The sequence below is a fragment of the Akebia trifoliata genome, chromosome 8, assembly GCF_017979445.1.
Source record: "Akebia trifoliata isolate Shusen 1 chromosome 8, ASM1797944v1, whole genome shotgun sequence".
In the NCBI taxonomy this organism is placed as follows: Eukaryota; Viridiplantae; Streptophyta; class Magnoliopsida; order Ranunculales; family Lardizabalaceae; genus Akebia; species Akebia trifoliata.
This window is the reverse complement of record NC_141382.1, coordinates 8,876,500-9,020,678: the sequence shown is the minus strand read 5'-3', so window position 1 is coordinate 9,020,678 and position 144,179 is coordinate 8,876,500. Positions and strand designations below refer to the sequence as shown.

General features: G+C 35.8%; 8 protein-coding genes across 25 annotated transcripts; 4 read left to right on the top strand and 4 right to left on the bottom strand.

The window, feature by feature from the left end:
* Positions 1-543: 543 nt before the first annotated feature.
* On the bottom strand, positions 544-1,228 carry LOC147395943 (monothiol glutaredoxin-S9-like). Its single transcript, XM_086450662.1, has one exon. It carries the CDS (start codon positions 995-997, stop codon positions 698-700), a length of 300 nt encoding a protein of 99 aa, XP_086306788.1. The 5' UTR covers positions 998-1,228; the 3' UTR covers positions 544-697.
* Positions 1,229-17,434: 16,206 nt separating this feature from the next.
* Positions 17,435-28,684, top strand: LOC147395942 (acyl-CoA-binding domain-containing protein 5-like). 2 transcript variants are annotated; one of them, XM_086450443.1, is made up of 18 exons: positions 17,435-17,492; positions 17,635-17,703; positions 17,966-18,006; positions 18,092-18,170; positions 18,249-18,401; positions 18,500-18,577; positions 19,449-19,553; positions 19,831-19,897; positions 20,002-20,063; positions 20,491-20,630; positions 21,728-21,854; positions 21,951-22,065; positions 23,286-23,374; positions 25,327-25,410; positions 25,510-25,836; positions 27,108-27,608; positions 27,726-27,785; positions 28,295-28,683. In XM_086450443.1, exons 3-18 carry the CDS (start codon positions 17,969-17,971, stop codon positions 28,373-28,375), a joined length of 2,106 nt encoding a protein of 701 aa, XP_086306569.1. In that variant the 5' UTR covers positions 17,435-17,492; positions 17,635-17,703; positions 17,966-17,968; the 3' UTR covers positions 28,376-28,683. The 2 variants fall into 2 exon arrangements, with proteins under 2 accessions (XP_086306569.1, XP_086306570.1); XM_086450444.1 differs by lacking the exon at positions 17,635-17,703 and having other exon boundaries at positions 17,469-17,492; positions 28,295-28,684.
* An 835-nt stretch (positions 28,685-29,519) lies between these two features.
* LOC147395941 (uncharacterized) lies at positions 29,520-33,636 on the top strand. Its single transcript, XM_086450445.1, is given in 5 exon segments — positions 29,520-29,787; positions 29,790-30,096; positions 31,148-31,205; positions 32,199-32,452; positions 32,801-33,636. Coding segments are annotated over 5 exon segments (876 nt in total). The 5' UTR covers positions 29,520-29,600; the 3' UTR covers positions 32,871-33,636.
* A 6,330-nt stretch (positions 33,637-39,966) lies between these two features.
* On the bottom strand, positions 39,967-45,425 carry LOC147395939 (BTB/POZ domain-containing protein At1g03010-like). Its single transcript, XM_086450259.1, has 4 exons — positions 44,846-45,425; positions 43,422-43,488; positions 41,928-43,127; positions 39,967-41,847 (listed from the first exon to the last, which is right to left on the bottom strand). Exons 1-4 carry the CDS (start codon positions 44,938-44,940, stop codon positions 41,323-41,325), a joined length of 1,887 nt encoding a protein of 628 aa, XP_086306385.1. The 5' UTR covers positions 44,941-45,425; the 3' UTR covers positions 39,967-41,322.
* On the top strand, positions 40,341-44,380 carry LOC147395940 (uncharacterized). Of its 14 annotated transcripts, none has more exons than XM_086450262.1 (5): positions 40,341-41,366; positions 41,460-41,630; positions 42,263-42,418; positions 42,810-42,875; positions 44,260-44,380. In XM_086450262.1, the coding sequence occupies exon 1, from the start codon at positions 40,341-40,343 to the stop codon at positions 40,773-40,775; it is 435 nt and encodes a 144-aa protein (XP_086306388.1). In that variant the 3' UTR covers positions 40,776-41,366; positions 41,460-41,630; positions 42,263-42,418; positions 42,810-42,875; positions 44,260-44,380. The 14 variants fall into 14 exon arrangements, with proteins under 14 accessions (XP_086306388.1, XP_086306387.1, XP_086306397.1 ...); XM_086450261.1 differs by having other exon boundaries at positions 41,460-42,149; XM_086450271.1 differs by adding an exon at positions 42,579-42,623 and having other exon boundaries at positions 41,460-42,391; positions 42,806-42,875.
* A 5,249-nt stretch (positions 45,426-50,674) lies between the features above and the next one.
* LOC147395938 (zinc finger CCCH domain-containing protein 32-like) lies at positions 50,675-66,031 on the bottom strand. Its single transcript, XM_086450313.1, has 7 exons — positions 65,641-66,031; positions 65,364-65,506; positions 64,666-64,728; positions 63,774-63,893; positions 63,361-63,648; positions 62,583-62,900; positions 50,675-51,788 (listed from the first exon to the last, which is right to left on the bottom strand). The coding sequence occupies exons 1-7, from the start codon at positions 65,732-65,734 to the stop codon at positions 51,384-51,386; spliced, it is 1,431 nt and encodes a 476-aa protein (XP_086306439.1). The 5' UTR covers positions 65,735-66,031; the 3' UTR covers positions 50,675-51,383.
* Positions 66,032-74,937: 8,906 nt separating this feature from the next.
* ALY3 (DNA binding protein) lies at positions 74,938-112,326 on the top strand. 2 transcript variants are annotated; one of them, XM_086450496.1, is made up of 21 exons: positions 74,938-75,096; positions 76,291-76,492; positions 76,628-76,751; positions 77,115-77,213; positions 77,437-77,499; positions 78,487-78,564; positions 80,427-80,616; positions 81,259-81,524; positions 81,653-82,028; positions 82,673-82,753; positions 88,350-88,636; positions 88,773-88,835; positions 89,893-90,225; positions 90,304-90,482; positions 90,586-90,868; positions 100,229-100,468; positions 100,732-100,893; positions 110,180-110,323; positions 110,442-110,660; positions 111,288-111,563; positions 111,986-112,326. In XM_086450496.1, exons 3-21 carry the CDS (start codon positions 76,647-76,649, stop codon positions 112,148-112,150), a joined length of 3,609 nt encoding a protein of 1,202 aa, XP_086306622.1. In that variant the 5' UTR covers positions 74,938-75,096; positions 76,291-76,492; positions 76,628-76,646; the 3' UTR covers positions 112,151-112,326. The 2 variants fall into 2 exon arrangements, with proteins under 2 accessions (XP_086306622.1, XP_086306623.1); XM_086450497.1 differs by having other exon boundaries at positions 74,954-75,054.
* Positions 112,327-117,705: 5,379 nt separating this feature from the next.
* On the bottom strand, positions 117,706-141,993 carry LOC147395936 (sucrose nonfermenting 4-like protein). Of its 3 annotated transcripts, none has more exons than XM_086451358.1 (14): positions 141,848-141,993; positions 140,963-141,637; positions 140,672-140,759; positions 139,247-139,432; positions 136,422-136,556; positions 136,266-136,325; positions 135,671-135,760; positions 134,485-134,619; positions 122,035-122,179; positions 121,727-121,900; positions 120,622-120,685; positions 120,429-120,498; positions 118,253-118,370; positions 117,706-118,125 (listed from the first exon to the last, which is right to left on the bottom strand). In XM_086451358.1, the coding sequence occupies exons 2-14, from the start codon at positions 141,085-141,087 to the stop codon at positions 118,034-118,036; spliced, it is 1,482 nt and encodes a 493-aa protein (XP_086307484.1). In that variant the 5' UTR covers positions 141,088-141,637; positions 141,848-141,993; the 3' UTR covers positions 117,706-118,033. The 3 variants fall into 3 exon arrangements, with proteins under 3 accessions (XP_086307484.1, XP_086307485.1, XP_086307486.1); XM_086451359.1 differs by lacking the exon at positions 141,848-141,993 and adding an exon at positions 141,818-141,835; XM_086451360.1 differs by lacking the exon at positions 141,848-141,993 and having other exon boundaries at positions 140,672-140,788; positions 140,963-141,078.
* Between the last annotated feature and the right edge of the window lie 2,186 nt (positions 141,994-144,179).

Sequence of the window (144,179 nt, the reverse complement as noted above, 5' to 3'; positions counted from 1 at the left end):
TAACAACTTTGAAAATGCACATAACATCCTTTAATATGTGGTCAAACAAGAGGTGCATGGCAGCTCAAATATGTCATTATTTGCATTTTTTTAAATATGGGGTTAGTAATTAGGGGAGCAGATCCTCAGTAGCTCTTTGTACCCACAATCAACGGTTGAGGTGCGCCACACCATTAAGACAATTACAGATCAAGAATCATTTAAATTTAGGAGTCCACGGACTGTCCATTTTTAAACACTTGATCTGACGAAAAAAACAAGTTATTTTTTATTTTATTTTTTTCTAAATCTGATCTAAACGATGAGTAGAAGAGGACTGAGTTGTTAGTTTTTATCAATGTGATGTTTTGTGGTCTGTAGAACATGAGCTACAAGAAAAATGGGCTACAGAGGATCCGCTTCCAGTAATTAGTGAGTGAATGCAGAACCCAAGTTGTGATATCAACACTCACAAACCTTACCAAATTTGCAAGCTGACACCCATAACTTCACTTTTAATCACCACATTGCATGCCATACAAATGTGTCAAGTATAGGGATACATAAACTAAGAATAGATAACTTCATTACTTAAATAAAGTAGATTACATGCATAAAATACTTTATATGGCACTCCACACATTAATAGGTTACATATTCTTTTATTACTTAGCTAAATTTATTCATTTAAACTCTAGCATGATATCATAGGAAGGTTTTAGTTGTAGTAGGGTTTGAACAATGGAATCAGACCACCACTAAGGTGGAGCGACATGACTTCATTGGTGGAGCCAATTAGCGTGCCATCGATGAATACAGCTGGTACAGGTGCACTACACCCTTGCCTCATGAGTGCCTTCTCGATTTCCCTCCCATCAGGCATTTGGTCAAGCTCATGCACTATGGGCTTCGCCCCAAGTTCGTGAAATAAAATCTTGACAGTATAGCACATGCAGCATGAGCTCTTACTAAAGATCACCACCCCCTTCTGCGACGCCAATCTTGTTACTGCCTCCATTTCGATGATCCTAAGCAAAGAAAATTCTCTTGTCGAAGGAAACTAAGAGATTTTTACCTATAAAAAAGCTCTTATTTTCAAGTTTAACTGAATTCTTGAACCAATTAGATCGAACCCAAAACTGAATTACGATCTGATAGTCAAGGATTTCTTGTACTTGATGAAAATGATGAGAAAGAAGAGAGATAAGAGAAATGGGCTTGAAGCTTCCAAGCTGTTGTGAATTAGACTCTTAGGAGAAGTTGTATTTATAGAGGTTAAGATGCATTGAATTCTTTGAAGAATATTTTGCCTTAACGAGTGCATGTCAGTGTGTATGTGAGCATGGTCTATTGTGTTGCCCTCTGCATGAAACAAGTTGCAACTACACTTTTTTTTACTGTTGTGGGACCCACAGAATTTGTATGAGTGCATGGTCTATTGTGGGACCCACAGAATTTGTTGCTCTATTTTCAAAAGTTGACACGACAAAATCAACATTAGCCGTCCGATACATAGACTTTCAACTTTTTTTCAAAATCAATCAAATCATGCATGGAATCATATGGGGGATCAAGCTGAAGAGTTTGAGTAGCCAGTGTATAGGTCTTCCTTAAGATCTAAACCATTGAATGGTGTTTCGATCGTGTACTTTGAATATCGGTGATTATCGAATGGTATGAATCTAAGGAGAATGTGGCCCTTTGGAGTGATAGTAACATACTGTCTGCTACTTTTATCGATACCACCCATCCGAATACATCAAAAACTCAAAAAAGTATAAAATTCTAAATTCTTTTTGACTGCCCTCATAGCCTCACAATTGGAGTTTGACAGCTATATGGGTCCCACTTTTAGTTCTTCTTCATGTCCATTGAGCCCATGAATTTTCGATCAATCTGCTGATCGGTCGTTTTTGGCCATTGGATTTGATCATTTTTTTTTCTAATGGCCTGGTCCATGGGTGACAAACATTGGGCTTCAAGTCCTTGATGCAAATGTCTAAAATTTAAGGGCATAATCATCAATCACACTGATTTGGTATGTGGACCATCAAAGAAGGCCCGACAATCATCCCACCGTAGTATGATGGCATTGGTTCTTAGTGTCGCCGTTGCAATCTTTTGTGTCCCCTTTGTTCTTAGTTCAACCTTCAAAATTATGAATCTTGATAAGCTCCAACATTTAATGAGTCTGGTCGGCTGCGCTCTTCAACCCACTTCTTCATTCGCTTAGACGCTTTCTCCAAGTAAGCTCAAGCTATTAATGGATTTGAAATAAGGGGTGTCAATGGATACCTATTTAATTGGAATTGAAACAAAAAATCCCGATTTCGGATTCCTTTTATTGGAAAAAAAATTAGTATTGGGTCGAAAAATTGAATTAATTGAGAATCAGAACCGAGAAACAAGAAAATTTAAAGAGAGATTTTTTTCTATGATTCCGGTTCTTTTACATTAATTTGAGAATCAGAATCAAAATTAATAAAATTTTATGATTTTAGTTCTGGTTCCGGACCAGAACTGACCCATTGACACCATTTGTTGGAAAAGAGTGTATGGTAGACGTAGCTTTACACTGTTAGATGACTCATTGAGATTTGGACAATCTCGAGGAGACAACAACATGGTATATACCACCATATATACAACAAAAGCATAAAATTCGCATAGCGTGGTCGGGGTCTCGTCCACGTTCTAACAACAATCTTCTTCGAATCTTAATCTGTAAAGGAGACGGCCCTAGGTGGTTAAGATTCCATTTGGAATCTATGCACGTGGTCGCCAGTAAACTCTTTGGAATCCAATAACTACTTTAATCATTGGTGGACCCACACACTATAAATGAGCCTCATTGGTGGTTTATGGCCATTGGATTCGAGAAGATTCCATCAAGAACCTTTTATATCTCAATCGAGGTTTGATGCATAGTAATTTGCACATGGCGTGGACTATATACACCCACTTTTTTGCTCATTCACCCCATTTTCCAATAAATAAAGAAATTACTCATCACATCCACTTAAAAAAAAGACTAATTTTTCGTTCGGTACGAAACTATTGAAAATTTGCATTGCAACTCGTTAAAGATTCTATTAAGTCTATTTAAAAGGATTTAGTAGGAACTTACTGATTGGCGAATTTGGTATTGACTTATTGAATGAAGCTTTGTTTAAAGTATTATTTTTTTCACTACCGAGATTTTCTAACAACTACTACAAAAGGAGTTGAGGTTTCCACAATCATTGCTAACCTATTTTACAAGTTCTGAGGATATTGCTTCTTATACCTTGATATCATAGTTGAAACATATGTAGGTTCAAAGAAGAAAAAGAAAAATGAGAAAGAGAGAAGAAGAAGAACAAAAATTTGAGGAAAATGTGATTCGATAGGGATAACGGGTGAAATGCAATAAAGTGGGTGAAACGAGCAAAAAAGTGGATGTAGATAGTCCAACCCTTCGCACATGAACAAACACTTTGCATGAGAATTGAAAGGTTACGTGAGATGACTTTAATGTATAATTAAATCAAGCTAGGCGGGTTCAAATTACTCATTACTTGAATCGAAATCGAAAAAATGGAATTGAACCCAGATCGAAACCTGATTAGGCCGAACCGAGACCAAGATCGAAATATTTCGATCTAGATTCGGTTTCCACCCCTAAATATTGGATTGAACCCAAATCGATTGAAACCTAAAAAGTTCAACAACAAAAAAACTGAAATATTTTTCCCCCACCCCACCTTCTATCTTTATAGTTATATAATTGGCAACAAAGTACCTATTTATAGTAGTTAATAGTTACTAAATAGAGGGAAAAAAAGTTTTATCTTCATATTTTATATTTCATACAATAGGCAACAAAATAATTATTTTAAAGTAATAATAATTACCAATAAAAAATTTTGCTTCTATCTTTATGTTTTATGATTCATACAATAGGTAAACAATACTGTAGACACCCCAATTTGTTCGAATCGAGCTCGAAAACTCTCAAAGTCCAGCAAGAAAAGTCCAATCCAGGAGTCTTCAAGTTATTCAAGTGGGGCCCACTTCATTGCAGCCCAACTCTCCTCAAATCAATTTCAAAGCTAAAATCAGACTAAACCATGGGTAACCCACGACCTAAAGGAAACTTCCTTAAGGTCGTGAGTCACCCATGGCCCAAGCTATTTTTCATCAGAATCTTGTGTAGGTGAGTATTACAAGTAAAAGTTGCACTCCAGCACCCCCACCCAAAGCCCATTCGATTGAGGTTGTTAAAGTATATGTGTGCCTAAGATTTGCTTAGGGAAAAGACCATCTAATCCCTCTCTTAATGACTTATTCTTTAAAAAATCCCACATCTTCCTTTTTATATCCTTGCATTAAACCTTTCATAATTTTCCCACATAGGCCTTTTAGTCTTTCACCTCTTTTTTTAATTTTGACCCCAAATCAAGTGTCGATCTCACATCAAGTATTGGTCCCACATGAGTTGAATTACCTCCTTAACATCATCTTGTTAAGACTCATTTAAAAGGATTTACTATTGTGCCTTGTAGACTTTCTTATAATTCCTTGTAAATTGACCATATTCTAGGGATCATGACTTTTTTGCCCTTCCCTTAGAACTATCTAGAATCCCTTGGCTTTTACACTTCTAACCTTAATTAGAAGCTTAATGAGGGGGATGACTTAAAAGTCCAAAATTCTAATCAATAATTATATGTCATTTGATCTAATTCTCTAAACTTTGACCCAAAGTCAAGGGTCTTAAACAACTTTATCCCTCTCCTAGAATTTTTTAGAACCTTATAAGTTTTTATAATCCTATTCATTGATCATCATGATTTTTAAGACTAGTGGAGAATAAAAAATCATCAAGGATAAGTTGTTGGAGTGCAATTGAAATCATTTTTTTAGGTTTATTTGAGTATATTAGGAAGTACAAGAAATTGGACAAGTTTTTCCCCAAGAGTCTTCCTAAAACTTATAAATAGGACCTCCATCCAAGGCACCTGGGGAGTAGCTCTAGCATACCCAAACACTGTCAATTTTACTTCTAAAAGTCTTTCTAAGCCTCAAAATTATGTCCAAGTAACCACTCACTTTCTTATAAACTTTTGAGTAAGAAGAAAAAAGAAGTGAAGTGAACTAAGGTGGGGGGAATACAATTTTTTGTTTGACTATACTTTTACACCCCCAATCCCCCTTCTATCTCCCTCCTTCTTTAATTTTTAGTTCATTTTATTTCATAGCAATATAATCGTTATTCTTCCTTATTCTATGGACTAGGTGGTAGAGATTAATTTCATCTATGTGAAGTAATCTCCCCCTATAAGTCCATAATAAGCTCATTTGTGGGTATTTTATTTTAAATACTTGTTATTGCAATTCCATTTAAATTCCAAGCACTTTATGTTTTATGGCTAGATTTAGTCCTTTTTTCCATGGTTAAAGATGAAGAGAATAATCTTTCTTTTTTAGACGATCTTCCCTTTTATAATTTCATGTAATAATTTCCTTTGGAAACATTCTTACATATATCTTTATATTTTATACAATCGTAAACAACAAAATAACTGTTTTACAGTAATGATATATTTTAAAATATATATAAAGTAAACTATATAAGTTACTGTAAATCATGTATATAATATTTTATTTTTAAAAAAATGAAAATTTTAAAATTTTCGACTTACTTGAACCAAACCAGGAACTAAATTTGGACTAGAAGAAACCAATTCGATTCGGTTTTGATTCTTCCCATTGGAAAAAGATCCGAACCGAATCCAAAAACTTTGGTCTGATATCGATTTTGGCAAAACCTAGATCAAACTCGAAAATTCGACTCAGTTCTACCTGAATGTACATGCCTAAACCAAGTTGACGGTCTTTCAATCCAATATTTCATCAATTTGAGATCCAGATTAAGAGAGCGACATGTAAGAGAGAAATAAAAGATTCCAATGAGCGTAGATGAAGACTAGTTTGAGAGAGATTTTCAACAAGATTCCCGACTTTTCAAGTCATGTCCTTTGTTTTGAAAATGAACTTAGAGAAATAATGTGAAAACATAATAATGTCTTTAATTCATCAATGTAAATTTTGTTAATGCCGATTTACGTAAGAATCGATGACAAGTGACGGTGAATAAACTTGTTTAAGTCTGACGTATGAGTAGCATCTGTTTTTTTTTTTTTTTCTCTCTATTTTGATCTCATTGGATAGTTTGGTCAATAGCAAAAGAGGTGGTCCTGTACTGTTGAAAGGTACCATGGTCGGTCTCCATACAACCACCAAACCCATACCTTCTGTCTTAGTGCCATGCATGGTAGAGCCCACCAAATAAGCTACCGAGTTGGCATGACCCATGATATGATAGATCAATATACTTGATTCTTATCCTAGTGTCTTATATCATTTGATTTACTTAGCCTACATGCCAAATAAGCCACAACTCAAGGGATTGATGCTTAAAATATCTCTTTTTTAAAATTTCCTTGGATTATGACTTATGTGGCATGCGTTGCGGTGTGGGAGGAGGGTTTCAATCCTCCACTCTGGGTGCTTATGATGGGAGCGGATCCTCTGTAGTTCGTTTTTTCTAAAGTTCTTTGTAGTGGTCTTTCCACAATGGAAAGGTCATGTTAAAAGGAATATCTAACAGATCAAGGATGTATGGATCTTGTCTTACATCAGATCTAGAAACAAAATTTAATATAAAAAAATTATGTTAAGCCTGATCGAGGGCATTGAAAATGAACGCCCAATGAACTTTAAAAATTTCAACAGAGAGATTTCTATGTGGTTGTCAAGTGACACTTTCTCCACCATGTAACCGTACTACAAGGAATTTCAGGAGAAACAAACTACAAAGGATCCGCTCCCACTTACGATCTGGATTCTAAAACTAATTGGTACAATAACCAAAATATTCTATCTATTGGTTTGATCCTGTCATGCAAATAGTACGTGTTTAACCCTAGGATTTAGGGCCATTCTATTTGCATCCACCATTTATGCTCAATGTACCCACTTTACTCTATAAATCTCACCCAAAATGTGTTTTAAGTAGGTGCAATTATCACAAATGGTGAGTGTAAATAGCATGACCCTAAGTTTCTTGTGTCACTCTTTGGCATGGTTTTAAAACTCGATTTCACGTCTCGTCTCGTCCATGCTTGATACTGAGTCATCTCGGACAAGTTTGAGACATCTCGTCCAAATATTTTAAAAATGAACGTGAGGTAATAAATCACATTCTAAAAATTTGACTTGTACGTCCGTCTCGTTCATACCTGATACCAAGACGACTCGAACAATACGTCTTGATCTCGGACGAATTTTGAAACCATGCTCTTTGGGGGCCAATTGAACCCCATGAATATATTTGGCCCCACCCCCTAGTAGACCTACACACCAAAAATCAATTTGATGAATATTATAAACAAAGATATATTTGATTGATTGATGATTTCTTACCTATAGATATGGATACCTAAAAAGAACATCAACTTCAATGGCTAAAAATCACCTCGAAGATTGTTGAATCCAAGATTAGAAATATTCAATCGATGTGTTTTTTCCATGTTTAGGTCCAAAGAGAATCGGAACAAAACTTTAAGTCTGTGGGCCAAGAGACACATAGCTTATGGCGGTGAGGTTGATAAGGAGTTCTTGCAAACTTTCTACTTTACTCCAATAATAAAGCCGTGCATGACTTTGATGACAGATTTTTAGGCTGTATTTGGGGACCGCTTCTCACATACACCTCTGACTCTCAAAAGCACATTAGACCATGAAATTATTGGTTGGTGTCTTGGTGATGATTCTTCTTTTTTGGGCCTACTATAGTAACTAGAAACTGAAAATGGGTTAAAAGCAGAAACTAGATAATACATTTCTGACTCGTGATTTTTTAACTCACCCCGATGTTATATATTTACATATAAATATTTTTATTTTTATTTTAAATATTAAATATCTCTTCCTAAACATATTTGTAAAATTTTAAAAAAAATTAACTATAATATAAAATTAATGAATTTGGAAATTGTGTGCAAATTTATTTTATATTTTTTATTGTATTTATTTTTTAAGTTATAAAATAAAATTTATGTGTTGATTAAAATAAAATTAGAGTTGTTCAATGAGCCCAACCCGTCCAAAATTACCTAACTTGGGTTAACCCGATTTTAGAAGCTTGATGTCAGGTTGAGCTTGGGTTAATGAGCTCTACCCAATCGTCGGTTGAGGGTTCTACAACTTGGGTTGAACTTGGATTGCCCCTCCAACACACCCAAGTTGCAATCTAGACCCAAGAGCACATAGATAGGCCTTGGTCTTTTATGTTATCTTGACCTAGGTAAATCATCTCAATCGATCTCAGGGGCTATTGATGAGCTAATCATCATTTACATTGACGCATTTGGGTTCAATGATGACTTGCTCTATATTTTGAAATTCTTGACCAAGCTTATTAAAATTTTGTCTGGGTGAACTGATTTTTATATTTTTTTTTTATATAAAACAATTAATACTTTAAATATTCATTATCGACATAAAATAAGATCTTGACATTGAGCACTACTAATCAATGGTCCAAATTGTTGAAAGAGAGGTTGTGAATTTGAGACCAACAACCTTTTTAGTGAATCTTTGTTACGACATCTCCTTTTGAATGACTATGTTTTCTATGCTTTGCATCTTTCTTTACTAAAGTTGGATTCCCAAAGTTTTCTTGTATCTTTTATTTATTTATTTCTGTGGTCTTCTATATTTAAGTATCTTAATAAAAAACTAAAAAAATTATTTTTTGGATCTTTGTTTTAGATATTATTTGGTGAAAAAGAAAAAAAAAAGTATGATATATGATTGTTTTTCCATGTTTGACCACACGAATCCAATCAAGAAGTCGGTCTTGATCGATTATATGGATTCTCTATTATTCTTTTACTTTAAATTTTCGGTTTTTTGTGACTGGGTTGGGCCACTGATCAATTTGGTCCGCTAGCTCGCTAAGTCAGTCCATAAGTCCAAAAAAAATAGAGTCGGTGTTGGAGTGACGTCAAGATTTGACCTCATATCACGGAGATAAAGTCGATAGGAACCATAGATGCTTTTTCACTTGTATCTCAAGGAAAAAGCATCTATGGTTCCCATGCACTTTCCTCCCAAGAGTTGATTTTCTAAGATTTTTTTATGATTGGGAAGAAAGGGAAGGGTGTGTGCAATACGAGGATTTCCCAGGAGACCAACTTCATTATTTGGTTGCCAATGAGAATTCATCCTAGAGTTGCAAAGAACTCAAATATAGTTGGACAATTGATGGTCATCATCATCATCGTCATCTATTTTCTTGTATCAGGTTCATGGGTGAGTTATATCATAGTCGTCTATGAAGGCATAACTTCAATAAGTTGCCCACTTTCAAACCCCCCCCCCCCCCTCCAACTCTATGTATTCAAACATGCCCTAAAACTTGTTTGGACAAGCTTACTTGGTCAATTTGGAAACTTGACTAAATCAACTTAAAAATGCAACTGGTCGTATTAGAAACTTGATGAATTATGCTTTTTAATTAATTTTTTTCAAAAATAAAATAAAAGAAATATTAATTTTAAAATACTATATATATGAAATCATCCTCACAAAAAATCAGCTCACGCTAAAATTTCTAACCCCAGTATACAAGTTGAAGAATTGTGAACCGTAAATTTTTACTATTAATTTGTAAACTACTTTTGAAAGTGCTAGAAATTTTAGAATGGGATGATTTTTAGGTATGTAAGACAAAACTTTGGCTCCCAACTTTTGACTATCGAACGTTGTACTATATATATATATATATATATATATATAGATATACATACATTAAAATTTGGTTCCATTCTAGATCTATAAAAAATGGTCAGTGTTACTTTTAATAATAGAGAACTAGAAACAAAATATGAAGAATCTCTATATGATTCGTAAAAACCTAATTTGATTGTTATTGAGAAATAAAGGAATCTTGTATTGAAATATTGACATAATAATGGACATGTACAAGAGGGTTATGACTAATGTAAAGAGAAAATTCAGGGATACGAATGGGTTCTTAGTTACAATTTGTTTACGTCAAGGATCTGCTTTGAATCTATATTTATATGTCTTATTTATAAACGAAATAGTTGTCCATATTTATAAGGATGTATCTTGATGTATGTTATTTGTATATAATATATCATTAACTTATGAGGTGTTGAAGTCTAAGGACTTTAAAATAAGTAACAACAAGACCAAGTACGTGAAGGGCTGAGACCCATAGCTCAATTGGTTTGACACATTGCAAAACAAATTAGAGATCGTGGGTTCAAATCTAGCAAAAAAAGACGGATGAGGTGAAGTGTAAGTTTACGAGGTGTGTATTAAGATTAATATATGATAATGGTATACCAATAAATTAAAAGAATTTTTTTATGAGATGACGAGAAGACCAATAATGTTTAATGAAGTTGAATGTTCAGCAGTCAAGAAACAATTGTTACTAAATTGAACCTAGTAGGAATGGGAATGTTGAGATGACCGGGTGGGAGATTAGGAGATAAAATTAGAAATAAATGTATTAAAGAAAATATAAGAATAATTTCAATAGACGATAAACTAAGAAATTTGACTGAGATGGTTTGGGTATCTTTTAATGTAGACTGATTTCAACCCTAATTAAAAAGAAATATTCAAGTTGAACGTTTTTTATTAGTAAGAAGACCCAAAAAAAAAAAAAAAAATACACGGACAACAATAATGAAAGCAAATGTGAACATATTTTTACTAACAAAATACAGGAGTTCGAAAAAAAATGTGGATTGAAAGATGAATTTATATTTGGGATAAGGCTTTACGGGTGATAAATGTAAAGAGCCGTCTCGTTGCCATGCCAATTTTTGTCAACGCCACACCAACTGTGTGCAATTCTTTGGTGATTTACATAGGAATTTGTGTGGCGATTGTAGCTCTCAAAATGTATATTAGTTGATTCATGTTTAGTGTATATTTTTCTCCACTCTCAAGTGAGTTATACCCCAGTTAATCCCCATGATTCTCTAATATTCATAGTTCTCCCCTTCTTTAACATATCCGTCTTTTGTAGGAATGTACATTGATTAGGTCTTATACAGTCATTTATGGGACCATAATTACATTGAGATTATCCATACTTGATTGCTATTTAACCCAAGTAAGAATAAATCATGTAAAAATTTCAAATTACTGATAAGTAAAGGAATTTCTATTGATTATAGGTAAAAATGCTAAATTCGGAGACAAATAGAAATAAAATATTTTCATTATAATGCTTGAGCTAAGGTGGATCATCCACCCAAAATGCGAGGCACATTTCCTCCACGTCACCGTGCCGCGGCAGGTGTGTGGTGCGTCGTGGTAATCCTAAGGAATTTATCCTTGGGATTTGTGTTGAAGCTTCTAGCCTTTTGGCCGTTACTTTGATGGATCTTTCTTGAAGAAACTAATGCAGATATGACCCGGAAACCCAAAAGAAAACTCTATAAATTGAAAGATTGTCCTTGTGGACACGGGATTTCGAATATTCTTCAAACATCCCTCCACTTTGGGGTGTTTTGGAGTCGCCACCATTCAAATATGGAATTGGGTGTGAATGGTCACCCGATGTCTCATTTTTTGAAAATTAAATCATTTTTAATGTGATGACTCTCGTAGGATAATGCACATGGTCCAACCTTGATTCAAGGTAAGGGGGTCCATTTATGGAGTAGGGAAGGTGTTAGGCACCCTACTCCATCCACGTAACGTGGTAACCTCGGATTCGGTATTTTAAAATAAAAATAAAATAAAATTGAAGAAGAATCGATATGTGCCCTCAAGTGTGAGGGGCTTCGATGTTGGTTCAAATCATTGAGGGCACCCTTATGAAGAAGGGGCCCTTTGGTGATTTAAACCATAGTGGTGTGTGCAAATGTGTAGGAAAGGGGTGAGTAGAAGAGGGAAGTTGGGGGGGGTGTCCTTTTGTCAAACCCACCTTGACCTTCCTTGACTTCCTTTGACTTTCCTTGATGTTCTTCTTTTGAGTGGACTTGGACTTGCTTCCTTGATTTGCTTGAGAGAAGGTTGAGATTTGAGAGTGGTGTTGAGAGTAGAGTTGAGTAGAGAGTTGAGAGAGGGTTGAGTGTAATGAAGAGTAAAGTAGAGAGTTGTAGTGTTTTGAAGATTTTTTTTTTTAAATTTTCATTAGTTGTTGTATGGGGAGAATGGAGGGGTTTTTATAGAGGTTGAGAGGTTTTTTTAAGGGTATAATGGGGTGAAGGATGAGAGTAGTGGTTAATGGCATGGGTTTGAGAGGAAAAGGGTATGAAATTTGAGATGAAAATGAGGGTATTTTTGTAATGATGGAAATGGGTTGTGTTTTAACCCAAATGGTTTGGATCTCATCCAAATCCATTTGGGTAGAGTGTTTGGTGGGGTGAGATGCGTGATGGTTGATGGGAGGAGTGGTGGTGTAAGGGAGTTGTTTGGAGAAGGAGTGTTGAGATGGTTGAAGAAGTATGGTGTTTGATTTGGAGAGATGAGTGGTGATTGGTTTGATTTTGAGAGGATTGAAGGGATGATGACATGTGGCAAATGGAGGGATGGAGAGATTAGTTGATTGGTGATGGTGGTTAGATGATTAGAGAGAAGAGTATGGGAGGTATGGGTTGAGGTGATTTTATGAGAGTGTTTTAAGGGAAAGTGATGGATAGGTATGGATTGTGATGTGGGTGGTTAAAGAATGAGGGATAGGTTAGGGTGTATAGGGTATGGGTTGAGTTGTGGGTTGTTGATGATGAGAGGATGGGGAATAGGTTAGGTTAGGGTAGGGTTATGGGTTGTTGATGATGAGAGGATGGGGAATAGGTTAGATTAGGGTAGGGTTATGGGTTGAGTTGATTAGATGAGGGAGGTGAAAGGGGATGATGACATGTGTCATCTCTTGGTGATTGGTTTGATGAGATTGATAGGTTGGGTTGGGTTTGGGTAGTGGATTGGGCTTTGGGCTTTAGTAATGGATTGGGTAGGGTTGTGGGCTTAGATAATGGATTGGGTAAGGTTGTGGGCTTGGATAGAATAGTGTTGAGTTGGGTTTACGTTGAATTGGGTGTAGGAAAATAGTTTGGGTTGATTTTAAGGCTATATGAGAGTGGTGAGGTGTGCGGGTCCATGGGCTACGTAAATGGCCTCGAAAATTTATTAATGGAAAATGCAATGGGTTTTGTGTAGGTTTGGGTTTCAGGGCCCATTCCAATTTTCGATTTTTGGGGGCATCTTACGTCGAGGGCCCGCTCAAATTCGGGTGTCTACAGTCCTAAAGGAAGGGGCCCCTCTCCTTTTTTTCTAATTCTACTCTGTAATTTTCTGTTTTTGTGAGAAAGAAAATTCTTGTAGAGTGAGAGCTAAAGAACTCTTTCTTCCCCTTTTTTCCTTTCTTTTTTCTTGTAATCCAAGTTTAGTTTTGATCATACTTTTGAGCTTTGGAATCAAATAGCAACAAAGAACTTCTCATTCTCTTCTCCACTTTACTCTCTCTATTTTACTTTATTACTATTTATTCCTCGTAATGATCGGCTAGACTCTCCATAAAGAGGTCAATGAAGCCGGAGCGAGTTTATCTTAATTTTATCTAAATCAATTATATTGTCTATGTTTTATTGCTTTTTATGAAGACTCTTAAGGTTGGGATTATCATATTTATATCTAGTGTTCTAGTTTTGATGATTCATGTTTAGATAAGATTAAGCTTAATCATACTCAATGACAAACTTGAGACATAAATCTAATAATCTCATCTTAATTAAGAATTCACATATATTTTTTATTCACCTAATAATTAGTCGATTTACTTGTCGATCCCGAACAAAAATTTTGTTGCATGGATTGAGATAGAAATAGAATTATCCAAATTTTAAGATAGCTTACAAGGGTTGATTTGATCCTTTTAATCTTTACATTGCATTTCAATTCTTGTTTTAATTTCATTCTCCTTCTTAGCTGTAATTTCTCCAAACTCTGTTTTAAATTGGTTATTAAAATCTGCATTGGTTCTAAGTCGATAGAAGTTTCAAATCGGTCATTGTCCCTGTGGATCGACCTTTGCTTCCCCAAAGTTCTACTTGTTTAGTTTATTATCTGTAATCTGTTTCAAACATACATTTTACCCGAAACCCGAAATTCGGACTGAAACTCGAACCAGGAACTGATTTATTGTATTAGGTTTATTTTTACTAGTTTTATCACAAACTAGCCCTTAGCAAGTTGGTAAGACGCCACATCCCAGGTTCGATTCCCCTAAATGCCACTTTATTTAAAAAATATTTAAATACAAACCTTTGAGTTTTGGTTCAACTCGAACCCGAACCTTAAAAGTACTCAAAAATTTTGGTTCAGTCTGAGTTCGATTTTGACCTTTGATATTAAAACTTGGATCGAACCCGAACTCGAGATTTTTCGAGTTGGTTTTGGTTTCAACCATACCCAGACCGAACCCGAAAATTCGGTCTGGTTCAGGTTTACCAGAATGTACATCCCTAGTCTTTTGGAGTAATCGGTTGGTTAACATAATATCAAAGCACTGGTTCATATCAGTCACGAGTTTGAATCTTTCCACCCTTATAGGTGAGGGGGAGTCTTGAGTATATATTTTCCTCCACTCTTAGGTGAGTTCTTTTGGAGTAGTTAGTTGGTTAACAATTCACCCACCTCAACTTATTGAGTTTTGAAAATTTAAAGCATAGCTTTTAAAAAATATATATCCTCTCATCATACGTGTAAAAGGAACTTTTGCTTACTACACCCCAAATTTTTAAATATTATAATACTTGTTCAAACAATTTCAATAGTTGTTTACAATTATGATTAGACTCACGTAAAATCCTAAACTCAAAATATAGAAATTTAGAGAGAAAAAAAATGAGAGACCTTCTATTGGCACTCCAATTTTTACTTATTCCCAATCATTCACTTAGTTTTCTTTATTTTTAACTGGGGTGTAATAGGTACAAGTTGTGGTTGTGGGGTCAATAGCAGCTCTCTAATAAAAACTCAACTTATTTTTTTCATAAAAATGAATAAATTTAATAATATAAATATTTATCCATCAAAATGTGATTTTGTGGATGAGAATATCCTATTTAGTATGAAAAAATTATAAAGAAATAAAGAATACCAACTTATATTAATAAATTGCTCTCACTCGAGTTAACCCGTTTATTTGACTATGATGGGTCAACTTGGTATCTGTGGGGAGCGAGTCAAGACGAGTCGACAGATTTCATTACACCTCGAGAGTCGAGACAAGCAAGGAAAGTTCCTTTCACACGTAAATACAAAAGTTATCTTGTTTCAGGTGAGCGGCCCACAACACGTCAAACCAATTCCCCAAAATATATCAGAAATCGCCACGTGTCAGTTTTCCCTGTTCTCTATGACTTTATTTTAATCTGGTTTAAGTAGTCAAAAATCTTGTACTACCGTAAGTAGGGAAGAAAACTACCTTCAGTTCTCCTTTACAAGCCACGTTTATTATATTATTTTGACCCACGAAAATTGAACTCTTGATTTTTATTAAAGCCACGTGGCTTAAAAGGAAAAATGGTAGCAACTTAATTCCGGAAGTACAGGACTTTCTACTCTTTTCAGTATCACTCACTCTCCAGCGTAAAGTTTTGTTTCACCTTTCAGATTAGATTAACGTAAAACGTACACTGTCGGATGAAACGCAGACACGTTCTAATAGAAACAAAAAGGGTCAAACTTGAGGGACCTATATCCTTTGTTAAAATTAAATATATACCCCTCAAAAAAATTCAAATTTATTAGTTACCCCTTGACTTTGGTCTTTCTATGATACTAACAGAGAATGACCAAAATACCCTTATTCAAGCACTTGAATTATTTTACTTTCCTACCCAAAACCCATTTTCTTCAATTTCTAAGGTAAATTAGTTTAACCTCTTTTCTCCATTGTCTTCAACTCTTTGTCAAATTTCTTTTTTTATTTCAAGCTCTTCTAAAATTTGGAAGATATCATATTGTAGTTTGAAAAATCGAATACATGGGTTCAAACCCCTCCAACACCAAATTATTGAACTCAGTAAAAGCATGCTTATCAACCAAGAAAAAGCCAATCAATGTTGATACCTTGATTTGGGTTCAAAACCTATCTTCACTAGGGGTTCAATGGGTACCATTTACTAGAACTGAAAATCTCAGATACGAATCATTATTTTTCAATACTTGATTAGAATCTTAAAAGAATCGAAACCAATAAGTTCTACCCAAAGAGTATCCAGAACTGATTTGTTTAACAATTTTTTTTTTATATTATAAACTATTGAAGGTTTTTATAAATTTTAAAATTAATAAATATTATTTAAATTTTTTTCATGTTTTCATATAAGTTATGCATTCTAATTTAAAGTGTTATTTCCTATATGTTTATTACTATTAAAGAAGATGGATTTTAGTTTTTGAAAAAAAGGTTAATTCATATATTTATAGTGTTATGTTATTGATGATGTATTGTGTTCTTGAAGGAATCTCTTTCTGCAATAATTTTTACATGACATTTTTTTTTTAATTTTATGATTAAAAAATATTTGCAAATAAAAAAAATAGAACATTAAAATAATCAAAATCGACAAGAATTGGAATAAAAAAAGTATGATGCTTCAGTTTTAAAATCATGAGGAACCAAACCATTGACTTCCCTAATCTACACCCCAATCCCTTTGAAAAATGAATGAGTTAGTGCTCAATAATTATCAGGTGAAAGTAGATTTTTTTTCTCCAAAAAATTATTATCTTTAATTTATAGGTAAATATATTTAATCTCTTCATTCCATCCCCCACCCCCACCACACACACACAAAAGTAATTTTCAAACTCTCTAACAACTTAGAAAGATGTGTAATTGCTAAATTATGAACTTAATGAGTGTTGATAACATGATTTTCAACTCAAAATATGTTCTACCCACATTTTCTTTTTAATAAACAAATAAGTTAGTAGTCAAAAATTAATATGTGAAGGTGAGTTATAGACCCAAATCATCATATTAACACTCATAGACTTCAACCAGCTTAGTAAGTTTATATCTTCTTCATCTTCTAGTTACTAACCACTAACGACTAACCTATTTTTTTATTTTTTATATATCAAAAGGAAAACCTCCCCGAAAACTCTATCTAGTTCTCAACACTACGAATTTTCATGGAAAAATTAATGTTCTTTTGGCAAGATGATAAAGGCCTGGGTATTTTAGTCATTTTGTAGTAGTATCTTATGGAGGATAGAAATTGAGGGGATGTAAAACTAGTTTGAGAACAGGGGGAACTATCACTAATTTTAACAAAATCAGAGGGGTACATCGAAATTACCCAAAAGTCTCTGTAAAATTAAAAACTCGAGATTGCAATACTTACACTATCATTTTCCCAAGCTTCCAACTAAGAAGAGATCTCAAATTAGCATTAAAAGAGGTAAAACTCAATAATAATCCTCTCGACTACCAAATCTTCGTCCTCATTTCCCCAAAAAATCGAAATCTAAATTAATCGACTCGATATTTGTTTTTTTCTTTCTAAAATTGTGATTTTTCAATGGTTTTTTTACTGTAATCAGTTAACATTTGCTCTCGAGAAGGTGGAGTGATTGAAACCCTAACTTTTCTTCCGGTTTTTTCTTTAGTAGGTAAGGTGATCATTTCTTTTTAAGTTGATTATAATTGTTTACTTGATGAACTCCATTAGTGGATCTTTTGGTTCTTTTTCTAAATCAATGTTGTTTATTTCCTAGCTTTTGTGTCTTTTTTTATTTTTATTTAAAAAAAAAAAAAACTGATTTTTGGTGTTTTGTGAACTTTTATGGGGTTTTTGTGACAATGTAGACCCTTTTGTTGTTAATCAAAGTTTAAATGTTAGATATTTGGACTGATTTTTAGCTCTGATTGTAGAAAATGTTCGGGTTTTCTCGTAGACGAATGAAGCTAGGAAGGTGAGATTTTGATTTTCTCTCCCTTGATTATTTGTTTATGAATCTGAAGATATTGGAATTAAAAGCATTCTTGATGTTTCGAAAGGTTGAAAGTTCAGCTTTCGGATTCTACTCAGGGGACTAGAAGTCCTATAAGACCTGTCAAACGCCTCGGCAAATCAAATGTAAGACCTTGTAAAAATTTAATCACCAATAGCTTTGTATCGGTGGATATCCACACTAATTTGTTAATGTTCGAATAGGGAGACCATCATGTCTCAAAAAGTGGTAATTCTGATGAACTCAACTGTCAATGTTCATCCACGGAGACTGATATTAACAACCCCACATCTGGGAACGCTGAAAGTTGGATGGTTTTGTCGACTGTAGGGGACAAGCCCACTCCTCGCTTCAATGTAATAAATATTTGTAACTCTTAACCTTAATTCTGTTTTTTATCGTCCACTGTTTAACTTAAATGAAAAGCCAATGCTCGAGTTGTTTCCCTGTATAGCATGCGGCGACCGTGATTGGGGACAAAATGGTGGTGGTTGGTGGTGAATCTGGTCAGGGATTATTAGAAGACGTGCAGGTAATGCAATGCCATTTTTCCTCTTTGAATTTCAATTCTAGATGCACTGATGTGTAGTTTGTTATCCGATACCTAAAATGATAGCCAATTTGACATAGAGTCACGGTCCAGATTGGTGTCCCGTTCCCTTAGCAACATACAGTGTCTACGTGGCACATTTTGGTTAGAATTTAAAACTCACGGGGCTGCATGCCATGCAGAAAATGGCTTGTTTAGGAGCCGATGTGTTTAAACACCCACTGAAACTTGCCACGTAGATACCATTCTGGATCTTGATTCTTTGAAATAACGTTCATCTCATTAGTCATTACTTGCTCCACTATGGACTATGTGTCGCAATAACTTACTCTATTTAACCTTCTATAATGTTCATTCTTGTATCCTATTCAGGTGCTAAATTTTGAGAAATTTTCCTGGTCTACAGCTTCCTCAGCTTTATTTGTTGAATTACGATTTTCGAACGCCCCCATCACAGAACCGTAGATCATTTGCCTCGGGATACACAGAACCATAAATATTTTTCTTGTGTATCTCAAGGCAAATGATCTACTGTTCTGTGATGGGGGCGTATGTCAGAGGGGGGCATTAGACCATCACGACTCTTATTTGTTACCAACACGGTTTCTACGTGGCACGTTTTGGTTGGAATTTCCATAAAGAAAACGGCTTGTTTAGGAGCCGGTGTGTTTTAAATGGCTTGTTCACGTAGACACCATTCAGGATCCCAATTCTTTGAAGTAACATTTATCTCATTAGTCATTACTTGCTCCAATATGGACCTATGTGTCGCAGTAACTTGCTTTATATAATCAATAAAAAAAAACTTGCTTTATATACCCTTCTATAATGTTCATTCTTGTTTCCTATTCAGGTGCTTAATTTTGAGAAATTTTCCTGGTCTACGGCTTCCTCAAAGCTTTACTTGTCACCAACAAGCCTGCCATTGAAGATCCCTGCGTGTAAAGGTCATAGCTTGGTATAAATCTTACAGCTTTTCATACCATTGTACATGTTTTTCATATTTGCTTTATATAAATGTAATGTAGAACAATTGTTTTCTTATTTTCTCTGAAATCTATTTGTTGTGAATCACTCAATCACATCTTGTTTCACCTAATCAAGTGTGGCATTTGACTGTTTAAACTATTCTAGAGTTGAACGGTAGCTGGTATCATATGGCTTATGAGATACACCTTGCTTTTGGAATGACATATGTGCTGAAAAACCTTGTTGATTTTTTTTGCCTCTATTAGGTTTCTTGGGGCAATAAAGCACTCCTGGTTGGAGGCAAAACTGAACCTGTTGGCGACAGAGTTTCAGGTTGCAGTTCTTTATATTTTTCACACACGTACTTATTAGCTTTTCCTCACATTGATTATTTATTTAATTTTCAATTATTCGTGTTTACTTTTTGGTTTTCGCAGTATGGGCATTCGATACAGAAACAGAATTCTGGTCACTTATTGAAGCGAAAGGGGAAATCCCGGTACTTAATCAATTCACACTATAAGAACTTTAAAAATCCATGACTAACTGTTCATCCTTAAATAATCTTGGCCATGATCTAAATTGGTCATTTGGGTTATTATGATTTAGATTTGATATATGTTAATATCTGAGGGTTTATGTGATATCTCTTCTGAAACAGTTCAAACAGGTGATAGATTCCTTTTCATAAGTCATGCATTCTTTGCAATCACTTCTGGCTAAGTTTATTATCAATATGTTGATTTTCAGGCTAGAAAATACATCATTTAATACCATATGTTAATCCTTATTTTTGTCTTAAGCATTCTCTCCAATTTTGTTGTAGTAATAGTGATTATCCGAATTCACTGGGTATACATGACTGAATGGGTCTGTGTTACATGTAGTAAAACTATTTATTATGAAACATGTAAATTGCATTGCAGGTTGCCCGCAGTGGTCACTCTGTGGTCAGAGCAGGTTCTGTTTTGATTCTCTTTGGCGGTGAGGATGCCAAAGGAAGGAAATTAAATGATCTCCATATGTTTGATCTGAAGTCTTTTATGTGGCTTCCTCTTCATTGCACGTGAGTATGTCTTAGTGTGTAAACAAATATTTTGCTGATGATATTCTGCAGAAGGGGTTGCAGAAGCAATTTCTTCTCCCTGGACACAAACTTTTGAGTCTTATCTTTTTGGAGTTCCCCTGGGCTTAGTGTTTGTTGGGAAATATGATATGTCTTTTCTATTTTGCTAGTTTTCTATTATTCTCTATGTAAATGCATTTATTGTCCATTCACCTTGTTTATTATAAATACTTTGACAAGCTCTCTTTGAGAAACTTGATTGTTCTTCTTCTACTATTCTTCTTGGTATCAGAGCCCTAGAGGATCCATTGATTAGGTTTCTCCTTCGATTTTTGGGCTTCTTGGAGCTTGCTTCACCATCACCACCTCCCTCCCTTCTCTCCTTTCCAATTTAATTTGTTGAATTAATAAAACACCCAATTTTTTTAGGTTATTGGCATCCCCCACTTTGAAGCCCAGTTAGCAATTATCATATCATTCACTTTTAAGATGTGAGCAAAAACAACTACCTTTATTATTAAAAAAATCAATTTGTAATACAGAATAATTTCAAAATCATCGAAATGAATGCACTTTTTAGCTTCTATATCTTCTTTTTTCCGACTTTTTCCAAATATTTTGGACTAAGTTTTGAGTGACATCCAAATTAAACACAAACTTTCCCTTGTGGCAAGTTGAATTATTAACTAGGGGCAAGAGATGTTAGAATTTCTTCAAGTGGCCAAAATGTCCATAAAAAAAACCCTTTTTCTTGTCTTTCAAGGCAGATTTATTAGCAAGCTTAAGATGTATATCTTCTAAATCCACCTTAAGTATCACTCTTACTTGAACATTTCGTGGAACTGTTGGCCAACATCTAACTCCTCTAGTGACCGGTCATTAACAAACGTCTTTGATCAACAATGCTGACCAATTCAAAGGGTGGGGGGAGACACTACCATATTAAAACGTTGGGTACTTAGCTATTTTCAGCAATTAACTAGGGTTGAAGAAAAAATCCCTAATTTTATTCAGTATTCCTAAGGTAAATTTGTGGTTATCACTTATCAATACAATTTTAGACTTGATGTTCTGTTATTGGTGATATGACTTTACAGAGGAACTGGACCAGCTCCAAGATCCAATCATGTGGCTGCTTTTTATGATGATAGAATTCTTTACATTTTCGGAGGAGCATCGAAATCCAGGACTTTAAATGATTTGTATTCTCTTGACTTTGAAACAGTATGTACATTTAGGCTGCTCAAGATTTTTTCATGCCAATGCAAAATCTCATCTTAGCTAGGCAAACGTTCTGATATATCAATTATTTCTCTTCAGATGATATGGTCGAGAATTAAGATCCATGGTTTCCATCCATCACCTAGAGCTGGTTGTTGTGGAGTTTTATGTGGATATAAATGGTATATTTCAGGGGGTGGAAGCAAGAAAAAACGTATGCACCAAACTTTGCAAAGCATATGCTGTTCATCTACTTTTGGAAGCTTTAGTTTGACATTGCTAGAAATGGAAATATTTTGACCAGTTCGAAAATTATGCATTTTGTAATTGGAAATAATGAAAATATTGTGGGAATGTGGAGATTATGATCTTTTGTTGTAACTTTTGGAAAATAGAAAAGAAGTATTAACTCACACTTGTAAGCCATCAGATAAATAACCATTTGAGTGGAACCAAAAGTCAATAGCATGCTTTTACATGTTGATGCTGGCACATGAGAGTCTGATGACTAAAATGAATTATAAAGTTTCACATGGAAACGACAACAATCATTAAATCACATCACAAATGATAACTACATAAAAGAGAAATAGAATAGCACGTGAAACTTAGGACGATCACAAGTAAATAGCCCTCTGTACTCCCAACATCCCCATCCTTGTCTGGACCTTTAAGATCTGTGACCTATATAATTACTGTGTTGGGATCACGAAAACAGGACCAATTTTGACAATTCAGAATATATTGCTTACATTTCTGAGGATGAATACTCACAATAGATGACTTGTGAAATGAGCATAGAAATATGTGAAACACATACCTCAATGATACAAGCTATATTACCAACAAAACAATAATTACACATTTACTCATCTTTGAATTTTTCTACTTTTTTTTTAATGCACAAAATGCTAAATTTGTGCTATCTTAGCATTTTTATAAGTTTGGAGGTTCCATCATACCTATGAAATTATAAAGTGGATTGGTTCAACTTATCAATGTAAATTAAAGTGGATCGGTTGTTTCTCTATCTACAATTGCTTGAAGACCATATTTTGTTCAAAATGTAATTTTTAAGATATTTTAAGTTTGGTAGTTGAAATATTTCAAACAACAAGATTACATTTTATAATTGGAAATTATAAAATTTGTGGTCGTAATTCATTCCACTCTTGAATTTTGGTTGAACTGAATATTTAATATTTTTAGCTTTGGGTCAATTAGTTTATCTATTAGAGGTGATTCAATTGAAAATAGGTGATAATGAATTTATACAGTTGGGAAATACATGACATTTGTTCCCTTATTTATTAAAAGAGCTACGTAAATGCTTGAGTCATACATTTTCTCATCTCTGAAATATGTTTTACTACTCTTAGTCTAGCTCTTATACTTATTGACATTGAATGGTGCTTCTTCTTTTTTTCTTTTCAGGACATGCAGATACCTTGGTCTTTGATGTTCTAAAAGTCAACTGGTCTGTGGCTGTGGCATCACCTCTTTCTTCTATTACTACCAACAAAGTGAGCCTTGTTGATTTTTTTCTTGATTGCCTTTGTCAAGAAACATATTGTCTTTCTTTGATAGATTTAAGTGTGAAGGCAGGGTTTGATCCCAATTTTTTTGACATAATTTTCATGGATAACCTATGCCATGTAGATGGAACTTGGAAGCTTTCATGGTTCAAGGTTTACTATCACTGGTTACGGCCACATGACACAGTCTTGAGTGTTGCATTTTACAATCTTCATGCATATGGTCTAGTGTATTTTTTTTTTTTCGTACTTTTTTTTTCCACTTAATCTCCGAAAAGATCATTGGAGCCTCCACAAGCAACCATGGAATCAACGACAACTCTCTCCCCAAGATTCAACAAACCTCTCTAGAGTTTGCACCTGTGGCAAAAACTCAATAGATGTCTCTGTTTGATTGCCCAAATAACAAAGTGTAGAAAATAATGTGTAGTTTTTGTTATAGAACTGGAACTATAGAAAATTGATCTTCTGGAGAATGAGATCTACAAATCCATTTCCTAATCAAAATCAAGATATAAGCATATATCCTGCCCTGAATTTTCTTGTCAGATTAGTATTCCCTTTCCCTGTTCAGTATCTGTATTTTCTTCTGCAGTGGGGAAAGAAACACAACATATGCATGGAGCATATTGATTCATATTAGCGTGTCTAATCGAAATCAAGAAATAACAATATATCCTGCACAGAGTTATCTTGTCAGATTAGTATTCCCTTTACCTTTTCGGTAACTGTATTTTCTTCTGCAGTGGGGAAAAAAACAATATATACGTGTGGAGTGTATTGATGCATATTTGTATTTCATGTTGCCTAAATGATTGAATCAGTGAGAAATTAAATGGACGTGTGGAATAAGTGGTAAGGTGTGCCGAGTGTTGTTCCCACATCCTAGGTTCAAACTCCCTTGAACCCAACTTCATTTGCTAGCACTAACCCTATACCTATCAATGTATGGGTTGGGTTCAACAGCCAAAATCCTGGACAACGTTTTGTCTTATATGGGCTAAAAGTTCCGGAATGGGCTGATTTTTTGTGAGGATGATCTCTATGGTGAGGAGATTATCCTCACAAAAAATCAGCCCATTCTGAAACTTCTAACCCCATGAAAAATGGTTACAAACTAACGGTTAAAAATTGACGGTCCATGTTTCTTCAACTTATAAACTAGGGCTAGAATTTTCAGAATGGGCTGATTTTTTGTGAGGATGGTCTCCTCACCATAGAGATCACCCTCACAAAAAATTAGCCCATTCCGATAATTTTAGCCCATATATATATATGGACATTAAGCTCAACAAATTATAAAATTCACCAGAGGATCGAACTTCATCCCACCAAAGATCTTATGGGTACTGATTTGACTGTTGTGGATAAGCTGGGGAAAAGAATCCAGGAATACATTAGTAGCCAATTGGTAAGACCTTGTGGAGGTTGTTCTCAAGGTCTTAGGTTCAAACCTTGAACCCCTTCTTATACTAAATGCTAACTGTTAACAACTAACCCTACCAAGCAGAAAAAAAAGAAGCTTTGGTTGGGATGAACTTTATCCTCCTCAGGTAGATCATACAGTTTCTCCTGAATTAGTCTCAGTTAGGCATAAAAACTTCAGTTTTCTAGTGTTGACCTCTGAGGATGGTTCAAAACACATCAAAGTCACATTGACATGACTGACATGGTGTAAAATGCAAAACCATGAGTTTATACTCCATCCAGAGTTTCCCAATGTACAAGCTCTTGTACATTTTGGCAGAGTGCATCCTCATATGTGTGTAACAGATCATCGTGATGATACTCCATCTTATTCAAAAAATTATTAGACATTTACTACATGGCACGCGTAGCTACATGTAGTTGTAACTCGGTGGCATTTTCTATGTAATAAACATGAGTCGATTTCTCTGGTTTTTTTCAAGGCATAATTGCTTAAGAATGTTGTTATACAGGGATTTAGCTTAGTACTTGTGCAGCACCAAGACAAGGTTTTTCTTGTTGCATTTGGGGGATACAAAAAGGAGCCATCAAATCAGGTTAAAGGAAGAACACATGTTTAGTATTTTCTTGCAAACTTGAGTTTTGATGATGATTTATACTATGTATACAGTTCTCAAGTAAATACCTTTTTATAGGTTGAAGTATTGATCGTGGAAAGAAATGAGCAATCCATGGGCTGGCGATCTACACTTGACAAAGGAAATGCTCGCCCATGTGCTGTTGATTCTGTTGTGAGACAGAATCTAGCATCTGCTCTGGAGCACCATGGCTCCTGTAGGAGATCTATTTCAGAGTCCTTTCTTTTGGAGCCAAATCCTGTCTCTGGTAATATCTCACTCCGCAAGCAGTTGCACAAAGAGGAAGAATACAACAGTACGGTTCTTAAAATGCTGAAGAATCGTGAAAATGAAAAGTGCAAGGAGCTTGATGATTGCTCCATACCAAAGAATTCTACCGTGCAGGTAAATCATTGGAACCTTTGTTATTGTTTTACTGTGACAACTGGCAACCAATGTGACAAGGACACTCCATTTTCTAATCATTGTCTGTATTAGACACTGTTTTGCCTAATATGTTGGACACGTGCATACACTTTCACTAGCAAGGCTTAATTTTGTTTAATATTTAGTTTTCAGCTATTATGTTTAAGTTGTTTATATGATTCTAATGTACATCAGCTTATCGAAATGAATCTGTTTTATATTTTACACTGTACTGAAGCATCAAAAAAATATATATATATCTCTCCACATATGGAACAAAACTGTACTGTTGTGTCCGCATAGCAGATTTGTGGGGTCAGTATGTCTGACAATTTATTTCAGTCTCATAGACACCGACATGTGATCCATTCTTTTGTCACATAGTGGCAGCTAATTGGGTGTTCACATACTGTATCTGAATGCTGCATCATACTCCCAATTCCAATCTAAGTAGGTTCTAATCTATTAAGATTATGTTGATTATTGGTGACTACATTTGCTGTCCCAAAAGTCTATTATGTGTGGGTGCAAAATCAACTCAATTTGATGATGTAATTATAAAATTTAGGCGTTCTTTTACTGGACAATTGGCCTACTTGTTAATTGATCAGATGTTTAGGATCATCCGATCTAATCAGTCTTTGCCTGAGGGATCTAACTGTCTCACCTAATGATGGATTCCCATCCCCTGTAAGTGACACACATGACAAACTGAAACATGGTTTGTTTGTTATCGATACAAACTGGAACATGGTTTCTTCCCATCATTCTATCTATACCCAAGGACTTCTCTGCAAAGAAAGTTTGGCATGCTTACTTTTATCACACAAATTTAAATTACAAGTCATGATCCAGAGCAGTGTCCCGTTCCTATAGTAGGCTATTAGCAACATACAGTGTCTACTTGGCACCTCTTGGTTGGAGATTAAACACATAGAACTGTGTGCAAAGTAGAAAATGGTTTGGTTAGGAGCTGATGTGTTTTAAACTCCAACCAAGATGTGCCACATAGACACTGTTCCTATTCTATAGGAACGGGACACACATTACTTGACCCTGATTCTAAAACTATGTGCGGGCTGAGTATTTCTGCTGTCATAAGCTGAATTAGTGATTGTTTAGAAAATTTAACAAAAAATATATATATTGAGCATGTGTGAAACCATTGTTGAATTACCTCAGGATATACCAAAGTATAATGACATGGGTTATATCGTCTCTGCTAGTAAAACCAATTTTGATATTTTCAGGCAATGGAGCAGAGAACGAAATCACTAGATAGAGGAATTCATACTGAAATTGCTGGAAGTATGGCCAATGTAGAAGAGACGCCTTTCTCCGAAAACTCAACTCTTCAGAAGCAAGGCAATGATAACCTTGTCTCCGATAAGGACAACATAATAATGCTTCCAGAAACAGATGGAAAATCAGTGAGTTTACACCATTTGTACGAAACAAAATTGGCAGCATTGATAAGAAAAAACAGGACTCTAGAAGGACAGGTAATTTCTGCATTGGCGAGCAGAGAAGCTGCGGAGAAGAATTTATCTTCTGTTATTAAGAGTAGACAGGACACGGAGAAAAAGCTGTCTGACACAGTGAAGGAAATGGAGTTGCTGAAAGAGAAGATGGCAAGCGTAGAGCTTGCACAAGAAGAGGCCAACAGCCTATCAAATATCGTTCACTCTGACAATGTACGACTTGAACATGATGTGGCTTTCCTCAAGGCAGTTATGGATGATACTCAAAAGGTGTGCTGCAGTTCACATTCTTATCTGCCCTTCTTGTAACTGGGTTTGAATATATATCTCATAGCGTTTTAGTTTTGATTCGTATTGAACCGGTTCTATTGAATATATGTAAAATAGGAATTGCATTCAACAAGGGGAGTCCTCGCAGGAGAAAGGGCTAGAGCTTTCCAGCTACAGGTATGAGTCATATTGATGTGAAACTGTGTGCAGCAATTCCGGACCTGGGATCAAAACCTCATCTTACACTTAACCAACCACCTATCAAATTGAAAGTTATACCGTGCGGTTATATTATCTTGATTGATACCTCTGTTTTGAGGGAATTTTATGACTTCATGAACCTGACTTGGGGGTTGGGCCATAAGATGGGTCCTGCCAATGAAATTTCTGAAGTAAAATAGTCAACCCAGTTGATGGTCTTGACTCAGGCCTACTATCTGTGATCTGATGGTTACTGTCACTTGTAGTAAAAACAAAATGGGCTCTCGAACTCCTACTTGACATCCATTCAAATGTTGGTCCTGATCATTCCATGTATCGTGCCAATGGCATAATGTATGTGTTTTCCATAGGCCATAGCACTATCTTGTGCTAAGTTTCCCTTGAAAGATGTGAATAACAAGTTGAAGTTTTCCTCTGTTGTCTTGTTAATTTTTGTCCTGAGTTAAGTAATGGTGTCATTGCAGGTGGAAGTTTTTCATCTCAAACAAAGATTGCAGTCTGTGGAGAACCGAGCATCAACGCCCAGAAAACCTTTTCACATGTAGTCTGGATTGTGAGAAAACCATACCAATGTCCTTTTGTTAATTACATCGCATAATAACAGATACCTTGTACATAGGGGAAATTACTTAAACAGCTATATACTTTACTGAAATTGTTGAACCAGTTATGTTTTTTTTAATATTTCCTAAAATAGCCATTTACCCCCGATTTTTATGCAAAATTGTAATCTGATGTCTACTCATGACACAGGGAATTTGATGAATTAACCTCTATGCCCTTGAGTTCATTGGAGGTTCACATGAAGGGTAAATGAGTAAATAGCAAATGTGCACATACAACCTTTTTGGAAAAAAAATTATTCTAAAACTGGTTCAGTAATTTTTACAAAATACTCTACTGTTTTTGTAAATCACCCTTATATGTAAGAAAAATCATCTGCATGCTTCTTGAGAGAAAAGCCAGTACGGTAGGTAGGCTAATGTGACATTGATTTCTTTCCTTATTGGTAGAGAGAACCTGCAAAGAGAACATTTGTTGTCCCAGTCATGAGAATCGTCCATCACATTGACCTGCCCACCTGCGATGCTAAATGGCTTTCCTGGTATTTAAAAAGGAAAGATTTACCGGGCAGACCTATATGTTGCAATTTTATTACAAAAACTCTTTTACATTATCAACCTTGTTACCGAACAACTTGTTCTTTGAGTTTTATTGAAGTTGTTGAAAATGGATGGTGTAGGACTTCCAAATTTAAAATTCAACAGTTTCATAGTTCTTAGAATTTTCTAATTCATAATCCCTCATGTGTGTTGATGCCACAAATTGATACGGTCTATGTCAAGTAACAAAATTAAGGGCAAAATTTTGATTTTTATGACATGGATTCCCAATCATGGTTTCAGAACTCAGCCGAGACATGTAATCCTAGTCATCTCGGTATCAGGTATGAAGTTCACTTTTTTGACTGAGATTTAATATCTCACGTTCAATTTTTTGAATGAGACGTCTCAAACGTATCAGAAAACTCATCTGAGACGACTTGGTGTCCGGCCTGGACGAGATGAGACGCGAAACCGAGTTTTAAAACCACGGTTTCAAATGAAAAACTTGTTCGAGACAACTCGGTGTCGAGAATGGACGAGACGAGACTCGAAACTGAGTTTTAAAACTAGGTTCCCAATCCAAGTTTTGCTGAGTAACAAACTTGATAAAACGTAACTTCCTGAAGTGAGGTTTCCTTTGAGAATTGAGAAGGAGAACCACCTTATGGCTTGGGCTTCTTCATCATATCAATCAAAATTTAGGGTTCATTCAACTGTAAATCAGAAAACATCCATTTCGATGCGAATCGTAACGGCTATTCGAGACAAATCGTGCCCTATTTGTCTGAGACACATCGATGATAGTAGAGCAGCTGTTCTCTCACCATGTATGCACGCTTATTGCATCGATTGCATCGTAAATGGAGCCTATTGAAGCGGAATTGTCCTCTCTGCAATGCAGAATTCAAATCTTGGTTTTTTAAAATTAGGGTTTCAACTGGTAAATTTGAACAAGAGCGATTACCAGATATCCATGAGAGGAAGACGAATAGTAATAATTATTATAGAAGAGAAAGAATTCGTTTAATGGATGAATCACAAAGGTTGAGATCATTGCCATGGCGAAGATCATTTGGACGGTCAAGATTTGTGCCGTACAGTCAGAGACAGAGACATGAAGTGGAGATCGTTGCAGAGAGGGTTCTACGATGGCGTACTAGGTACATCCCCCATAGTTCGATTTTGTTTACAAGTTTTAATTGCCGAATAAATGGATTAAATCTGTGAATTCATCCATTTGCGCTTAATCAAGATTCTATCTTCTTCAAATCTCAATAACAAGTTGAAACCCTGATTTAGGGTTTTTTAGGGAGATTGGAGTTGATGAGTTTTGAGATAATCAGATAAAACACAAAAACAGCATTTGTATAAATCTCCAAAAATTTAGTTGGATTTATCTGAATTAAACTGAACTTACCTCCCATCATATAATTGCCAAATCCGAACTTGTTTACTATGCTACTAACGTCCATGGTGTCTCACTCCGTGGCAACTTTCCACAATAATAATTGGATTACCGATGTGTCTGAGAATTACATCGGGGTGATATTGGTGTGGAAAGTTAAAGCCCTTATCTCTAAGGGTTATAACATACCACATCGTTCTGCTGCCAACATTCATGGTGGCACGCTTTGGTACCCTTCTTTTTGGACACTTGGTTGCCATTTCCCAGGTCACTCCTTCCGCCGAGGCACCAACATCCATGGTGCCCACTATTTGGTGGCTTTCACTCAGATATGGACCCCCTCTCCCCCAATGTAACCCTTTCCCCAGGTCGTCCTTTCCAAGACTCAAACTGAGACATGGTGATGACACTTATACCATGTGGACTTAACTAATTCATCAAAAGCACTAGGGATGCAACCAGGGCAGGTTGGAGGCCAAACCCAGATTCAACTCTAGTGGCAAAGCCCTCAACCCAAGCATTGAGCATGCGGGTTCAGGTTGAGTTGGATTGCCCGAGCCCTCAACCTGTATTAAGGTCGGGTTGAGTTATTCTAACCCAGACTCAACTCATGTTATACATAACTCAGCCCAGGGTCACCCATCAATCAGGTTGGGCCTGGGCCAGACCTTCCAAGTTGCAGCCTTAAAAAGCACCTAAGTTATGTTGGCTAGGAATGTTAATCCCTCATCTCTTGGTATCATAACAATTGATCTGATAGCTTGATTGGTTTCATTGTTTTCACACTAGTTTCTCTGTTTTTGTAGCATATATAGCCGACGCTTGCAAGCTGTTCCTCTTCCTTCCAGGAATTGCCAACAACAGGTATGTCAATTCACTTAACTACATAAGTAGTCTCTAATGCATGAGGAATTGTCACTTTAATTCTTAGGAAGAACATAATTGCTCCAGATGGTTTGAGTGCGTACAATTACACAAATAAGAAATTTCACTATTTCAATTGTTTTATTGACAGAGTTTTGAGAAGTACTTATTAGAGTAGAATTCAAGAAGCAAATATAAACCATGAAATCTCCTAGTTTTATGTGTTGCTTTTAATGCGCTACCAGTCATTCTATAAACTCAATTTCCAAAAAGAGATATACGTGGACATTAGTTGCCATAGTTAGTCTGTTCTTCCTAAGTCCTAATTATTATATGATATTTAAACATTGATCAACATTGCTTGCAATTCTGGTGCTCTTCTACATTTTTTTCATGCAGACATCTATAGTTATGTTAAGAAAATTGACTTAACTATTTGTGTTTGTTTTTCACACTTATAAAATTTCACATAAGGTGCAATTTATGCTTGGATTTGGTCAAATAAAATGACACTGTGTTGTGGAGGATCTGAAGTTTCATCTTTATCAATTTATTCAATGGGATGCTTGCACTTCTGTTCTGGTTCAAAAGTTTTTTGAGATTATATTTTTCTTTTTGATAGATATAAGATTCATTAAACCAAAGCAGAGAGAGAAATGAGGTCAAGGATTACCTTAAATTCCCAAGATCTTTACTCGCTACCTCTCACCTGAAGATAACACCCTAAAAAAAGAGGTCCTTGAAGTCATTAAAAGAAATTGCACCATAAGAAATTGAGGCTTTGGGTTTAAGGAAACTTTGCACTTTTTCTCACATAGACCTCTTATTGTTTAATCTTTTGAGTGTCAACATAATTCACCTTGTACATACACTGATTAAGGAAAAAACTATGCTTTGAATCTCACTTGAGAAACTAATTATGAGTTATGACTAGCATCCCCAAACTTTGTATCTTCATCATTTGATATATATCTCATTTCATTCTACTTGTAGAACATTCTATGGAATGATGGTGTGAAGGAAAGAATGCAGCGGCGAATAGAACCATGGATTCGAAGGGAATTGCAGGCTATCCTTGAGGATTCAGATCCATCAGTTATTGTTCACCTAGCCACATCACTCTATACATTAAGCCTTGAAGAAAAGGTCAAGTCCCCATCAGAGCACCTTGTTGTTGAAGATAGATTCTTTGAACAGTTGAGACCTTTCTTGCATGATAAGACTGATATATTTTGGCATGAACTGAGGTATGGTACATGTATTTTCTATTTTCTTGATTTTTTTTTTTTTTAATTTACTCATGCTGAAATTAATTATTATTGATTTTCCACGTGCATTCGTAACATTATCTGACAATTACTCCATTCCATCATGAATTTAAGTTTCCGTTTGTCAGTTGCTTGCGGTAATCGTCTATGCTCATTCCAACTTGTTGCACATCTGGAATGAGATTTTTAGCTTGCTTGAACAGATTTCCTGAAATTTTTTCTTCTATATTTGGCTCATGTGGGCATGTTTTCTGGTGGAAAATTGATTCCCACTCTTTCTAAGTTGTCAAGACCAAGTTGTAATTGGGACAATAATATATTTTGCAGATGCTTCGCAGAGAGCTCATTTGAAATGACAACATATGATTCTGTGGTTGAATACAAAAAAATGGAGTAAGTGAGAACGAGAGAATTCAATTCAAAAGTAATGTATGCTGCTCTCTTGAACCCAGAGTTGCTTCAGATATCCAAATCTCCTGCAATGCACATATACATTTTTTCAAAGATCTAACCAAATGGATGGATATTCAAAAGGAAACTGAAAGAGCAGACACTGAATCAACAATTACTCAGAACTGGTGACAACTTTATTCTACCCTTGGACTGGATATAGTTTCACCTGTTAATCTTAACCATTTGATAACAAAGTGTTTTTCAGTAAGTTTGCTAATATCGCTTAATGTATTTAGGTCCAAAGTGATCGAAGAATGAAATGGAGTGATTTCAAGGTCCCTGAACGAAGGCTATATTTCAGAACTCGAATAGACAATTTTGTGGGTAACATCTTGATGACCTGGCTGCACGCACCTCTCATTAAATTTTTTATTTCTTTTATTAAAAGATGCTCCATTCTACTTGAGCTTCGAATGATTGATATCTTGATATGATAGATCGGGCAATTGAAATGTTCATCACTGGACAGCTACTTGTTTTCGAGCTGTTCTTCTTTGTTTAGTTTTCTGTAGACACCTGAAAGAACAACAAAAATGGTTAATGCAAATAACTAATAATCTCCACAGTGGAGAAGTTATAAATCAGTTTTTGGATAGCAACATAAAGACAGGAATCAGGATCATATTGTTTTCTGATTTGTTGCTAACGTTGTATAAGCCTTCAAGAGTCCGTGGATTTTAAAAATCTGAACTAATTGAAAGTTAGAAATAGAGCATTGTGGATCTGTATTGTTTATAACTGTTTATATTCAAGATTGGATCAATTGATGATGTTATTTGTAGGTGATGAGACTAGAGGATTCAATGTAAATTAGAATCATAGAGAGCTGCGTTTTAGTCAAATGGATTTAGAAAGACTTAAGAAAAATAAAATTAGAAATTGACATTGCTAAGATTGGATGATTTCCATGTGGAAAACCATTCCATGTCAGCCAAGTAAATCTCGAGGACACAAAACTCGAACATCCATTGAATCGACTCAAATGTGTCAATAAAATATATATTAAAATATTTTTAAGAGATGGGTTATATGGAGCAAAGGGCCATCTATCTCTATGGATCACAGGTCAACATGGTGACGAAATAGACTGTCGGGTGCCACATGTATATATAGCATAAAATTTTATGAGCTCTTAAAAAAGAACAAAATTGAAAAAAGAAAAATTTTCACCGTTATATTTAAATTTTAAATCTAGCAGTTCAACGACCATCCATTTTTAAATTCAAGATCTGTTATTAAAAAATACTTTTTTTTTTAGGGGTTCAAGCCCAATCTAAACCACAAACAAGAGGGTGAGTTGTAATTTGGACCAATGGGGCAGCAGTTCACATGGCTCAACCTCGTCCATGCTCTACATGGTCCCGGATGAAAGGTTTTCTTCTATTAGTCCTTGACTTTTAGGAGTTAGTTAAATAGTGCATTTAGTAGTTCCCTCATTTCTAATCAGTCCTTGAATCACATTCTAGACATTTCTCACTATCAAAATGGTGAAATTGCACTAATCATTCAAAAATTTGTATCTTCGACATCCTGATCGAGTTTTAGAGACTCCATTCCGATGGAAAGGATTTGAGAAGGAAGAAGTAATTTTCAAGGGGTTTTTTAAGCATTTTGAAGATGTATTTAAAAAATCAAGGTTTTCCAATTGTTTTGACTTTGTTTTTTAATGAAAATCGATCAGGATTGGTTTGAAATCGTTTACACAAGTCGTTATGTCAAGTTTTAAGTCGATCTTTTCATTTATTTTAATTGAAAAAAATTAAATAAATAAATAAATAAATAAAAATTGAAAATAGGTAGGTTTTATAGTACCGAGTTCGAAAAAAATTAATTTTGAGTTCAATATTTTTATTGTTGAGTTAGACATTTTTTTTAAAAAAAATTTCGAACTCAACAATAAAAATTGGTGAGCTTGACAATTTTAAAAAAAAAATGTTGAACTCGACAATAAAATATTGAACTCAAAAATAAAAATTGTCGAACTCGACGTTGTAAAATCCATCTATTTTTGAGTTTTTCCAACTAAAATATATCAAAAGATTAACTTAAAACTTGACATAATGACTTGTGTAGATGATTTCAAACCAAAATAACCATCTTTGATTGATTTTCATAAAAAAAAACGAAGTAAAACAATTGAAAAACCCTAACTTTATTTTTTGTTATAAATCGTCGAAATAAATAAAAATATATATATTTAAAAGTTCAAAATGAGAAGTATATCATTTCCATTTATCATTCACAATAAAAAAATAATTGGAATCGTTATTGAAAAACCTAAGTGTGAGACCTAAGTTTTGCTAATTGAACTATTAAGCGAAGCCCTAAAACTTAGGGATTAATTAAAAAGAAACCTTTCAACTTGGGACCATTAAGTAATTTTCCCTTTTAATATGGTTTAAATTATATTTATTGAGTTTGTGGCTTTGTCTATATTCCATATTCTTATTCGGGATCCATAGAGGGATCATGTACCCTCATTCACTTATACATTGAATCTGACATCATCCTCACAAAATACAATTTATTTTTTACATTTCAAACCTCATAAAATTTAAGTAAAAATTTAAATTTTAGATAATTAGTTTAAATAACTTTTAATGTTTGTAGAGGTATTTTTTGTGATACACTTCGAAATCATGATTTGGGTCAATCTCACTCCATTAAACCCACAAAATAATAATAATAATAATAATAATAATATAATAATAATAATAATAATAATAAGAGAATAAAAAACACGAAAGATTTTTATGTGATTCAACAAACGTGCATACTCCACAGGCTCGAGAGCCATTCCACTAAATTTTGGATCTCATATTACATGATTGCTTTCTCTCCCAAATCCCTCTTCTTTTTCTTTTCTTTTCCCACTTTACAAATGATTTTTAGTCCTTCAAATAGAAAAACATTCTAGCAAAGAAATCTTTCTAAAATCACATTCAAATCCCGCTAAATAAAGGATTTGGCATGATCTATCATGGCATGCCATTTGAGAGAGAATCCCCCCGACCTTATGTCTTCTGCTACCGACTCTTACCTTGCATCTTCTGGTCCTGACCTCATGTTGTTTGGTACCAAGCCTTTATGTCTTCTTATTTTTGTCCTTTATTTACCTCGAATTCTATGCTGGCCTCCATAGGCCTCTAAGCTCGGGGTGTCCATGACAGTGCAGAATCATGTGTATCCCAAGTTGAGATTGCCCCCCTGAACTTCCTACCCTTCAAGTTCTTCAGTTCTCAAATAACTTCATATGTCTACCTTGAGATGTATGCCAATTAATGCAAATGAACAGTCAAGATGAGAGTCAATTTTTATCTCTCCACAAGATATATTCAGTAATAAACTAATATACTGATTTTCGTAATAATGATCATTGGGATTTGGCCAAACTCAACCAAGTTTTCAGTCTAGCTCTAAGAGTCGCTTTAATTAACTTGATGAATCAACCCTTTTCGAGTTTGTATGCCGAGTTTCAAGATGACTCGTTCAATTTTAGAACTACGATAGATCGACAAACATGGTATCCTACTTTCGATCTAGGTGTGGAGCAGTAGGGTTGTTCATCCTATGTAACTAGGTCGTGCTGGAGTGATCTCAAGATTGTTCATCCTATTTGACTCGTACCTCGATGGAAAGCATCTATGGTTATTACACACTTTCGCGTCAGGATGTGCAAATCAATGTAACTCTTTAGTGGTTTGGTGGATCAAATGCTGAAAACCTTAGGGCCACAAATCAATCGAATTCAGTTAAATAGTTCGAATCAGTCTTTGATGATCAACACGCGAAAAGGAAATTACAAGTACTTTCATCAAACAATTACGAAAAATCTGATCCAAATAATTATTAGGCAGGGAAAACATACATGAATTTGATCATCCAATATTTAATCAACGGTAATCTCATCTCCTCATGAATGTGTGTCCCACTTCCCTGAACGAATCCCACATTCTCTACCGAACTTTCACAACCATCCGATACCTACACTTATTTGTCTTCATCATTGGTATAAAAACTTCTGGTGAATCCGGAAGCATGGAATAAGTTAAAAGGTTAACCGTTCAAATCCCCAAACCATACAATATTTTTGCTTATTTTTTAACTCTGTAAAATAAGTCTTCCTAGGTTTAGTCCCACATCGAAGAAAGAGAAACTTTTCAAATTTATACTATTTATAATTATACCGGTTCGCCCGGTCCAAGTTGAGAGTTGGGTCATGTGTTTCATGGGCCTTAGGCCCAAACGAAGGCTTTAACGACGGATTTTAGAGGAGTCGCGTTTCTATCCTTCTCCTTCAAAAAACCTAATTGCACATTTCTGGTTCTCTAATGGCGGAAAAATCGTTTTTCAACACTTAATCATCTCTCCTGCAAACAGAGACAGACAATCCCAAAATTCTCTAACTTTTAAACAAACCTTTCAGCTCGTATGAGCTTTGTTTTTTTTTTTTTTGTCAAATTGATACATTAGAGAAAGAGAGAAACAACAAAGAGGAGTCCTTGAAGAGAATTCTCTCTTGGAGGGAGAGGTTTTTGGACTCTCTCGAGTCGAATTTGAGTTCTGAGACAGATATGATGTCGATTAAGAAGAAAGAGAACTTGTTTACGAAGGAGATTGAAGTTGTTCATCTTTGGCCAGAATGGATCAAATTGATGCAAAGATTGGTTCAGCAGATTTACTTTGATTATCGAAGGGAGGAGAAAGGATTCGATTTTATCAGGGATTGGATAGATGTTCGCACTGCTTGTGTCATCTTTGGCCGAGACCAATTCAATCTATTGAGGCTTGTTTTTTTTTTTCTTTCATCTGAGTTCATTCTCTAGTGATTTGATGGTGTTTTTGGTTTGTGAACTTGAATGAGAATTATTTGATTTTCTAAATGTGATTACTTGAGGAGCAAATTAGGCTGAAATAAGACACATAGGAGGTTATTTGATTTCAGTTTTGACTTTGCACACTTAAAATTTAAGCCAAGGTTTGCCTCACTAAGACTAGGGCTCAACTTACGAGGGAATTTAGTTTAAATTTTAAAACATAAATCTTGAAAGTTGTTTTTGCCAAATTTTGTAGTAGTAGTAGTAGTAGGGGGGGAGGTTATTCTGGTGAAATAATCAATAAATAAATAAAGATTTTTAATGGGTTCAGTTGTCGCATTGTCGTGCAAAGATGAGGATACCTCGGGGGGTACGCCTCAGCAGGATCCGTTCAAGGCTATGGCATCATTGATTTTAGCAAACTAGTTTTTTCATAGAGTACATTTTGGCAAGCTAATGAGAACTCTTGGGAGGAATCACTCCTTCAAGCCAAATAATAGTATAACTGCTATGCTGGATTTACAGTTTCGTACTTTGTGCTCTAACCGGTTCATTGGGTGTAATTGCTTAAATTGAAGGCATTCTGCTTGGTATCAGTGCTGGGCCATTGATAGATTTCAGGTTATTTTCGAGGCAGGATATTCAAGTTTTAGTTGGTCATGGATGCCCTAGTGTGGACACAAATGTAGTTTTTGTTTTTTGCAAAGCTGTTGAGGAAGCATGTCCACCTTGATGAAGGAGATGTATGGGTGATATCCTTATCTTTTCATTTTTTTTTCTGATAGAAATTGTGTCTATTCTCTTGCTTTGGAAAAGTGTTTTAATGTTGTAGGAATTATTAGAGCTGTGAAGGTGCCACCTTGGTGAATAGGTAAAGTCTGAGTGGTGATACTACAGTTCTGGGATCAAAATCCTATCTTCAACTGCTCGCATATCCCCAATTATTATCACAGCTGTGGTCAAGTAGCTTGCTATGTTGTAATTTTAAGCTATTTTTGGATGAATTGTTTCCGACTTCATCATTTGCACTATCTTATATAAATAAACTAGCTCAATTTCTGTTGTTAAAACTCTTTTAATAGGTAAAAAATTTTTACTGGGAAAAGGGAAAGGAGACCAAGCTGGCCTACTATCTTATATAAATAAACTAGCTCAATTTCTGTTGTTAAAACTTTTTTAATAGGTAAAAAATTTTATTGGGAAAAGGGAAAGGAGACCAAGCCGGCCTTCCCACAACAATAGAACATAACAAACACAAGTTGTACAGTCACTTCCTAGTTGAACACATCAAATCCAACCTAGACAGAAAATCCTCAAAAAAAATCCCCTTTGAACTCCTTACAAAGATTTGCTCCAAAAAAATTTAGAAAAAAATGTAAATGGTCACTTCTTAGAGAGAATGCTCATTCCCTTCAAAAAAATCGAAATAAATGATCATTCTTGCATGATTTCAGATATCCATTTCCGAAGCCCCGCACCCATAAAATATTATGTAGTAATATATAAAGTTAAACGTTATGTGAGCTGATGTTGCATAAACTTAGCATTGTACTGTTTGAAGAATATATATATATATATATTTCTACTTCTCTAAAAAAATAAAAAATAAAAGAACAAAAACAAAACAAAAAAGATTATAGGAATTTATAAAACTAACTAGTTTGTGACTTTGTGGCAAGGTCCAGTCCTCCGTTTGGATCATGACCTTGAAGGAATTAAGATAGACCACTTTGATCACCCTGTTGTTGGTCAATGTCTCGATTCCAATCAATAGAGTATATTGATATTGATTAAAGACTTGGCATCTCTTATTTTGTTCCAAATAAAAAATGAAAATCGACAAATGTACACATGCTGTTTGGGTCAGGATTTTATTAGTTATTTAAGAATTGCTTTTTTGCTTTCATGTTAACAGTTCAGCTTATGTTCTATTTGACTTGTGTCTCCTGTGTCAATGTTTTAACTTGCATAATTTTGTATTTCTTTTCAATGTTCTTGTTACTGAAGTTTCTTGCATACGGCATACCAGAAGAAAGAAAAGGAGGGAAAAAAAAAAAAGCTCTTGCTTTGGTCAATTCACCTAAACCTACCCATACTAAGATAATTTTTTTGTTAATGACCAGGTATGCATTTTTCAGGTCTGCAGTTCTTGCAGTCTGAGAAACTCCTGTGACAAAGCATATCTGCTAGCACGTAAAGAGGATGAGGCACGGACCCTCGATGTTATGTGTATCCTGTTGACATTTAGTTTTGATCCTGTGAATGGGTCACTAGAAAATAAATCTCTTCTGAAAATGATATCTATGAAAACAGTAGTCCGTAAGTTGCTTCATGAGTTTGTCAAATTAAGTGCAGTTCCAATAAATCCAGATCTTCCACCACCAGTAATCAAGAAGGTCCCACCAAGAGTAAAGCAACCACCTCCACCACCAAAGAAATGAGTAGGATGTGATGACATTGAGATGAAAAAATGAGACTGGCTCTCTCCCAAGTATGGCTCCATCTCAAGTGTTTCTGACTAAGAGTTCTGACACATTCTTCATCATTGATTTGATTCTATAATTCTTTGGTGTAACTACTTGAATTATAGGAGAAATATGGCATGTTTTCATTGTGAACACAAGTGCCCACCCGATGAATTTATGGGGAATCAAATGCAGACAAGGCTTCATGGTCCTAAGATGAGGTTGGAGAGGAGTACCGGCATGCCTGGGGTTTCTAACGATTGGAATTTTGACTTTGACGACAATGAATATGATGGTGCAGATGTTTCTGCTTTTGAGTTTGCAGATTCTCGCAGAATAGCTGAGGATTCTTCATTTGAGAGCCATGCTCAAGGGGGAAGTTTGAGAGGATTTGAAGATTATTCATTTGAGACTGGCCAAATATCAAAAGCCAATGGAAGAGACATATATTCAGATCTCGATCAAACAAAATCTGGGACAGGATTTGATGACTTTGATGATGAAGAAGATGAAGATGTCAATAGTTATGAGCTAGAGATATGTGATTCCAATCTGATGGTAGGATGAGTTACAGGAGGAACTCCTCTGGCAATGACGTTGTCAATGTACAATCTGATAGAAATATGATCAGAGGAAATAAAGCAGCCCCTAACAGAAGAGGGAACACTTTCAAGGTTCATGGCCGTTTTGAGTCAGCCAAAGATGGGCGATTGAAATCCAATGGTAGGACAAGTGACAGAAGGGACTCCTTTGGTGGTTCTGATCTTGATAGATCGTTTCAAGGTTCTAGAAGGAATGACAGGGTATCTAATGAAGATCGCTATGCTGGGGGACGAATGAATCACCATGAGTGACAGAAGGAAGTCCTTTGGTGGTTCAGCTGGAAGAAGTGAGGCCTTATTGGCTGTTCTGGCTCTATCTTGGAGTCCTACATGTTCATTCTCACATACTTACACTCATCTCTAGGATATAAATTAACCAAATGACAACTTGCAAGTCTTTAGTAGAAAATCAAGGGAGAGATCTCATTGAACACACAATCCGATTCGAAGCTGTCAATCTGAGATATGACAATCACAACATTTACCGTACTCTTATACACAATTGTACATGATCAAGAAACAGAGTGGCTTCTTCGCTTTTGAAATAGAAATCGAGGTTTGGCACCAATGTGCTTGATGTGGTTTATCCGAAATAGAGCATTGAGTTTACTTAGTTTTTTGCTGAATGATTTGAGTATGTTTCTAGCAGGATTTGACCGAAGCTCCTGCTTCATAGAGACGTGATCCTTCTCCAAGTCTGTCAACCTCATCCTCATTCTTGCGACATCAAGTTTAAGCTCTCGGTTCTCTCTTCTCACAGATGCGTAGTTATCTCTTGGAGAGATGGCCCCACTGCCCACACCGCTGCTTGAACGTTGAGGTATTTGGCCATTAATTGAACTGAAAAAGAACTGATTGTGTCCCCCATTCATTGCATTCCTAAGCCTGATTTGCTCGAAGTACAGCACTTGGACTGCCATCTGCACATGTAACCTTTCATTTTGAGCCGCATGGCTGCAAGCTTCCTGAGATAGTTTCTGACAATCGATGGTTTTGCACAGTAGGTACCGGTCAGAATCCTTGATATTTGGATGAACCTGAAAGTGTGAAAAATAATGGGTATTTAAAACCTTTAATAATTATTGATAAATGAAGAAAAAAGTCAGTTTTGTTTTACCTTAAGGAAGATATCTACGGCTCTGTATAACCCATCACTCACATTCCGAGCATGGTCTGGTAGTAGTTCTGCTAGAGCAATGAACTTCTCTGGTATCAGATTTGAATCTAGTGCAATTTCTGCTAAGTAATTATCTTGTAGCTTTGAAACCTTTAGAATTGAACTGTGTTGAGGAGATCCAGGGATGTCGAAATCGTAACCCAATTCTCTCTCATTCCTCAAGTAATTCTCGTCGTCATCACCCTCATCTACATTTAGAAAGATCGAGAAGATCTTAAATATTGTATCTGTTTCATATAACGGATGGTGGTTGTTGTTTCCAAATGAGTTTGCAGGGATGAGTATGTCTTCAAGAATCGCCTGGTCCAATTGCAGGCCAATCCTTCTCTCTAACTCAGCTCTACAAGCAGTCGACGCTGAACTCATAATCGCAGTTTTCAACAAACTTGAAAGAAATGTGACCGGTACTGTGCTTTTTCTAGATTGGGTAGGTAGTAGACCAACGATTGTTTCAGTGATCACCCTTTGTTTCTTCTGCAATTCTACATCTAAGAAGTTCTCATTAACTAATTGGGGGTCTCTGATAGCAAGACCTTGACAAGAATTATGAGCATAGTTTATCAAGATCCTGCTAATCAAGTCCTGTTTCAGGCCCTTCGATTTTACTGCAAATAGAACCCGTTGGAAGAAATCTAGGTTAAGCACCATGAATGCCTTTCCCCACCAGTCCTTTGGAGTTTCTGTTTCAACGCTTGTTCTGGGTTTGACTGCGAAGTTCTGCTCAAGTTTGGATAAGCCAGACTTGAGCTGCTCTTTACAAGCGTTAGTTGCAATTCCGTTGATAATCCTGCTAACCAAGTTGATTTCTTCTGCTGTAGGTAGGAGGCTTTCGCATCGGTGTAGAACAGCTATTGAATTTGAGATGTTTGGGAGCACTATCTCCATTAGGTATTTCTCCGTACGGATTTCTAAGTTCTTCTCAGCGAATTCCTCTGTCATTTCTAGGTGATGAGCTGCACACCTTAGCATGGCAACATTTGATAGCGTTATGTCGATGTTTACTCCGTAACAGAACTTTGCAGCTAGTTCAAATGTATCTGCTCCACCAGGAACAGCTGGGAGATTTATCCGTGAAACTTTTGAATCCTTTGTTTCCAACAACAATTTTCGAATTTTTCCACTCCTAGAAACCAGAGGGAACTGCAAAGACCATGGAAGTATGAATATAGTGTCAAGTCTTACCTTTTTTTCTTTCTCTTATTCTTCCTGAGCGAGATAACCCAAGGGAATAGATCTAGCAGGGTTTTTTTACAGAGATTCCCAGGATAGGATCAAAACACAAAAATGTGCATGATACAGAAAAAATACATAGAAATTTAATATTTGAATTGGGATAACTATATAGTTTCTTGTTCAAATTCCATGAAGATAAAATGGGAACTAATAAGTAGAAGAACACGAAGAAAAACACATGCCAAACCATATTCTTCTTACCTTGTGAAGTGAAAAGATTGTTGTTCCTACATCAACTGTAAGATCACTAGGAACATCAGAAATTGGCCTGTAAGAACAAACAATATGTAAATTTGTAGTTGGAAATGGCAGAAAGGAGCAATTACATATTGAAAAATCCAGAAACAAAAAGAAAAAGGAAAACCCTACTCTGTAAGATTACATATGGCATCCCATCTAAACAGAAAATCTTCAGAACAAAACCCCCTTAAACTCCTTAAAGACTTGACGCAATAACACCAAAAGAAAATAAAACCCAGGATGTTGATGATAATCTCCTGCAGAGATTGCTGCTACCCATTACGTACCTGACTATTCCTCTAGTGCCAGATGCCCCAACAAATGGAAAAAAAAAGGACTTAAATCCCATAGAATCCTTTTACAACCAATAGAGTCTGTAGGCTGCCAAATCTTGAACATAGAGGAAATTGATGAGTGGAAACACATGCTTATGGAAGAGAGATTAAGAATGGGACTAAACTTCCCGCATAGATCTATTATACCCCTCTATATCTAGCTTTGTGTAGACCTCATATAATAACCGTCCTAGTTCTACCGTTCCTTTTGTTTCATTTCTTCCGATACAATCACAAACATTTTTTTGATTATGGTTCCACTACTGGAAATTCAAAATGAAATTGCAATGAATGGACAAATGGAAATGAGACATCTTGGTCATCTGGGTTCCTTTAGAAGCACTTGTTTTGTATTTTTTTTATTTTTAATTGACTTCGTTTTTGTAGAATTCTCCTTGCCACTTCAAGGATTTCTAGGGAAGTCTTTCTTTGTAAAGCCAATTTGATTTGTATTTATGATGCAGGCTGAATCAGGATTGCAGGTTCCGGCCTTGTGCCATTGTAGTTAGAATGGGGTCACAAGGTCAAGCTCACGGATCGGTCATGGTCAACTATAAAAGAATGGCATAACACCTAGGTTGCAAGGTATGGCAAGGATTACATTGCGCCTAAAATACTCCTTCCCACCTTGGATCAAATTTCTGAATCCCTGTTTTAATTCTTTCCTGTATTTGTAGCAAGTTACCTTCACAAATTGATTTTCAAATCAAACAATTTATTTTTCTAATGCCCATGCTCTGTGAATTGAGAACTATAAAACTTATTTTAATCCTTGGTAAAATTACTGCAGAAAATATAGATCTTTCAGAGGTGTGATTATTAAGGAAATATTCAAGGTATACCTAATACACTTATCATGAAATTGCATAAAGATTTCCTTTCTTGAATGTAAATCAAACTCACAGAGGTAGAATAATTTGAATTAAAACAGAATAACATGCAGTGCTTGACAGTCATATTATAACAGTTAACAACCAAACACTCCAGGCCTACGTTAGCATAAACTTTTATTAACAGTGTTACTGAATTGGCCCTGAAGAAGAAGAATACCATTCTGTTGTGGTATGTCTCGTACTTGAACTTGGACGAAATGATCTCTTCCCAGAAATACTTGGCTTCAATTCACCTACTTTAGCGACACCCATCTCTCCGAGAACCAACCAATACAAGCCCAGAAATCAATCGAAGAGCTTGTACATTCTAAACCCACCAAAGAAACACGTCTCCCTTTAGAATCTAAAACATAGCTCATTGACCCATATCAACAAGGTCTGATTAATCACAAAGTAAACAATAATAGACATTTTTTGTGGAGAGGATGAATGAAGACTCTATCTCTCACTCTCTTTGAAAAAAGAATAGTTTGAGATGAAAGGTACATAATGAATGAACCCATGCAGATTAAGGGGTGTGCAGATGGGTTTGTTTTGCAATTTTAAATGTGTTTAATTTGCTTAATCTAAGGTCCAGAAAGGAAAATGCTTAAGTAACATTAAAACGTACATTGATTCTCACATCGCTGATGTGGATGTTTGCTCAAAACCATAGATGCTTTTCATGGAGATACAAGTGAAAAGAATCTATGGTTATGTGTGCACCTCCACATCACCAAGGTGAGAATTGATGTACATTTCAATCAAGAAATTGTAGCTCCTATTGCACTTTTAAGGTAAAAATGGAAGGATGTTTTTCAAATTGATCTTTTTTTTTTTTTTCTTGCAGGATTCCGGAGGGGCTGTAGTGCTTTAAGGGATTGTAATAATTGGTAATGAAAGGTACCAAAATAAAGCTTGGTTAAAATTTAAAACAACTCTATATTATGTTTAAAGTTTCACTAAAGTAGTAATTAAAGGATTACTTTTATAACATAATGTGAAACAGGCAAAAAGTTCGATAAAAGTTGGTTTTAAACACCATGGTTTAAAATCTTTTTTCTTGATTGGATTGGTACCTTACCCATATCAATATGGTTTGAATCAGCTGATCTGATCCAACTTGGACGGGTGAAACCCATTTGTAAGCAGTTTTGAATTTATTTCAATATCAATTGAAAAACATATTAACAACAAAGTCTAATCCCAAAGTTTTGGGTTCAACTAAACGAATCTTATCCCTCCATTCCACAGTCCAAAAGCCAAGTCTTGTAATTGAGAGAAATTTCATATAAGTTAACCCCAAGGGGTTGTCTTCGAGCCTTGATAAGCTCCTCAAAAAATTTAGGTCGAGTGTTTGAAGCTTGGGGCCACCTCCAAGGTCTGGTTGACCCTTGACTCAATCAATTGCACTTAAGATTAGTCTCACCCGAAAGGTGAGGATACCCATGATAAGCAATATATATATATATATAGGGGAGCGTTTGGCGGATAATCTTAGGGCGACAATGTTGAGAGAAACTTCTAATCCCATCAAAAGTGATTTACAAAGTTAAAGAATTGTGGATCTGTTATTTTTACCATTAATTTGTAAATCACCTTTTGATGGAGTTAGAAATTTCATATTGGGCTGATTTTTTGTGAGGATGATCTCACCATATCACCAAAAAAAAAAAAAAATTTAAATCAGCCTAATCCAAGACTTCTAAGCCGTATAGGATAAATTGTCTCCCAACATTGTCCTCTTAAGATTATCTTCAGGATTTCTTCAATCCTCTGCAAGTTTCAAGTTTCAACATAGAACCACTAAAACATCTTTTTGAACTTCTTTTGGGTTTTTATTTTTTATTTTTTTTAATTTATCTATCTCTACTTACGTTCAATTTATTAACATGATATTCATGATATTCTTTGATACCCAAAATTCAAAATGAGCACAGTAATCCCTATATATATCTTCAAACTTTTTCCTAAAAGTCCTTGTACTGTTCACACGCGTGCACAAGCATGAATACTTATTGTTAGTAGCCAAGCCGACAGTAATTGCGTGAAAAGTGGATTTGGAACTACCCGGCATCTTCACACGTGTGCATGCGGATACATTATTGCATAGTTTCTTGCTTGTAAACCATCCCATTCGAACCCAAAGTCCAAAGAGTCTTCGTGGAGATGATTGAGGAAAATAGTGGGAAAATGAATTTAATCCTAAAATGTGATTATGGAATTTAATTGTCCAAAGCCATTTTATTTTTGAGTTGATCCCACCGAGCCCTATTGGATGATTTTGTCAAGTTGATTTGATGAGTTGGTTCTATAAAATTTTGAGGTGGAGACATCTTCTAATTTAGGGTAATTTAGACATGCATCTCTATGTTTTGCTGGATATTAGAGATACTCATTATTTTTTGAAATTGATGGCATGCCTCCCTTGACCTCAGTCTTCTACATAGACTAATGGGAAAACACTCAGATGCCCTCATCTTCAACCTCTAATAAAAAACTTAGATTTTTCTTCTCAAAACCAATCATCTTCAACATTTTTGTATAAAATTTTTAACCTTCATCATCTATCTTAAGAATGTATTTACTTCAAGTCTTCAACCTTCAAATCTCAAGGTAAGATACAATTTTGAGAAAGCATAAGTTGATAAAATTTTGGATAGAAAAATCTAGGATTTTCTACAAAGGTGGTGTGGATGGTTTTTTAGATCTTCCACTTCTCGAAATGAAAATTGTCTTTTGATAGTAGGCTTGATTCGAAGAGCTTTCCTCCTTGTTGGTATTAACTTTGTTGACTTCTTATGATGTTAGGCTTGACCTTGATCTTTTAACCTCTTCCTCTTCAAGTTGTTGGTCTAACTCATCCCCTGCTCCTTTGTGACTTTTAGGATAGTAGAAGGTGAAAAGGATGGGGTCCCGATATGGTGTCTACCAACGATTCTCCGAAGATTTAGTTAGTACTCAGATAAAAGAAAATGAATGAAAAAGAAAATTAATAGTGGAATTGCAAAATGATTTTTACTTGTCAAGATTCAACCAGCCCCTCCCTCAGTTTGGTAGGTTGATTTTATAAACAAAATTCAGTGACAGGTGTCATCATATGGTTGGTCCAAGTGTTAGATAAGCTATTCAATTGGGATGCATTCAAGTGCCTTGGAACATGGATCCATCATTTATCAGTAAGATTTAAATCTGATGTGTAAATATTGCATGTCATCAATGCAAAGTAGAGAAATATAGAATTCTGACATGTGGTGTCCCATCAATATAACAAGGTTTTGTTATGTATTGATCCATGTGAGATAAATGCTCGAACTCTGATACTTGCTCAGGATTGTTTATGCGCTATGGATCAAGTCGGATATGAGTTAAGAATCAGATTAAGAACAAGTTAGGGTAAATACGATCATGGGTTTAGATCAAAAAGAGCTAAGGATTAAATACAAGTTCGAGCTCAATTCAGATATGCTCAAACATGAATTGTTTTATCATACATTTTAAATGAGTCCAAGAGCTCGATCTCTTGCCTTTCTTTGTACCTTGGGGGCGAACGAGTCGAAGGCATGTCACTCTCTCGTTTCGATAAGTTTTGTGTTTTTGTCACAGATGAGAAGATTTGGTGCATTGAAGAGCTCTTATCTCCTCTACTTCTGTCTTGATATGCTATAGATTTTTGAGTCTGAATTGAGGTCTGATTGAACTGATCATAGCTTGTCGACCTATACTCATCAACCTAAGATCCTATCACACTTTGTTTTTGGGTGATTTCAGTTTGTTTCGAACTTACACTCTACTCACGCATTTTAGGTTCAATTCCTTCCTCATTATTTCTTGGCCCTACTAAGATGCTGAATTATGTACTTTTCACTCTCAACTGGATCTGTAATTGCCTAATGGCTCCGTCATTAATACCTTGGTATAAGATCATTTGCCCTTTGATACCATTTGACGGGATGCCTGTGCTTTTGGTGCTCGATTGAAATTGTGCTTCGTACTCTTCACAGAAGGGATACGAACTACTATTTCCTTCTTATTATAATGTACTTGACTTGGGTTGTAGAGCTCGATTATTTCCTATTTTACTGATTTGATTTAAAACTAACTCATAACTTTAAGTGAGCCCCTTGTCGCTTCTTCGTGGCACCTTGTCATTTTGCATGATGAAAATAATCTCCACTGGAGGCAAAGTAGAAAATATTGGATAAAGAATAGATTGAAATTACCCTAGAGGTTGAAGAGCTTCAAGATCACTGATTTTTAGAAGAAAACACGAACAAGATTTTTAGGAAACTTGAAAATGATAGGGTTTTGGATAGAAAATTCTAGGGTTTTCTAGATTAAAAAATGATGAATTGAAGATAGAGTTGAGTAGATAATACCATGACAATGGAAGAGCTTTAAGAAAATTGATTTTGAGAAGAAAATCTGAATTTTGACTAGAGGTAGAAGATAAGGGCATTTGAGTCTTTTCCCCTCATAATCTATTAGAAAACTCACATCAAGTGGGGCAAATAATCAATTTCAAAACATAATAAGGAGGTATCTCTACTATTCAGTAAAAAGTAGGGGGGGGATGTCTAAAAATCACCCTAAAATTTAATCAACTTGACATCGTGCTGTAGTGACATCGTTTCACTCCAAATTTTTCCCTGATAAAAACAACTCTTGATGCAAGTAAATGGTAGAGAATTCATTTTACCATTACATATTTCCTTAGAAATGAATTCCCTGCATTCAAACAGTAGGCTCTGTGTATGATTTCAGAGAATTCATTTTTGAGGTAATATGAATTCCTGGGGAATTTGGTTATGGAAAAATATATTCCATTAAAAATAATAGTAGGTACTCTTTTAAGTTTTACCACACCCAACAACAACCACCTATCACTATCACTATCACTATATATTAAAAATAAAAAATAATAGTAGGTCCCCTTTAATTTTTACCCTTACATTTCACAATCAGATTCTTGTGTAAGAAACCAAAATACACAGGTATCACAGAAAATGATTTTGAAGGTGTTGGTGAAGTATATGTGAGAAGCTCACTAGGTTGGTAAAGTATGCTAAGGGCTGATATCAAGACCTAGGTTCCAAACTAACTACTAACTACCAACCCCCAACCCCCAACCTGCATGTTTATTTAAAAAATTAATGCTGGAGTGACCTCAGTGGGGGACATCTTGACGCGGTGACACGTGCATTGTCCGTATAGATGTGCTTCTAAGAGATACAAGAAAAACACATCTATGGACATGCGTGCGTCACCACATCAAGGTGTCCCCCGCTGAGGTCACTCCAGCACTACTCTATTTAAAAATATACATCACATCAACGAGTCGAGAAGAAGAAAAAAATTACAAGGTGCACGTGTGTCGGCGAAACAAGGTGCACAGAGTGGCCGGACTGGCTTAATAATTTTATCGTAAATGGCAAATCTAGAGAGATTGAGAGCGATGAGATCTTCAATAGAATCTTCCATGAGGGTAGGGTAGGGAAGGGAAGATAGGTTAGACCTTTTGCCTATGTTCCAGGTCCTCTGTTTAGTCTAGGGTTTAATCTATCCTAAGAATCAATGGACCCAGAATCAAATCCAATTAGTTGAAACATATTAACTTCAGCTCTAGTACTGAAACAAGTGGTTTCAAAACTGAGATAATCAAGATCAGAGTCCAATCAGGTATCAATTAAATAGGATTTCCTTATTGTAGGTAGGAAAATTCTGACTTACTCTCTATCAATCATATGTTATTCGATAGAAACCCAATTTGGGAAAGTATCGAAATTCATTGATCAAAACAAGAGAGTCCTGCCTAAAGTATGAAGAAAAACAAGAGCATAGTAGAAAAAGCGAAGCAAAACAAAGCCAAAATGAAACATATACATCAACTGCATAGAAATTACAAAAAAGTGAAACCCTCCCAAGCAACCAACAGTTACCACAGATTCTTCATCATTCAGGTATATAAAAAAGCAAAGCTTCTCAGGCAGGCTTGAACAAATTCACATTTAATGAATTAAAACAAGGAGGAAAGAAATAATTAATAAAAAAGTCACGGAGCTTCTCCTTCTTTTTGTGGTACATATATATATAAATAGGCCCTTACAAGCAAATTCAAAAGTCTCATTGAAGTCTCAAATATTTTCACAATAAACCCCTGAACAAAAAGGAGGGAACAAGAACACCTTCCAATCCCTTTCTAACTTAACCTAAGCTCAGAACAACAAAATTGGAAGCATGTTCCCAAATTTGAAGGGAAAGAAAAGAGGGAGCATGATCACACAGCTAAAAAATTATAATAATAATAAGTGGAACTCGTTGATCCTTTTTGTTCCGAAAAATCAGAGCATAAATAAACACAACAGACTCCCAACATGTGGAGAAAGAGAGTAGGAGAGAGTGATTATACCTGATCGAAGACGCTTGCTTGCTATCATGGTTATTAGGAAAGATGTGTAGAAGATTATATGGGGATGCTATACCTTTCAAGGGGACGGTTATAGCTTATTCAAGGTAGAAGAGTTGGCCGTGTAAAAGATTATATAAACATAAATGAGCAGACAGACTAATGTGGGATTGATCTGGTTCAAATAATGGAACCCTGACGATTGAGAAACAAACTTGATCTTGTCTGAGAAGGAAGTACATGAATCTTTTGAGGCTCGTGAAAATTCGACCCAGATGAAGAATAATGAGGAATGGATTTTGGAATTTTCTTAAGTTGAGGTATGAATATCACCACCATGACCGATGCTGCTGCTGCTACCACGTGAGGGAGTAGAACTCTGACCAGAGAGTTGAACATTTGAATGAGGAACGGACCCACTCTGTGAAAAATTCGAACCAACTAAACCACTAGACGTGTTCTCAGAAGATGACATTCTGGTTGAGAAAGATTCTTTGTTGGACCCCGCAATGAATTCTTGGCGCAAGTCCGAAGATGAGGATGACGGGGCTAAAGTAGTAAGTGAAGAGCCGATTGGGTAAGGAGCAACTGGCATGTCAGCGAGAGAAGATGCAGATGGACTGTAACTCAGCATACCCATTGGATGATCAAATTTGCACGCTGGGCCGTACTTGCATACCCCATGTTGCATGTAGAATGTGCAAGTTGGAGCCCCCTGTTAATTAAATGAGCGGATTAAATGAAATATAAGCACCAACGAAGCACTATTATTGTCAATAGTAACATATTATAAAATAAAATAAATCCATGAGAAACCATTCATATATTTGTTCGAAAACCATGAATTTGACAACCAATGCAGAGAAACAAACAAGTCAGACACCTTTTTTTACTTATATAAGCGAGAGCACACCAATGAACTAGCACCAAAGAAAGTAGAACACTGGTCTTTTATGAGTGTGAAGATAGAATGTTAAGGTGTGCAAGTAATGAAAAAGCCAAACAAAACAAGAGCTGCATTTTAAAAAATAAAAATAAGTTCAAAATAAACACTATGGTTAGAGAAAAAGGATGAAGATAGAAAATAGTGTGACCTTCAAAATAAAACTAATGTAAAAGTCATTGTGCTTGAGCCATTTTTAAGACTGGAAAGCAAACTTGAATGAAGTATAGCATAATGAAGTAAATAAAGCTTAAAACAAGTGAGACCAAAAAAAGTAAAGCCGCATTAAAAAAATTAAGTTCAAAATAAACACTACAGTTAGAGAAAAAGGATAAAGATGGAAAAGAGAGTGGCCTTCAAAACAAAACCAATGTAGAAGTCATGGTGTTTAAGCCATTCTGAAGACTGGAAAGCAAACCTAAGTATAGCAGAATGAAATAAATAAAGCTTAAACATGTGAGACAAAAACTTGTTCCTGTTCATACATTGAGAAACCCAGACTGTCACACACAATGGACTGGTTCATGCAAGTACACCCAACAATTTAATGCTGTAAATTCATTCTGCTTACACATTTAATGAATACAATATAGATATAACATATTATTTCTCTAAAGCTTTGCAAGCTTCCCAGGGAGGACTGGTGTCTTTAACATACTGGGTATTTGGGAAAAGTGTCAACATGTTCATCAGTTGGAACAGAGTAGTTATATATAACCAGCTCTGTTTTTTGCCTATGAAACTGTGATGAAATCTAAATATGGTTTACCTACAGCTACCAGACTTATGTGCTAAGCTAAGATGCTTGTTTAAGTGGACAGCTTTATACCATATTTGAACCTTGTACAAGCCAAACATCCATTGTGCACAGTTCCATGCTCTCAGATTTTTCAGTTTATTTTCCTAAAATTGTTGATTCCTATTGCCCATGACACAGTTCTTTCCTAAAACTATCGTGATACATACTTTTAATTATATTTCCTTTGAATAGGCAAAGAAGGTCTAACTATCACCAGGCAACAGTTGATTTAGAATATTAATTATGCTCCTCAACAATTCTGCTTCACATACAATTTCATGATCATCCCAGCTGAGCCCTTTTCCTTTATAATGATTTTAATGACAAGATAAATATACCATCTACACTCTTAAAATCCTTGCTTATTACAACCATCATGAAATAGATGGGTCATTTCGATAACGTGTTACAGGAAATTATGCTAGTAGTTATTTTAGTTCCTAAACTCAAGGACCTGTTGTTTTCCACTAAAGAAGCATGGACTTGAGCATCCAATATACAAGGAAGAACACTGGACAATTAATTAGAAATTTCTCTACTCCAATTAAACTTCAGTTCAGTTTTAAAAGGAGAGGGGGGGGGGGGGGGGGGGGGGAGAGAGAGAGAGAGAGATTGATTTAGGTCGACTTTCATAGGACTTGATCTGGTACTAGTCTATAACGATCAAAGCTGAGTAGCAAGTTATTTCACCCAAGTCTCGGCAAATTAAATTAAGTCTTAAGAGCATGCATGAAATAGATAACAAAATCTATGGGAGAGAGGGAAAAAAAGAAGCAAAAATCAATTCCTTTTAGAGACCAAATTGAGACCAACTGCCTCTGTCTAGAATAGCACAAGAATTTTGATAAAATGTAATACCAGTGAACACTGGTTCAATAGCTAATGTAGGGCTGTCAATGGATTGGGTTCGGACCGGATTGATACTAAATTGGTACCGACCCGATAAGAATACTAATAAACCTGAACCCGATCGGATCAACCAGCTTAAATTCCAGATCCGATCCAATAAAAGATACATTGTTCCGAACCCGATCCGATCCGATAAAAAAAATAATTATCGGTACCACTGTGATCTATGAAAAAAAATTTGTTTTTTTTTTTCCTAGGTGATGTGTACAATAAGTGAGTGGGCCTGGTCAATAGAATATTGTAAAATATCTACTGGAGTCTTGACTGTGCACTCAACTTTTTTGAGATGCAGACAAAAGGTTGAATAAGAAACCTAATATTTAGTTTAATATATATTTCCAAAAGTAGAATTAATATTAATAAAAGTAGTCGTCATAAGAAAATAGGATTTTATTTGTTATAATAAATAGAGTTGTTGTACAGGTCAGAAGGTCACACAACTCTCAAGGGTTTTATTGGAATTCTAATAAGGGTAAAAAAAGCCAAAGGGATTTAATGTGTATTAGTATATACTATATATATCGGGTGTTAGTACCGGATTGGAACAAGGTATATCTGGTACTGATCCGATAAGCAATCGGGTTTTGAAATGATGATCCGGTTCCAATCTAATAGAATGAAAGCCCGATCCAAACCCGAAGTTATCGGATTGGAAAGAAGAATAATAGAAGAGAAATTGTCAATCTCATAAGGAGAGCTTGACAGATATATATATATATATATATATATAAATAAAATAGTGAATAGACGTAAACACCCTTACATAGAAATAAAACAGAAAAACATAAACATAATCATTATTTCCAATACTCCCCCTCAAACTGGAGCAAATATATCAACTAAGCCCAGCTTGACAAGATGAGAGTTAGTAACAGAGGGACCAATAGACGACTTCGTAAGCATATCGGCAAGCTAATCTGAAGAATCTACAAAAACTATCTAAAGAGCACCAATTCGAACTTTCTCCCTGAGAAAGTGAATATCAACATCTATATGCTTGGTTCTTTCATGAAGTACTGAGTCAAAGGCAAGCATGATAGCATATTTGTTATAGTAAAATAAAGTAGAAGAGCCAAAGACAGAAAATCCCAACTCCGTCAATAAAGATCTAAACCAAATAAACTCACAAGTGCCAAGGGTCATAGCCCGACACTCAGCTTCCGCAGAAAAACAAGAAACTACTATGTTTCTTTCTTTTCCATAAAATCAAGTTACTACCATGGAAAGAACAGAAACCAGATATGGATCTCCTATCTGTAAAAAAACCAGTATAATCAGCATCAGTGAAACGTGATAACTGTGGTTAAGCAGTAGACGAGTAGAAAAGTCCAAGACCAATACGAGACTTCAAGTAGCGAAGAATACGATAAACAACATCAAAATGAGAGGAGCGCGGAGCATGCATAAACTGACTAACTACACTAACCGCAAAGGACAAATCCGATCTAATGTTGATCAGATAAATCAACTAGCCTATGAGTCTCTAATAATAAAAAGGATCAGATAAAAAATCATCGGATTCGGCATGAAGACGATGATTTTGATCCATAGAAGAGGAGGCAAGATGACAACCAAGTATCCCAATGTCTTGAAGAAGAGCCAAACTGTTTTTGTGATGAGATAGCGAAATACCACGGCGTGTATCCCCAAGAAGTACTTAAGGGGACCCAAGTCTTTAACCTCAAAAGCACGATCCAATAGACTTTTTACTCTGTCAATCCATTGTGCATCATCTCCAGTCACAATAATGTCATCCACATAAACCAAAATAATGGTGCAATGACCATCCACTCCGCGGCAAATAAAGCAAGTATGATTGGAATGGCATTTGGAGAACTTCATAGATAAAATGACCTCAGAGAAACGCTGAAACCAAGCTTGCGGGGACTGCTTTAGACCATAAAGAGATTTCAGAAAGTAACAGACCTTTCCCGAATACTCCCTTGAAGACGAAACTCAGGAGGGGGTGCTATATAAATAACCTCAGTCAAATCACCATTCAGAAAGACGTTCTTCACATCAAGTTGGTGAAGTGGCCAGGAATTACACACAACGAGAGAGATAAGAAGTCGAACAGTAAGAGTTTGGCGACAAGAGCAAACGTGGCACCAAAATATTGTGTAAACCCCTTAGCAACTAGGCATGTCTTATACCAATCAACAGTACCATCTGCAAGATATTTCACAATGAAGACCTGTTTACACCCAACGGTCCGCTCCCCAGATGGAAGAGTAACCAGCTCCCAGATATTATTGTTTTGCAAAGCATTCATTTCAGCAGTCATAGTTTTAGTCCACTGAGGATCTCGCAAAGCCTCTGAGATAGACCGAGGTACTCAAATAGAATCAGTGGCTACAAAGTAGGCTTAATAAGAAGAAGAAAGACCCTGATAGGAAACAAACCGGACAAGATGATGATCAGTGACACACCCCTGCTTACCTTTGCGAAGGGCAATAGGTAAGTGGGAGTCAAAAATAGAATTGATAAGAACAGGAATATGTGTGGAGGTAGAAGATGGTATACCTGAATCCAAGAAGGATGCTGGCTAGGGTGTAGAGGGGTGAAGGCAACGAGTATAGACCTTAAGAGACGGCGAAGATAGAGGAAAAACTGAAGAAGGCAACACTATAGGAGACTGGTCATGTAAAGTAGATGTAGAATGAAAGTATAGAACATTTTCAAAGAAAGTAACATCAAGAGAATGGATGACACGGTGAGAGACCGGATCATAACATCGATATCCCTTAGACATAGAGTAGTCCAAGAAAACGCATCAAATGGCTTTGTCATCCAATTTTGTACGATTGGGTGTCTTGTCCTGAACAAAGCACGTGCACCCAAAGACTCAAGGTGTAATAAGGAAGAAAATGTTATCAGGTTGAAGTACATGAAGGGGCACCCGTCCCTCTAAGGTGCGCATTGGAACACAGTTAAAAAGAAAAGCCGCAATAAGGACTATCATATTCCAAAATGCCTTTAGAACATACATTCCACAAAGAAGACAACTGACAATGTTCGTGAGGTGACGATTCTTGTTTTCTGCCATCCCGTTCTGCTTAGGAGTATAAAGACAAGTCAACTGGTGAAGTATGTCATGCTCACGAAGATGTATGCGAATCCCATCAAATATATATCATCCCCCATTATCAGACCTAAGGGATTTAACAGTTGTATTGTACTAAGTCTGAATCAATTTAAGAAAGTTAATAAAAATTGGAAGCACCTCAAAACGATAACGCATCAAATAAACCCAAGTGCAATAAGACTAGTCATCTATAAATATAACATAATATCAATAACTATTAAAGATAGTAACAGGGGAAGACCCCTACACATCGAAATGAACTAAATCAAATATGGCATTAAATCGATGCATACAAGGAATATAAGAAGTACGTGTGTGTTTAGAAAGTTTACACACAGAGTACTGAAATTTTTGTCCACTACAGGCAATTTTTAAAGTAGGAAATAAAAAACATAAGTGTTGAAAATTAGCATGTCCTAAACAAGCATGCCATAAATCTAGAGTGATGAAAAAATGTAGCTACCAGATGATGTAAGCATAGAAACCGAAGTAGTAATAGGCTAAAATCTAAACACGTACAACCTATCCCTCATACCCCTTGACAAAAATCCTCTTTGAAGTCAAGTCCTGAAAGAGATCCGTCAACAAGGCAAACCTCCCTATGGGTGGTGGGAGAAGTAGAAGAAGTAAAATGACTAAACTCACCAGTCATGTGATCAAAGACACTAGAATCAATAACCCATGTCAGAGTAATAGAGTCAAACTGAGTGACATTGAATGCAGAGGATGTACCTGGAGGCGTAGTAACAGAGGCCACAGTCGAAAAAGGGTGAATGTGAGCATGAATCTGATCCCTGACAATAGTGGCAATCCGAGTCTGTAACTGTTGTAAGTCAATCGTGTCAAATGAAGGAGGATCAATGAGAGGAATAAATGATGACTCTACTATAGTAGCACGAGGAGCAATTTGTCCCAAAAATGAAGTGGATAAAGATCGTGGTATCAGAAGAGGATAGAGTTGAAAGCAACGGGCCTTCTCATGACCAGTCTTCCCACAATGACTGCAAGTAAAGCCACTCCCTTTACCACGACCATGACTACCACGGTCACGATTCTCTGATCCAGGGGTACGAAAGTCGAAAAAACTCAAGTTGGCAGCTAAGGCCATTTAATATGTAACTAGAGCAGAAAGAATGTCAGGGACTTGAGTTTGAGGAGGAGCAATACAGCAACGATGCTCATCACTGTTAATGGTCGCAAATATCTCAAATAAAGAAGGTAGAGGGGTGGTGTCGAGGATCTGTGTCTAAAGTGCCTCAAACTCTGTATATAGACCCATAAGAAACTGGTAGGTCTGCTGTCGGACAATCCTCTTAATTACATAACCGACTGCCTCTAAAGACAACTCAGCCATAGACTCATAATGAGAAAGTTCCTCCCAACGTGACTGAAAGAATCCAAAATAATTGACTACACTCTAAGTCCCTTGCGTAACCTAGGCAATGTCTCGATAAAGCTCATAAAACCTCGAGTCATTCCTAGCACGAGTGTATGTCTGAGTAAGTGCTGCCCATAAAGATGAGATTGTCTCATGATACATGAACATGGTATAGATACGCTGCTCCATGGAGTAAATAACCACCCAAGGATAGTGCAGTTATCGATCTCCCATTATTCAAATTTAGGATCAGTAAGTGGTGGTTTAGTAATAGTCCTAGAGAGCCATCCAAATTTTTCTCTGCTACCTTGATAGAGTCACAGAGATCTGGACCATGACGGAAAGTTCCAACCATCAAAAAAAGTAGTGGCGATACGTTGGGCTGAAAATTTTGCCCCAAGAGTTGGATGAGAATCCATAGATTCTGGATTGGTCGTCATTACTTGCTAGAAAAGAAGTAATTTTGGTTTGAAGGGAGGTCTCGTGATCACCAAAGAGCAAAGGGCAGCCTCAAATAGTAAGGAAGGTGGGGGTGAAACTCTATCACACAACCCAGCCAAACCGTTGTAGTCCAATCACAGTAGCAATCGCAACAGTGCTGCCAGTCCAAATAGCAGCCTATATGAACCAGAAAACAAAAAACAGCGGACAGAAAAAAAGGGGGGCAACCACACCAGCCAGCCCTAAGCCCATCACAAGAAAGTTGCACTCGCAGAACAGCAGCACAAAACACCCACAACACTCTCACACTGCCCTAATCAGCACCATCGCAAGACTAACAACAACAAAAAAGCTTATCGCAACCCAGTAGTAAAAACTCCTATAGCAGGCAGCAGCAAAAAACAGCCTAGAAAAATAGTAGGAGCAGTCCTATTCCACAATCCAACCAACAGTTCTATCGCACAGAACATGGGCTGCCCTATCGCACAGTCCAGTCAGCAATTTTGTCGCATAGAGCAAGAGCAACCAGCCAATAACCAACAGCAGAACTATCGCACACCACAGCCATATTGCATAGCTTGACCCTATCGCACAAAAGAATCCAATCGCATCTTGTGATTAGGTCATCACAGATCTAAAGGATTTTAAAATAAAATAAAAATAAATAAAAAAAAGGAAAACCCCCTAAGGGGAAACCTCCAATGAAGCTGATGCTACTATGTTCTTGGTCCAAAACAAAAAAAAAAAGAATGAGGAAGAGAAGAGAAGAGAAGTGAATGGCGACAGCGATGAAGCTTCAAGAGCCCAAAATCGATGAGGAAGAAACTCAAGGAGGGGCTGTCGTGGATACTCTAGGGCTTTGATACCAAGAAGAATAATAGAAGAGAAATTGTCAATCTCATAATGAAAGCTTGACAGATATATATATATATATATATATATAGATTAATAAAATAGTGAATAGACGTAAACACCCTTAAATAGAAATAAAACAGAAAAACATAAACACAATCATTATTTCCAATACAGAACAGATCGGATTTCAGGTCTGATCCGATCCATTGACAGCTCTAAGCTAATGCGTCATGCTGATATGATCACAAACGGAGCGCACAAATCAGGAGATCGGAACCAATGCTATGCATAAGCCTAGTCAGATAGTCCCAATTAACTTTCAAAAATTATAATAAAATGTAAGACCATAAGGAAAAAAGTGCACACTAGTTCAATAGCTACTACATCGTACTGATAAGGTCGCAAAGAAATCAGTTGACAAGAACCAATGCTATGCATAAACCAAGTTGGTTAGTCCCAAGTAACTTCCAGAACATTGTATATTACACTATTGTTTCTTCCAATAGGAAACATTGAACATAATGCGTACACATTTATTGGAACTCTTATTTGAAGAGTAAGATTGGAGAAGAAAAAGAGAGAAACAGTACTCCTAGTCAAAAGGACAAAGACAACTGTGCACAATAAGTATAAAAAATTACATTAAAATAAAAAAAAACTAGTATAGCCTTACAGCATTCCTCAAGTTGGTGCATCAATATGCTTATCAAAAAAAAAAAAATATATATATATATATATATGTATGTATGTATATCAGTCATTCCCTACTTGGTCAAGAAGTCATGATGTTGAATACCACTGATATCTTTTGTAAGAATGTTCATGAGCTGCTATTCTATCTTCACAAATGGAGTTCACACTACGTACAATACAAACTTTGCCTGAATGAAATGATGATCTACCTCTATTGTGTTTAATCCTATCATGCCGGATTGCCTCATGAGCAATACTCATTGTTGGTTAAGAACTCGTGAAGTTGAATACCACTGACATATTTTGTAAGAATGTTCATGAGCTGCTCTTCTATCTTTGCAAATGGAGTTCACACTACGTATGATACAAACTTTGCCTGAATGAAATGACGATCTACCTCTATGTTGTAGTCCTATGAGGCAAGTTGCCTCATGAGCAACTTTTAGGCCCAACCTCAGTTCTTGAAGGAGAATCATGAACCATAACATTTCACACAACCCATGAACTATAGATATGAACTTTGTAGTTCATAGAAAAATGAGCTAACAAAGGTACTATCCTAAAGAAGAGATTCTATCATCCCTAGATTTGCTCAATCTACATCAACATGTGCTTTCACCTTCATATGTCCGTACTTCTTAAATAAAAGACCTCTTTCAAGTGAGAATTTACGTCAACATTTGATGTGGAGTACGAGAAAAAGGCATTTGTGTTTATTTACTTCTCATACTAATTGCACATGCAATATCAGGTCTAAAGGAAAGACAAACAAGTTGCCCAACCAACCACGGAAAAATGTCAATATCCAATGAAGGTTTACCACTCTACTTATCAAGTGTGTAATTTTGCTCTATAGAGATATCCACAGTTTAGTACCTAGCTTTAAAGCAAGCGAGTGGGGCCAGTTGATCAGTATAAAATAATAAGGATAAGGTTGGTGCTTATACATAAGGACCACCCCCATGCACTAACTCAAAGATGATAAGTGATATTTCTCTTCCGTGCCCTCCAACTTTAGCATTGCTTTGTTGAATATTTCAAATCATGCTTCCGGAGATTGTTTTAGTCCATACAAGAACTCCTTCAACCTACACACTTTCTTTTCATCCTCTGGTAATCAAAACCTGGTAGAGGGGACATGTACACCTCTTCCTTCAACTCTCCATAAAGGAATGCATTCTTCACAACAATTTGATGCAACGACCATGACTGATTTGTTGCAAGAGATATAATTACTTTTTCATTGGTGTAAAAGTTTCATTATATAATCAAATTCCATATGCCTAAATATAGCCATTGGCAAGTAATCTTGCCATGTACATTTCCACAGACTCATCTGTCTTACATTTCACGATGTATATCATTTATATCCAACGAGTTCTTTTCTTCTAGGAAGATTCATTAATTCCCATAGCATTTCTTTCCAAGGAATAAGAATCCACAAGCATAAAGTACAACAACCAAAACATTCTTGTAAAATTCTTTGTTTCCCATCTATCCTATGACACATTGGATTCATTTAGTTCAATAGTCCGACCAGTGGTATTTCCTAATTATCCTATATCAATATACATCTGAGCCGACTATGAACATTCCAAGCAGATTTCACCATCCAACTTTACCATGGAAATCTGCATACTGGAATTTCCAATAGGGACATATATGATTTGATATTCTTATATTACCATAAATGACTTTTGAACTTTCATAGTAGACGTAATAGTTTCTCCAAAAAATCAACAATTCCAACAACTTGCTTGAACGAAACTTCCAACTCATCAAAAAACTTCAAGCAAGAAATATTTTACACACGACAGTCCCTGGAAACAACAACATTTGTCATACGAGTAATAATGTCAACACCTCTGTAGTCCGCTGCCATCCAATGGATTAATCGGGTGCTTAAAACACCATCAAGATGAAGTCAAAAAATTCCTAAAAATAATGAAAAATCCCAAAATAATTAAATCCTTAACCATAGGTTTTTTATTTGTTTTCCATCTAAGATTTTGGCCTAGTTCGTACGAGTAATAATGTCAACACCCTGGAAAGCTTTCTCTTGTTCCCTGTTTTTTCTTCTAGTGTTCTGAATCAGTTAGGGCTCTGAAACCAAATTAAAAAACATAAGAGAAGGACAAGAGAATAGAAAAGATGGAGGAGAAAAGGGAGTTCGTGTGTTATGTTCCATGAATCTCAGGGTTCTCTTATATATGTTAAAATATAGTAGGGATGCAAATACTAACCCTAGATAAACGGAAAAAAAAAAAGAGACAATTGTTTGTTGTAAGGATAAAAAGATTATTCAACCACCCTTACAACACTTCTTAAGATTTCAAGAAAAATCTAAAATACAAACTCTACTTAAAGGCATGAATAGAGAAAATGAAATAGTAAGAAGATTCGTACCGGACGCGAAGGGAGACCCATGGGGCTGGGGGCGTAATTTGTTTTCGGAGAGATCCGATCCTGTGGATGATGGTATCTACAAACGGGTCCAAATTTACAATCCCCTGTCTTCATGTAATATGGGCATTCGGGCATGCCAGGTCTTTCTGGAAACATGTTTTCATTTTGACTACTGCTTGAAGGGGCAGCAGAAGGAGGCAAAGGCTGATATGGCCCTGGATATGCTGTTGCTGAAGGAGATAGCTGTGCTAACCCATAAAGTGGACCTCCTCCAACAGTGGGTTGAGCACCAGGAGAAGCTACTGGGCTCATAGGTGCCTGCATCAGATGGAGTAAAGACCCAATAAGAGTTACAAATAGCTTTTGAAAAAGTCCTAAAAGATAAGAAAAGAGAGCTGATGTTGGCACCTCAAATTTTACTTATTACATCCCAATTTTTTAAATTATTTATCACACCCAAATTCAAGACTAAAGCACACTCTTCAAACATTACAAAGGCTTGACTCAAATTATAATTTCAACATTACAATTACAAAACTTTATAGCACTCATTCAAACAATGCCAATAGTTGTTTACAATTATGATTAGTCTCATACAAAATTGTAAATCCAAAAAAATTGAAATCTCAAGGAAAAAAGGAGAGAGCTTCTATTCGCACCCAACTTTTTTACTTATTCTCAACCATTCACTTATTTTCTTTATTTTTAATTGGCTGTAGTAAGTAAGTTGGGGTGCCAATAGCAGCTCTCTAAGAGAAGGAAGCATTTATGCATGTACCTGATAAGGACTCCAAGTTGGAACGGGAACCATTCCTGGGGAAAGCAGCACAGAACCGTAGGGCGCTTGCATAAATGAACCAGGTGCAGGCCTCGCAGCTTGCCAGCTTCCTCCATACTGTTGAGAATAAGGAATTGAAGGAGACTGCATTGAAGGATGAAATCCGGGTGCTGGTGCGGGTGCGGGTGTCGGAACAGATGCACCGGCTGGTTGTGGATGATGGAATTTACATGTTACACTGAACTTGCACTGACCCGTTTTCACATAGTAGGAGCACTCTTTCTCACCCTGTAGTTACACAATTATCAGCTTTTAATCTCATTGTGAATCAATTTAAGTTCACAACCCCCAAAATTTCACTAAAACACAGTGAATATTAACAAATATGATAGGATAAAGAAGGGAATTTGAACCGGTCGAAGTGGGTATCCGAAATAATTTAATGAAACTGGGGCCATCGATCCACCTCCGTATTTTGGATGGTGATATTTGCATGAAGCACCAAATTTGCAAGTCCCGGTCTTCAAAAAATACTGCCAATTGAGGGAAAAAAAGGTAAATTACCATTTTGTGAGCTGAATATGACAAAATTCCGATTCTGGGTAACTGTTCATTTTAATTCCAAAACATGAAGAGCGAGATCACAAGTTTTTCAAATTGACGATCTCCTTGATATGAAGTAGCAAGATTGCTGCTATTTTTCTTCAAAGTGACAATCTTGCAGGTTTATATAGTGACGATCTCGCTAAAATGTAGCGAACCTACTAGATTGTCACTTTGAAAAAAAAATATCAGCGATCTCACTACTTTATATCAGTGAGATCATCATTTGAAAAACCTGCAATATAGCTGTTCACGTTTTGGGAATTAAAATGAACAATGAGCCATAATGGGAATTTCATCAAAAGTTGATCATGTTTTGGAAAATTTCTCAAAAAATAATAATAATAATAACATTATTACACCAAAACAATCTGGGGTCTTGTTAACGTGTGCCCAAAGGGCTAACGTTAAAGTGCAACAAATACACCTTGGGAATAAACATTTTGGGGTATTTTTGGCACACACAAAATGAGGGCAGTTTTGATACGAAAATCAATTCCCAAGGTGTACTTAATATACTTCAACGTGTGGTCTTAGGGCATATGTTAACAAAACACAATGAACTGACCCTTTTTCTAGAATCAAGAAATAAACTAACTGAAAGATTCTAGTAATATTTCACAGAACAACATTGATGGAAATCAATCATCTAGTCTGTTTTAAACACTCGGTATTAATGAACAAAACGAAACAGTAAGGTACCTCGCATACAGGTTGGCCTTCCCGCTCTGGGTACTCCCCTACTTGTCTTATCGCTCCCACAACCTAAAGAGGGTTGCTAACTTATTCAGATTCAAACTATTAACAGTAAAAGACTTCAAGCACACAGATCTTATTTTTCAAAGCAAAAAAACAAATACACAGAACACTTCAACTATTAGATAAAATTATGGTAGACTTGCCCCAACATCCCCAACAATCAAACAACATCAGAAGAGCTCAAATTATGCAAAAGCAGCATAAAATCCGAATGCCCCAACATCACCAACAATCAAACAACATCAGCAGAGCTCAAATTATGCAAAAGCAGCATCAAATCCGAATGCCCCAACATCCCCAACAATCAAACAACATCAGAAGAAATCAAATTATACAAACCAGCATCAAATCCAAATACCCCAACATCCCCCATAATAAAACCACAACAGAAGAACTCAAATTATGCAAACCCAACATCAAATCTGAGTGCCCCAGCATCCTCAACAGTCAAACAACTTCAGAATAGCTCAAATTATGCAAAAGCAGCATCAAATACTGATCAAAACTAAGCACATTACGAGATCAACTGCGTTGGGATATATCAAAATGTACCAATCAAATCAAAGAAGATCCAAACCTCCAAAAAACCCTAAATTGTGAAAAAAAAAATTAATAGTAGATAAGATTGCTATAAGGATTACCGCACTGCGATCGCGAGGGTGATTGAATCTACACCTGCCACCATAGCCACAAGTCCCTGTACGCATATAGTAGTTGCAATTGGGTTCGCCTGGTCGCTCCGGGTAAGAATCCCTGCTTCCCAATCCCATCGAACACATAGATTCTGCATTTTCAAGAACAAAATCAAACCCAATTCAATCACCTCTCCACACTACATAAACCCTAAAAAAAAATGTGAGATTGCGAAATTCGACCGAAATGAAATTGAGATTGAAAATGCCATTAGAGTAGACTAACCTTCGAGTCCAGTTTCGGATGTCTGAGAGGTCCAAACCATTTGTGGATCCGATTGAGACTCCTCCATTGTTGGTCTTCGATCGTACAAATCCATGTGTACGGAACTGGTTTTGAAGAAACCTAACAGAATGTACAGAAGAAGATGGAGAAGGAGGGGAGGAGAAGGAGGAGAAGAGATCTTATATGTGTTCTAGAAGGTTCTAGAGTGTTCTGGAAGGTCCGATCGTGTGGGAGATTTTGAAGAGAGATGAGTTTCGATACTCAGGCGTTTGCTTCTCTCTCTCTCTCTCCCCCACTCTGTCTCGCTCTCTCTCTCTCTGTCTCTCTCTCTCTCTCTCTCTGTGTTTTTCAAAGGCTTTGATCTTTCTTCGGTTCTCTCTATTTTGGGATCTTTTCGTCTGTTAAGTTTTTATACGCGCCAAACAAAGGAAAAAAAAAAAAGGGTTCATTTGATAAAGCACACTGTTTTTGTTTGAAATAACTAAACTACCCCTTCCATTTATTCTGTGTGTTATAAGAGAAATGACAATATTGCCCTCTTGCTAATTTAATCAAAGATAACTGCCATTGGCATCTCAACTTTTACTTATTACACCCCAATTTCTAAAAATATTGGGTGAATTACCGTTCCATGTGCTAAATGTGATGAAATTCTGAGTCCAGTACATTGTTCATATTAATTCCGAAAACATGTAGGAATCTTTTTTCATCAAATTCATTGGTAGATGTTTTTAATTTAAAGTGACGAACTCGTTGATAAATTACCAATGAATTTTTCATTAAAAAATAAGGATATTTTATCTTAAAATTTACCTATGAATTTGTCTCTTTAATACCGATGAATTAGTCACTTTAAAATTGCTAATGAATTCATCACTTTAATATCAGTGAATTCGTCACTTTAAATTAAAAATACCTACCAACCCCGTTGGAAAATGACTCGTGCATATTTTCGGAATTAATATGAACATTATACCAAAATCGGAATTTGAAAATAAGTTGCGCACATTTTAGAAAAATCCCTAAAATATTTATTATACCCCAATTAAAGATTAAAACATATTCTTCAAACATGACAAAGGTTTGGCACAAACTATAATCTCAACATTGCAAAATATTGTAACTTGAGTTCAAACAATTTAGTAACTGTTTATAATTCTAATTAGGCTCCTATAAAATCTTAAACCCAAAAAAATAGAAATCTTGCAAAAAAATATATATATACATAAATAAATATGAGAGAGCTTCTATTGGCACCCAACTTTTAATTATTCTCAATGTTCATTTATTTTCTTTATTTTTAATTGGGATGTAATAAGTAATAGTTGGGGTGCCATTAATAAAAACATAAATGTAATAAAATTTGTCACTTTTTGTTATTTCAAACGTGTAATAGAAAAACAATTTGTCTAATAAATGATTTAAAGAGAACAATTGAAGTTAAAAAAATAAAAATAAAAATAAAAAATCCTTATCTCAAGAAAAATATTTTTGTTTTCTGTGAAAATATATAATCCTACACTTGCAAATGCCATTGTCCTAGCAATCATATAAGGTTTATATGTTCAACGAACAACCAACGTAAAAAGAGATTCCATGTGGAAAATGGTCCTTAGGCATGTCTCTATGTCTTGCTCATGTGGGGTTGTCGTTGGTATGTGGTTGATTTCGAGTTTGGAATCTTCACCATATGAGTTATGGACATAACAACCTGATGCACTTTAGCTCAACAAGAGTAGTCCATTAACTCGCCAAAACAAATAGTTCCATATGTCTTGTCGTTGTATCTAAAGAGGAGGTAACAAACAAGATGTTTTAGCTTTCATTCATGACTTCATGCGAATGCAATTCTTATCGTGACCATCAATTGCTTGATCAATAAAAACCATGTGTCAAAATAAATATATAAACACACCATTTAATAAGGAAGACATGTATTTCTTTTGACATATTTACGTTTACTATATTGAATTCGATGAACCATAAAAGAAAGGAGAAGAAATAGGTGTTATCAATGATCGATCTTAAGTTACCCAACTTTTTAAACTAAAACAAGATGCATGTTTGTCAATTAACAACTCTTGTTCCCTCTAAATTAAACTTGAGAAAATTAAAACTTTATATAATTGACATGGATGATAGAATACATGGTTCTGAACAAAATGGAATGCAAGAACATAACAATTTAGCCCTACATTTTTTTCTATATAAAACTTAGAGAGCTACTATTAACACATCAACTTTTACTTACAATACACCAACTAATCTATATAGGGATTTTTTCAAAATGTGCGCAACTTATGTTCATATTTTGATTTCAGTACACTGTTCAATGAATTCGTGAGAATTTGTGACTTTTATAATCAATGAATTCGTGGTATATCTATGAAGTCGTAGATATTAAAAGTGACAAACTCGTTATAGAAATGACAAATGCAAGTTTTGAGAATTAAAATGAACAGTATACCGAACTTAAAATTTCATCATATTCAGCACATGAAATGGAGATTCATCCATCTATATATATAAGAACCATTTAATTTCAGAAGGATTGATGTCTTATAATTAAAATTTGATGTGCCAATAGAATCTCTCTAAAACAAATCATGTACCAAGATTATTTCCTCAAGGGTAGTTTTGTATTTTAATGTAGTGTCGGGCGCAGGAGTTAATTCTGTTATTTAAAGAAGCGCCAAAGGGGTAGTTAGTAATTTGACTTTTCTAACCTCAAAATTAAAAAATTATTTATTTTTTAACTTTTTAAAGATTAATCGGATTTCTAGGGATTTTTTTAGAGATTCAGATTGGTGAAATCTCTAGGTGTGCTTTCCCATCTAAACAGTTTAATTTTAAAAAGAAAACAAAATTAGCTCACACGCAGCCGCAGACGAATCTAACGCAAGGGGCGTGACATTTAGGGATCGTCCAATAAAAAATCGAAACGTGGACATCTTAACCAACGAAACCGGATGTGGGCCCCTAGATAACACTACGTCAGGCTTTTTTTAGTCGACACGTTGTACGTTTACACCGAGGCCTGTACGGCGGTTTTTGGATTCGTAATCGGCTACAGCCACTCAATAAGGTTGGAAATGATTTGACTTGGACCAGCTTAGCCACGCCTTTAAAATATATATATATTTTTTTGTTTCCAAAATGTTGAAGAAACACATTCAACGAGTGTCACGTGTACAAATGCCCAAACTATTGTTTCATTTCAACGGCTATGATTTGGTTAGTTTAATGGTTTAGACTTTAGAGCAAAGTGTGGTGATACATCTTTCAAATTATTTTTTAGAGCTTATAATGCCACATCAACTTTTGCTTACGCCACCCCAAATTTGTGCTAATTCATTGGTTATTTATGTATGAATTGGTGTGGCATTGGCAAACATTCGTGTGGCAATAGAATATCTTATTTTTTAAGTGTTTTATTCCCATTGCAAGGTTGTACGATATTAAGAAGTATCAAATCATTATCTTAGTATGTAGTTAGATAAAGATCATGGAATTAGTTATAATGGAATGTATTAAGGTGCATAAAGATGCAATTAATCAATTTGATATTGTAGTTAAGGTGATTACGTAACTATATGTACAAATGTATAATTTTTATTTAATAAGAGTTGAAACATGAGATCTAATGATCTGAGTATTCAGTTCATCCCAAATACATTGTCTAGTTAAGTTTTTTTTAGAGTCTTATTATGGTATTAGAGCCATGGCAGACTCCAATTTTACGATTAGGCTGGCCATGATCTTACATATACTTTTATTACCTTCCCAAAACATTCGCCTCGCCTTCATCCAACCTTCTTTTGTTGTCGACAACTTATCTTGGGGATGGATCAATCATTGTGTTTATCTCAAATATTGAATCTATTTTTAAATACATGTACTACCATTGGATCTTCCCTTACCATAACATGAAGCATCGTACCACATCAATCACGTCTTTGTAATCTATTGATGGTGTTTTAACAAACAGGTTCCATGCACTATTTCATTTCTTATTCAAATATTTCACATTTCTCTCGGAAATTAAAAATATATAAAACCATCATTGTTGCCTTGTTATCATGTCTAATTGCATTGATGAGATTTTCTCTTGCACTTACTTGTACTGTTTCATATTGTTCTCTTCAAGTTAGAGTGTGCACATGTATTGATCGTCATTAGCAGTGTGTTACATGGGCCATACACATTCAAGAAGTCCTAGGAGTGGGGGTGCAACATCACATCAAGATCCCGGCAAATTTCTTCAACATCTCTTCCAATCTACATAAGCTTTAAAATAAATATGGTTTGTTTGGTCAACAACCATTTATCCCTTTGGTTATTGGCTTGACAACCATCATAAGTCCCATTCTCAAAGAAGACCTCAAAATTCTATATTTTTTTGGCTTGATTTTCTTATTTCTAAATCCAACTCATTGACAATTGAGCCCAAAAGGTCAACCCATTAGTGTATGCTCAGCCCACTTCCACTAACATCCAGAACTCAAGTCCAATACCTTGTCCAATCCCTGCATTTTACTTGTGTTAGAAGACTTATAAAAAAATTACATAAAAAAAAGTGAGAAATTTTTTCCACAACTGACATTGCTTATGGGTACCAGAAGAAAGCCCAAAGCCCATCAGTTCAATATGAGTCCAAGATAGGCCATTACCAATGATTGAGCAAAGAAGTCGGCATTGAGCCCATTTATTAGTCCATTGTAGACCATTTTTATTTAATCACTTTCGGATTAAAATCCATTAAGTTCCGATTTGGCCTAAATCGACAATCGCCCTAATCAAAGTCCATCCGAGTTGAGCGTATGACTCCTCCCCTTCTACACATAGGGACATATTGTCAATTATCTCTTTTAGGCAACAATAAAGAAAAACTTTTCTTTTGATCAATGAAATTATATTGGCATTACTATTCATCAACAAATGAGTATTGATTTCCAACAAGTATGACGGACAATTTCGTTCATCCATCAACAAGGTGTTGATCATATCAAATGTAACCAATCGCAAGTTTCATATTCACCGGAACATACAATTGTGGGGGGATGTTAGAGTATTACATTAGGTTGTATGGCATTAAAATGCATCAAGAAGCATCAAATCATTATCTTAGTGTGTAGTTAGATAAAGATCATGGAGTTAGTTATGATGCAATGTATTAAGATGCATATAAATGCACTGAATCAAATTGATATTGTAGTTAGGGTGGTTACGCAACTACATGTACAATTTCTATTTAATAAGAGTTGAAACCTGAAACCTAATGATCTGGGCATTCAGTTCATATCAAATACTTTCATTGTCTAATTAAGTTATTTTGAGAGTTTTATTAAATAGTACTAGAAATGAATGTGTGTCAACCACCAGATGGGTGGTTGAGTAGTACAACTTCGGGGGGTGTGCTCCCCTTGTGATCTCAAGTTTGAATCTCACTGGCTGCTAATATTTGTGGCCACGAACCACAAGATTAAAAACCTTGTTAAGCATGCCTTGTTCGGGGAAAGGAGAATAGTTGATGCGCGCAAGTTGGCCCAGATACCTTTTTTATAAAAAAAATGGTTTTGTGTCTTTAGGGCTACAACTTGGGCGGGTTAACCTGAATTTAACCTAATTAATGGGCGAGCCTGGGCTAAGAAATCTCAATCTGAATTGAATTCGGGTTGAAATTTCAGGCACCCAAGTCTGATGCTATATATTTACAGATATATATATATTTTTATTTATTTAAACAAAATAATTTTCTCTTCCTAAATATATTTGTAAAATCAAGGAAAAAATTTCTTTTTTATTGATTTTTCTTTCTATATTTAAATCTATTGTTATATATGTTCAAGTATAGTATTTTTCAATAGATTGTCTAAATATTATTTAAATGATGGATTTGGAAGTTGTATGCAAATTTATTATCTATTGATTAATTTTTTTTATTTTATGTTGTATTACTTTTTTAAGGCATAAAATAAAATTTATACATTGATCAAAATGAAATTAGGTTTCTCGCCCAAAATTATTAACTTGGGCTAACTCAATTTTAAAAGCTCAATCTTGGGTCGAGCTTGGGTTAATGAGCTCTAACCATATGTCGATGGTCGGGTTGAGAGTTTTACAACTTGGGTTGAGCATGAATTGACCCTTCAACCTTCCTAAGTAGCAGACCTAGTGTCTTTGGTGCGGGTAAGCTAGACTTGAACTTACAACCTAATAGTCAAAAAAGTTGTCTCATGGTCATAGGATGTTATGTAACTGAAGTTTTCTCCTTTACATGTAGTTTTTTTAAATTAGAGTTTACCTCTAATTCGCTCATGCCCACGACACAAACATCCTTTTTGGGGTTAAGGGGGTAAAAGCATAAAAAATTAAATTTAAAGATTATTATTAAATATTTTTTAAGGTTAAAGGGGTAAAAGATGAAAAAATGAAGTTGGTTAAAAGAGTAATAGAAAAAATATAAGAAAATTATAATGGTGAAGTGTAAATGAAATAAAGTGATCCCACAAAACTATAGTTTGATAGAAAGGTAAAAATAATAAGAGTGGAAATATAGTAAAGATAGAAGGAGTAAAAAGTAAAGACAATAAAGTGGATCCCACAAAACTATAGCTTGATGAGAGGTTTATCTTAGTTGGATTTATCTTTCACAAAAATGTTTCCTACTGTTATTATTAGAAAAAAAAAATTAAGGTTAAGAGGTAGAAAATAAAAATCAATAAAATAGATTAAAGAGGATATATAATTGACTAGGAGGGAGTGAATATGAAAGACAAAAAAATGTTGTATAGATCGATGGGACATTTGTCCCCAATCACAAATTTGTAATTGAAGAGACATTTATTTTCAACTCAAAAAACACAAAATTGTGGCAACCCAGGTCTGTTTTATTACATGGATTTGAAAAAAGACTGAAAGGACTTGAAATATACTACTACAACATGGACGAGTACTTTAAAAATATGTTACAGATTCATTCATATTAGTTTGAAATGTAAATCAATTGAAGGAAACTACATAGTGAATTTTGAAACTACATAGTGAATTTTTCCATCATGATCTCAACCCTCCCGATTGGTTGAATTTTGTCATTTGGTTCAACGAACCAAATAGTGAATATAAAACTAATTTTTTGTTAAGAAGTTCAATTAGGCCTCTAACATCTTCCTTATTCTTCATTCATCTTTACTATTATAATGAGGAGAGGCAGAGAAGAAGTGGTTACACACCAATTTTGGATTCCAAAAGTGCTCCCACCTTAACATTTAAATTTTATAATCAAGGTCCTTTTGGTAAAAAACTTAGAAAATTGCGATCGCACCTCCTTGAAATCATGTTGGTTAGTTTTTGAAATTATAAAAATATCCATTAACCATCAAAATCGCTCTTTAATTAATTTTTAAATTACAAATAAACCCTTTAGATACACACGCGCTTGCACATGCTACCTTTCTAGTATATGTAAATAAGAGAAGCAAATTTAAATTTTGTTTTACTTATAACTCTTAGAATTGTTTAACATTATTGTGGTACCTGTAACTTGTAGGTTAAATTACATATGCGAGCGTGCACGAGAGAATCGAAAAATAGTGAACTAAGAAAAGAATCACCCTTGCCTTACGAATTGGATTTGCTCTAAAGTGGCAATCTATGGACTGTAAACTTGAATTCAAACTAAGAGAACTGATGAATCATTGTAACATAGCTCTTGAAGATCACTTTGGAAGGCTCTTTCCATTCACTATAACAAGTGTAGATCGTCGTGTATTATCCACAGAGGAATGATCTAGATTTACCTTGGAGAATTCTTGAAAACGGATGACGTAACTAGGTTCGCTTGGTTATCGGGCCAATCCAAGATCGAGACATGTTTAGGGTTGAGTTTGGAATTGAGAGTTAAACTAAACCCGAATCATGTTATCCAACACAAAACCTAGTCATATGCATGTAGGCATGTAAAATACTTTTGGATATATGGTTTGTGGGAACTTTCTCTGATAAAAGGTCATGGGTATGGGTTCTAGTACTCATGAGTGCATGTTTTAACATAAAATACATGAAAAATTACTTAAAGGACCTTGACAGAGGAATTTATTTATAAATAGTCCCTAAGTTGTGCACGGTAGCTAGATAGGATATTTAGTAAACTTTAGTTCTTAATGGTCCCTCATTATTGGCGAACTTACCGTTTTATTTATTTATTGTCGAGTTCACCACTTTTTATTTATTATTGAACTCAACACTGGTCATTGCCGAGTTCATCACTGGTAAAACCCACTCATTATCAAATTTTGCGTTTTTTCGACTAAAATTCATGGAAAGATGACTAAAAATTTGAGATAACAACTTGGATGATTTCAACCCAAATAACCATTCTTGATCGATTTTCATCAAAAAACTAACGAAAAAAGTATAAAAAAAAAACTATAGTTTTTTTACATGAATCTTCAAAAATGTTTGAAGAAACCCTTGAAAATACCATCTTCTTCCTTCTTAAATCTGTTATGACAGAATGAATTCTCCGAAACTCGATTGAGATGCCAGAAATCCATTTTTTTAGATGAAAACATTGAGTATGGACGGGTAGGGCTTTAAATTGTGAGAAACGTGGGAGATGAGGTCCATGGACTGTTAAGAAAATAAAAGTTTACTAAATGGACTATTCAGAAACCGTCAAAAACTTAGGGACTATTTAGAAAAACAATCCCTCCATCAAGGTCCTTTAAGTAATTTTCCTAAAATATAATATATGCATGTATTACGATGGCTAGCCCGCAAATAGGTCCGAATTCATGAGGACTTGATCTAATTTGGACTTAATAATATTTTTAATTTGGCCCCACTTGACCGTTCGATGGGGCAACATTTTGAGCTTCAAAAAGCCACACTTGATCATGGTTCGGGCTAAATTCATCATCTTGAAGTCCTTTTTTAACGTCTATGATAAATTTATTTTGATTTTATTCAACATTATCTTCTATTTATCATTTTAAACTTCTCTTAATCATTCCTAGAGAATCCTTGAATTTTGGCCCAGAAATCTTATCTTGTCTCGAGCTTTGAAGGTTGAAATAGATGAAATCTTAAGGTTGAAGATGAATGATTTTGAGAAAAGAAAAAGATGGCCCAAGAAGACGATATCCAGGTCATTTTCTTATTAGTCTATCACCAAAGACTAAGCTCAAGGGGATATGTCATCAATTTGAAAACATAGGGAGTATCTAAAATATTCTCCAAAATGTAGAGGTGTATTTCTAAAAGAGCCTTCTTTTCAATTATATTTAGATTTCTAAAATTTTAAAAAGTTACCCAAGAAGACTCCTAGCCTTCGTCCCCAGATTCAATTTTCTTTTATTTTTTTTCGCGGTAATCTTACCCAAAATCTCGGTCTCTCGTTGGTTCTCGTCATTTGTAAGTTCGTCTCCATCGATTTACTCCGATCCATCAATTAGGGTATGGTTTTTCTCCTATTTGTGACGAATTTTTCTGTAATTTTTGAAGATTTTTTTTTTCCAGATATCTGCAAACGACATTTACTCTCTAAAATCTTGTTCCCCCAATTTTCTCCCTCGATGGAAATAATTCGATTCAATTTTTTTAAATTCTCTGTAATTCTGCAGTTTCTGTGATGTTTGTGGTGCGGATTTTGGTAAAAAGATGTTTCTTTTTTGTTAGTACGGATATCCTGATTGAAGAATCAAGGTTTTAAAATTAGATCGATTGAACTAATTTGAATCACTTTAATAACGGATGAACTTATTATTCGATTTCTAAGTGTGTTTGATCTGATTTGTTGTAAATTTTACGGCAATTTTTAGCTCATTATCCACTTTTATCTGGTTTTAAATTTGTTCGATTAATCATGCTGTGCTGGATCAATTACTTCTTATTTGTTTGATTAAAGCACCTTTTTTTTTAAGATTTAAGTCATCGATGTTGAGGAAATTAAACCAGATTGTAAATATGTGGGAGACTTCATTAGTCGAATAACTAGATTGCTTTCCTCCCTTGTTTCAATTTGTTCCTGATGGTACTGATACCTATATAATTATACAAATCTACGTGGAGTTACAGTTATTAGGGTGCATAGAGATATTTCCACCCTTATCTTTTCCATGTAAGGCATTTTTATGAGGAAAATGGTTAGAGGAGTGAGATATACACCAGAGTGCGAAGTTTTCTATTGCTATATGAAGGGTTGATATGGCCACCACAGGCCGATCCGGCTGTTATATATATATATGACTCGTGATTTTCTGACTCCCCCTCTACTCTCATGACGTGACATGCGCATTGAACCATATATTTTTCCTTGGGATGCACAACTGCACATATTTATGGAGATGTGCATGTATGTATCCGGAGGAAAAAATCTATGGTTTTATGCACATGCCACGTCAGGAGAGTAGAGGGGGAGTCAATATATTGTTATTCATATATATATATATATTGATAAATAGATATGATTTTATTAAAAAGGGAGGTCGTGGTGACCAACCCGAGAAAGAAACGGTGATACCACCAACCCACAACCTCAAGTGCACTACTCTGCACTAAGATTGCACACCCTATCCCACCTTACAATGAAATCTTCAAAGAAAATACCTCAACTCTTTAAAGAACTTACCCTAATATGTGTTGTACCAGTCCTCCTTTTGCTACATGGTCGAAGACTACTGGCCGGGATTTGCTACATGGGAAGATGCTGAGGTGATGAAACGTGTGGGCCACTTAGGGCTTGCCACCTCAGCTGCTGTAACTTGTAAGAAATCCTCATTGCTATTGTGAAAAGCTTAGGAGTGTTGCTAAAAGAAACCCATCCCATAAAGGGGTTACGTTTATTTTCCAGGTGAGACTATTGGGTTTATATGTTAGTCTTTTTTCGTAGCCTAGAATTTTGGTCTATATTTGGTTTGCTATTATCATAAAGGAAATTGATTTGCTAATTTAATGTTTTATTATGTGTCCAATTGCCATTTCTCAGACAGTTAAGAAAATTTTTCATGGCATCTACAAGAAAATCTAGAAGTGTTAATAAGCGGTATTCTAAAGTTAATGAGGATTCCCCTGAGAAGGATGGAGGCGTCGGGAACAAAAGTAGGCAACGGGTGAGTTTTGCTTTCACTTGGGACACGAGGTTTATATGCTCAGATTGTTTGGAAGTAAATGTAATCTCTGCACATTTTGACCCAAGCTTTATCATAACTTAAGCCATCTATAATTCAGTAACCATATATGCATGTTAAGGTCTGTTTGCAGGTGATATATTCATATGTATTACAAAACATTTGTATTTATTCAGATTCATGTTTCTGTAACTTATATTCAATATAATAATTACACTGGCACGTCGAATTCCTGTGTTGCTATATTGCAGTATGTAGCCGCATTGAACTGACATCACTGACTTGTTAAGTAGTCTAGCTTTATGAACATATTTCAATGTATTGACCAACATACTCATCCTGCAGAAAAGGAAGTTGTCTGACATGTTAGGGTCTCAATGGAGCAAGGAAGAACTCGAGCGTTTCTACGAAGCTTACAGAAAATATGGAAAAGACTGGAAGAAGGTTTGCCTGTTATTTGTCATCTTAATTTGTTGTGCTCTTTAAAGATAAGGCCGACGGGCCAAAATTATTTGTTTATTTTATGATTAATGGGGATCTTTTTAAATATTTGTTGGAACATGCTTGAGATTCTGTTCAGTACCTTCTCTATAATTTTTCTTCGCTGTGAATTGATTCTTTTGCTCTTTACCTCTTCAACTGATTACTGGTTCACATGGATATCTAGGTGGCTGGTGTTTTACGTAACCGATCTGTAGAAATGGTTGAGGCCCTTTACAACATGAACAGGGTAAGCATGATCCTTGATGTCTAACTGACACAATAAAGTATAGTTCCTCAAGACTTGTCTGGATTTCTATGATTTATGGTACTTTTGAATTTCTAGGTTTAATAATTACCTTATGTTTTTTATAGGCCCATTTGTTTTATTTATTTCCTTTAATCTTTAGGCTAGAATTGTCTGTTCCTGTTTGTGCCAGGTTGACAGCCCGTGTAAAATTGTGTTAAAATTCAAATCTCTTCACATAGATCTCAGTTCATTGGCTTTGACTCATGCTATGGTGTTTTGAAGATATAGCTTAGATTCACTTGGATGGAGAATCCGGATTTGTGTTTCCAACCCCAATACTTGGGTTAGGATGTAGATGATGATGATTTTTTGTTCTCTTATGTGTCCAACTAGCATTGATTTTTAATTTTTTCTTAATTTTCTCTTTACATAATTGCATCCTTGTCCTTGAAAAAAGGCCTTTTTAGATTTTTCTACTAATAATGAATTTGACATAGTCGATGAAAATAATTGGAGAAAAAATCACGCTTTTTCTCCTCGTTTACTGAATTTTATATTGTTATTTTTCCTGTCTCTACATGCCAAAGATTTTTTCACTTTTTTTTAAAGCTCTCCTATGACACTCTTCATTTTTTTTTCCTTTTTTGCGTGAGTGGTGTCATTTCAATGTCATTGAGCGGTCATTGGTAACTATGTGACTATTAATATTACCAAAACGTGCACACTTTCACCTTTTATTGTTTTGAGTTACAGATATATAGGCCATACTTGTTAATTCCTTACTTCTTTCAATCCACTGAGAGTTCAGATATGATATATCTAACATTCCTTGAACATGCTCGCCCTTCAATTTCCACAATTCTGAACGCCATATGTATAGGATGGCTGCAGACTTCTATCCTTTTATTGTGGAACGTTACTTTATTGATTAGAAGGGAAGTTTTATTGGTTTGCTTCATTCTGTATAACAATCTTCTCGACTTCCAGGCGTACTTATCCCTACCGGAGGGGACGGCATCTGTGGTTGGACTTATAGCAATGATGACTGATCATTATAATATTCTGGTAAGATAGGATTTTAGTTTTCAATGAACGTCTCAGATGTTATTGTTCTTAGTTTTCAGATATTTTCTGGTTTGTTCCTGAAAGCTGTTGCGGTTAGAATTTATTCCAAAAGATTTTTGTTCTTTTGTTTCTTCTGTAAGTTCAAGCAATTATAACTATCATTTCAGAAATAACAAAAGTAGTTAATTGAAAAAGATCCTTTAGCACCAATGTTCATTTACTATCACTAAGCACATCTAATTTTTCTGTTTTGCAAAATATAAATGCAACATATGCCCTAAATGTTACTCTAGCGTTAAAGATCGAAGCATAAGAAGATAGGATACAATAAAGATATGGAATGGCTAGGTAAGATGGTAGACATGACTCATGAGAAAGTTGAAAGAACAAAAAGAGTAGGAGAACTCTTGCTGTCCTTTATATTTCTCAACTTTGAATGATGTAGATATATTAAGAAGAAGACGATAACTAAATCTTTGACTTAACATTCATATTTTAAGAAGTATTACCTGTTGCACAGGCAGAGGATGCAAATTAATTTACACTTGTTAAAGTTCATTTATAAGCCTAAAAATGAAAAGAAAAGAAAAGAAACTTTTAAGAGTTTTATTGGCAGACCCCAAACCTAATTACTGTGCGTTAATGTTTGGACAACCGGTGAGTTATCTTTGAAGATAACATGTTTGATAGAGGCCAAAATATCTCTAAAAGGTAGATTTTTTAGTTGTGTCCTAATGCCTAAAGTTTGATATTCATCCCATAGAAATGTCTTGTGGCACACCCTTTTGGACCCACCAAGAAAAGCGAAAATGTCAAAAGCAAAAGTTTGATGTTCAAGCACACACATTTCCAAAAATATTTGCTGTATTCATTTATACCAAAAGCTTGATATTCGCCTCTTGAAAGTATTAATGTGTCCATTCATACTAGAAGCTTGATGTTTGTCCCCTGAAAATGACTTGTGGCGCAATGTTTTGGGCCCAACAAAAAGCTGAAACATCTCCAAAAGCAGGATTTTTCTCTTCTTCTTTTTTGTTATGTCCATTAATACAACAAGCTTGATGTTTCCCCTGGAAATGTCTTTTGAAAAACTCTTTTGGGCCCTACAAGCCAAATCTCTAAAAGGCCATCCCCCCCACCCCCCTGAAATGCCTTGTGGAACGCCTTTTTTGGGAGATTTTTCAATCACATACTTTAATAATAGCTGTGATGCCCTTGAGTAATATTTTGAACCCCCAAGATATTTAATTATGGAAAGTAAAATAATACTCAGACCTTAAATTATTGCTGCTGTTCCTCAATATCATGGTTCTGGATGTTGGTGAGATTCCACCTTTCAAGTAAGAAATGGTGTTTTGGGGTTGAAAGTATGGTACCTTTATTACTTCTTTTTTGCAAGCACACATGGTACAAGTAGTTAGGACTTTTTTGGTTATACTAGCAACTTTGTTTTAATCATAAAATTTAAAGATATTTGTTGAAGTAGAAGCAAGAAGTCAACCCACCCACTATAAAAGATACCAACCAAAGGTAGTGAGAAAGGATCACCTGGTCTGAGAAAAAATACTTAAGACTATCATTACCCGTAAATAGAAAATCCTTAAAATGAACTCCTTTGAACTTAGGGAAAATACTGGCAACCAATATTCTGAGATTATCTTTCATTCATCTGTCTTTTCTTGTTTTGCGATATGTATTTTCTAGTGATATTTGGAAATTTCTTATACTAATAATGTACCTCTTAATCTAAAGATCAATCATATGTAGTTTATGCTACAAGTGCGAACATCCAAATTATAATGCTGCCTGCTTATTGAAATGACTTTGTAAGAAATTAAAGTAAATGGATCATCCATTGGCAGGAAGGGAGTGAGAGTGAACGAGAAAGCAACGATGGACCAGGAATATCCCGAAAGCCACAAAAGCGTAGTCGAGGAAAACTTCGAGCGAACATCTCAAAAGGATTGGATATTCGTGCTCCAGATTTGTTGCACTCTCAGTCAATTGCAAATTATGGGTGTCTATCATTATTGAAGAAGAGGCGCTCTGGTGGTAAATTCACACGTTTAAACTACAACATTCAATGGAGGCTTTTGTTACCATTTTTTTAAATTATATTTACTTCTCTATGTTTTTGGTACTTCAAGTGCTTTCAACTTGACTGTTTCATGGCGCATTGAGTCATTTATATATATATAACAAAATGGGTGATGAATGTACACCAGTGTTTTAAAACCCTGAAAAACGTGACCCTACGCAGAAGTCTTTTAGGTTGAGTTTAGCATGCCAACTTGCAAAGCAAAAAAATAATATAAAAAATACAAAGTGATGAAAAATTAAGAAATATAAATAAAGCATTATCATCAGAAAATTTGAAGATACATAAAAAAAATCTAATTCTGAGCAATTGATTGGGTGAGTCAGCTTGTGTTTTTTAGTTCACTTGGTGAGTCAGATTGTTTGGTTTAGTTGACTCAGTCAAGTCAGCCATGAAAAACTGAATAATTGCTAACTGATTTCATATGCCGACTCTACCTGAAATTGAATGAAGTCAAGTTAAGGAAGAGTTTCAGGTTGATTATTGAGTTTTAAAACACTGTTGTAACTCTTTTTTCTTGATGATTTCATGTGGTTTCTTTCTTTTTCTTTTTTTCCCCTTAACTTCCATGCATGATGCTTTCAGTTCTTTTGTAGGTAGTCGACCTCGTGCTGTTGGGAAAAGGACACCTCGTTTCCCTGTTTCATATCCATATGATAAACATGACAGGGAAAAGTTTGTTTCACCTAATAAGCAGGGTCTGAAATCAGAAGTAGATGCTAATGACGATGAAGTTGCTCATGGAGCAGTTCTAGTACTAGCAGAGGCTTTACAAAGAGGTGGTTCTCCCCAAGTTTCTCACACACCAAGTCGAAGAATGGGGCTGATGAGACCCTCACCTGTTCAGAATGGTGAATGGCTGGTAACATATTTCATCTTACTACTGTTTGTGTTGCTATTACTGGAAGATGAATTAATTGGTCTTTTTTTTTTTTTTTAAATTTTTTTATCGGTGAATTAATTTGTCTATTACCTATTCATGAAATTCAGCATACTGAATCGGAGATGGCTAGTGCTAAGCTTGTTGGTATCGCAACAGATGAGGACTGTTTGGAAGGTAGTTTAGGAAGCAGGGAAGCTGAAAATGGAGATTTTGCTAGAGATACGAGTTATATGATGGATACAGAAGGTGTTGGTACAGTGGAAGTTCAACAGAAGGGGAAGAAGGGTCATGGGAAGAACCCAAAATTCCAAGAGATTGAAAATGATCATTTTGACGACGTTAGGGAAGCATGCAGTGGTACTGAAGAAGGACTTAATTTGAGTTCTGCCAAGGAAAAAATTGAAACTGAGGTTACAGATACAAAATTTGAGCGATCCTCTCCCCAAGGTCCAAGGAAGAGAGGCAGGCAACTTTTCTTTAGAGGTGCGGTGGTTACTGCCTTTCATTTTCTAACTTTGTCTTTGCATAGAGGGTTATTGGATGCATGGTTTAAAGAATCCTTTCGTTTCGTATTGTTTCTTACGAAACATTTCGGGTTTTCAACTTGTCGAGACGAAACTTCATGGAAATCGAAACATTCGAGGTTCCATTCAATTTACAGATCTACAAGAGAGAGAGATGTACGTCTCTAGCATCCTCGTTTATTTTCCCTTGATCTTGGTCTTCTCTAGAAGATTGGGTCATTTAGACCAACCCCCACATATTGTGTTAAATATTTGATATACTCTGTGTTTTCAAACTGAAGATATGCCCCTTGATCTTGAATTTTATATCAATTCTTTTTCATGGATATACTGGTACATTATCATTTCTTCTCCTTCTCGCTTTTATTTCCCTTTCTTCTGTCCATACTAAATTTCTCTATTACCGATCTCAAAAAAGGATAAATTCAAATTATTCTTTATCTGAAAGTCTACTAGAATGTAATTTCTTGATAAAATTTCGGTTTTCTTTTCTGTTGAGCATCGATATTGATCTATTCTTGTCATTTATTCCTTTTGAGCTTGTGGATCATCTGTTAATATTTTTATACATTCTTAATATTTTTTACTGTTTTCTATTTGTAGATGAAATCTCCGCATTAGATGCCCTGTATACTTTGGCAGATGCCTCTATGAAGCTGGCTCCAGCATCAACAGTTGAATCTGGTAAGAAATTTATGCTTCTGATGTATAATTGCTTAAGAAAATGAAGAATGGTTTAGAAATCAATTTTTTCACAAGGTAGATACTTGGTCTTGTTGGACTTTTTGATCTTCATGTCTTTCGTTTGTCCCATTTCTAACATAGATACACTTTCTTAATACATTTACAACCAGTGTTTTTAGAGGCGTGCCTTAAGATGAGGCTCATTAAAAACGCCCTGAGGCATAAAGTTGAAACCTTAAAGCAGCTAAGGCTTAAGCCTCAAACCATGAGGCACCTAAAAGGCATATGCCTTTTGGCCAGGGCATACGCCTCACATTATTTTAATTTTTTTTTAAATAGTGCATTTTTTACTCATTCTTCTTATTATTTTCTTGTTAGTTTACTTCTTTTTTATTATCTGAGTAAGACATTATAAGTTTATTTATTTATTTTTTACTTCTATTTCTTTGTTACTTCTAGTACGTAATATAATTTGAACACTTAGAAATGAATTCGAATACAAAATAGTAATATATATAAAGAAACTCGTTGAGTTAAGGTGTTTTATAAATATTTTTTAATTATATTTTTGTAATGAATATAAAATAATTAGTTATTATAAAGACTTTCAACTACTCTAATACAAATATTTCTATTTAGCTAAAATAAAGTAATAATATTTTATATATTATGGATTAAAAATTGAAACGTGATTGAGTGGATTTGAAATATATAAATATGGATGCAAGGCTATCCTAAGCTTGAGATTTTAATATCATATTATTTATTAAAAACATCATACCTGTGAGGCTTACTGTCACGCCCCAAAATCAACCCGAATCCTCATGATTCCCAAGTTGAATCCCGAGGCATGATATAAAACCCATATCATGATAATCAATTCATAAACGTAAACGGCAAATAATATAACTATATGTCATACCTGATCATTGCTCAACAGAACAGACACGTATCCTCAAACATCAGAAACACTTGTCATATATACATAAAACAGTAATGACATACTATAGTGTTCATAATTACATAACCAAAAACGATAGCTAAAGACTTAAACCTAACTCTAGTTTAAGACTTATAACTAGTAATACCCATGCTCCACTCCTGGAAGCTTGGACTGATCATCTATAAGGCCCTGGCACTGAGCCTCCTCGGAAGGATCACCTAAACCAGGTGCGCCTGAAATTTGATGTCGTAGGGGTGAGTAACAGGGGAGTTACCCAATAGGGGAATCTTACAATTCTAAATAATAGCATCCTATATGCAGTTTAAACATTCTAAGAATTCATAAATCATGCATATTTAATATTCAACACAATTAAAAATAATTGAACTCCGATGTCATAAAACTTAGTAGGAAATTAAAACACTTAAAAATCTGAAGAAAACAATTGTTCATAATATAACATCAAATAATAGAGTACTATAATAGAGAGTTGAGGGTCACGACTGATGTGAACATCTCAGTCAAAATACGATTATTCCAATACTTCACCAGTGTGGAACCCCACCGTTAATTCCTGATTCTATGGCCAGCCTCTGCCACAATTTGGGTAACTGTTTTCCGGCTCAGGTTGGCCGTTGACCAAGGCCTTAAGAAACGGGCCAAATCAAGTAGGTCATTCTTTCTTGACTACTCTAGACTATTAATGATCATTAACTAGCCATCTTCATCTATGCCAATCTGGCGTGCGTGTGATCCTCGATATTCTCTATCAATTATAAACTATCTACATCTTGTTCTCTATTAAAGATAGAAAAGAAACTCCCGGATTCCTGTTGTGATGTTGTGTTCTTATGCATCCCATAATACATAAGAACTCAAACAACGCAACTGTTATCCTAGAATAACACGTCATTCCGGAATATCACAACATGTTATTCTTTATAGGTTTTCACAATCTCTTTAATAAATCACTAAAATACTACATATAAGTATTTATTTTCTTTTCAAAACGTAATGAAAAATAAAACATACACGTGTTTTAAATACCCAGTCCACTCTTAAATGTACCGTCTTATCTCTCTTTTCTTTTTCTTTCTTTCGTGTCTTACACGACCCTTAGTCGAAGCATTTCACTCATTCGTGTCTTACACAGTCTATGACTGAAGCATCACTTCACATTTTCTCTCCTTTTCGTGTCTTATACGGCATACGCCGAAGCATCTCACTAACTGGGTATTTTAAAAGCACGACATTCAATTGAGAACTCGTTCTCATATTATTTTAATAAATTACTTTTCTACCCAACTTTTAATTAGAAACATTTCTTGGAAATCCATCACTAAAATGATTAAAGTAAACTGTTCACCAGTTTAACTTATTCAAAAATCATGTATGTTTATAACAATGTGAACAAAATATGTATTGTGTGAAAAAAACAGCAACTTATATAGTTGCTGTATTTTCTTTTTGACAAGTACAAAATACGTATAAAATACGTATTAAGTACTTATAAAATACGTACAAATTAACCAATATTTTGAGCATTCATTTAAAGTATATATAGTAATATATTATATATAAAAAAAAAAAACAGCAACTTTCATAGTTGCTGTATTTTATATTTAACGCGTATAAATACGTATAACATACGTATAAAACACGTATAACGTATGTATAAAGCAACCATTTTTTTTTTAATATCCTATCTAGCATACATATTGTCAATTTAATACAAAAAAAACAGCAACTTTCATAGTTGCTGTATTTTGTTTTTAGCATGTATATTTTTGTATAAAACATGTATAAATCAATTATAAACATGTAAGAATTCCTTTTAAACAAAATACCAAATACTAGCATGCTTTAAAATCATAAAAACAATAATATAAATATGTATAAATAATAAGCATGTTGTTAAAAATTTACAAAACAATTTTAACTTTAAAATTTCTAATCAAAATTATTTTTAAAAACAACACAAATCCAATTTTTTTACAACTAGAAAATCAGCAATATACATATATATATACATACATATATTTTACTAAAACCATTATAAATAGTTGTAAGGGCCTACCTTATTTCTTTTCCTTTCCTTCTTTTCTTTCCTTTCTTTCTTTCTTTCTCTTCCTTCTTTTCTTCTTACTTTTCTCTTCTTTCTTTGTGTAAAGAAAATGAAACAACAACTAAAAAAATCAGCTAATATCTCTATTTGATATTTTTTTTTTTTAAATATCTAGATATTACAAAATTCTAATTCTTTTAGAATTTCTTACAAATATCTTAGTTAATTTGACTTAGTCAAAGTTGTTTGACTAGTCAACAATAATTGACTTGACTTGACTTGAGTCAACCATAGTTGACTTGACTTGAGTCAACCTTAGTTGACTTAGTCAACAATTTTTTTTTTTTTTTTTTTTCTAAACATTACACTTACACTTTACGCCTAGAGGGTTGCGCTTTGAGGCGTTGGCCAACAGAGCGCCTTACCTCACGCCTTGGCCAACGCCTTAGCGTCTGAGAACATTGTTTACAACAACATTATTTCTCATTCCTTAAGAGATGCTAGTGAAACTGTGAATTCTTTGGCTAAGAATACTATACATATAACACTGTATATGGAGCCATCTTCCTTACTGTTGTACTTACTATAGATCACTGAATTCTTTTATTAATTGTACTGATTGTATTTTTTCTTTCGAATTCTTAGAAGCTTTAAATGTTAGGGTTTTGATATAAATCAATTTACATGGACTTGAACACGAGAGTTGGTGTATGGTACATGTTTGGGAGTTAGAGATGTGGATTCACAAATATTTTGGACTCGTGGCCTCTTCTTTTTATATTTGTGTGCTTATGATATACGAACACATCATCGTCAATGATTTACAGTTCCTTACCCAACTATTTCGATTGTTTTGGGTTGGCAATATGAATCTTATTTGACCATTGAATTCTATCTAGAGCTATGTCGCTATTAATGCATGCATATTCAGATCCTTTCTCAAGGAAGGTTGTAAAGGAAGCCATGAAGTTTCTATGAATGTAGTTTCATACAGTTATTGAATAGTTTGATGAGAGTTGGATTTGTTGACATGTCACCTTAGGGTTCAGCCTCCTTGTCGAAGGGTCCTTGTAATACTGTAGAGTTCATTGGTATAGTAAATTTGTGTACTTTTATTTGTCCTATTTCACATTGTTTTCTGCCTTCCTATATCGAAATTTACTTTTAGATAGTTTAATGGGTTTGAAATGTGGAGCTTTTTCTCAAGGCCTTTTCCAATAATAGGATAGAGATGACAACACCTAAATCTTTAGTCTCATTAGATGATCAGATGTGGTGTTTGTAATTTCTTCACCATTACTTAAACTAGCGATACCAAGAATCAATATTTTATGTTACTTGTTACAAAAAATCATCAACACATAATGTTGAAAATAATTCTCGTAAGAAGATTCTAAAGCTAGTTTGAACTAAGTCTAGGAAGATCAAATTGGGCCATAGTATGAGAAATAGTCTTCCAATGCGGTTGAATCAAGAGATCCCTACAAAATAACTTTGCAATTGAACCTCACAGAATTCTGAGGCTAACCAAAGTCATTTTAAAAACGATGTAAAATTTTTTGTCTGTCGATAAAAATCTCTTTACATATTATCTGCAAGAGGTCACCTTGGCCATAGTGGGGTTAATTTTCCTATGGAACAAAATCTTTAAAGAATTTAACGGTGTCTTCTTCGAGGATTTCATGTTTAAAGGGGATGGCATTTGGTCAGACTGAGTGGGGTGTTGTCTTTACTCTTCTATGTTTTTATTTCTTTGGTTATTTCGGTTTCCTTGTAGGGTGGCTGTCTTGGTCTCCTGTCCATTCTTTCTTTTGGTTATTACAAAAAAATAAAAATAAAGCCTAAGTTAGGTTTAAGAAACAAATCCTAGCCATCCATCTTAAGTGACATAAATATTTTCTTAATTATATCTAAAATGCCTCTAGACGTTCAACATATTTTTGATGCCCAAAACACTGATCACTCCAAAATTTGCAAAATAGTTGTTGATCTCTGAACCAGGTTTTCAACGCATTTGATGTCTTCTGAATTGATTCTCTGACGACATATTCATATCCATGATAAATTAATGACATCTATGCCTGGCGGGATTTGGGAACATGGACCTCTTTCTTGGATACTGTGTATTGTGGCTTCAGACGATTAATGATCTTTGATCTTCACACAAGATCCAGATTTTAGAATGGCTGGATGCTTTTTGCGAGTCTAGTTCTGAATCCAGTGCCAATTCATTCTTCTCTCTGTAGAACAACAAAAACTGACAATCAGATTTGGGTGAAAAGGGAATTATGTTTTATTTTTAAAGAGCTTCTTTTTCTGTACTATTCTCACCACTAATTATCTTTTCTAGCTGGATCTTCTTTGCAATTATATTTTTGTATCTGTGCCAATTCGTTTTTCTCCCTACAGAACAACAGATATTGACAATCAAATTTGAATGAAATTTGGGTTTTCCCTCCTTTTTTGTGAGGGAATTATGTTTTATTTTTTAAAGAATTTCTGGTTCTTTACTATTCTAAGATCTTTCTAACTATGTGAGCAGTTTCTGTAATTAAGATTTAATTTGCTATTGTTATTTGTGTGTATAGAGTCATCTGTGCAGTTTAAGGAAGAAAAAATAACTTCTGATATTGTTGAGAAGTCTAGCGTACATGAAGCTATGTCTGCAAATCATCAGAGGGACAAATCTAAAATCTCTGGGGCTACAGAGAAAGGGCTCCGCTCAGTGGTTGGACTTGACACTACTTCTCTAAAAAATTCTAAATTGGGAAGAAATTCAGCTTTCGATCTTAGTCCTCTTTCCGAAGCAAAGCAGCGACCTTGCCAGTCTACCATAAAAACACGAAAGAGGAAACGGAAGTCCTTAACTTCAAAAGTAAGAAATCAGTGCCAAACCTCTTTTAACATTGGCCTTCTAGGATGTTTTTTTCCCTTCGCCAAATTCTTGAGTTTGGTATCCAGTAGTGCATTGGATGGAGTGATTTGATCATCATATTTGATTTGCGTACCAGTTGCAGATTCCTAAAACTGAACCAAATAGTGACTCTCGGGTTGGTGAACCTCAGAAGACTGAGGTATGAATCTTTTTGTACAGTTACTTTATTCATGTTTCCATCGAATCATAACTTGTGATATGCTATAAAGGATCTTATGTCAACTTGCCAAATTGAGAAGTATATATTGATAGTTTTACTTTGCCTACTTTTTTGTAACATATGCATTGCTGGTACTTTTATTTTTTATGATTGTAATCATCATATTCCTGCACTTGCAGTGCAAACTTCACACCGCTTTTAAGAGGCTGTTGATATAAATCGTATTATTAGAATTTCATGATACTTTGAGCCAGGGAATTTGCAGCCGTGGGAGCTTATTACCCACTTGTAACATAGCAAATTGTCCCATGAGCTGATTACTGCACTTTATCTTTGCTTCAGGACTATCCAGAATAATTCATAAATGAGTTAAGATGTCTGTTTCAAAGGTAGGACATTCAGTTTCAATTTGGGTGTCAGCATGGATTTAAACTTGCAATGGAATTTGTCTGAGGGTCTGGAAGAACATGCTTTCATCAAGGTTTATGGGACTGGGGTAGGTGTAACACGAATATAAAGCCTCCTACAACTGGTAGATCCAACAAAAAAAAATTCTATTAACAAACTTCCCAAGTCTCTCGTGCTACTAGTTACTCTACTACCACCCTTCTCATAAGAGAATCTAGAGATGCTTATCTCTATTGCTGTAGGTACCTATTATCCACTCGAATTACTCTTCCACCCATCTACACTGAGTAGATGATGTACATGTTCCCATGAAGTTTTTCCCAACCTATAACACCTTTTTGTCCCCTATGCTCCATTCATTTATATTGCTTAACATGAACAAAACTATTTTTAAAAGCATATCTCAACATGTGGAATAAACTGTATGAATGTGTTGGTTCGGTAGCTTTGTGGGGTTACTGTGTTTTGACACTTCCGATCTGTGTCCCACTTCAACGGAATTGTCTGTTACATGGGTTTGTACTGGAAGGAATACGTTCCATGATTTCTTCTGTTTTGTGCTATACCTAGGTTGTCAGTTTACCCATGTTCTTGAGCATTTTTATCTTACTTATGCACATGTTTCTAGGTCCCAGCTGAAGAAAGCAAAAAGAAAGGCAGTAGTAAACATAAAGGAATTGGTCAAACTACTTCACTTATAAAACAAGGGAAATCAATCAGACCTTCAGAAAGGTCTTCGTCAAGTACTGATCCGCTCAGAGTAGGGACTGATTCAGCTGTATCTGCTGTACAAGTTTCCACTGTAAACCCGGTTAACTTACCCACCAAACTCAGGAGTAGGCGTAAAATGGATCTACAAAAAGCATTGGTCCTGAAGGATTTGAAGTCTCCAGAGAATATTGGAAATGAACGACCTAATAAACATACTCATTTACTTCACGACAGGAAACTTGATCTTAAGGTTAAATATGCCCTTCTCCACACTTACAGAAACTTGATATCATAAGCTATAATCATATCAACATATTTTTAATTTCAGGAAAAGCTTTCTCGGTGTATGTCATCTCAATTGCTACGCAGATGGTGTGCTTTTGAGTGGTTCTACAGTGCTATTGATTATCCATGGTTTGTAAAGAGGGAGTTCGTTGAGTACTTATATCATGTACGATTGAGCCATGTCCCAAGGTTAACTCGTGTTGAATGGGGTGTCATAAGGAGGTATATTCTATTCTCTGCCGCTTGGCTATTCCTGCAGTTTTTTTAGTTTTTGGGTTATAAATGCTGGCAAAATGCTTCATTTCACACTTGCATGTTGATGCAGCTCTCTTGGCAAACCTCGGAGGTTTTCCCAGTTGTTTCTACGGGAAGAGAGGGAGAAACTTGAACAATATCGTGAATCTGTTAGAACACATTACACCGAACTGCGTACTGGTGTTAGGGGAGGACTTCCGCTAGATCTAGCTCAACCTCTATCTGTCGGGCAACGTGTTATTGCTTGCCATCCCAAGACCAGAGAATTGCACGATGGGAGTGTTCTAACAGTTGATCGGAATAGGTGCAGGGTTCAGTTTGACCGGCCTGAATTGGGGGTAGAATTTGTTATGGTAATCCAAACTTTAACTTGCTACTATGTTGTTTGATACATGTTATGTTCACTTCATCTAAATGAGTAGTAGTTTGGATTGTAGGGTCTCTGACTTAGTATGTTTGCATCTTTTCAAGGCAAAGAAAGGCATCTATGATGAGTTTTTCTTTGCATTGGTATGTGTACTGGTATCAGTTTCTAAATGGTAATTATTGCCATATTCGGCTAAACCATGCAAAAAATCATGGACTTGACCGTACATTTAAATAATGTAAAACTACATTTTTATTTGTTATATAGTAACAAGGATAACACTTTATTGAGTATGAGGATATCGTATTTTATTCACAGTTTCTTATAGATATACAGGAGGAAATATATATTTAATGTATATTGGCACTTAAAATTTTCAATTGCAAAAGGTAGAGCTCATGGTCTATGGTAAATTTTAATTAACATCTTGTAAGGAAATAAATTACTTATCGAAAAAGAGAAATGTTTCAGTAGAATATGTGGTGTTGGATCCCCATACATGTGCTACTGGAGCTCATAAGGAGGACATTATGATCCACGAATAATATATAAATTAATATAAGGCTGCATAATTCCTTCCTTCTAGATTTGTAGAAAATCAAGGAAAGACTTACAATACAAGTCAAATCCTTGCCTTCACCTTCTTACCTATTAACAGAAAAGAGATACAAATTAAATCCTCATAATAGGAATAGCTCCAACGTGAAATTGTAATGACATTTAATTCATACTTTAGTAGTTGATCATATCTATCAAAAAGACACAAAAATTCTATAATTGATTATTGACTTGGATGTTGCTTCCAATGAATGCGTGCAACTCTGCTGAAGTGAGGGGAAAAGAGGTGAAAAACGATCATGCCTTTTAAGTTTTCATTTGTCCTTTTTATACCCTAAATATTATGGCCAACAAATCCTTTTGATTTGGAATGTTTCCTACAGAACTTCAATAAAAACTTGAAGCCTTATCCCAAAAATTTGGGTATGGTTGAGTGGACCATGTTCCTCCATTCAGTTCTGTCTAAAGCCATGCCTTTTGTATGGTGTTCATCCATGTCCTTTTTGTCATTAGGGCCATCTTTATAAAGGTAAAAATAGTGAAATCTAGGTGGCAGTGACCATATGGTGTTAACTCATGCCTTTAAAACTGAACTCCAAAACTTCAAGTACTTGTACCCTTTATGACTGTACACCTAGTGAGGATGTCAATCTATATTGCTTACATACTAATATGAGTGTGAGTACAAGCTATAACTTGAAATACATATTTTCTTTAATATGTAGAGATGTATTCATTAAAGATTGAAAGAATCCAACAATAAAGAGAGAAAAAAAAAAAAGATTCAGACTACATAGAAGATGAAGTAGATTTGAGAGTTTTAGGATTAGGGTTTTTGTGGAGAAGAAGAAAAGAGATGAAGAGAGAGTTGTTTTATTCTCTCTCTCACTCATATATATATTAACATCATAAGAGTGTTACAAATAACAAAAGAACCCTTGGAAGATTAGAAATAACCAAGAAACCCTTATAAGAATTTCTACACTCCCCCTCAAGTTGGTGCATATATATTTTTCATGCCCAACTTGTTAACAATGCTATGAAAATGTAAACTACCCAGCCCCTTAGTAAGGATGTCAGCCAACTGATCTTCAGTTTGCACGAATGGAGTACAAATGTGTCCAGACTGCAACTTTTCTTTGATGAAGTGCCTATCTACCTCAATGTGTTTAGTTCTATCGTGTTGAACTGGGTTATGAGCAATACTAATGGCTGCCTTATTGTCACAATACAAACTCATCGGCCCATGAATAGGAAAGTTCAATTCGGTTAAGAGGATTTGAAGCCATAGAAGCTCGCACACCCCATGAGCCATAGACCTAAACTCAGCTTCTGCACTGGATCTTGCAACCACTGTCTGTTTCTTACTTCTCCAAGAAACAAGATTACCCCCAACAAATGCGCAATATCCAGAGGTGGAATGACGATCTGACACTGATCCTGCCCAATCTGCATCTACGTAGGCTTCAACACGCAAACTACCATGACAAGCATATAATAAACCTTGTCCAGGAGTGGATTTTAAGTACCTTAAGATTCTATAAGCAGCATCTAAATGAGTTGCAGTTGGTGCATGCATAAACTGGCTTACCACACTAACTGCATAAGCAATATCTGGACGGGTTAAGGTAAGATAAATAGGCCGACCCACAAGTCTCTGATATCTCTCAACACCAATGCAGGGTTCACCATTAGACTCATGAAGCCTATGATTTGACTCAATAGGAGTATCACAAGGCTTGCAACCCATCATACCTGTCTCATGAAGGAGATCCATAACATACTTCCGCTGCGAGATGAAAATACCCTTCTTTGATCTAGCAACTTCAATTCCAAGAAAGTATTTCAATTGACCCAAGTCCTTAATCTCAAACTCCTTTGCTAACTGGTATTTTAATTTTTTCATTTCATCGTAGTTATTACCAGTCACTACAATGTCGTCAACATAGACTATGAGAGCAGTAATTTTCTCATTGGAATGTTTAATGAATAATGTGTGGTCAGCTTGACTCTGCTTGTAACCATACCCCACCATGGCACAGTGAAACTTTTCAAACCATGCTCTAGGAGACTGTTTCAAGCCATATAACGCCTTTTTTAGTCTACATACTTTCCCTTCAATAGCTGGACATTTAAAACCAGGAGGAGGTATCATATACACTTCTTCTTTCAAGTCACCATGCAGAAAAGCATTCTTCACATCAAATTGCAGCAATGGCCAATCTTGATTGGCTGCAAGGGATAACAACACTCTAATAGAGTTCATTTTTGCTACCGGAGCAAATGTTTCGCAGTAGTCAATGCCATAAGTTTGAGTGTAACCCTTGGCGACAAGTCTGGCTTTATACCTATCCACAGATCCATCTGGGCGATGCTTCACAGTAAAGATCCATTTACATCGCACTGGTTTCTTTCCTCTAGGAAGAACAACCATATCCCAAGTATTATTCTTCTCAAGGGCCTGCATTTCCTCCTCCATTGCCTTTTTCCAACTTGGTTGAGACAGGGCATCAACAACACTACGAGGAACAGATATTGAGGACAAAGCAATAGCAAAAGCACGATAGGAGGAAGACAAAGCATCATATGAAACAAAATTGGAGATAGGATGTCGAGTACATGACCGAACACCTTTTCTAATTGCAATGGGAAGATTAGAATTATCAACTTCAGGAGCAGGGATATTACCTTTGACCGATGGATTTGGGGAGGATTCTTGGTTGGGCTCATGAGGACTCTCTTTAGTGCCTTTGTCACGTCGAGAATACGTAAGTAGTTCTTTCTCTTCTTGTACAATAGGAATCTCTCCCTGGCCATTATTATTGTCAACTTGTAATTCTTTCTCTTGTATAATAGGAATCTCCCCCTGGCCATCATCACCACTATTATGACCACTATCAACATTGTTAGAGGGAAGAGGAAGAGGACAAGACAACAACTCTTGGGGAAAAAACATTTCTCTACTTTCATTTGTCTCCCCCTGGAGAGATGTGTTCCAAGAGGAATAAAAGGAGGTAGACTCAAAAAATGTTACATCCATAGATACAAAATATTTACGAGAAGGGGGATGATAACATTTATAACCCTTTTGATTAGAAGGATACTCAAGAAAGACACATTTGATGGCTTTAGGGTCAAGTTTGGTGCGGTCAGCGCGAGAGACATGAACAAAACACACACACCCAAAGACTTTGGGGGGAATGAGAAACACCTTATCAGGAGAAGACAAAACCTCAATGGGAATTTTAAATCCCAAGACACGCGAAGGCATGCGATTAATAAGAAACGTAGCAGTTAAGAGAGCATCCGACCAAAACACTTTCGGTACATTCATAGTAAATAAGAGAACTCTAGTAACTTCCAATAAGTGACGATTTTTTCTCTCAGCCACGCCATTTTGTTGAGGAGTACTCACACAAGTGGTTTGGTGAATGATACCATGCTCACTAAAAAATGACGCAAGACCATCAGACATGTATTCTCCACCATTATCAGATCTAAGGACTTTAATTTTTACACAAAATTGTGTTTCAATCATTTTGTGAAAGAGTTTAAATACAGAATACACATCACTTTTAGCTTTGAGTAAGTAAACCCAAGTAACACGAGAAAAATCATCCACAAATGTAACGAAATAACGAAAACCACGTAATGAAGTAACTGGGGAAGGTCCCCACACATCAGAATGAACAAGAGAAAACGGTGAACTGCTTTTGTTACCACTAGCAGGATAAGAGGTTCGACAATGTTTAGCAAATTCACACATCTCACACTGAAGATCTGACACAGAAATAGAACAAAATAACTGAGGAAACAATCGTTTAAGCAACAAAAAAGAGGGATGGCCAAGGCGCCTATGCCACTGTAATAACTCCTCAAAACGATGGCCACTCCGAACAGTAGATGGAAGCTTCTGGACTGAGGTAGCAACCCGTGATGGGGGATCCAAAAAATAAAGTCCTCCTTCCTCATGCCCCGTACCAATCATCCTCCTCGTATCCAAGTCCTGGAAAACACAATGAGAAGGAAAAAAAGTGACACTACAATTTAATGATTTCGTGATATGACTCACAGAAAGGAGGTTTAAAGCAAAATTAGGAACATGAAGAACAGATGATAAGGTCATAGATGGATGAGCAATAACACTACCCTTGCCAGCTATAGAAGAATAAGAACCATCGGCAACTTTTACTTTGTCCCTACCAGAACATATATGATAGGATGAAAAAAATGAAGACATACCAGTGTTATGATCCGATGCCCCTGAATCAATAACCCAAGAGCTGTTAGGAGTGGAAACAGATGCACTGAAGGCCGAGGCCGAAGTACCTGAGTAAGCGATCGCAGATGTAGAAGCCGTACTAGGAGGCTCCAATTGAGCCATAAAACGCCGAAAAGCCTCAATCTCACCTCGAGAGAGGTTAGTACTATCAGATGCCGGTGTTAGAGTTGGAGTAGGCTCTAATGTCTCCATGGAAGTAATAGAAAGAGCACTTGAACCCCTTCCACTATTGTAACGACTACCTCCTCTTTGGGACATCGAGGCTAAGGCTGATCTCTCATGAATGGTAGGTTGGAGCATAGCATTACGACGACACTCCTCACGATGTAAATAGGAATATACTGTAGTTAATGATGGAAGAGGCTCCTTTCCTAGAATTTGAACCCTGACTTGTTCGTACTCGGAGTTTAAACCGGCAAGTAACTCAAATACACGATTTTCTTCAACCAACTTCTTATACGCAATAGCATCGATAGAACAATGGGCCCGAAATGTCTGATAATGATCCAACTCTTCCCATAGACGTCGGAGAGTGGAGTAATATGTAGACAAAGACTTATCACCTTGCCTCATCTGCCAAATACTATGGCGCAACTCATACACACGAGCTGTGTTGCCTACTTCTGAATATGTCTCTGTAACTGCATCCCATATTTCCTTGGCGGTTTGCAAAAATAAGTAATTACTGCTAATGTCGGGTTGCATAGAATGGAGTAACCAAGACATAACAATAGCATTCTCTGCATCCCATCTGTCAAAGGTTGGATCTTCAGAATCAGGAATTGGTAACCTACCGGTCAAATATCCCATTTTACCTTTTCCTTTAATGTATAGTATGGCCGATTTAGACCAAGCAAGGAAATTATGGCCATCTAGCTTCACCGTAGTGATCTGAAGATTAGGAGCAATACTTTGAGGGTTACTCATACTCCCTTCACCATTCAAAGACACATTCGAAGACTGACTAACCTCAGACATTGTAAAGAAACTTTCGGAAAAAAAAAAAAACAACACCACCTTGTGAGCACGAAATACACTCCACTAGATATCCGAAGTTGATGTACACTTCACCCGATGGAGAAATACACTTATTATCCTCTTTAACAACACATGGCAAGCATTAGAATATGGAGAACAAGTCAATCCATATCAGAAAATACCACAAGAGATCAGATTTGCATAAAAAGCACCATTTTCAGCAAAAAAATAGAAAGGGGTCCAAAGAAAGGATCACCGAAGCTTCAATATTTGACCAATCGATCAACGGCCACCACCATTAGATTCCTCATAAAAAAACGACCAAACTACTCATGTCCAAACTCAGAAACAAGTGATTGAAATGAACAAACGGAGAGAAAATGACAAATCCTGAATTTCCGTCATTTTTGTTGATTTTTCACTAAAAACATCATAACTTGCTCAAAACAACTCCAAATCGCATGAAACTTGTTCCTAAAATTCTCTAAAATCACCCTCTCTTAGAAACAATCAGAAAAGGTCAAAATATCCGACGAAAACAGCGTCAGATGGCGTCAGCACGTCGGCTACTGACGTCATCAGACGCAGCAAGTAAGAGAGTCTTCTTGTCTCTCTCCTTTTTCTTTAAATTTGTATCTAAGGTCCTTATTGATCTTGAGCTCTGATACCAAGTAGATTTGAGAGTTTTAGGATTAGGGTTTTTGTGGAGAAGAAGAAAAGAGATGAAGAGAGAGTTGTTTTATTCTCTCTCTCACTCATATATATATTAACATCATAAGAGTGTTACAAATAACAAAAGAACCCTTGGAAGATTAGAAATAACCAAGAAACCCTTATAAGAATTTCTACAGATGAATGAACAAGAGAGAAAATTCCCTTCAAAAGAGCAAACTGAGCCAACAAATTTGGAATCATCCCATAAGTTTTCTCCATGTAGAAAAGTACCCCACTTTGAAGGAAAACACAACATAGGGCACTCCCTTAAAATTCCCTTCAAAAGGGCACTCTGAGCCAACAAATTTGGAATCACGGCATAAGTTATCTCCATGTAGAAAAGTACCCCACTTTGAGGGAAAACACAACGTAGGATACTCCCTTAAATTCTTCATAGATCAAGTCCAAAAAAAGAAAGAGAAAAAGAAAAAGCTTTGACTTCATCATCTCTATCTTATCCCAAGTATTGTTGGCAACAAGTTTGCCATTCCAAGTTGAAAATAGTGAAACCAAGTTGGTAGTGATCATATGGTGTAGTTAATGCCTTTGGAATTGAACTCCAAAACTTCAAATAGTTGTACCCTTTATGACCATACACCTAGTGGGAATGTTAATCTATGCTGCCTACATACTAATATGAGCGTGGATAGAAGCCATTAGTTGAAATACATAGTCCCTTTAATAAGTAGAGATGTATTCATTAAGGAGGGAAAGAATCCAACAAAAAAGAAAAAAAAAAAAGAAGCATTTTAAATACATATTACATAGAAAATTAATAAGCAAAAGAGGAAATTCCCTTAAAAAAAGGCAAACTAAGCCAGCAAATTCAGAATCATCTCATAAGTTATCTCCATGTAGGGAAGTACATCAGTTTGAAGAAAAACACAACATAGGACACTCCCTTAAGTTCTTCAAAAATCAAATCCCCCCCACCGCCCCAAGAAAAAAAAAAAAAAAAAAGAAAGCTTTGACTTCAGTCCCGTTTGGATAGAAAGTAGAAAGTAGCTAGGAGGAAAGTAACTTTCAAAAAGAAGAAAGTAGTTTCCTCTTGCTTTTAAAAAGTTAGGATTTGTACTTTTTAAGTAGTTTTCTAAAATGAATCCAAACTTACTTCTTAACTTTTAAAAGTAAAAAATACTTACTCTTTGAAGTGTATCCAAACGGGCTCTTCATCATATCTGTCTTATCTTAAGTATTGTTGTCAACAAAAAACTTATTTCTCCATTCAACACTAACTAGCATGTCTTAGATTTATTCTCTCTCCATTGAAATCCACATCATCTTTGACCTTTCTTTCACCTTTTTTAGAGTCTTCGTATGCCATCATTGGTCTTTGTACATTCCCAAGCTATCCCAATTACAATTCTTTTATTTTATCTCCTATTGGTGTTGTCTTCAATCAGATTCCCTTGATGTGCTTGTAGGAACAAAAATTATCATTTAAATATTGGGCACATGACACTTTGAGATGTTAGTATTCATACCCACACTTTCCCATCTGGAATGCATATGCAGTCAACCTTGGTTATTTGAATTTGATGTCGGAACATCCAAGAAGCATCTAAGGCCAAGCGGGTCTACTAGTAGGCTTAGTTTGGGCTTTAGCTTTGAGTTTCAGTTCTAATTTATCTTTTGTATATTTCTGGAGCATTTTATCTTTTATATCAGTTTTATAGATAGTAGTTATGCTCCTAGTCATCTTAAAATAATCATGTGCCTCTCATGTGAGTTTTTTTTATTTATATTTTAAAGTATTTTGAAGGGTTAGGAATAATGGTTAATGATGTAGTCAATGGTTTGGATGCTAGGACTGTTGTAACCCTAGTGTAAATACTTTATTATGAATCTTTTTAATCAGTTTTTCAGCCTTTTCTCCATAAAACAGATTTTGGAGTCTTTTTTGGGTCACTTTAGCCCTACAAACTCATATACTTGTTCCACCTTTGATCTTCTGCTTTCTTGTCACTATTTTCTATTATTGTAGTGCTGAAAATTCATTAAAAGTAGCTATTTGACTCAAAACAACAATTAATCACAGTTTTGTGCTTTTCTATTGCATCAGAATTGCTTGGAAACGATTGTATGTTAGGAACAGAAGTATCATTGAAAAACTAGAACTATTTTATGTTAATTGGAAGCAAGAGCTTGAGTGTGATTCTAGAGTGGAACGAACATGCTGGGTAGAAGAGGGATGCAACAAATGAGGAATAAAATTAAAAGTTCAGAATCTATTCTAAGCTAAGTAGGTTTAGAAGGAAATATAAATTGGCAAGGAATCTAAACTAATGAAGGAAGATTTAAAAGCAAATTAGTTGGGAGAGGGAATCAATCTCTTGATTTAGTATTTTGTGACTTGTTCTCCCTAGAAAAATGCATTCACTTGCTAACACTTTTAGAAAGAGAGTTTTGTGTATGCAGTTTGTTGGGGCATATTGAGGGGGACAAAAAAAGGTAGTTTTTTTAGGGAAAGGAGTATGTGGTGCGCAAGGTCGTTGATAACAGTCTAGCTTTCATTTTTCTTTTGCTGCAAGCCGTTCAAAGAATCTAGGGCCTTTATTTTGAGTATTGCTTATTTAGATGAGCTTGTTCATAGAGAAGATAAGTAGTTAATGTCTCTTGAGTTTTGTTTGTGCTTCATTTATGTAAGTTTCTCCTAAGATTCTTTTAGTCAGGTCTTCTCAACCTTCTTATGTAAGTTCCTTTCTTCATTTAATGAGATTTATACTTGTAAAAAGATTAAAAAGAAAATACTGTCTCTGCTAGTTTGTGTAACTTCTCCTCTAATGATGTCAAATAATCATTTTCTTGTCACAGGATATCGACTGCATGCCTTTAAATCCTTTGGAAAACATACCTGAAGCTCTTAGAAGACAGCATATTGCTGCTGATAGATTGCATGAGAACTTCAATGCGCTCAAATTGAATGGTCGATCTACAGATTGGGAAAATGGATACATGAAAGTTTCTCCAGTTGAGAATCAGGAGAACATGGATGGTACATCCCACATTTCTTCGCCTACTTATCCCATGAACACATTGTTAAAGCAAGCAAAGGTCAGTAGTTCTTAGTATTTCAAACCCTCCCATACTTTTTATGTAAGAAGGATAATCTCAATGACCATGACTATGAAGCAAACTGCATTTAACTTATTTTGATTGTGATGGAAAAAGATTGTCTTCTGGAGTTTTTGTATCTTATAATGACAGTACTTTGTTCTTAAGATTCTTGGGATTTTGCTAGCACAAAACAAACAATTAGAAGTTAGATTGGTTATATGTAATTTTTAAGTCAATTATACTGCAACTTGTTTGAACAGGGGGACACAATCAATGCCATTTCACAAGCGAAAGCTGCAGCTAGTGAAATTGTTAATGCACAAAAAGCGGCATATTCCGAGCCCTGTACCCTGGCACAGATACAAGCAAGGGAAGCTGATGTACGTGCTCTATCTGAGCTGACTCGTGCTCTGGATAAAAAGGTTACCACTTAATACTCATATATATGCATTGAGTTAGCTGTTTACTATAAATTTTCTTCCTTTAAAGGAGCTTTTTAGACTTTTAATTTTTTGTTAAAGTAACCCCGTATCATTACATTTTAAATCTATAGCACTCTACCTCCTTGTAAATCATAAAATTCCCCATGGATGCTGCTATTCTCAGTTCCCTAATTGTTTGCGCCTTACAGAATTAATTATGTGAAGAAATTTATATATTTTTTATGTTTTAGTACATTGAGAGAGAACTGTGTTTTTGCTAGCAGAGTTAGGAAATGGATCTGGATACATGTACCAATGTATCCGTACATATGCATGCATATTAGTCTTATCTTACCCTCTTAAGACATCATTGTAAGGTTGTCAGTCTTTCTAGATGTGTTACCAGAAGCTACTGGATATCTAACAACTACAACTTGCTAATCGTACTGAAAAATTGATTTCTAGTAGTTCATCTCTCTTTTAATATTTGAATTATTTCTTCAGGGGTAATGAAAAATTGCATTCCTTGATAAAGGATGAGATGGGCTGATAGCTGTCACCAAATATTTAATGGCTAAGACCAACATTTAAGCTGACCAATTTGCTAGATGTTGCTAACCTTTCTAAGATCATCTCCTTCATCCAAAATATTCTCAAGTGACTGTGCATACTTAGTGGCATTTATCAAAGGAAAAAAATATATACTTAGGCTGATAGGTGTCATATTTTGAAATTTTGCATTCTTTAGTGATGTCCAGGGTTCCGATTGTCTCACTGGTGAACTTGTGTGTCATGTACGGGGAATAGTTTCACTTACAAAATGATTTCATTGCACAACACACAGACACACACGCACACACACATTATAATACATCATGTATTTAACTTTACTTGTAGAGTGTTTTCCATGCTAGTTTGATGCTTTGGTATTGTTTACTGAATCCACTAAAAGATCAAAAATCAATTTATCACTTTCAAGCAACCAAATTATAGACCTCTGATCTCGGCCCAAAAAAAAACAACAAAAAGAAAAAGAAAAATTCAAAGGAGGAAATATTATATTTGATGATAAAAATTGGGAATAAGAAGGATTTACCGAAATATTACAGAAACAAGGATGAGAATGCCTCGTCTTACATTTTTTATTGTTATTAGCATGACGTAGAGTGACAACAATTTTTTGGGGGGCATGCTGTAATCTACATGAACATGAGATCTGCAAAAACTTGATTAATTGATGGTAATCAATAACATGTGAAAGAAGAGAAAACCCAAGCCAACGGCAATAGGCATTAGCAAAGAAGCTTTATAACCAAAAGTAATCAAAGTGCAATCAAGATTTAAAGGAATTCCAGATGGAAGGATGAGAAAAACCATCCTCCCAAGAGACTTTTCTGGAAGGTCAAGGTTTTTCTCTAACCATCTAAGAGAATTAGTTGGTTGTAGTAGTAGGTATTGAAAATAATGTTTCTATTATTTCTATGTAAGGGCGTTTACGTTCATTCACTTTTTTTATCAATATATATATGTGCCAAGCTCTCATTATGAGACTTGACAATTATTTTTCAATTATTCTTCTTGGTATCAGAGCCCTAGAGGATCCATCATCCCCAACTCCTTGTTTTTTCTCTTCAATTCTTGGAACCTTGATTTTTTTCTTCTTTTCTTTTCCTGCCCCTTCTTCTCTCATTAACCCACCAGATCTCGAATACCTCATGACCTAGCAAGAGCTTCGTTAGGAGTTATCCCCTTCAGGGGTTCCTTTTTCTTTCTGTCTGATTTATGATCCCTTAATCGTGTGTTGCGATAAAGATAGTGCCTGTGATCACATGCTGCGATAAAGTTTCAGCGCTATGATTTTACCCTTTGATGGGGTTTTTTAGGATTTTTTCAACTCTTGCTGAACTGCTTGGAGATTTGCGACAGCAACAAGGGGTGGAGGTTTTCTGCCTGCTTCTGCACAAGAGTGCTGTTTTTGGGACCTGCAACAGCAATAGAAGGGATCTAGTGGCCTGCGATAGTAACTAGGGTTCTTTCTGCGATTTTTGACAGCAAGGTTGCTGTTTTTTTTTTTTTTTTGTGATCTGCAACAGCAATAGGGACTGCTTGGCAGCCTGTGACAGCACCACAGCCTCCCTCGAGGACCTACTACAACAACAGGCTAGGTTTGGAGACCTGTGACAACATCAAATACCTGCTTGGGGGCCTGCGACAGCATCACTGCCTTCTTTGGGGACCTACGACAGCAACAGACTAGGTTTGGAGGCCTGCGACAGCAAAATACTGTTGTTTGGCTGTGTGTTTGTGGCCTAGGATCAGCTTTTTGGTGGCTACTTGTGCTGCTGTTCTTTTAGTGGTGTGTTTGGTACCTCGTGGTTCATTCCTTCTTTGATTGAGGGTATAAGAGATCTCCCTTCAAACCAAAGTTCTTTCCTTCTTGTTCATAGTAAGCAATGACATCGCATCAAGAGACCAAGGACTCCAACACCATTCTTGGAGCAAATTTCTAAGCCCAACAAATCACCAATGCCTTACTAGGTGGTCGAAATTTTTAGTCCTGGTCTCGGTCTGTTCGGCTTTATTTGGGTAGTAGATAGAAATTTAGATGGCTTTCGGGCACCATTAATAAGCCACCCCTTACTAATCCCAAAATTGAGCAATAGGAGATTGATAACAACACAATTCTTGGATGACTTTTTAACTCCATGGAGTAGTGCATCTACACCATGTTCATGTACATGAGACTGTCTCCTCTTTGTGGTTAGCCCTCACTTAGACATACATGCATGTTAGGAATGACTCGAGGATTTGTGAGCTTTATTAAGACATTGCCCAGGCTACCTAAGGGACTCAGAGCGTCATTGATTATTTTAGATTTCTTTAGACCTGTTGGAAGGAGCTCTCTTACTATGAGTCTATGACTGAGTTGTTTGTAGAGGCAGCCAACTATATGGTTACAAGGATTGCTCGACATCAGACATACCAATTTCTCATGGGTTTACATCCAGAGTTTGAGGCACTTCGGACCTAAATCCTTAACACCACTCCTTTATCGTTTTTATTTGAGACATTTGCAACCATTGATAGTGATGAGCGTTGTCATCGTGTAGTTACTTCTCAGACTTAGGCCCTTAGCATTATCTATGCTTCAGCTACAAATCAGATGGCTCTAGTAGTCAATTCGAATTTTTTTGACTCTTGCACTCAGGGATCTGAGAGTCAAGGTCGTGGAGGCCGTGGGCGTGGTAAAGGGAGTAGTCTAACTTACAATCAATGTGGGAAAATTTTCCATGAGAAGGTTCTCTGTATTTAACTCTATCCCCATCTGTTGTGATCTTCTACCACCCCTTTTTTGGGACAGTCTGCTCCCTATGCTGCTACTGTGGAGTAATCATCAGTTCCTACTAATACTCCTATTTTCCTTGGCACTATTGATTTGCAAAACTTCAGACTCAGATTGTCGCTATTGTACTAGATCAGATCCATGCTCATACTTACTCTTATTCGACTGTGACCTCAGTTACCAAGCTACCAGGTACATCTTCTGCATTTCATGTCACTCAATCTGACTCTTCTCTTCTGACTTGGGTAATTGATTCCGGTGCCTCTGATCACATAATCGGTGGGTCTAGTCATTTTACTTTTATTTTTCCTGTTACTCATAAGGAGATCCGCTTTGTTGATGGGTCCCTTACTCCTATCCACAACAAGGGTACCAATCCCCTTATCTTTTGATTTTTTTCTTGAATCTGTTCTTCATTTTCCTAACCTATCTCTTAACCTTTTGTTTGGGAGTAGTACTACAAAATCTCTAAATTGCTCCCGTTACCTTTTTTTCCTACTCACTATATTTTTCAGGACTTGACTTCGAGGATGATTTTTGGTAAGGGGTATTCTCGGATGGGCTGTACTTATTTGGTTTTCAACCTATTGCTGGTCCAGCTTCTGTACTTCCACCCTCTAGGAGCCATACTTTTTATTCTCAGACTTTAGATTTATGGCATGTTCGCTTAGGACATGCTAAATTTCAGCATTTATGTGCTTTATTTCCTGTTTTAAAAACTTCTTGTTGTGGACAAAAGTTTCAGTGCTCTATGTGAGCTTTCTAAACATACACGTACTTGTTATATTCCTCGTATGCATCAGTTTAATGCAATATTTGATTTAGCTCATTCTGATGTGTGGGGGCGTTCTCCTGTTACTGCTTTTAATGGTCATAGATATCATGTTACATTTATTGACAACTATTCATTTCTGATGGGATTCGATCCCACCTTCGTGAGCATGGTATGCTTCATCAGTTAACGGGTCCTTACACTTCTGAACAGAACGGGGTGGCAGAATGCAAAAATCGCCACCTCATGAACATTGTTAGTTGCTTTCTTCAAGGGATGCATGTTTCCAAGTTATACTAGAATATGACAGTCCTCACTGCGGTTTTTCTCCTTAACCTTGTTCCAAGGAGTTTTCATGTTCTTCGTCCTAATAGCATTCTTTTCCCCATTACTCTTAGAGTCTTTTGATGCATTTGTTTTGTTTAAGGCAAGACTTCTTAACGCACGAAATTAGATGACAAAACCATTTGGTGTGTTTTCTTGAGGTATTTGTTTATGTCAAAGGGGTATCACTATTATGATCCTATTTCTCATCGTGTAATTCATTATTTTGGATGTCATTTTTTTTCTGAAAATATTTCTTTCTTTCGTGCTACATCTTCTTTGTAGGACTCTCCTTTGTAAGACTCTTTTCCTTTACAGGATTCCTCTCCTATAGTGCTATCATCTCCAGTTTTTTCTCTATCTTCATCTTCATTTTCGCTGACGCTTAAGGTTTACTCTTGTTGCCCTTGCCCCTCTCGACCTTAGACTCAGGTATACCCTCTTCTACTCCTACTCTTATTCTTTTTATTTCTGACTCTTACTTGTCTATTGCACTTGGCAAAGGTAAGCGGGGGTGTGTTACTGATCATTCTATTGCCCAGTTTGTTTTCTATCAATGACTATTTCCCTCTTATCAAGCCTACCTTGTCGCCACTGATTATATTCAAGTTCCTAGGTTGTATTAGAGGCGTTGCGAGATTGTAAGTGGACTGGAGCCATGATTGCTGAGATGGATGCCTTGTAGAAAAATCACACATGAGAGTTTGTTCTCCTTCCCTGTGGGGACTGGATTGTTGGTTGTAAATGGGTTTTCACAGTTAAATATCTCGCGGATAACACTATTGATCGGTACAAGACACACCTCGTTGCTAAGGCTTCACGCAGACTCCAGGAAAAGATTTTGGTGCTACATTTGCTTATGTAGCCTAACTCTCCACTATTTGCCTCCTTATCTCTTTAATTGCATGTCACTCGTGGCCTTTTCACCAACTCGATGTGAAGAATGCCTTTTTGAATGGTAATCTGGCTGAGGTTATTTACATGGACCCCCTCCTGGGTTTCGTCTATAGGGGGAATATTTGGGGAAGGTATGTCGTCTTCTCAAATCTCTGTATGGTCTGAAGTAGTCCCCACAAGCCTGGTTTCAACGTTTCTCTGAGGTTATTTTATTTATGGAGTTTTTCAGATGCCATGCTGCGTAGATGGTTGTTGCACCATCGTTTTGGTTTATGTGGATGATATTATCGTGACTGGAGATGATACATAGTGGATTGATTGAGTAAAGATGCTATTGAGTCGTTCTTTTGAGGTTAAGGACTTGGATCCCCTTAAGTACTTCTTGGGGATAATAGCCCATTTTCGTCGTGGTATTTCGCTATCTCAGCGCAAATACACATTGGAACTTCTTCAAGACATTGAGATGTTTGGTTGTCGTCCTGCCTCCTCTCAGGGGCGAATCCAGTAATTTCTTGTTGTAGGGGCAAACTATGGTTAGTTGTATAGTTGAAAAACTTGAAAATAAACGGTTTTAGGGAGAAATTCAGAGGTTTTTGATTAGAAGTTGAAGAAAATGATATTTAGGTCATTTCTAATTAGTATATGAGAAGGTCCGGTCAAGAGGCAATGTCATCAACAAAAAATTGAAGGGGGGGCAAAAATTGGAGGGAGGTGAGGGTGTGGGGGCAAATGGGGAGAGAAGTGAGGGAGTGGGGACAAATGGAGCATGTAATTAGTTGAAAATATAGGGGTGTCTCAAATTTCCCAACTCCTTACTAGTTCCACCCTTGCCTCCTCCCCTATGGATTAAAATCATCGTCTTCATGCCGAGTCAAGTGATCTTTTATCTGATCCTTCTTTTTATCAGAGACTCATAGGTTGTCTGATTTATCTGACTTACACTAGATCGGATTTGACTTTTGTGGTTAGTGTAGTCAGTCAATTCATGCATGCTCCGCACTCCTCTCATCTTGATATCGTTTATTGTATTCTTTGCTACTTGAAGTCTCGTCCTACTCTTGAGATTTTCTACTCATCTACTGTTCAGCCACAATTGTCTTGTTTCACTGATACTGATTACGCTGGTTCTCTTACAGATAGGTGATTTACCTCTAGTTTTTTTATTTTTCATGGTAGTAATTTGATCTCATGGAAAAGTAAGAAACAGAGTGTAGTTTCCCGTTCTTCTGTTGAAGTTGAGTATCGGGCTATGGCCATTGATACTTGTGAGCTTATTTGACTTAGATATTTACTGACGGAGGTAGGATTTCCTGTCTCTGGCTCTTTCACTTTATTTTGTGATAACAAATCTGCCATCATGCTTGCCTCTGATTTAGTTCTTCATGAAAGGACCAAGCATATAGAGGTTGATATTCGCTTTCTCAGGGAAAAAGTTTGATCTAGTGCTTTTCAGACAGTTTTTGTAACTTCTTCAGATCAGCTTGCCGATATGCTTACGAAGTCTGTTGGTCCTTCTATTACTAACTCTCATCTTGTCAAGCTGGGCTTAGTTGATATATTTGCTTCAGCTTGAGGGGGGTATTGGAAATAATGTTTATGTTTAATGTTTATTTTTATATTTTTATATTTCTATGTAAGGGCGTTTACGTCCATTTACTCTTTTATTAATATATATATCTGCCAAGCTCTCATTATGAGACTTGACAATTACTTTTCAATCATTCTTCTTGGTTGTAGTAGTAGGATCATATGATCAAGTCTATTTAGGTTACCTGCCAAATGGAGGTCTCAACCCTTTAGATGTGCATCATGTCAACAACACAAGTAGTGAGAACAATCTCTCTTCAGTCTTCATTTTATCTTGATTTGAGTATTGCTCAAATGATAAATCTTAAGATAGACGAATCCATTGAGTAACAAGTTTCATGATTCTACCCGTAAAAAAAAAATAGTTTCTTGATTCTGAGTTGATGCTATCCAGTAGGAAAGTTGTTTGAAGTAAAATTAGCATCCAAAAAGCTTAAAAGACTAGGAGCAACAAAACCTAGGCTTAGCATTTTTCCTTGGTAAATTAACATTGATGTCAACCAAAAGTAATTTCACATGTTCATGACTTTGAATAGACATTTAAAAAATAATAATTGGATCCCGTAATTTTTCCTTGTGTAAGTATGCAAAAACTTCAGAAATTCATTTTTCATGTATTATAGTCAATTTGTTTATTGTCTGGTGCTTTTAGATTTTCATTTCTCTTTTGTAGGGGGGGGGGGGATGGGGATTTGAACCCAAGCCCTGAAAGTTGCATTGCAATATGTGAACCTTCTGAGCTATGGGTCCAAGACCTATGTATAGGTTCATAAATGCTTAGGTCTGGACAGGTCTGATGGGAGGAATAGATGGACGGTGTCAACACTATATATATATATATATATATATATGCACATATATCTTCTCTTCCTCTTTCTCCACCAAGAGAGCATTGAGGATACTATTATTAGTGCTCACATGAGCCTTGTGGTCTGTACCCCCCACAGATGAAGCATTTGAGCACCTTACCTTTGCCTTTAGCATCCTTGTACGCACTCGTTGATCCCTCCTTGGAGTGACTACCCTTTTCTCCCCCACCTTTAGACCGTAGTGCAGATCCCTATAACTTTGAGGCTTGTTGGTCCCATCTCGAATTCGGGTCATCAGTTGATGTGTGGATGTTGAATCAGCAAAAGGCCCTAGTATGGTTGGTGCATCAGAAGTACTATTTGATTTATCAGAGACATTGTGGTCCCTCGACCTTGATGTTCCCATGGATGAGATAGCTGGCTCTACTGCAGAGGATGGCGAAGTAGGTTAGCTCGCTTTGCTTTGAAAGCTCCACTCGCTGCTTGACTTGACTAAGCCCCCTTGCTGGTTTTTCCATCATCCGATCCACAACCAATCAAATGAAACCTGACGAAAAAGAAGTGAACACTTTACTGGAGAACGAAGCTTTGTTTTTGTTTTTATTCAAACTATATATAGGGTCAGGTTCTGCAGCTAACGTTAGAGAGCGAACACGTTTGTCCTATATGGCTTAAAAATTTTGGATTGGGCTGATTTTTTGTGAGGATGATCTCTATGGTGAGAGGATCATCCTCACAAAGAATCAGCCCAATCTAAAACTTCTAACCCCATCAAAAATGGTTTAGAAATTGTAGACCGTCGATTTTTTACCGAAAATTTGTAAACCACTTTTGATGGACTTAAAAGGTTCAGATTGGGCTGATTTTTTGTGAGGATGATCTCCTCACCATAGAGATCATCCTTACAAAAAATCAACTCAATCCGAAACTTTTAAGCCATATAGGACAACATTGGCTCCCTAATGTTGGCTGCCGAACACCATCCATATATATATGTATGTATGTATGTTTTATGATTCTCAAGTAAAAGGAAACATTAAATGAAGAAGCTTGGTCCAATCTCTTCCCTAAACTCAAAATTTATAAAATAAAATGTTGAAGAAAGCCTCGACCGCTTTTTATTTTCTGTATATTTATACCAGCCAGCTGCAGGTATTCCATTTAGTACTGTAAGACTTATCTATTTGGCCTTATAACTACTCATCAAATTTTTTGCTGAAATCCAGCTTTTTGAGCTACTTTATGACCTTGAGCTTGTTTTATACCAAATTGTTGCGCTTATATAAATCTAATAGATTGACATTTACCTCTAGCTTAGCTCACCCTTCTCACTCTAACTGGGTACTGCTTTTGAACTTGATTTGCTTGCTGGGAGGACTGCAAGGATTTTTTTGTGACATTTGTTGGGATGGATCTTACGTTTGTGGCAAACCAGGGTTTTCTCACTCTAGCTTTTGGTGTTTCTGTTTCAGTTTATGTATCAAAGTACTCTCTAGGTTTTTTTGTCAAGATATTCTGGAATTAAATTGCTCTCCTTTTTTATTTAATTTATAGGAAGCTTTGGTGTTGGAGCTGAGGCACATGAATGACGGAATATTGGAAAACCAAAAAGAGGGAGACAGCTCTCTCAAGGATTCTGAGCCTTTCAAGAAGCAGTACGCCACAGTACTCTTGCAACTAAAGGAAGCAAATGACCAGGCATGTGGCTTTCCTGGAACTCATTTTCACCTGTGTTTTAGTTCTTCAAGTATTATTATTATTCTTTTTTTTCTGATCTTCCACTAAGTAACTTCTTGTTTATTTTCCTCATTTACAGGTTTCCTCTGCACTACTGTATTTAAGGCAACGCAACACCTACCATGGAAATTCCCCGCCACCTTGGCTGAAGCCCATGGCCAGTAAAGGAGGCCCTGTTGGGATACCATGTTCTTTTGATCAATCAGCAATTCCCCCTCAAGAATCAGGGTCCCGTGTGGTTGAAATTCTTGAGAGCTCTAGATTGAAAGCCCAAACAATGGTAAACGCAGCTGTGCAGGTATATGAATGCTTTTGAACTATGTCACTGCTCTTTTGATCTTATTTTCTCTTCAGTTATTGACAAATTATCTGCTTTAGTTGATAGTCAAATGACCAACTCTCTTCCAGTTCTGTACTCCTTGTTCCAAATTTAACCTTCTTTAACCATTTTAAAGATGAATTCTAGAATTTGAACCTTGTTTTTATATGTTGTCTCTCTCTGTTGATTCTAGCAGAGGAAATACCAAACCCAGGCATCATCCCCAATATTCATTGTGGGGCCTAACCTTCCCGTGCTCCAATTGTTCCATAAACTCTAAAGATTTTGCAATTAATGATTACCACTTTGTTTGGCAATAACCTGCAACACATCGATCAAACACCATCTGTAGTTGAGCACCTTTACATTAGCCGTCCGAAAAGTTTTTGATTCTCAAAAGGATTGTTTGATTACTGCCATTTTGTGTTGCGAGTTGTGATTCATACTAGGTGTTTATCTTTTGGTTGGATGACATAGATTAATGGTTAATCCAGCTATTGTAGCCACGTACATGATGCTAAATCATCCATTGCGGTGCCCACCCATATTATGTTCTCTATTTCTACTTCACTTAATCTAATAAAAATTTTGTCTAACAATTTTCAGGCAATGTCCTCTTTCAAGGAAGGGGGAGATGCTTTTGCAAGAGTTGGAGAGGCTTTAGATTCTGCAAATAATCGTCATCATGGAGTTGATTCTGGCGTATCGGCCACACGATCTTCCACTGCACCAGATTCCAGCCTTCCCAATTTGGCCCATCAGGATCCCACAAATTCCTGTGCATTGGAGCCAACAATGAAACTACACAGTGCTGACCATGGTGAAGTGCACATTCCTTCAGAGCTCATCTCATCTTGTGTTGCCACTTTGCTCATGATTCAGGTAAACTGGGCAATAAAGCTCCCAAAACATGCTATCTTTTACATGCATCTCATATGTCTAAACCAGACTGTTGGATCATGTTTGTTCTGCTTTGGTCTATGGCATTTTCTAGTTGTGATCCGGCTTAAAATATCTCATTTGATGCAATGTTTCGGTCAGGAGAAAAACAAAAACAGTCTCATCCTAAATATTCCCCAAACATTCAATGTTTTAGGGTCAATATTTAGTTCTAGTCTCGGTTTAAATCAAAATTTTCTTCCAAAACATTTTTAAACAGAGAAACTTTGAACCATGTTTATGATAAGTTAAGTCTCTATATTTTACGATATATTTTTAAAAAATAAAAATTGTGGACTTGGTTATAGTCTGGGAATTTAGATAATTAGCTTTTGATGTCTAGTTTGTTCTCTCAAAACACGCAGACGTGTACGGAGAGACAGTATCCGCCAGCCGAGGTGGCCCAGATACTAGACTCTGCTGTTACAAGCTTTCAGCCGTGTTGTTCTCAAAACCTTCCCATCTACAGAGAGATACAAATGTGCATGGGATTAGTCAAGAACCAGATATTGGCGCTCATACCAACTTAAAAGAGTCTGTCCTTTCTGCCGTGTAAACATGCAACATACATTGGTAAGTGAAGTTGGTCGTATTCTAAACTTGTCAGATTACAGTTTGTTGTATATTTCTCTCCGTTTTACCCTCTTATAACAGGGTTTGACACGCGTATTGATGCTAATTAAAGAACTCGTTTAATCTTAAACAAGTACATTTTTCCTTGGTAAAACAACCACTATTAACCATGTTAGGGTTACCTGAGTATGCCATTTTTGTTGATTCTACAGAGCAGCCACGCTTCTGTGAGTAGAGAAATAGTTGTATTTTTAAGGGTAAGGAGAGATCCATCCAGTAGGGCTGTCAATGGATTGGGTCTGGATGGGATCAGGGTTGATTTGGTATCAATCCAATAAGGATCGGATCATACCCTTACCTTATCGGATTGGGTTTTATTGGAGCTCAATATTAAGATCCAACGATCGGATCTGAATTGGGCCAAACCTGATTATATGTACAAAATTTAAATAAACTTCATACGTATCAATAAATATATTCTTTCTAACGTATTATCGGATCTGGACATGGCTGATCCAGATCCAATCCAATGAGATATCGGATCAGATCCTTATCGGAATCCAAAACATCAATCTAGCCCTGAAGTTATCGGATCGAATTTGGGTCTGGTCCAATCCATTAACAGCCCTACCATCTAAGAGATCGTCATTTGTATACTGATCCTCATTTTTTTATTTTTATTTTGAGCGAGAAGTCGATGATTTTAAGGATTTCTCTTTTTGATGGGAGATTGTGTGGAGAGAACATGTAACAATGTTTTTTTTCGTTAGGGTTGTTATCTCTTGTTGTGCATGATCAAATCATCTCAATTGACTTAATTTTTCACAAATGTATTTATTTTTAATTTTATTATTCTTAGTCTTTCAACTCATTTTCTCAATATCTTCATATCTGCTACACTCAATCTAAAAAACATGTTTTTTTTTTTAATTATCCAACATTTTAATTCCATAAAACATAGTCGGTCTTCAGTTTTATGGTCACCTTATAAAACCTCCTCTTTGACCTCTCAAAGTTTCTTTTGAGAACATGATAATCATCACGTTACTAACCAATCAAGAAGATCATCATCTAATTTAAATGAAATAATTAAAAAACAAAAACAAACAAAGATCTAGTCATATTCTCCACATTTTGGTGAATATTTGAGATACCTGTGTGTTACCAAATTAATGACATAACCCTTGACTTTGACCTTGGTCTTCTCTAATATTCTAATACTCATCCAAATGCTCTCGTTTTCAACCTCCGGCCAAAAACACCTATTGGTTCTTTCTAATTCAGTCATCATCAACCTTTTGGATAAAAATTTTTGACCCTCGTTAAACTTAAGACTTCAAATCTCATGTCAAGATACGATTTTTGAAAAGGTATAAAATGATGGAATTTTGGATAAAAAAATTTACGATTTTCTACAAATGGTAAAATTGATGTTTAAAATGGACATATAAGGTTTGAGTAGAATAATAGATCCCCCCCCCCCCCCCCTAAGTGCTCATTTTCTACAAATAAGATTTTTAATGAAGTTTAGATTTTTCTAATTGTTCAAATCTTTTATGATTAAGAATTTTATTAGAATATTGTAAAATCTATATTTGGATTTTTAGATTTATAATTAAATCATCATAATTATTAGCTCATATGCTTGAGTGGAGGGATTAATTATTTTTTGGTATATATACCATATATTTTAGTTAGACTCTAGAGTCATAGCTCACATAATTGAGAACTTCAACTTGAAAATTATTGGATTATGATAATTATATTATTATATAGATTGTGTTAAGATTTGAGGGAGCATACTTATTAAACGCAACGGAGATCCAAACCTAGAGTCGTGTCATGTTGAATCGATCGTTAAAGATCGAAAAGTCCAAACACATATTGCGTCGACGCTACTAGAGCAGTCACGATTTTTTTTACACCTTAAACCCTACGATCTTTAATAGAAACTTAGAAATTTGCATAACTTAGATAGGAGAGGAAATAGAGAGAATTTATGTTTCTTCTGTTGTATTTGACGTACGTATCATTATCTATTTATAGGGATAAATAGGTAAAGAGATTGCAATCTCCTAATACAATAGGTATCCAATCTCACTAGGACTCTAACTAATTCTTAGAGGAATCCTAGTACGTGACTTAATGTGTTGGGTCCACATGGATTTGGCCCTCCACACGATTCATTCAGCCCACCCCAAAATTATAGGTTAGGCTTTGGTGACATTAATGATGATCGAGGATGATAATTGTTGATGGTTAAGGTGAAATTAAAAAAAATGATGACTGTCTAATTGGATCGATTCTTTAGGTTTGAGCGGGTTAGCGGAGCACCGACCTATCTGAAGTTTTATGGTTTAAGGGCATCTACCACTAGCCATATGAAGTTTTATAGTTTAAATATTTTGACCGATGTGGGACTAAAACTCTTAAGAGAGTCTCAGTTTTAAGGTTCTTAAAAGAAAGAAATATGATGGACAGCGAAATGTGTTACATTAAAGTGCTGTTAATGCTTCAATTATTCCATGCTTCCGGGTTTTCTAGAAGATTTAGAACAACGATCAAGAAAACAACATGTATTGACATCGGATGGCTGTGAAAGTTTAGTGGGAGACAATACAATTGTGGGCCCTGCCCCCGATCGTTCCCACTCTTTATGATGTGTCATTTATGTGGGATTCATAAGAGGAAATAACATCATTGTTGATATAAATATCGGTTGATCAATCCGATCGTATGGTTATTATTAACTTATGAGTTCTCTATTCCCTTCCTAAGAATTACTGATTTTTGTAGCCATTTGATTGATGTACTTCTGTCCGATTTTCTTTGGAATGTTGACCATCAAAGACAATGCTTAGAAGCCAAAGAGTTCAATAAATCTCCTTGATGTGTGACCATAGGGTCCCAACCCATGATTTTAACTCTCATCTGAGACCGAGACGACTCGTCTGAGTTGTCTCAGTATTGTCCACCACCGAGACAAGTTGACAAGTCATCTCAACGACATGGTTTGTTGCATTTTTTTTTTTTTTTTTTTTTTTTTTTTTTAAGAATAATGATTGTCTGACACCCCCTAACATGGTTTGTGCTAGAATCAAGAATTTTTCTCAAGATACACAATTACACATATATGGGGATGTGCAATTGTGTATCCCAAGGAAAAGTCAATGATTCTAGCTTGTGCCATGTCAAGGACTGTTGTCAAAGGGGGCATAAAAAAATCATGACTATTTTTAAATCTCATCCGAGATGACTCAAATATATTGGATATCTCGTCCGAGATGAGATGTCAAAACAAGTTTTAATATTGAACTCCAAATGAGCTCTCTGAAGTTCTTGTCTTGTGTCGATTCTCTTTGTAGTCTCATCAATTAACACACATCGTTCGTTCGCAAATCATAGTTAGTAATTCTTTGAATAGTTCATGAATTATACCCAAATCTTCCGAATGATGCATACAACGATTAAAACTGCCACCCAACTCAGCTCTTATAAAAATTCATGATTTTTTAAATTTTTTCGAATCATTCACGATTTATTCTTTTTCCGAATTAAACAAATCAAAAATATTTTGTGCAAAGAGGGTTAAAAATACAAATTAACTAGTATTCTTGTGAAAAAAAAAAAATTATATCTCAATATCGCATAATAATATCTTCATTATTCACTCTTTACACTTAAAGGTTTCATAATTAGACTATAACTAACCATTGTTTGTCATTGAATCTCACGATTATCGATCAACAATTAGTCTTTTCACTCCTTTTATATGTCTTCTCTCCCCTCTTAGATTTTTTGGGCATAAGTCTTAGTAACTCAATTAAGTACGATAGTTTGTGCCTTTCATTATAAAGATTTGTGTTAAAAGTATGATTAATCACAAAAAAAAAATTTATTTTCTTATTATATATATTTTTTATATATATGTGTATACATGTCTAAGTGTTGTTGGTTTGTAATAAAGCTTAAATGTTTGATATACATACATAAAAGCATCATATATTCTTAATTTACATAAGGATGAGTTCAAAGATAAAGGGTAGTAGTAGTGATTTTGAAAGATGAGATATAAAAATAATAAATTTAAAAAAAATAGGGGAATTCTCTAAATACTTGGATATGAGTACTGTAAAATTTCATGTACAAAAGAATTTTTGAACTTTTTTATAGTGTTGTAGTCAAATTATATCCAAACTGTTCTCTAGATTCCCCCATAGTGGCTAAATCTTCGGCCGATGAACCATCCCATGATGTGATGAAGTAAGAAATCCCACGTGTGACCCATCGGCATATCGTTAGAGATCAATCATTTGTATCATCGTTATGGAACAAATATGATTACAAAAATAATTTTTCGGCTCATCCCACACAATTTTCACTTAATCAAAGATTGCTCAATAGGAAAACAATTTAAATAATTCCAAAATTTAAACCCATTAAACATTTGCATTATTTTTTAATTATAGGTGTATAGTAACAATTGAAATGAGGAACTAAATGTATGAGTAAGAATTGACAGAAATTATAATTCTCTTGAGAGATTCGTTTAGCCAACTCCAAAATCTTTGGTACAACGGTCGATGAATATTTGATATACCCCTCACCTCAAGTCTTGTATGGAGAGATTAATGGAAAATGACCTCTTAACCTCTTATAGCCAAAACCCCTCAATTTTCTCCCCCCAAAACCCATCTTTCTCTAAGTAGGTAATTTAAAAAACCATTCTCCAGATCTCCTCCACCTCCTTAGTCTTTAATCCATCATCTTCAATCTCATCCATTAATTTTTCAATTAAAAAATCCATCCTCTTCAACTTCTACAAAAATCTTATCTTTTTATTGAGGCTTGAAGGAGAGAGAATCTTTTTAAGGTAAAAATGGCAACTTTTTGTAAAAGAAAAAATCTAGGACTACAAGTGAGCGAATATGAGAGAATTTAGATATTTTTTTATTAATCTCTCAATCTCAATGAAGACCACGTCGATAGGGATGTCATTAATCGGAAACCATGGTGTATATCAAACATTCACCAAAATCTGGAACAATACAAAGGTTGTCGTCAGCCTACAATTGTACTTCAAAATTCTAATCCATTCCGAAATATTTTGACCAGAACGAAACATCTATTATTGCATAAGCTTTTCTAAACATCACGATATTTTGATCAAAACCGTCTCTAACTTTTCTCCTAACCAAAGCATTGTATCCAGCTGAGATTTTAAACCTTGCCTAGAATAGGTGTCATATGCCATCGTTCCAGGAGGTGGCATCAAGAGCCCTAGTGGGGTTCTGTGATGTGAGCCTCACAAACCTGTGCAAGAAATCATGTATGAACGTCACCGACATTTCTTTGTTTTAACTTTGGCTGTTGAGTACATCAAATGAAAAATTAAAGACTATGAAAGTTTTATAAGTATCAATGCGACTCGAGCAGCTTACCTCCAATCTCACTTTTTTTTTTCCTGTAAGTATTAGTAGGTAAAAGTAGCTCTTTAAAAAACACGAAGCACTGAAATAAAGTCTGATAATAATTTGGCTCAAGGAATGGAAAGAGGAGAATAAAAACATGCGTGGTGGGGAGGTGTTAAAAGAAAAATGAATCATCTCTTAATTTACAGACCTCTTTCTTTCTTTTAGCCTTATATCCTAAAAAGATCAGGCTTTGAAACATGAGGTCCATTCAATCGAAAAATCCATAAAGAACAAATGAGATCATCTAACAACTGGGGAAAGCCAATGGGGCATTTAAGTGAGGAGGGTAAGTGCCACCAAACTCTTGTGGTTTTCCAAAGCCACCAAAGGAGCCCATTGAAACAAATCTGTCGTCAATGCTTTCAACTATCCAAGCAAGAACCTCAACACATCACTCAGTGAAATGATGCCTTCTACACGCTTGCTGCCAGCCTCCACAATGACGAGACGTCTCACCCCTGAAAACCATCAGTGGTACAACTTGGTGAAAAACATGATATCCAGAAGAGAGCACACTTGATTTATGCTAGTTGACCAACCAAATGAAGAGAAAAAAAAATGAGGGAAAGAATGAAAAGAAGTTACCTGGGTTTGCCAAACGCTCCATCACTTTGTGTAGGGGATCGGTCCGCAAACACATCTGACATCTCTGTCCATTTGCAAATCCATAAGAAGAATTTGCATCTTGGCCCAATTGCAATGCCTGTAAGTTGACAAGGCCAATGCAAGTGAAGGTGTTAGCTACCTTAGTTGGTGATCTGATGTTATCTGCTGTATCATTTTGGTGATAGCTTTGTCAATTTCACCATATTTATGCAACCATGTATAGTATTCACCATGGTAACGCAACCATGTAAATGCCTAGGGTGGGTGTTCGTCACCACCAATATTATTAGCTAAATAGTTTAACCTTTTTTGTTTTTAAATATAAAATTTTTATTAGAAGAAAGAGGACAAAAAGGAGGCTGAGATAGCCCCCAAACAACGAGAAAGAAACAAAAGAAAAACAAGCAAACCAAAAAGGAGAAATACATGCTTGAAGGAGGGCTACGAGTCACAAATGGTATCCCAATTGAAAACAAAATCCTGGAAGCACACTCCCACAAAGTCTTTACTCTTCTTTAATCAAAAGAAAAGTAATCCCAAAATCTCCATTATCGCCGCTTGAGACGAACTCTCCTTACTTTGGAACACCCTTTTGTTACACTCTTTCCAGAGACCCCTAGCAATGGTGGAATGAGGAATAGCCTAAAGATGCATTTTTTTAAAAGAGAAGATATTGAAACTCCAACCTTACAAAAACACGAATAAAGATTGAGGGAAAACCCAATCCACCTGAAAATGAATAAAAAGAACATCCAAATAACCCGGGAAAAGAAACAATGAATTAGAATGTGGTTGACAGACTCCCCATCTCTCGAACAAAGATAGCAATAGTTCGAGGTAATCCATCCCTGAAAAATCAAATTATCCAAAGTGAGAATTCTAACCAAAGAAACAAGCCATAAAAGAAAGATACCTTGGAAGGAATAAGGGCGGACCAAATGATGGACGTTGATAAAGAAACCTCTAATGACAAAAGCAAGCATTTATAGAGGGATCTAATAGAAAACATCTTATCGTTAGCCTTGAACTATTCCCTCCTGCCTTGCTCGTTCTCTCTGAATTTGAGCGAATTAAAGAGATCTAGGAGAGATGTCACCTTAGTTAACTCTTAGTCATTGAAATTCCTCTTGAATCCTGAATCCCAAGAATTTGTGTTTCCGTCCCGAATCAAACAATGCCTCACTGAACTGTTCTTTTTCAAGGAACAAGCGTAGAAGGAGGAAAATTGGGTTGACAGAAACGAATTACCGCATCAAATATCCTCCCAAAATCTTACCCCATCCCTCTCCCCTACTTCAAATCTAATCCCCCTATCAAACTGGTCAATACCTTTTCACACACTACACCCGTATGTCCCTCTTGCCTCACCACTATACCAACTAATCTCTTCTCCCCATATTTAACCTGAACCACCCTCCTCCACAAACTTTCTCTTTCTTTCCTGAATCTCCAAAGCCATTTACCCAAAAGAACTTTATTTCTTAATCTTAACCCTCTAATCCCCAAGCATCCATTTTTTTTTAGAGTGCAAACCAATTTTCAATTCACCAAGTGGTACTTTCTACCACCATTACTGTCATTCCACAAAAAATTCTTTATGAGTCTTTCAATCATGACCTCCATCGATTTTGGCAACAAGAACAAGGAAATGAAGTAAATCGGAATACTAGTTAAAGTACTTTTAATCAACGTTACCTACCCCCTTTGAAGAGATATTTAGCCTTCCAAGTGCTCAATTTCTTTTCCATTCTCTCAATAATTCCCTCCCAAATATTTTTACTACAATAAGGATCCCCTAAAGGTAAACCCAAATAGGAAGAAAGGAGAGTATCACTACGGCACCCCAAAGTTGCTGCAAACACGTCAAGATTCGGCACTTCGCCAACCCCAAACAACTTACTTTTCTGCAAATTTACATGCAAGCCTGAAATTGCTTCACGTATGAGTATAAAGAGTGAACTTCTCCTATTTACCCATTCTCGTTTGAATTTTGTGAGTGCTAGGCAAAAATACCAATATACCATCGTTGTTCCTGGCTCTTAAGAAAACTATAACGTTTCAAAATCGAGCCACTTACATCAACCCATTTTTCGGATGAATTAATTAATGCAGAGTAACAAATAATTCTGTTAGACAAACAATGTGTAGAAATTACCTGATGAATACTCATTTCATCAAGATGAATCTGTGCATACACTCTGTCTTTAGCCAAAGCTGTGATATCACTGTCAAAGTGATAAGAAAAAATATATACATATAATATTACCCTTGAATATCGAAGAATAACTGAAGTTGATTCTAGACTTAAGTCACATAAAAACAATGTTTAAGAAAACAGGTATAATTACCTTCGAGAATAAATATCCAGTAATGAATCGTTGTCATCAACTATTGGTATTGAACTAACATGAGCTGCATAGATAGAATGTGCAATGGCATCAGAAGATATGGTTAAAGAAGTTTTTCGGAAGAGTAATTACTCATACGTCTCTGCCAAACCAATCAAATTCCTCCTCCCCATTCTCAATTGATACATGAGCTTCAGTAATATAAGAAAACGGTTTTCTTATGAACCTCCAAGGGAAATAGAACAATGCACCCATAGCAGTCATTATAACCAGATGAGAAATATTACCAAAACATTATAATTGAATAACCTATCAACAAACAAGTTCTTTTTGTTGCTAGGTAAGCAAGATTGGTGGTCAGAAATTAGTAGGTGAAGGTGATTTATGAACCCAGGTCGCAGTATCAACCAGAAAAGACTTTAACCAACTTAGTTACAACTGAATTATAACATAAAATTGCCAACCCAAAAAATTCAATATTTGGATATAATTTTTCAGGTTTAGTTGCTAACGTATTTTGGTGCCAAAGAACCTTAAATATCTCCTTGTTAACTCCTTCATAATGTTCCTTTTATTGCTAATATAGTAATTTACAAGCAATATGAATGAGTTTAAAGTGCAGCAGTACAATTTGGGAAATTTGGGGGTGGAACTCGTGAGACTGACTTCAGCCTTACGACATCTTGGAGCAACATGAATATAAGATTCTCGAAGTCCAGCACAACAGTTCCAAGGAGTATCCACATAGAAGCTAACAAGATAATGCCCAAACCAAACCAACTTTAAAGTTAATATTTTTCACAGATATAACTACAAAGTTTCTGAGGCTGATCCTATAGAGTGAAAATTTTCTAGTTAAGTTCCCAGCATACAAAATGGTGATTCATACTCACTAACATCTCTCTAGCAAGATAGATCTACTGAATCAAAGATTCCTCAAATAACTGAAGCGGTTGCCGAACTTAAAGCAAGACACCAAATAACTGTCAAAAGTATATGGAAAGACTTGCGTTTGTAAGACACTAACGAACTCCATAATTTCAACTTTCGAGAATTTCACAAGTTGATAAATAGTGCCTGTATTTAATACATGTAAAAAATCTACCTTGAAGTAGCAAAGATAGGGCAGAACTAAGAGAAGCATTTGGTCGTAACATTGCTAATGGCCGTCCATTTGATTCCCCAATTTTTGGAACCCATGTGCCTAAAGGAATTGAACAAATTGGTTGTTGAAGGATGGGCAAGGAGCTAGAAGAATGTCTAAAATGCCTGCAAATACCTGAAAAATTAGAAGATCAATATGTTAGTATTAGATAATGTGCCTTGGATCAATAAACCAATGAAAATAATAATAAAGCTTTTAGATAATGTGCCTTAGATTAGTATACCACGGAAAATAATAATAAAACTTACACTTCAGTATCCCTGAAAGGGACGCAAGATGTAGTAGCTGAGGAAATAATCCATCCTGCGAGGAAGAATGGATAATAGGGACTGTAGCCACCTTGTTTTGCAAAACTTTTAAGGCAACATCTTTCAGGAAATCGTATGGCCCAGCCTGCAGATAAATAATCGGGTCACCAAGTAAGAACTAAAATATTATCCTCTATGAATATTATAACAAATATAATTTATACATGAACATCAAGACATGGAACTTGAGGAATCCCGCTTCATAGAAAATACAACAATAGCCACCTAAACAATTTGTAATTAATTGACTTGATATCTGCAAACAATATCCTTCAAATGATCATAAGGCCCAGGTTGTAAGCACCACAATTTTTTATATTCTATGTTAGATATTTATTTTTCAGTTACCAATAAGATAAACAATGTATCCTGCAGGGTTTGATTTCCTCAGGTTGTAACAATAGGATATTTACTTTATTAATGGCTGAGGAGGAATGGGACTAACAACAGGGAGAAGAGTCAGACTAGAATCAGTGGAAGGGGGCGCTCCCCGCTTCATAAGCCATTTATAAGAAGACATCGGAGAACAAGCCCCATCTGCTTTGTAAACTTACTTGAATTAAGGATCATAAAAGAAACTTTGTGTTTGATTTAAGGGGTTACTATGGCAGTGAGTTGCATCCTCTTCCCAACGACACGTGTTCTAGCAATTTATGGGGAAGATGTGTATTTTCTGAAGACGATGGTTTGCACTAAATTTCTGATAAATCAACTCCATTGTATCCTCTCTTTTGCTAGGCAAGCGAGATTAGTGGTCCATAAATAGTGGGTGAAGGCGAGTTTTGAACACAGGTCGTGATATCAAAATCACAAATTTTAACCAACTTAGCAAGTTGGCACCTTCCTAATAAAACTCAACTCTGATAGAGTTATTGCAGCATTTAAACCCTCAAGTTTCTAGTGAATATGTGTGTTTCACAAAAGAATAAAAAAAAAAAAAATTGAAACCTTTTGTCACACACACCCAAGCGAATACGCAAATATAGACACCTGTATGAAAAAAATCTATGTAACAAGGACAACCCATTTGATAAGGAATTATACGTAGTCAAACACAAGTCGTACCTACATTTCCAACACATGTCGAAACAGAGTCTAACGCCATGAAATTTTATTACGTATATCGAGGAATTAAGCCAACTATATTGACCTGTTTTCCTATTTAATTTTTAAAAAATATTAAAAATAAATTGTAACATTGTCGATTTAAAATAAAGATTTGCTAGAAAGAGAATTTGACAAATGAAATGTACAATTCGGAAAACCTTATCATGATTATGATTGAAGAATTAGAACATGTAGTCAAAGTAGATAAAAATCAAAATTTTATACGAAGCTCTTTTGGTCGAATGGACGTTATCATTTAGTTCAAAAGCATCGAAAAACATAGTTTAGACTGTCAGTACGCTTAAATCTGAGTTTAATATGATAAATTATGAAAATATTAATTTTATCAAGAAAACTTAGGGCGTAAGAAGTATTTTAGTCAATAGAGAAAAATCGATGAGGAATTTCGAAAATCCGAGATACACAGTTTGAATTGGTCTAATGTAACAAACATAACGGAGAAAAGAAAAATATATGAAAAAAATATTATTTAATTATTATTTTTATAAAAATTGAGTTTAAATGTAATTATTTATATGAGAGATGTTGATTTGAAATTATTAAAGAGTTAAAAGGGTGAAGTGTAATTAATATAAATAAAATTATTATTATATTATTATATTATATTATATAATATTATAATTTATTATAAGTTATAAATGTGTTAACATAGATACCCAAGTGTATTCTTTTTATATATATATTATAATATGATATGTTATATTATTATATATTATAATATAAGTTGATGTTCATTCGAACATGCGAGAAAAGAAACAGAAACAGAAACAAAGGTGTATTCTTTTTATATATATTATAATATAAGTTGATGTTCGTTCATACATGCGAGAAAAGAAACAAAAACAGAAACAAATGGGATTTGATAATGGGTTCGTATACATTATTTTTTATTGAGATTTAAACGTGTTTCAGATGTAAATTAAGATTCGACACTAAAGAACAAAATATCCACGACGTCGAGATCTACTTAGTCACTGGAATATTTTATCGAATCGCTAAAAAAATTAGCTAGAAAAAGTATTTTAATATCATAGGGACAGTAAAACTCAACTGCGAAAGTAGGAAACTTGGAATTTCAAATTTGTAGCATAACTTTTAATGAAATCTGTTTTATTTCAATTTTGATAATTAGTTTCAAATTTATTACAATTTAAATTCAAAATTCATGCATCAAATTGTATAATAATTTATTTTATATATTTTCTCTGATATTTTAATATTGTGAAATAAAAATAAATGAATTTGGGTGTGTAACTAAAAAATCAATTTGTTTAACAAATTGATTTTCATAGTAATTTTCGTAGAGTGTTCATTTTAAAAACTATTAAGATGCCCTGCTTTGAAAGTGTATTTTCATTTAGTAACAATTTATTAAAAAAAAATTGAAATGTTTAAGTTTAAATTTGAAATCGAGAATGAAAGTCTTGACTGTTTAGAATAGAGAATGAAAGTCTCGACTGTTTAGAATCGAGAATGGGATTCTCGATTGGTTGGAATCGAGAATGAGATTCTCGGTTATATGTGTTTGTATTGAGGAATTTTCAGGTTTAAAGTGTTTTTGAGCATTGTGTAATAGAGAGCATGGGATGAAATTAAGATGGTAACTGTGGGACGATGTACCTACATGTTTACTGCTTTATGATTTACTACTTTCGATATACTGCTGCATGTTTATAATTCTAGAATACCTGAGAATGTCATCATATTTGCGAATTTATTTTCATTTATTTCAAATGAATTTTGAAAAATGTAATTATTATTTTTGTTATCTATTAAAGGGGTAATGAATGCCTATAAGATTAATCGTTAGTTCTTTCCGAAAGCAACTAATTAATTTAGAATAATAGAAGTTTGATATTCTCTCCAGTAGTATAGGATACCACTTGAGAATACCATTGTACCTACTATTCAGGAAATTCTTATCTTATCTATATTAGAAAACAACAAATTGTAATGTAAAGATGGTTTGTATATAACTAGATTGATTCATGACACATGCATACCACAAAGGTACGATAAAACTGGCTTGTCAAATGATTGATCTTCGTTAGGGATCAACAGCCAACCTGAACCGAAAAACACAGTCAACCAATTATGGTAAATTGTCAGACCGACCATAAAATTAGGAATTAACGGTGAATTCAACACTGGTTAAGTATTGAAGCATCGATAATTTTGTACCAGTCGTGTACCTCATCATTCTTATCAAATACACCACCAGGATTGATATTCTTATAACATAAAATTAGGAATTAACGGTGAATTCAACACTGGTTAAGTATTGAAGCATCGATAATTTTATACCAGTCGTGTACCTCATCATTCTTATCAAATACACCACCAGGATTGATATTCTTATAACATATTTATGTTTTTTTTATTTTATTATGAGATAGAGATATTGCGTTACTGTTTTATTAAAAATTAACCTGTTTCGAGTGTTATTCGTTTTTGTTTACTTATTTGAAAACCTTCATTATTTGTAATAGATTAGCTTGTTTATTCATTCATATTAGGATTATTAATTTGAACTGTGAGTTTACTATTGAGTACCTTTCCTATTACTCACCCTACCAACAAAACATTTTAGATGTCCTAGCTATCGAGATGCCTATTTCTAATGGGGAATATTATTTAGAGAGATCGCAAGAACATGATGATGCACACTATTTTTGTTATATGTGAGCTGAGATTGGAGTTTAATGGAACTATTTTTGTATATTTTTAGACTTCCTTGTATATATTAGCATCATGTGTGTTGTGTATTCTTATATATATATGTCCAAAGAGTGGGAGTTAGTGTTTATGACGTGGATAACCGTCGATCGATGTAGGATGTGTATTTGATGTATGTATACTTTTGGGTTGTAATTATAGTTATGCTTTTTTTAAGTGATGTACATTCGTTATGATATTGTGGTTGAAATGCAGTGGATATATGGATTTTGATTATACAAATATATTTTCACAGGTAAAAATTTTTCATAAATCCAATTTTTAGGGAAAATTCTGTCGAAATTATTTGGAAGAAATTCACATTGTATTTAAATTTTGAAGGTCTTAATTTTGATTTTTTTCACTCCAACATCGAGATTTGGGAAAATCTAGATTCTAAATCGGGGGTGTGACACAGGGACACTTACTTTAAACAAATTTTAACTTTTTCAAAAAATTTATTTTCAATATATATATACTAGAGTTTGCCTGTGCCTACGACATGGGCATCCTCTTTGGGGTTTAGGGGATAAAAGAAAAAAAGACAATAAAATTGGAAGGGTATTATTGAAAAAGAAGGGAGAATAGGCGTGGCTTGCAACTATGGATGGATGGCTTTAGGTATAAAATAGGTGTGGAAATAGCAGGAGAAGAAGTTCAGCGATTGGATACCGTAGAAGGGGTGGGGAAGGGAGATGCTATTGAGGCCAGAATCTCAACGGATTCAGAAAATCAAGTGGTCAACGTGGAATTACAGCAGGAAAAAGATGTGAGCAGGGTGGAGAAGAAGACGTCTGATAATATCAAAAATGCCTGGGCAGTATCAAACCATTTGAGAGGTTGCGTGCGAAAGAAACGTATTTTCAAAATCCGTCAGTACATAAGGACACGCGTCACCCATAGCAGCAAGGTGCAGCCACGTTGTCTGACCGCAAAGCAGGTACGTACGGCATATTTGCTAAGAAAGATAGCTCGAAATTTAGCCTACACTAGGTGGTTACGCAAGTATGGGGTAGTGGAGTGTGAGAAGCCCAATGATGTGAGTAGCGGGCCGAAGCAGGTGGAGATCCATAACGAAGTGGTTGGGCCTTCTAACGAGACTGATTATGCGGCCTTTAATGGGCTGGACTGTGAAGGCCCATTTGAAGACAGATTGGTTACAAAAGCAGGCCTGGCTGGGATGGGTTCAGACAAGTTAAAAAGGCCCCTGATTCGAAGAGGCCCAATTAAAAAGAAAAATGGACTTAAATTGAAGCAGGCCGGCGGATGGATAATTCGAAATAACAGATCCATTAATTTCTTTAAATATAAGGGGGAGAGACAGTCAAAGAAGAATACACTGTCAACTGTTTCTCAAAACCCAGATTTGGAGGAAAGAAATTCTAAGGAGTCGAGCGTACAGGAAGAGTGGAGGGGTTTCGACGTAGATGAAGTGCAGCCCACATATGAAGAGGTACATGGTGAGGTTGGGGAAGAAATCAGTGAGAGTGGACAAAGACTAATCGATGAAAGCGACCTAAAGGCGAGGAAATGCATAGAGAGATGTTTCGAGATGGCTCAAAGGGATGTTCAGTTTGATTCTGTTAGTGAATTATCCAATCGAAGGATGGCTTACGATGCTAGCACCATTACGAAAGGTAAGTTCAAGCTTGATGGAAAGGATGATGCAGAGACGGTTGGGGATGGACAGCGGAAATCTTGGTCGCAGCTTGAGAGTGGGATTATTGGCAGCCAGTCTACAGAGGTAGTGGACCCATGGCTGAGTGGTTTTAGAAAGATGGGTAGACAGGAAGAAAATCAGAGGACTGGTACAGGTATGGGAGCTGTGGAAATGGGACAAGCCACGTTGAGTGTTGGAATTTCCTATTCTACAGTGGGTTCTGTAGAGGCAAAGAAGACACCAGAAGACTTAAGGCAGAAGAACAGAGGAGACAAGTACTTGGAACACCACCTAGTAGCCGGGACTAGAATCTGGGGAAGAATGCATACGGATATTTGGCAACATTCTGTTAATTCGAAAATGGCTGGAACCTTAAGCAACAGATGGGAGGAGCAAAGGAACTTGGGTATCTTCTTGGTGAAAATCTTTACTAGCCCATTCTCTCGCCCTCAGGTATTCCAGGTGTGTTCTGGGGAATTCCCTTGTTTTATTGGCCAAAATTATTCTGTGTTTACGTCATTGATTCTATCCATAGATATTCCGTTGCTTGGTCCACATGTTGTTTTCTCTGAGAACAGGTCTTGGTATCCTTCAGCCTATACTGATTCCTTACAATCCGGTGAAGCTGTCCAAGAGAAGGAAGGTAGACACGAGATCAGGAAAGATGACAGTCGGTTAGCTCGGGTTTCATTACTCTCAACTCAGAGAACAAGAAAAGGGGCAGGGGCCAACCTTACAGAGGGGTATAGTGATGGAAATTGGGCTAATAGAGACATGGATGAGCCGACATTGGAAACTTATGAGGCAGGGATAGTTAGGACTAAAATGGAGACGGTGGAATGGTTAGTGAGTGAAGCGTTGAACATGGCAGAAGACTTTGGCTTAGTCTCAGAGGTAGAAGATAGGGAGTCGTCCTTAATTCTGAGAGTGGCGGTAGGGGATTTGCGAGAAAGAACTATGTTAGAAGAGGAATACAAACGCATCAATCAAGTGTATGGAATTGAGGAAGGTAATGGGCAAGTGGAATACGAGCAATCTCAGGAAATCCGTAGTTATAGGGATGGTGACAATAATGAATTGGTGGTAGTTGCCCCCTTGGAGATGACAAGGAGTTTAACTAGAATAAGAGCGGAAATGGAATTGGAGAGGATGGAAAAGAGGTAGGAGCCTTGGTCAATGGTGGGTCTTTGTTAGGTGTCAAATGTCGCTCAAAGTATTATCTTGGAATGTTAGGGGGTTAGGTGATAAGAGAAAAAGGGCAGCAGTGAAAGCGTTTATCAGGAGCAAGAATCCGCACATTGTTACACTTCAAGAGTCAAAATTAAGTAGTTGTGATGATAAGATCATTAAGGAAATTTGGGGGAGAAACATTGATTGGTTAGCCCTTCCCGCTATAGGTTCAGCTGGAGGTATTCTGATGATGTGGAATAAAGATTGGATTCAAGTGACAGACAATTTAGTCGGGGCTTTTTCGTTGTCTATTTTATGTAGGAAGCGAGATGAAGATTTTCAGTGGGTGTTCTCAGGGATCTACGGCCCAACCATCAATAGGGAAAGAATGCAATTTTGGGAGGAACTTGAGGATGTAGCGGGTTATTGGGAGCAACCTTGGGTGTTGGGGGGGGATTTTAATGTTACTAAATTTACTCATGAGAAGAGTAGGGGTTCGAACATTACTAAGGGGATGAGAAAGTTCAATGAATTTATAGGAAGACATTGCTTGATGGATTTTTCTCTCCTAGGAAGACGTTTCACCTGGTCTAATAACCAAAGTAACTCTAGGTTATCCAGATTAGACAGGTTTTTGATCGATAATGTGTGGGAGGACAAGTTTCAAAATGTGGTTCAATCTGCTAGTTCTAGTCCTGTTTCGGATCATACACCTATCTTGCTGGAAGCAGGTCAACCTCGACAATACCCCCTTCCATTTAGATTTGAGAACATGTGGCTAGTTCAACCCAATTTCTTAGACCTCATTAGGAATTGGTGGAATGAGTATCCTACTTTAGGAAACCCAGGCGCTGTGTTCAAGAAAAAGCTCAAATACTTGAAAGACAAATTGAAGATGTGGAACAAGGAAGTGTTGGGAAGTATTGATGAGAAAAAAAAGGAGATTCCGATAGACATTGAAATTTTGGATAAGAAGGAGGAAGACAGGGAGTTGAGTATAGAGGAGAGAAGTAAGAGAATGGAATTGAGAGTGGAGTTCCAAAGAGTGGCCTTTATGGAGGAGATTAGTTGGAAACAAAAATCCAGGATCAAATGGTTGAAAGAAGGGGATAATAATACAAAAATTTTTCACAAAATGGCTAATTTCCATAGAAGAAGTAATCAGCTTGACAAACTGATCATCAATGATGTCATGAGGGAAGGAGAGGAGGATGTTAGGGAGGGGGTGGTGTGCTTTTACAAGGATCTGTATAAGGAGAAGGAACCCTTAAGACCGCGTCCGGATAACTTAGAGTTCAAATCCTTGAATCATGAGGAGAGGGAGTGGTTGGAAAGACAAATAGGGGAGGAGGAGGTTAAATCGGTTCTTTTTTCGATGAGTGGGGACAAGGCGCCGGGACCGGATGGCTTTAACATGGAATTTTTCAAACATTGTTGGGAGGTCGTCTCGAGGGATTTTATGGAGGTTGTTAAGGAACTGCAAGATAAGATGTGTTTAGAGTATAGCCTTAATAGCACTTTTGTGGCTTTGATTCCCAAGAAAGCCGGGGCGGAAAGGATAGAAGATTTTAGACCTATAAGTTTGGTTAGCTCAGTGTACAAGATTATTTCCAAAGTGCTAACAACTCGATTGAAAAGAGTTCTTCCTAGTCTCATTGGTGACGAGCAAGGGGCTTTCATTAGAGGGAGGCAAATCTTAGATGGAGTTTTGATAGCCAACGAATGTCTTGATTCTAGGATTAAGAAAAAGGAAAGGGGAATGATAGGGAAAATTGACTTTCAAAAAGCTTATGACCATGTGAGTTGGGATTTCCTAGAATACATGATGGGAAGGATGGGTTTTGGAGAAAGGTGGATCAAATGGATAATGAAATGTGTTACCACGGTGTCTTACTCGATTCTCATCAATGGGAGTCCGGCAGATTTTTTTAGGGGTTCGAGAGGATTGAGACAAGGAGATCCATTATCTCCGTTCTTGTTTCTTATTATTGGTGAAGCCTTGGGTAGATTGTTTACAAGAGCGGTTGATTTAGACAAGCTTTCGGGGTTTAAAGTGAAAGATGGACCATTGATTTCTCACTTACAATTTGCGGACGATACACTAGTGTTTTTAGAGCATTCGAGGGATCAAGTTAGAGTGCTTCGCGTGTTATTATGTTGCTTTGAGGCTATGTCAGGATTATATATTAATTTGCAGAAAAGTAAGCTTTTTGGGGTAGGAGAGGTGATCGATATTCATTTGATGGCATCTACGTTGGGTTGTGGTTATGATACCTTGCCTACGTCATACTTGGGATTACCGCTGGGAGCACCATACAATAGTATCAAAATTTGGGACAGTGTGATCGAGAGACTGGAAAAAAGATTGAGTAAGTGGAAGGCCAATTATCTGTCGAAAGGAGGGAAGGTGACGTTGATCAAAAGTACTTTAACGAGTATCCCGGTTTATGTCCTATCGTTGTTCACGTTACCGAGGTCTGTCGAAATCAGAATGGAAAGGCTTATGAAGGATTTTTTGTGGAATGATCGGAGAGATAGGAGAAAGTACCATTTGGTCAGATGGAAAGTGATTTGCATGCCTAAGAAGAATGGGGGGCTGGGCATTAGGGGGCTTAGATTAGCTAATAGAGCTTTGTTAGGAAAGTGGCTTTGGAGATTCGGTGAAGAAAGGAATAGTTTATGGAGGAAGGTTATTAGGGCAAAGTACGGGGAAAGGGGGTTAGGTTGGTATAGTGGTGAGGCGAAAGATCCTTATGGGTGTAGTGTTTGGAGAGGGGTTCTTAAAGGGACGGAGGATTTTGAGAGAGGGATTAGATTCAGAGCGGGATTGGGGGATAGAATTAGATTCTGGGAGGATAGTTGGTGCGGCACGTCGCCTCTGGCAGTCCAATTTCCGTCTCTGTACGCTTGTTCAATTACTAAGAATCGCTCTATCCAGCAGTGTTTGGTTGGCAATGACTCTGGTCCTACTTGGGATTTGGGTTCAGGAGAAATTTCAATGATTGGGAGCTAACTGAGGTGACATCTTTCCTTGATCTTATGCATACAGTTCAACTCAACGACAGTGAACAGGATAAGTGGGAATGGGTAAGAGCTAAGGATTCAAGGTTCTCCATCAGGTCTTTCTATAAATGGCTTACCTCCTGTGCAGAGAATTCCCTAGCGGGATCTATTACTTGGTCAAGGTTAGTTCCTTCTAAAGTATCTTTTTTTGTTTGGTTGGCTAATTTGGGTAGGATTCTCACGTTGGATAATTTGATTGTGCGGGGTTGGATCACTCCCAATTGTTGCCCTCTTTGTATGAATGATGGGGAATCTGTCGATCATATGTTCATCCATTGTTCATTTTCTTATAATATTTGGTCGCATTTCCTTGGTCTCTTTGGTTTTAATTGGGTCCCTCCTCGTAAGTTCTCCTCATTGTTAGTAGAATGGACTAGTAACGTTTTCCATACCAGAAAAAGGATCCTTTGGGCTTTGCTCCCCTCGGCTATCACTTGGGGGATCTGGAACGAAAGAAACAACAGAGTGTTCAATAATAAGAGTAGCAGCTCTCATGCAGGTTTTTTGGAGATCTTGGGTTTGCTATACCTTTGGTCAAAACAGAATATAGAGTTCGCGGGGACTACTTTTGACGATTTTGTGTTTAGATAGCACTATTTTTGTAATTACTAATGTTGTTTTTCCTTGTTTTGTTGTTCTTATTTGAGGCTTCCTCGGCCTCTTTGTTTCTTGTATTTCTTTTCTGATCAATATATTATACTTTTCAAAAAAAAAGAAAAAGAAGGGAGAATAGGAAAGATAATAAATTTAAAGGGATATTATTGTAAGAGAGAAGAAGAGGAAAGGCAATAAAGTGCGATATTCGAAGAAAGGGAAAAGGAGAAAAGCCAATAAAAATTAAAAATCCTCGAGTTACATTCTCTATGGGGTATAAAGATTGAGACAAAGGGAGAGGACAACTGTTGTGTTTTATTAATATATATATATATAATAAAGATTAATGTAAATCGTCTTATCTAGATGTGTTCTTCTTGCAGTGCACACTTACATGAATACAAGTACTTCAAAAAAATCTCTCTCAAAATATGGAAGAAACTACATGAACAAATTGGTATAATGGGTTCGTGTGAGTCAGTGTGTCCAACAGTTCATATCAATATCAGAAACCAACATGATCTCTTGGGAGACGTGTTAGGTTCCAGGTTGGTTCAGAGAGTAGAGTCGGCTTGGGAAGATATGTGGTGTGGAGAGACAACTCTTCGATCTCAATTCCCCCAGCTCTATGAGGTGTTGCATGAGAAAGATCTTACTATAGACAACTTTATGATTCGTCAAAAGGAATATGATCTCTTGGGATTTGGGCTTCAGAAGAAACCTCAATGATTGGGAGGTAGCAGCAGTAGCCACTTTCACAAGAAGACTGGATGGAGGAGAATGATCAGTGGCTCTGGAATGGAGAATTTTTAGTCATATCATTCTATTTATCTCTCCTTGATGGAAGGGATCAACCATGCCCAGTTCCCTCAATTGCGATCTGGGGACCAAATGTGCCTTCAAAGGTTGCTTTTTTCATTTGGTGTGTTGTCCAGGGGAAAATCTTAACTCTGGATCAGATCTTAGTCTGAGGTTTCCCAGGGCCCAACATGTACTACATGTGTAAAGCGGAGGCAGAATCTGCAAACCACCTTCTGATTCATTGTCAAATCGCTCAGGGTGTGGTGCAAGGTGCTAGATTTGTATGGTACAGTAGGGTGCTTTCCAAGGACCATTCACATGTTGTTTAACTCTTGAAGCGAGTGAGGAAGTTCTTCCAGAGGGGCCAAGAGAGACTTTTATGGAGCATCTGCCCATTTGCGGTGCGTTGGGGATTGTGGAAGGAGCAAAACTCGCCGGTGTTTGAAGGGAAATTGGAGTCCTCCCACGCTTTATTCTTAACCATCTTGGCTTTTGTTTTCTTTTGGTGTAAAGTGTTCAAAGAGTTTAGAGGAGAGTTTTTTGAAGATTTTATTGGAAGATGGGGTTGGGTTTGTACCGTTGGTCACCTCGACCACATTTCTGTTATCAATAAAAAAAATTACTTAGCAAAAAATAAATATAAGACACCAACATGGTCCTTTGTGTCTTTGTTACATCAATGTAAATACATAAGCATTGTCTTTCCTATAAATATGAATACGTACATGCACATCATCATCAAAGGCTTATCCAGAAAACCCAATATGTCCCCCAGAGGAGAGGGGGCGTCGTAATGGAATTCTGTGAAGTGGTATGGTATGAGAATGAGTGGTCGAGTGTAGCACGGAGAACCAGAAAAATACAAGGCTGCATTTGCTAGATATTCAAATCTACATGTCAATTTTATACATACATGATCACGTGTATGTGTATCCGTATATGTATTTGCATGCATGTTTGGTATGTCAATTTTATGCATATGAATTTGCAAGTGCATTTGAATGTTTATGATCTCATATGTGAGATACTTGGAGATAGTACAGAAGAGCTCTGAGGAATGTATAACAAAGCACATATATGATGTACCAGTCCTCCGCCACCACCGATTGTGTCCAGGGACAATCTCAATCTTCCTAAAATTTTCTAAACTTTCTATCAGGCACCAAATGGTAAGGAATGACAAGAATTTAAAGAATAAAAGTGAAAAGCTCCAGTTGCACATTAAGGAAGGTAAGAACAGCACCATTGGAAACACTTACATGGACTAGACGCCTCGGAAATGCTCTTCCTTGCCCATCAGTTTGGCTGTCAAGATGCAATTTTCCCTCTTTCCAGGCAGATATAGTGTGGGTCTCAAGCTCTTCTTCAGTTAGATTTGAACCGTGACTCCCAAGCTGCAGTTCAAGGGGTAAGAAAGCATTCCAACAAAGTAACTATTCCGTTTAAATAAAAACGTAAGCTTCTAGATGAAACTCATGCCAGGAAACAATTAAGAGCTCATATAAGCAATACAAATCTTAATCAAACAACTAAAACTTGTGATGCTATTAACCAAGCCTCACTCAAAACAATTTAGCTTCCCATCAGAACATTAATATATATATATATATAGCATGCATGGAAACAGTTAAGCGAATTTTTTATCTTACTTCTATGATAAATTACACAAGAAAGTTGAAATTTGCCAACAAATAAAGAAATTTTTTGCTAAAGAAAACAAACAATAATGGTTATGCAAAACAAAATATCTGCCATAGAAAGCCAATAAAGAGAAACAAGTAGATACAAGTTATTAAAAACAAGGAGATGTACGACAGATAACCAATGACTTTTTTATTGTTTGTTTTATAAGCAAGCAGGTTAATGATTATTAAACAGTAGGTGAAGGCGGTGGGTTTCGAACTCGGGTCATGGCATCAACACTCACAGAATTTAACCATCTTACAAGTTGGCACCTTCATGATAACCAATGACTTTCCCACAATCCCACCACTTCCTCGAATTCCACCTTCTTTTCTATATTTTTTAACTCAGTTTTGATAAAAACATGATACAAATGAATCTTCAAATTAAATTTTCTTTGAGAGATTAAAAAAATATTCTGTTAGTGAACACATGCACTTGCAGATTAAACTGTGTACAAGATCTCCACATGGTCACCAAAGAGAACTCAGTACCCACTATAGAGAAAAGCTACAATCTCTTCTACACTTCGGAGTCTCATCAACTTCTTGCCAAAGAGCCTTTTTTTTTATCCAATTCACAACCCCGGGGAAAAATGGCAGAGCAAAGCTCAGTATTTTTTTATTTTTTTAACTTTGTGCAATGAAGTGTATGAAGAGATGTATCAATGGACGGAGATACGATTTTCCTCTAAAATGCAAACAGTAAACACTTGCATTTGAAAGAAGCATTAATGGGAAACACTTTTACTTCCACACATACCTCTCTCAAGATTAAGATGAAATCTGATGCACTGAGGACACCAACAAATTGCCCCTTGGACAAGTCCCATAGAGGAGCCACAGGAATTCCCTGTAAAGAGCTTGATTCAGAAAAGTTGTCTATCCAACTACTTCCCACAAAATAAGTAAATGCTCAAGAACTTAGAACAAGCAAAATAGGTTTCAACTCTAAAATATCCAATACATATTCAATGCTTATACAAAATTTTTTGTACACAAACAGAAGTGTGAAAACCTGGAAGGCCCCCAACAATAAGAAGGTCTTAGTCATGTCTGCATCGAACTTTTCATATTTCCACGAATTAACCATTCATGGAAATATCCAGTAAATGGTAACCGAACCTTTAGTTGATTTTCTTCCAAAACAATACCCAGTAAAAAGTACTCAACGGATCATAAGTAGTTTTGCATATGATTTGCCAAAATGAAAAAAAAAAAAAAAATTGAACTTCCCTTTGAATCATTGATTGCTCAATCAAAGATACAAGGGTAAAAATAGAAAGTAATAATCTGGGATATGTGAACAGTAACCAAATCTTTACTCCATTCTAACCTGTGAAGGATCAAATAAATACCTGCTCATAGAGAATATGAAATGCTTGCTTCACAGGTAAATTAACATCCAAGGCAAGGACCTGCAATTATCATAACGAAGCAGAACTGGTTTAGATTTAGTTTGAAGTGATAAGATCCAAATGAATAAGCTCATAAAGGAAGGTGAAGCATCCAACCTTGCCCGACTCAGGAAGCAACTCATAAGCCGTATGTGTAGACAAATATAAGGAAATACGGTGGCGAGAGACCTCTAAATCAGCCTCTGAAATCCTTGGCACAGCCTCCTGCAGGCTACTAGCTGACAATGTGACCTGTTTTTATACCAGAAATTACATACCAACAATATCAAAATAAATCATCCCATGGAATGCCCACGCTTATAGCTCATTTACGGAGAAAAAAAATCTTACAGATGAAATCCACATTAAGCTGCAAAGGAAAGCACTGTATTACACTACATATGGCATTTTAAATTCCACCTGAAAAATTAATAGGATGAACCCTGAATACGGATTTGCATAAACACAATATGGACTTCATATGGGTACAATATTCATAGAGGTTTTTCAAATGCGCACTCCGATTTGAGTAAAGGCATTAGGTTCAGAGTTGTGATATGTGTCAGGGTGGAGTGGGAATAGTCCACTAAAGATCATATTTCCAGTCCTACTCTCGCGCTTAGTTAAAGGTTGCCTTCTAGTAGGAGGCAGGAATACTATTTGGAACAAGGGCCTTAAAGGAATTCTGATGAGAACATCTGAGATCATGGGCTTTTTCCATTAGGCCATTTGTTAAATTTTATGTTTTTTTTTAGTTTTATGATTAGGAGGATTTTTTAGGAATTAGGGTTAGTATTTTTTATTTTATCGGTAGAATTAGGGTTAGTATTCATGTTTACTTTTATGTTCTTTTTAGTCCATGGTCATTGTATATAAGTTTGGGGGCATTTTGGTAACTTATCATGTCTTTCCAACGAGTTTTCATAAGCTGAAAATTCAAGGGAGATAAAGTTACAGGATTGGGACGTAGATGGTATTTTTTTTATTTTGTTTTATTGAAGTTTTATTCAAAGTCATCAGATCTTGTTATGTTAATTGGATAGCTGAGATTAGATTGGTTTTGAGTCTTATATAAGTAGTTATAGAGACAAATATTCCAGATTATTATTGTTGAGAGATTGAATAAAACTTACAGGTTTTTCAAGAGATTGGATGTGTATGGCTCTTCTTGGTATGATTCCAAATTACGATTACTTTTCTTGATGTGATTCCAAGGTAATAATCATTTATTTTCACATTCTCCTTTTTCTTTATTCCTTTTCTCTTTTCTTGATTTTTTTTTTTTCTCAATATAACTTGTTTTCCAAAAAAAAGTTTACAACCATCATTTTCTTGGTCAAATCCCTTCCAATCCCTAGTTCCATCATCAAGAAACCCTAGCCTACCTCTCTACCACCACCAAATATAACCCCCCTTTAACTTGATTACAACATATATGTCATTGAAAAACTTTGCATTTTACCTATCAGAATATGGCCATTGGGATTGTGGAAACCTTCACAACACCAATAAAAAAAAACCATTTGGGCCTAATTATTTTCTTGAAACCCTTGATTGGGCTTAAGAAAACATTCACAGGTATTAGATTGAGACCCTAACTTAGTTTGAAAGTCCTATCTTCCTTAGGATCCCTCATTTTAATATTTGGGAATAGCCTGTAGGATTGTAACTTAGCCTAGGAATCATTTTTAATTACTTATTCGATTTTCTTTAATAATCTCTAGTAGAATTAATTAATTTTGTGAATTTTATTGTTCTTGATAATTATTCTGGTTCTCAAAAGCATCATCTTTGGTTAAGTTCACATCGCCTTGCATCAAATACTAGGGATTGGGAGATGGATTCAATTTCTAGCCTCTCTTCTCATCTAAGTGAGGATCGTACTCCCTCCCACTCCTTAAAGGTAGTTTGCAATTGGGACTGCAATGGTACTCTGTCAGTTCGATCTTTTTTGTTCAGTGCTACATCAAGCAAATCTCACACATGGCACACACTTAGCATGGCAATACAAAAACAAAACCAGACTACACTACATTGTATCTTCCCATTTGAAAACCATGTCTTTGAAACGAAGTCTTCTAGAATCTTGAATGATACAGGCAAATGAATATGGTACATAACACCTTAATTTTGAAAGGCATGTCACCACTGTTTTTCTCTATGCCTTCAAAAACACATTTCTTTCTACCTGTTCAAACAATCCAACAAATTTAACATGTATTTTACATTTTTCCCAATTAATTTGAAAAGAATAATAATCGTCAATGAATGGCTTATTTCAACAATTTGTGATTGGCAACATGTATCCTATTTCAACAATCAGTTCTACCTTAAGCTATATCCTCTCTAAAGGAATATGTCCGATAAGCTCAAAAAGAACATGATACTTCTAAGTTATTGAGAGAAATGCTGAAGCAAGCTTCTTTCATCTAAAAATAACAAGTTATCTTTTTTTCATATCCATCTCCACCATATTTCTATACTTTTTCAGTCATGGAAGGAAAATTTGGTTCCATCTGCCAGAGTAAAAACAATGCCAATATCTAAACTAAACCAACTCTTGAGAAATCTATTAGCATGAACACTAATGGAAAACTAGAAAGAAACAAGAGTCAGTTACACTTGCCTCTTAACCAAATTTAAAAAAATTAGTAAGGCAGCCTTTATGACAAGTATATTGCATATAGTCTGTAAATGAATATTTAAATGATGGTGATTATAGATCCAGCTCCCTCGAGCATCAAGAGGTATACCATAGGTACTTGGATCTCCTAACAAGAAAACTGAGGTATGAAGTATAAGTACTCTGCAAGCATGAAAAGCACCAATACTTCTAGCATGCAATCTAAAGTACAATGATGGACAGGATGAGAAATGCAGGATATCATAAAACTTCTACTTAGCAGTGACACCACCTATGGAATTATAGAAGATAGACTCACCACGCGCTGAAAGGCATCATTATCCACATCCATGTTCGATCTGGAGCCAGGTGTCTCAGGACTAAAGATTGCAGGAATTGGATCAGGTTGCCCCGCTAACAGGAGAGTGTTCACTATCCCATAGTTCCCAGAGACAAAGGGTTGGCACTCGTCATGTCGCCACTCTCCGTCAACAAAAAATTTGTACTGTATGTAGATCAAAACAACACAAAAGATCAGAAACTCTTAAGACTTACAGAAACATTTGTACATGTCTACCCAAAATATCATGTATTGACACAAGGCAATAAAATCCTTAGGTACTGTTCCTCATCCTTGGCAATACTTGGGCATTTTAAAGAATTAACACTTCTTACTTCTTACTTTAAAGAATTGTGTAATGCCATATATGAATATTGGGTATAATCATTGAATCCATGAAGAATTACTGGTATTATTCAGGGTTTTATTTGACGAATGGCTCTGTGTCCTTCTTTCAGCTATAAGACTTCTTACTAAATCTAACATTTTCTTTCCTTATCAAATTCAAAATATGACTATTATTATACAGCAACACTCACCTCTTTCAATCAGATTAACTCATAGATAATACTTCTGATGAACACTTAAAAAAAAAAAAAAAAAAAAAACCTTTTTGAACCAATTTCCCATATCCCATTATCCGATCATATGGATAAAACCATGTTGAACAAATATCACTAAACCTTTCCCTTGTGATCAAAACATGGTAAACTAATTTCCCCAAATGTTCCACACTTAACCAAAAGCTGGCAAAGAATCAAGGTATCCTTAATAGTCTCATATCACGTTTCTTACTTTTGATGAGCACATTTATGACGGTTAGTTATTCAAATTTGATACATTTTTCAATAGTCCAAATGATCCTTTCCAATTGAAGAAAAACTTCTCCCCACTCCTTCAATTAGGGTGCCACAAAGAATTTTAGACTAGGGTAGAAAGGAAAGGACTCGAATGTAATGAGTAATCTATGTGTCTTTTTAACCAACATATCTGTGGCAGCTAATCAAATTTTAAATTATTTGGACATGGGTAACTATGAAACTTCTTTCTGGGCAAATTGTTTACACAGGTAATCTCTACTATCATGACTTTTTAACTTATTATATGGTCATTTTAAGTTTCAACTTTCTAATTCTGTTGAGAACATATTACATTAACTAAAGTGAATGGTAAAGAAATGACCAAACAACGACAATAATGAAGTATCTCAGAAAATCTATCTGCGCTTTTGGATTTGCCAAAGAAGATGGATTCTATAAAGTTTACAAGCAAATACAACCCAATTGTGGACTACATGACTGCCTTAAATTACTTGCCTTTCATACTTATAAATCAATTAAGAGCGTCACAAAGCACTAAATGGAAAAAATTGCAACACTATCAGAAGAAGTCCCAGATATTGACCTGATGATACCCTGGCGTTAAGCTGCAAATAGCCTGAAATACAGTGGGACAACCCTCCACCGGGGACATCAGCAAATGCTCTGACCACCTAAGGGAGAGAGATTGCAATTAATAGCCCTATAAAATATCCATTTCAGGATAAGATAATAATGCCAACTAGTAACAAAATTCCACTCAGCAATCACCAATAAACATGACCGATGTAAGAGAATAATTCAAAACCCATAACAGCAAAAAACTCCCAATCTATGTGGTGCCAATATTAAAACACATTGTTCATTCAAGCCTCACCTGGTGAAAGAGCCAGTGAGGAATACCCTTCTTCCCCCATAAGGCCACACAAACCGTGTCGGAACTAACACAGGACCCGCAGCTCCGCTGGTTTCTGCCCCAGAATCCGCGCCCGAGAAGAACATTTTCTCTAAATCTTACAGAAATTACAAAAAACAACAACCTTGAAAAAAGATTAAATCTTCCTCCTTTACTTTGCAAACTAAAAGAAACTATGATCCACAACCCAATTCTGCAAAACCCTTATATCCAAACCACACCAAGACCTCGTCAAATCACTGAGAACCGAAAACCACATTCAATGTTCATGCATGAATGATGAACCCCTCCAAGCCCCCTGAAGAAACAGCAAATTTAGGTTCCTCTAACAGGGATCCTCCACATCGCAGAGGACCCCTCAGTAATTAGACATCCCCTCAGGAGATCCAATCCACTCTCCAAAAAAAAAATCTTGGAAACTAATACACAAAGCTGAAATCTTCAAACCCAAGTAATAAACACAATTGCCTTCTCAACCCTCGATAATCCCACAATTCTACCAGTTCAAATACTCACCAAAATCCAATATCCGATAATTGCAAACTCTTCTTATCAATAATTCAAATCGAAAATTATTGAAAATTCGAAACCACGCCAAATCAAACACTCCTCTGTAATCCTTGAAGTCCAAAATCTCTGCTAAACCAACAAAAAATTTAAAATCTGTTGCAAAAATTCAATTTTGATCTAAACTGTACGCATTCAACTACAATCAAATCCAATCTACCAATCTAAAACCCTAAAAATCAAATTTTGATCTAAAAAGAAAGAGAGAGAGAGATTTTCACGGGGGAAAAAACAGAGATGAACCCTAACCCTATGTAGTTAAAGAGAGAAGAATCTCACTGAATATCCGACATTGCTGGATCTCGCAGAAGCTCAGCTAAGTTTCACAAGAACAGAAGAGAAGAAGTAGAAGAGAGAGAGAGAGAGAGAGATGAATAATATCAGTTATAAAAAAAAATGATTAAAAAATAGGGAAAAAAAAAATTATAAAATTCGATATTCGAAGTGAGAGAATAAATAAGAGCGTGAGGAACGGGCAGCGGGCAGGGTGAGAAAATGGCCAAGTGGGGCCCACAATAAATAAAAGATTAACGGTTGATGTCACACCCTGATGTGAGGCACTAGAGGTCTAGTGCTATAGGACTCACTTAGGGGCTTGGATGTGACCGAGATTCCCGGGCAGGTTCCGGTAATTAATAAGCCTTTTAGAGTTCACCAATCGCAGGAGTACCGTACACAAAAAGTTATATTACTTTGGCCAATTGTATCATAACACGTGGGACCATCTGTTTGGTCCACTAGCATTATTCTTTTGTGTGTTTGACGGCCAAGATCTTTTACATCAACGAGTCAATCATTTTAAAAGATTTCCATCCAACCGATCACTTGCAATTGCGTTAAAAGGGAATTGGTTTTGATTTATAGCCTTGGATCCGTTGACTAATGAAAGATGACTCGAAGCTTAGAATTTATCATAGCATATCCTCGAGATACTTGTTTGGATTGGTCATTTGATTTCATGTGTTTAACAATTGAGATCTTGACATTAATTTATGAATGTAAAGAAGTCAAATATATAATATTGTTAAGAATAATGATTTTCTAGCGCCCCCTCTGACATATGCCCACGTCACAAAATCGTAGATCATTTGTCTTGGGATATGTAAAATCATAAATCTTTTCGTGTGTATCCCGATGCAAATGATCTATGATTTATGATAAGGGTAGGCTATCAACGAATGCTTATCTGTTTGGATTCAACTGTGTCTGAATTCGAATTCAAATCCAATTATCTTATCAGATATCCGATTTGAATTCAAAATAACTTGTGGAGGGGAAATTTTTTTTGATTTTTCCTAAATCCAACTAATTTTTCCTAATTAAAATAAAAAATCCTCATCTTCATTTGTATCAAAATCAAAAGAAAAAAAAAAAAAACTTAAGTTCAATATTATACATATACACACACACACGTTTGAAGGCCCTAAAGAATACCAAGCTTTGCACCAAGTTTTATGAACCGTTAGATCTAGCGAGTTCTGATGATTTAGATTTAATTTGACAACTGTAAAGCACTTTTGACTTTCAAGCATACAAATTTTGAAATTAAAAACCCTCTCACATTCGTCTTCTACAGAGATCTCTCCCCTCTGGTGCTTCACCTCTTCTTGCTCTCACAATAATTCAAGCTAAATTTTGACTAATTTACCTTGGATTGAGAATAAATCAATCAAGATCCATACATATTTCTTCTCTTATTCTGCAATGGAGTGGTCTCCCTTTAATTGACTTGATCACTTAAGCACCATGGATGATGAATGTGTGTTTTGTTTCTCAGTTACAGAGTTTCCATTATCACTACATTGAATAACTTTTTCATCAAATGGAAATAGAGTCTCTTGAAAAGACTCGAATGGGAATGAATAAGGAAAACAAGAGGACATGGAGGGGAAGAAGATGAGGAGTTGTTGATGAATCATTCCTCCAATAAACCAGACATCTTAATGGGAAAACTTGGAAGGAAAAATGAATCAAGAAGAAATGAACAGTGTTGATATGAAATAGACGCTATTTGAGAGTTTTGAATCAAATTAAACTTGAAGGGGAAGTTAAAAGCAAGAGAAATTAAGGAAATAATATTCAAAAGAAAGGAAATCGGGGTTGAGACAAATAACATGATTTGCTTATCTAATGAGAGGATGAGATAAAGAGACAAAAATTGCAAGAATATATACAAGTCCATGCAAATTTCTATTTATTTGTTTTTTTTAATCAATTATTCTCTTTAAATAACCAAATTTCATTACGTTTAAGGACGTAAATTATATCATATCAAAGCAGATTCTTATCCTAAACAATCATTAATAACTCAACAAAAAAAAAAAAAAAAATCATTATTTTTTGGTTAAAATTTTCTCAAAATGGGTGAAGTATCCTTTTCAATATGTTATTTCAGATTAGATTCAATATGTTAATATCCAAATCCGTATCAGATAAGTATTTAAATAGATAAAAATATATTAAATTCAAATTCGATATCCGATTTTTTGAATTAGAATTGGATTCGAATTTTTGACTATCCATTAACACCCCTAGATGGGGGCGTAGGAGGGCATATGTCAGAGAGGGCCTTAGATTATCACGACTCTATTATTAAGAGTCGAGATCATCC

Excerpts from the sequence above, each read along its gene's own strand:
- ALY3 (XM_086450496.1), top strand. The coding sequence starts at position 76,647 with ATGGCATCTACAAGAAAATCTAGAAGTGTTAATAAGCGGTATTCTAAA. Across the intron at positions 77,214-77,436 it reads ATGGAAAAGACTGGAAGAAG|GTGGCTGGTGTTTTACGTAA; the intron begins GTTTGCCTGTTA and ends ATGGATATCTAG. Across the intron at positions 78,565-80,426 it reads CTGATCATTATAATATTCTG|GAAGGGAGTGAGAGTGAACG; the intron begins GTAAGATAGGAT and ends ATCCATTGGCAG.
- LOC147395939 (XM_086450259.1), bottom strand. The coding sequence starts at position 44,940 with ATGGGTGTCGCTAAAGTAGGTGAATTGAAGCCAAGTATTTCTGGGAAG. Across the intron at positions 43,489-44,845 it reads AGACATACCACAACAGAATG|GCCAATTTCTGATGTTCCTA; the intron begins GTATTCTTCTTC and ends TTGTTCTTACAG. Across the intron at positions 41,848-41,927 it reads CCGTAGATATCTTCCTTAAG|GTTCATCCAAATATCAAGGA; the intron begins GTAAAACAAAAC and ends TCACACTTTCAG.
- LOC147395936 (XM_086451358.1), bottom strand. The coding sequence starts at position 141,087 with ATGTTCTTCTCGGGCGCGGATTCTGGGGCAGAAACCAGCGGAGCTGCG. Across the intron at positions 135,761-136,265 it reads TTCATATTCTCTATGAGCAG|GGAATTCCTGTGGCTCCTCT; the intron begins GTATTTATTTGA and ends AGCTCTTTACAG. Across the intron at positions 120,686-121,726 it reads CCTATCTTTGCTACTTCAAG|CTCATGTTAGTTCAATACCA; the intron begins GTAGATTTTTTA and ends CTATCTATGCAG.
- LOC147395943 (XM_086450662.1), bottom strand. The coding sequence starts at position 997 with ATGGAGGCAGTAACAAGATTGGCGTCGCAGAAGGGGGTGGTGATCTTT.
- LOC147395942 (XM_086450444.1), top strand. The coding sequence starts at position 17,969 with ATGTTCGGGTTTTCTCGTAGACGAATGAAGCTAGGAAG. Across the intron at positions 20,064-20,490 it reads AAGCGAAAGGGGAAATCCCG|GTTGCCCGCAGTGGTCACTC; the intron begins GTACTTAATCAA and ends ATTGCATTGCAG. Across the intron at positions 23,375-25,326 it reads CTTCTATTACTACCAACAAA|GGATTTAGCTTAGTACTTGT; the intron begins GTGAGCCTTGTT and ends GTTGTTATACAG.
- LOC147395938 (XM_086450313.1), bottom strand. The coding sequence starts at position 65,734 with ATGGATTTGTACGATCGAAGACCAACAATGGAGGAGTCTCAATCGGAT. Across the intron at positions 64,729-65,363 it reads ACCCTCGCGATCGCAGTGCG|GTTGTGGGAGCGATAAGACA; the intron begins GTAATCCTTATA and ends AACCCTCTTTAG. Across the intron at positions 63,894-64,665 it reads AAGGCCAACCTGTATGCGAG|TATTTTTTGAAGACCGGGAC; the intron begins GTACCTTACTGT and ends CTCAATTGGCAG.
- LOC147395940 (XM_086450274.1), top strand. The coding sequence starts at position 40,341 with ATGGCATGTTTTCATTGTGAACACAAGTGCCCACCCGATGAATTTATG.